This window comes from Hyaena hyaena, unplaced genomic scaffold, assembly GCF_003009895.1.
Source record: "Hyaena hyaena isolate Hyena2069 unplaced genomic scaffold, ASM300989v1 scaffold_416, whole genome shotgun sequence".
Taxonomy (NCBI): domain Eukaryota; kingdom Metazoa; phylum Chordata; class Mammalia; order Carnivora; family Hyaenidae; genus Hyaena; species Hyaena hyaena.
The window spans coordinates 474,179-618,357 of record NW_024081049.1 but is presented as its reverse complement, the minus strand read 5'-3'; the positions used below and the strand labels follow the sequence as shown (position 1 = coordinate 618,357).

General features: G+C 35.0%; 1 long non-coding RNA gene across 1 annotated transcript; it reads right to left on the bottom strand.

Annotated features, from left to right (window-relative positions):
* Positions 1 to 36,997: 36,997 nt before the first annotated feature.
* On the bottom strand, positions 36,998 to 102,330 carry LOC120245425. The gene is made up of 3 exons (XR_005531780.1): positions 102,252 to 102,330; positions 74,969 to 75,174; positions 36,998 to 37,059 (listed from the first exon to the last, which is right to left on the bottom strand). It is a non-coding gene; the product is annotated as an uncharacterized LOC120245425 (long non-coding RNA).
* Positions 102,331 to 144,179: the final 41,849 nt, after the last annotated feature.

Below are 144,179 nucleotides of genomic sequence, written 5' to 3'. Positions count from 1 at the left end.
CAAGTCTCTAAACTGAGAAGAAAGAGATTTAATAAAACTTACATTCTTCTTTCACAGATCTTGAGACATTTAACGTGTGTGTGTGTGTGTGTGTGTGTGTGTGTGTGTGTGTATTTCAAGAATTCTTAAAGGACACACATAAGAAATCAAGCAAAATGGGAGGAAAATAGACATTGACTTAGAAAAAAAATTTAGTGTTTAAGTAAACTTACAATGTTGCCTTTGTCTACTAGCAGCAGGGTACTGTTAGCATGGTTTGGAATAGCTAACACTTTATGAAGTTTATTCCTTAACAAGAACAACAAAAAAAGACCAATGCAAAATGACCAATTGGGTCACTGCTGTAAAATTTGAATTAAAGGCAAGCTATAGATAGTGCTCAACACAGTTATCCATGTGAGCACTAAGGATAGAGAAAGAGTGAGTTCTGAGCAAATTAAAGGGACTCTGGGGAAATGATCAAGGAGAAATGGACATAGGTCATATTCTCTTAAAACTTTTTCATTAAAGCAAGGGACTTTTGCAAGAAAAATCTATATTTGAGAGACTAAAAAATACTTGTCCTTGAACTTAATATTTCAACAATGAAATTGGAAGAAGAAAAAGTTTTAACTTGGCAACTGAAAAAATCCATGAAATTCTGCTTCAGAGATACAGCATTAAAAAGCAATTTTGAATTTAAGAATCAGTGTAGTTGAATTCTCCCATGACTTAAACACCTTAGACAAATGCATCTATAAACTCCTATTTGTCTACAGAGTAATCTTCTTTGAATTGAATTAAATAAACTGGAGATGATTTAACACATTTTTGGCAAAATTTTGAATGATTTGAAGACTAAAGAATAACTTATTTACCTGAATATTTCTAGTGACTTCAATGTATTGAACGAATAAAAATTATTACTTTATTATTGTGTATACATTATTATTTTTTACTATATTCTAGGCCCTAGAAATGTAACTAACAGAAACACTTTTCTTGGAGCCCTATAATCAGAAACAGCATAGCACAGTGGAATTATCATGATCTCTTTTTTTTAATGTTTATATACTTATTTTGATAGAGGGAGAAAGATGTGTGCACATGTGCACGCATGGGTCAGGGAAGGGTAAAGGGAGAAGGAGACTAAGTATCTGGAGCAGGCTCCACACTAACAGCAGAGAATTGAACATGCAACTCAAACCCACCAACGGTGAGATCATTACCTGATCTGAAGTCAGATGCTTAGCTTACTAAACCACGGAGGTGCCCCTAATTACAATGATCTTTGAAATTAAAAGAACCTGAATTCTAATATCTTTTCAAAAGTAAAATATATATGAAAGTACTGATTCACCTAACCTCACTGAGACTTAGTTTTCCTTTCAATAAATTGGAGACAATCATATGTATCTTTCAAAGTGGTATAGGGATTACGTAGAAAACTCTCTTGCACATAATTACTATAACAATGCTATTTAGTCAAACTACAGTTGGCTTTTACTAGATTGTGAACATTTTGAAATAGGAACCATCCAATCTTTTATTAGCCCAGTGTCTAAAACATTTGAAGAGTATAGAAATTATTTGAACTTAATTAAGCACCGTACGCATTTGTTGAATTCAATTATTCACTCCAGCTTGGTTTTGCATATTACTGGAATACTGAAAACTAAGTAAACAAGCCCAAAACAAACAGACTCCAAATGCCATGAAATCTCGACAATACAGCAAACACTAAAAATTACTTACATAAATGTACTTTGATTATTCTCACCCCTTTCCATATTTAACTACAAAAACACTGCAAGGGATTGGGGTAACAGTATTACCAATAACTCTATTCACCTCTAAGTCCCTGATTTCCAAAGAGCCAAACCCATTACCGCATTAATTAAGTTTACAATTAAATAATTATTTGTCTCTTAGAGGAGGGTTGGTTGGAGATGATTTCCTATCACTCTTAGAAATGTATTATTTTCCTGTCTGGAAGCAGAGATAATTATGGATAAATTGCATTCCTGGTCCTGATATTTAGTCTCTATTCTCCAAGAGTCTTATCTGTGTATTATCTGGGAAACTTTCAAAAGTTTCTTTGCTTTCCTTCAGGTCAATTGAATAAAAATTTCTAGAATATAGGGCGCTGATATCAAAAGTTTCACAGATTGTTCCAATGGACAACAAAAGGGACTGACAAAATCTTGCTTTTTCAGTTATCTCCATTTCTTTAGATGAGCTCAAGATCACCTGGAGAGGTACTATAGTAACGGTTGCTGTCATAACTAAGATTAATAACATTGACCTTAGTTACTACCTGGTAACTGAACACTAAGTCTTTACTTCCAGTTGAGTCTCATGGTTTGCCTGCCTGTCCTTAGTTTTCACGGCATTCCACTGAACAATGTACCAGTCACAATATCAGTGTTATGACTTTCATTGAAGTTGGTGACCTGAAAGTAACAGGTACACTAGAGTTCCCAGGAGGACACGTGTATGCCAGGGGCTTTCCCACAATGGTGAAGGTTTTAGGAACCAGCTGACTTGGAACATGTCAGGATATGTCCTTAATGGTAAAGGAAGAGTTTTTGTATCTCATACTTCCTACTAGCAAAGATGTCCAACAGTCTAAGAGATGGTCTTGTCAACGCAGTGGACATGTTAACTCCTTCTAGCAAATCAACCATTCTCCCTCCTCAACAACTATAGTCCTAGAGCACAGGACTTGTGAAGAAAGTGGCCAAGATAGCAGATGCGGCTCTTTGTAAACCCAAAAGCATCCATTTCTTCCCATTAAACCTCATTTAGCTAACATAACTGCTCTAAGATTTCTACTTGTCAGCAGCAGAAACTGAGACCTGATTCTGCCACTTTCCCTCATGGAAAACTGCTAGAGACCCGTGATGAGTTTATTACACCAGATTTCTTTCATGTCGGCGGGAGAAGTAATTTTCCTTAACAAAATAAATATATGCTATAGACATGGGTTCGGCTTCCTTGTGCACTCGGCCTCCACCTACATCAGTACTTGTAGAATGCCTAACGAACTGACTTAGTTTCTCATACAAGTTGGCATGAAACAAAGGGATGCATTTTATAGCAAAGAAGGAGTGACAGCAATGAGTGTGTGAGTACTCTCCAATATTCACTCCAATATGTTCTAGCACCCCAGCACTGAGCAGTGACCAATATCTGGTTTGTGTTTTGGAGGATTCAGAGTCTGGAAACCGAAGGGTATGACTGAATCATCACCATTCCCAGTGCAAAGCTTGTGCAAACACTTTGTGCTTCTCATCTCCACAACCTTAGGTCTTATGGGGAAGACAACCTAGTTGCTTTTTGGTAAAGTGTCCTTCCAGGGGAAATCATGATAATTACATTGAACTAGAAGAAACAAATGCAACCTTGCCATCTCGAATTCTCTCAGCCAGAAGACTAGTATGCAAAGAAAGGAATTATGGTACACGCTGGAGAAAATAACTTTAAATACCGTCAGTGTTTAAGTATACTGCTAATAGTAGGAGCAGGGAGGAATATTTCCAGAACTTAAACAATGTTCTCAGGTATGTTTTGGTACGTTTTATGCCTTGAAGTAAGGATGAAGAGGTAAATGGCAGTGAGCAAAAGCAGATAGAAGTCTGGGTCATCTCAACCGAGAGGTTGGCAGAGGTGGGGTGATGAATAACATTTAAGTTCTTGTCCTAGCAATGATTGCAGATTAGTTTGCTCATCCTTTTCAGTCTTTCAAGAGAATACAACTGGCCTTGATGTTGAAGGATTGCACTTGTACAAACCCTCTTAGGAAAGAAATGAGGACCTCTTGTTCTCATACAACATTCACATATTCTAAAAGAATGTGAATAAGTACAAGCCCAAGGTGAAGCTATGATTCATTCAGGATATGCATCATCTCGGGTTCTGAATGCTTGCTGTCCTATATTGCCTAAATGCCACTACCTAGGGCTCACACAACTTCAGCATCTAAAGAGCCAGGTACTAATCAAGGATCTGTGCATTCTGTCATCTGATGTTGGGAGATCTCTCTGCCTTTTCATACACTGGGCAAGAATTGTGGAAGAGCAGGCTACCCAGAGGCATCCAAGGGTAGTTATCCATGGATTGGGCCTTACCAAAAGTTTCTAGGGATCTGTGAGTTAAATTTTTCACTGGTCTTCCATTTAGATAGACAATTCTAAAATCTAGTCAGTTCATTTTGCCTCTGTGGAAATGTGGTCTGAGACCCAGAAATCAGTCGTTAATTTATTACAAAAAAAACCCAAACACACTCACACAATTTTTTCCTTGTGTATTCTTTATTCGTTTCTGCCCTTTTTTTACTCTGCCTTCCAGGAGATCATGTGCCTCCACAGAGTCTCAACTTGCAAGTTTTTCCTCAGGTTCTATTTTCTAAAGAAAACATCAATCATTCACTTTCTCAAAAAATATTTATTCATGAACAAATTGTAATCCAAATAATAACATAGATCAAAGAAATAGTTAAAAATGTATCTTGTGATTACTTACTGTATTAATTGGTTTAAAGCAGCTAATATACCTCTATTTAATCCAAAAATTTAGGAAATCAGTCCTCTATAATTAAGATATTTTGCTTTTCCTCCTCTTAAGAATCTATATGCATTTTAGGACCTCACTCTTTTTTTCTCTCTCTCTTTTTCAAAATAAGACCACATCCCCCTATCTTGCGTTAATCACTAGGAGAAAAAAATAGAAGCCCCAAAACACTGAATTCCTGTGGTAAGGTCACCTCTCCTTTGTAACCTTAACATGCACAACCCCATCACTACTGAGTCTATTAGTAATAATTACTGTCTTTTCCTGACAGTTGTTAACTAAGGGGTGGAATATTCATTACTTGGGAACGGGGTTTCTTGGAAGCAAGGTTTCAGGCCCTTTCTTCCTTAGCTGGTCAGAGTTTCTGTCAGGGCAGTGGCTATCATGGGCCTGTCTAGTATGATCTGGCTTTTTGTGGGATGGCTCCAGGATAGGCCTCCGACTTTCCCAATAGCTGACCTTGACTTCCGCTTTGCTGGCCTCCTGGTACCCTGTTAGAACCTAAAAAATTGCCTACTTTAATTCTTGGAGTGGGGTTGGTGTCTTCTGTAATCTTCATGGCTGTTTCCAGACTATTCTTTTTCTCTCCTCTATATAAACTTTAGGTTTGAATTTTATGACATTAAGATATTTTAACTGACATAATCTATTATTCCCAGAGTCACTTCTTTTTATTCCTTCAAGTCCCTAGGTTCTGATTTATAATCACTCTCTCAATTGGTAAGCTTATTAACATCATTTGTGATTTCAGTTTCTATCTAGATTCCTGAGTAAGCAGGCATCTCAGTTCTGTGTACAGCCAGATAATAATAGTTTCATCCCTTCTCTCACTTCATCCATTTACTGCTTTGGTCATACCCGAGACTTGTCATTATTGATAAATGAAACTTCATGATTTTGATGTCTAGCATTCTACTTTCTAAGGCAGTGTTCTAGCCTATCCAGAAGTAAATAAAAATAAGGAAAGATATAACGACTTGAGGTAAAAACAAAATCAAAACAAAAACAAAATTAGCATTGTTCCTGATGGGGTTCTTGAGCAAACAGCTAAGAAAGAATTCTTGAGACATCTTTTGGTTCAAAAAGATAATTTCATTAAAGCACAGGGACAGGACCCATGGGCAGAAAGAGCTGCACTGGGGTTGTGAGAAGGGACTGATTATATACTTTTAAGTTAATGGGAGTTAGGGATAGCGTAAGTGTCTAAGGAATTGAAAGCAAGGTTTTCAGGACCTTGAGGGGCTACTACTATTAAGAAAGTGTTACTCTTAGTCTCATAAATCAAAAACATTAAGGAAGTAAGGCAGCTATAAGTTGCTTGAAGAAGGTCACACTCTGCATGTTTCGGGTGTCTATCAGTGGGCTGCAAGCTGTAAGGAGATTTAATTTATGTTACATTTCTCTTGCCTTTATTTTCCTCATCATTTTTCCCCCTGAACAACTTTGACCCTTAAATCTTTAAGACTGTTGAAGGCAGAAAGTCTCATCTTCTATAGCTTCTTCCTGCTAAGTAAGGGCATAGAGATGTTCCTATCAATGGGTCAAGGTCAGTCACTTGAGAATTTAATAGAAGTTAAGAAAAGTGAAAGATTCTTGAATGCTGAGAACAAGCTGAGGGCTGATGGGAATGGGGAAGAGGAGTAGGGGGTGACGGGCATGGAGGAAGGCACTTATTGGGATGAGCACTGGGTGTTATATGTAATCCAACTTGACAATAAACTATTTAAGAAAAAAAAAAAGAAAAGTGAAAGCATCTGTATCTAAAGTTGATAGGATATGGGAGTCTCCCTGAGTAGAAAGGATTGTCTGTTGGCTTGAAGTTGTAGCAGTGAAGGAGTCTTGGCACCAGATGGAGAGATATGGGAGAAAACAGCAAAAACAGTCTTAAAATAAAAAGAAAAAAAAGCCCAAATATGAGTCCTTTGATAGCTGACAAAAATATTTAAGTCCAGGAGTTTAACCAATCATTAAAGGAAAAAGAGAGAGATAATTTATTTTAATTTATTTTAATTTTTAAATTTATTTTTGAGAGAGAGAGACTGAGAAAGACTAGGGGAGGGGTAAAGAGAGGGAGGGAGACACAGAATCCAAACCAGGCTCCAGGTTCTGAGCTGTCAGCACAGATCCCAACATGGGGCTCCAACCCATGAGATCATAACCTGAGCTAAAGTCAGATGCTTAACCAACTGAGCCACCCAGGTGCCCCAGAGAAAGATAAATAACTTAAAGCATCAGTTTGAGTATTTGTCAGTTAGAAACTCAAAAATATTTTTGTGATATTCTGGAGTGTATACACAGCATTCTTTTTTTATGAGAACATAAGCTCCACCTTGTACAGCAGCTAAAATAGCTAATGTCATTTTATTTTGTAGAACGGTTTAATGCATTTGAGTTATTTTATTGTTTAATAATCTAATGTTATCTGAGAATCATTTAAGGCCTTGATTGTGTAGTAGGTGGTATTAAGCTTCATATAGACTCTGTGTTACTTAATAAGCAATCAGGTAATTAACAAGAGGCACTTTTATAGAAATGAGAAAAATATAGGTTAATGACTAGAACAAATTACAAATGCAGGCTCTGCCAGTATGCCACTGAGAAGATTTCTAGATGTCAGGTTTGAATCATGCTCAGATGGAGTGGAACAGGCAGAAGGAACCAGATGGGTTTTTCTTGTTTGTAATTCAAATGTCTGTGGTGATTCTTTGAATGGCTCATAGAATAACAGAGACAAAAATTGCCAAATATGAGTTTTGTAACAATTTGACAATTTTTCTGAAGTTTACCTCAAGTTGCCTAGTTTAGGCAAACAATAAACATTTGAAGACAATTAGAACTAGAGTTTAATATCCAAAAGTGTGCATTATTGAAACGTGACTTTTCTCCCTAATAACCCTCATTTCAAAGATAGCCAAATCAAGACTCATTCATTTGTAGAACAAGCCCAGTTTTAACAAACTCGGACTAATTATTTACATAAGCTCAGTAAGACCAGCAATTGGGCATATAGATCTTTTAAAATTTGCCTTGCTGGAATTTTTTATAAGGAATCTAGATTGAACTATTAGTATCTTCTCCAGGCTGGAAGCCAAACCAAGTACTTACCATCAGATATATCTGTAGATTTGGGCAAATTCCTTTCCAGGGGTCCCAAAGATATCCTGAGGTTCCTGCACCTACCAGGAAGTGGCATTATTTACTCACTTCGTAAAGCTGCTGGGAACTCTGTAAGAAGGTACCAGGTCAACATTTCCAAGGGGCATTATGGCTCCATGTTTCATAAAGTCAACCTCAGTTTCTTAAAGCTGTTTGGTCATATCTGAATCTATGCGTGTCTCTCTCAAATATGACATTCCAGTCAAAGCCTTGGTAAAATAATCAGTATTGTCAATGGTGACCTTTTATAAGGAGAATAGATTCTTATTGAACTTAAGTGAATAACTGTAATTTTCATGAAAGAAAGAATTATTTATTGATCTTTTGAGTTTCAGAGGGTGCAGATAGAGAGAAAAGTTAAATCTTTCAGTTTGTTCACAAATGAATATTTTATCATATTTCTGCATGTTATAGATATTTTATGAGAAAGTTTCCTTAATCTGGAAGAGCAAGCATTAGAGAAATAGCAATATATCCAACAAAAGTCACAAAACTATAATCTTCCTCCATTTATTTAATCCTGTGTTACTAATTCTTGTTCAATTGGAATGCAGCATTTTAATTCTGGATATTTTTACCCATTTGTTTTATGATCTTGAAAATGTCAAATACCTGTACTTGTCCTAAAAGTCCTTTTTATAGATCTCCTTGAACATGGAACATATTTTGTAAGAGCAGCAGAACAACAACTATAAATGACAACAGACTAAAAAATAGACATGGTCAACAATCTGATATGAGTTCATTATGATGCAATTAACAAGGAAATTCAGGTTATTTCTGTGACACATAACACTTTGATGATCAGAATATCAAGTGATTGATCTTATGCCAAAACATATTAAAACTTTAGGAATAATATCTCTGTATTTTAGCAGTTATAGCATTTACCCAAGCAATACAACCTAAGGTTTACCATTATTTGTTTAACAGGGCTTTCCAAGTAACATACCAAATAAAAAGGCCCATTTGATCAAAAAGAGTTTATTTACAGTTTAAATCCTGGGAAGTTTGTTAAAACCTTAGAAAGTTATAAAACACATTCTAAATAGGATTATAGATCATTACAAATCTTAATTATTTATTTAACCAAAGTGGCAATAAGAGATTCTATGGGCAAATATGTAAGGTTGTAGAGTTGTTAGCAAAACTTAGCTCCTTTAACAATAAGAAGTTTTAGCTAAGTAATCAAATACCTGATAAAGAAAAAACAAAAAGCTTTGGGTTTCCTGGCAGACAAAAGAGAAAACACTTTTGTTTACATTTTTTAAAATCAAGAACAGATCAACAACCCAAGAAAATCTTTTCAAGAGAGAAAAGCATAATTTTAATCTTATACCAGTGTATTTTAAAAATCTGTTTACTTCACCTTAATTGCTCCTAACCACATATAAAATTCCTTTCCAAAAAATTCCCTTTAAGAACCATTTACAACTTTTCCTTGTATTCAGACTTTGTCCAAAGCCATTTCTCTCTAAGCAACTAGTCTCATTTAGAAAAAATTACTTTCTTTTACCTTTAACAAAAATGTATTTTAATTTCCTATATTTTCCTAACATATCTACTACTTTTCTACTTACAGAGTTGTTTTCCTTATTTCCATCACTCTTAATTACATTTAGCAGAGTTTTAACTCTTAGAAACCTTAGTCTTTAGTGAAAACTAGATAGTAACCAATTGTGAACTGTTACATCAGAATTCCTTAGGTGGAAATTTTATGAATCAACTAACTACAAAGCAGGTTTTCCAACAGATCCAAATATCCTTAGTTTCTCTGCAACAAGTTAAAAACATAAAGCTATATTTAATAATCATTGCCTAGAATTTTATCTAAAATCCTTAAATGCTATTTTAATAATTACCCATGAAAACTTTAAGAGAGACAAAGTGAACCACTATGTTAAGTCATATTTTTCTGACAAATTGTAGCAGAGATATTCATGAGCTTATCTGATCTTCAGTAAACCTAGGTAGAAAAAGTCTCATATATTTAATGCTTATCAGGCTAAAAACATGTCTATCTTAATTAAACCAACAAACTTAAATTACTTTAAATAACAAATATGTTCCACTCGGGTTCACTCAAAAGTCCAGCAATTTGTTCACCGTTGTGAATTTTTACCTGAGACATTGGCGGGGAAATCTGAAGTGGGTGGTATAAGTCGAAGGGGGTGCTCTTTTCTCACTCATAGTAAGGTTAGGAGGAGTAACTGATGGTGCCAGAGGCATGGAAGGTGTGCAGCCACACCAAAGGTGGTACAGAAACAGGATGAGGGGGAGGGGAAGGCAGAAGAAGTGAGGGGTCTCCAAGAAGGCTGGAGGTGGGTAAAATCCAGTGGACAGAGGAAGAGATCTCCTAGTTCTAAAGCCTGTCAGCTCAGACAGATGAGCAGAGGCAGATTTTTTTTTTCACCAACTATAAATGGGAAGTCCATGTCAGGTCAGAAAAGACAGGGAACTTTTCTGAAACAAAAGGAGTTTGGGCAGCTGTTTTGGAATATTCTTTAAACTCTCTATCCCAAAGTAGACCAACCAAAGACAATTGGCTCCAATTACCATAGTCATTAACCAGGAAATGAATGAAGGAGAAGCCCCCACATACAGCTAGAGTAACCTGAGTCTATTAGGAAGGAGGAATAGTAAGACAGAGTGTCAGAGTTCCCTTCAGTAGGGAAGGTCTGTGTTTCCTCCAACAACTTGGGTTTATTTGGTGGAGGAGGCCTGTTTAGACAATCATCCAATATATCAGGAGGGAGTTTATCAGTCTGGTTAGTGGTCAAACATATTCTGAAAGAGCCCCTCAGTTCTGGATCCTGATCTAGGGCCATGAAATCCTGGACGTTAGGCCAGTCCATTTTCCCTGTTTCTTGCAGGAGAGATCTGATAGATCCTATTTAAGCCATGCAGTGTTACAGAAGATTAGTCCGTTCCTAAATTTTGCAATATGAATCTATTCCAGTGGGCTAAAAGGCATCCCAAGGGAGAGTCCTTGAGGACTGAAGAATAAGATCCCATATTCCTGGAAAAGTAGAGAAGATCTATTATCAAAAATCCCTCCCGCCCGACCCCCACTCCTGGGTGGAATCCCTTGCAGGATATGTCAGAGGTTCCTGGTGTTAAAGTGACTGGAGATGTCCCTGAAACAAAATTACTATGAAGACCAACCAGTCACTATGGGCCCCTAAGAAGGGATGCTAGAGTCCTTTCACTTTCTTATTGCAACCTAGGCTACAAATGAGTGCCTGGCATATGGACCAAAATACTGTCCCATGCCATGCCTTGAAAGCCATTCTGTAAAAGACCATCCTGTACAAGGCTATGCCTTAGCTTACCTTGTCTTGAGGAGCATGCCATGAAGGCCATGCCTGAGTTTCCTTGAAGACTGTACCATTTTTTTTCAAACCCATGGAAAACACTAGAAAAGTTTTACTAGGGGGAATTACCTAATTCTGAATTTAAGTAGTTAGTAGAGGGCATTGAGAGGAAACAGTCAAGATAGAAATCGACCACGGTCTATGTGACATTTCAACACAAATAGTCTTTGGAGCCAACTTCCCAAGGAAACAGTCCCCATTTGGGTTTTAATTCAGTCAGGTACTGGTTTCAACGGGCTCCCAGTGGAGGTCCCTCAGCCAGAAGCAGCTAGACCAGAGATGTTGAGGGGATCACATTAGACCAATGTGAAGAAAACCTCACATGGGATTCTTAAGATTGGCAGTCATGCTGGTCATTTTATATGCCTGTCCCTGCCCAAGACAGACAACTTGGTATAAGAACAGGAATAAAGATGGCATCGAGCTTCTGGGTCCTATTACCATTCTGGCCAGGGTACTAACTTCCCACCAAAAGGCAGGCTTTCTCTTCCCCATAGAGTACTAGAAGATTGCAGCCCAACCATCGACATGAAAATGTTCCAATGAGACCATACCTCTCGAAAAGCCTGTGAAATGAGAGTAAAGGAAGAAAAGAGAAAGTACTCACCAAGTTTTCACCAAGGCTCAGAGTCCAAATGAAAAGACTTGAAGCCCCACATAAAGGCACCAAACTGATGGGGATCCTGAGCAAACATCTAAGAAAGAATTCTTGAGATATCTTTGGTGCGAAAAGTTGGTTTTTATTAAGGCATGGGCCCGTGGGCAGAAAGAGCTGCACTGGGGTTGTAAGGAGTGACCGATTATATACTTTTAAGTTAGTGGGAGTTAAGGATAATTTAAGTCTCTAAGGAATTTGAAAGCAAGGCTTTCAGGACCTTAAAGGACTAGCTACGGTTAAAATAAGGTTACTTATAGTCTTTAATAAATCAAAAACATTAAGGAAGTAAGGCAGCTATAAGCTGCTTGAGGAAGGTCATGCTCTGCGTGTTCCAGATGGCTATCAGTGGGCTGCGAGCTTCAAGGAGGTTTCGTTTATGTTACATTTATTTCTCTTGACTTTTTTTCCCCTCATCAATCCCAGAGGATGCCATTTTGTTCATAGAAAATCCAAAATAAAATCTACTAACAAATTGCTAGAATTAATAGGAAATTTAGGCTATTGGTTATGTGATTTTAAAAATAATCAATTTATATTCTTGCCATTGGTAAGAGTAATTAGAAAATACAGTAAAAGTAATGCATTTTTATAATAACATAAACATAAACATTTACAAAGAAATTTTTAACAATTTATGAAGGAAGTTTGTGAAGAAAGCATAGTTTTATGAAAAGACATTTTGCCTCCGTGAACTGGGAGGCAATAATGTAAAAAAATGTTAATTTCTCCCACATTTATCAAAGTAACTTTCTTTACGTTGTAGATCTCAGAAAATCTGTCCATCTTGTTTCTACTTAAATTTGAACTCAAATTAGTCAGAAGGCCAGAATTCTACTAAAAACTGAAAAAAAAAATGTGGTTTTGAGAAAATAACTAGTAGATAACCAGATGACCTGGAGTTAGACACCAGGATTATGATCATGAGAATTTTATCACTGGTGAAAAATACAACTCCTTGGGAAGAACAGTAGATCTACTACTAATATTTGCTAATATTGTAATGTCTTCCTTTACACTTTTTTAAAAAAATAATCAGTTCAGGATGGTAAGAAATTACATCCATTTTTGTCATGTTTCATTTACATTGCTATGGAATATACATGCAGGGAAAATAAAACATTAAATGATACTGGTTTCAATTTACCATAGTATAACTTGGTGTAGATGGATGATGCATTATTTAAATAGATAGCATAAATGAATATTTCCATTCCTAAAATGGGGACAAACTCCATATATAATCTATAATTTTTAATATTGTAAATGACCAAGTCATTCCTTGGCCAGTTTCTACTCTCTATCAATATTAGGATGTGGCATCCTAATAAATCATTTCTGAGACACTGCTCTGAAGAAATCCTATAGTGTCAGGATGACTGTGATAAAAGCCGGCCTTGTGATGGTACATTGGTCTGACTCACACACACACATTTAGAGCATACTTGCAAGAAAATTAGAAAAGCTTTTTAAAGGGCCCAAGTCAGCAACATGCATAGATGATAAGGGATACTTCATGTTCAATTGCTGTACAATTATTCATGCAAACAATGGCTTAGTAGAGGGATAACTATAGAAGGGTCATTGATGAAAAGTTCTCTATAGTGTGTTTTCTGAATGAGTCATATTTAATATTTTTTTCATTTTAAAGATTACCAAGAAAAAAGGACTAGAAAAATATTCACTCAGAATATTTAAGGCCTCAAAATTTCTAGTACCTAGGAAGTCTACTATATATAAGATAAAGGTTGACTCATAGATTTTTGTTTCTTCTGCAGTATTTAAACCAGTGAGTAAGTCATTTGTCAGTGGCAGAGTCATGATTCAAGTAGCGGTCAATCTAAATCTGAAGCCAATACTTGAAATTATTACTCCCTAAAACCTGTCAGCAGGGTCATGTAAAGAAACTGAAATTGTTTTTGTTTTGTTCTTCCCACTGGTATTCTTTATTGGTGCAATTTCTTTTTTTTTGTTTTTTAATATTTTTATTTATTTCTAGGAGAGAGAGAGAGAGAGAGAGACAGCGCGAGCAGGGGAGGGTCAGAGAGAGAGGGAGACACAGACTCTGAAATAGGCTCCAGGCTCTGAGCCGGCAATCAGCACAGAGCCCGACGCGGGGCTCGAACCCACGAACCGTGAGATCATGACCTAAGCGAAAGTCGCACGCTTAACATGCCACCCAGGCGCCCCTATTGGGAGATTTCTGGAGGACATTATTAAATCAATTATCTCAATTTACTAGAAACTCAACTACTTGCTTGATGAACTTCTTGGAATATAATAAATATCTTCTATTTTTAAGTAGCCTTCTTGAGTGGTAAGAATTAGGGGAATATTCGCATGTTATCTTTTCCTCTTAGATGTCCCATCCCTCTAGAGATACAGCTAGCAAGACTAAAGGGTAAGAAATTTAGGATTTTTTGCCAGTTTGCTGAGAGGTTGATGCTAACCAACCTCATAGTGGATCCATTCCCTCCATTTTTCTGATAAGTGCTTGCTTTTTGGTAGACTGAATTCCAGCAAAGTCAGAAACTATAAAATGAACACTTAAGCATTAATTAATACATATATTTTTGCTCTCCAGAATTTAAACTGAAATTTTTTCGTAAATAAACTTATCATTTTTTTCTTTTTCAATATCAGATATTAATTTTAATGTTTCAAGCTGGGTATTCTTTTTTCCATTGTAAGAGAAATCTCTTACATTTTTGATAAGTTGGTCCTAAATTTCTATAAATATATTAAAATATTATTGTGCTTTTTAGTATTACCATAGGATGTAGGATATTCACCAGGATTTATAGATAAGTATAGAATTATTTCCATAGGATAAGGAAAGAGACAAAGACTGGATACCTTTTTCAGTTTCCTTGTTCTTCTGCTTAAGATGTTCCCTATTTTGTGTTCAGAACTAACTAGTCCAAATGTTTATACTGTCTTTGTGACAGTTATTTTTGTTAGCCCTTATCTTTAGACTGATCTATCTCTTCCACTCATGTCCTTGGTAGTCTTTCCACACACAGCAGACAGAAATGTTAAAATGTTAAGTGAAACTGTATGAGTGTCCGTGGCTCACGATCCCCCACCGGTTCCTATGTTGCTCAGGTTAAAGCAAATAGTCTATGGTGGCCACAGAGCCCCACGTGACCTCCTATATCTCTAACTCCATCTCCTATGATACATTCCCTTGCCTTCAGCATACCAGGAACAGTCCCCACTTCTTCTTTCATTATTCAAAGTAAACATTTTCCTCAGCGCCTATGCCCTTGCCATTCCTTCGACCAGGGATATGATATAAAAGAAACTTGGTAAATGTTTTCTGTAATCAAGCACTACCGATTACATGTCGTGAAACAAAAAACACTTTTCTAAATGAGCAATTAAAAAAATGAATTTTCACAAACTATACTAGGGAAAAGACTGAATTATTTTTCTCTCTTTCAAGGCAATTCTATAAATATTTTAACTGGAATAAAACATTTGCAAGAGGTGTTTTATTGGTCCAATATACAAGGAGTAGACAGTCAAAACTGTACAGAATAAATATTATTAAGATGCTTCAGACAGTTAATTACAAATATTGTAAATATAAATTATATCTCCATACAAATCTATTCATAAAATTTAAATTCATAAATATAGTATGTTACTATTCTGGATTTTGACATGTCTGTGGTTTCCAGCTTACTTAAATTTATAAGTGACTGTGATTTATTTTTTCTATCTAAATATTGCTTACTTTCGTGACTAATTTTGTGTTATTGTTCTTGGAAAGAATTTCTGTAATTGCACAAACTTCAAATCCCATGACCTCGAGACCTACCCTGTTTTTGCCCACACAGAGGTGCTACCAATCCCTTCAGTTCTTTTTTAATCAAGATTCCTGAACAGCCTAAGTAAAAAACGACCCTTTCTTACTTGTGTGTTTTCTATCTCACCCCTCATTCTCTTTTCCTGTTACTTTTATATTTGAAAATCCTATAAATCCAATCGGTGGCATATTATTGGAATTGAAGCTGAAAAATACTTTCATAAACTGTGTAAAACTCACTCACAGATAAAAGACATGAAAGAAGCCCCAGCTCTTCTAGCCATATTTGTTTCCAAGAAAAAAATGAACACGAAGTAAACCTACCATCTGTTTGTTCCCTTAAACCTTACTGTCCATATTGTGCTATATTTGGTACAATAGACACATGTATGGTTAAGATTTTAGAGACAACATATTTATCTTTTTCTTCTTTGTAATAGCGCCTTTCCTAATAATTGCCAATCATGTCTTCATATTTCTCCAATTACTTTCAGAGGGCACAGAGTTCTAGTCAAAAAGATGACTTTTTTTTTTTTCCAATGAAATGATGTGTATACTATTTTGCCCTTGGTTATGAGGCACTTACACGGTCACATTAATCAAGCCCAATTACCCAGTATACTTCAGAAAAGTTTTCATGCTAAGCCTCCCAAAGAGAGAGAGCTAAAGGAAACAGGAATTCATTCAGTGGTAATATATTAAATGTTTGCTTTTAATTAAATTTTGTGTCATTTAACATTTGAGGAATGAAAAATGCCATTGCCAGTATAAATCAATAATAATAAATAATTTTTTATTCTCTCACAGAATGCTTACTGCTAAATTAAATAAATGTGAACTAGAAATAAAAGCTTAAAAACAGATTTTGCCATTTAGAGTAAAATCAATCCAGCTAGCCAATGAGGAAAAAGTTTTTTTTATATTATTTATTACAGTTGTCTAACAAAATGCTGGTTTTAGAATTTGACTTAGTGTTTATAAGAAATTAATATGTTGCCATGATATCATATTATACTGATGTTTTACAATGCCCTCTTAAAACAATAGTTCAACTATAACATGGTGCCTAGCTATGTCTTATGTTTAAAACTCATGTTGAGAATTTTATGCTTATATTTATTTTTTTATTGGTTTGCACTATTTTTCTTACTTCTTCTTGTACTATATACATTGTTGACCTTTACCAAAGCTCTTGATTTTAGAAAACAGCCATGGTCAGAGAATTCCCCTCCCACCACCCTGTGTGTTCCGGAAAATGGCTCACTACAAAGAACCACCCACATTCATAAGATTTGGATAAAACTTTACCTGGGGCAAGGCCAGACATGGTTCCTCTAAATTCCCATTTGTCACCTTATAAGTTATTAGATGAACTGTTTTGCCACTAGTTATCAGTCAGAACTAAAACCAAAGTTAAGGATCTCCTTCCCCTGGAACCCCTGAACTTTGGTCCACCCTCAAACTGACTCAGCTCAGAGCCTTTCCATAAGGGCCACTCCTGAGCCAGTGTCTCAGCATAAAACATTTTTTCATCTAATCTCCAATTATACTTTACCCCTTAACCCCTAGTTCTTTCTGGCCTTGTTTACTCTCTATAAAGGAAAACCCCTTTGCCCAACTCTTGTGACACCAACGGATCGTATTTCAGAGTGTTCTTATTGTTCTTTTTCAAATTAGGTCTCTCCTTATCCAAGTCTGCCTGTATTATTAATTTAACTTTATATAACATATTTACATTAGAATTCTGGGAAGGTATGTGATATGTGATGTCAACCTTAAAAGTAAAACAGCTAGTGATTTATTCGCGAATAGTAGGGGAATTGCAATTTGAGACATGCAAGATATGGCAAAACCATAGGCAAGCCTGGCGATCAAAGGAGTGGAATATCACATTATCAATAAAAAAAGGAAGTTGTGAAGAGTTGCTTTCAATGAAAATCCACTGGAAGAAAAGAAAAGTTCAAGGTGGTAAGAGTTTCTGGTTGGGTGAGTCGTGATATTTTATTATTGTCTGTGCTTGTTGCTAGGTGAGGAGAAATTCTTCCTTCCTGGTACTTCCTTCCTAAGCACCCTTCTTCCTGTAGGGAATGTGGTACGTCCTCTCTTGCTGGGGTCTGCAGCTGAGGAGCAGTGGTAGTGTGTAACCGCTTTTCCTCTGGCCTCCCAAATCCATTTCAAGCGAGGTTTCCTATATTCAGTTTTACAGTGGGGACTGAAAGTTCCCATACAATCTTTACATCTTTTATGTAAATTTCTTAAAAATAAAAAGTTAAAGAAACCAACGTACATTTTCCAGTGTATACATTATAGACCTCTTGGAACGTTGATAATTACTGAGGAAAAAAATACCGGAAAGTCACTTTAAACCTTGGCTCTCGATATTTACTCATTATCTGTGTGAAGACATTGATGAGCAGAGCAGTTGTAAGCAGGCTTCTGGGAAAATCTCACCTTAGTTTTGGACACATTTGTATTACTTGTTCTCTTTTCCACATGACAATAACCCATGATTGCTTCCACCCCTCTTCAGAAATTGCTTTTGACTGACAACTTTAGAGCATCTTGTATTCACAAGATAGTAAAATTTGAAAGGTAATATTTTAAAAAGAAACTGACCATATATGTGTGGTAAAAATGGTAAACAAAAATGGAGTTCGATTTTTTTTTATATATGGACAAGGGATATATTTGTTCAAAAGAATGTATAGCACTAAGATTTGTTTTTCTTTTTGTTTTACTTTTTGACTCAATATATCACATACCCATCTTTTAATTACTAAGGAGTGAATTCTTTACTCTTTCTGAATACAAATATTCTTTTCCTGGGACTTTTCTGGTATATTCTCGTTTTCTTCCTGCTTTTTTTTTTTTTTTTTTGATACTCCTTTGTCTGATGCTAGATCTTTCTCCTTGTTCTTTCTCTCAGCCCTAGACAGCTCCATTTTCACACAAACTATACATCAATGTCATCTTCTCCCGCCACTGTATTTTCTGTATTCTCACATCCTAGGATCTTTCTTTTTCTTTTAGGACATATTTAGTATTGTTTTACACATACATGTTGTGGCATTTTAAAAATGATTTTTTACGGTAGGAATGCAAATTGGTACAGCCATTTTGGAAGACAATTTAACATTGTAGGGGAGGACAAATAATTTTCTTCTATGCTTCATTGCTCTTGGCTGAGATCTGTTCTGTAAAAAAGATAGACTAAGTACAAGAAAAAAAATTCTTAACTGCATATATTTGTACACACAGAAGAAAGAGCATAAATACGAGACTCAAAAACAGTGACCAAATGATTGAGGCTTAAATACCATCTTGAGCTCAGAAAAGGATAGTGCTCTGGCACTTCAAATAGAAGAAATACAATTCATGAAGGAGAGAAGAGGAAATGTTTAGTAAACAAAGTTTGTCCTATCATGTAGAGAAGTCTCTTGGGTGGAAAAGTGGTATCTGATACTTGCTCTCTTCCCGATACAGGCCCCCTTTCAAATTTCCTGTACAAACAACAGTCACTTCTACTCTGTTTTCAGAACTTCTGTGTCTGTGGTTTCTCAAAATAATCAACTGAAAATAATCCCATACCAAATAGCCATTTTGGGGATGGCATATTCTACTACCTTTCCTTAGTTTCTTACAAAATTAAACATACTCTTCCATCTCACCACATGATGCAGCAATCATGCTTTTCAGTATTTACCTCAAAGAACTGAAAACTTGTCCAAACAGGAATCTGCACACAGAAGTTTATAGGAATGTTTTTTATAACTATCAAAGCTTGAAGCAAACAAGGTGTCCTTCGGAAGGAGAATGGATAAACTGTGGAATATTCGGACATAAGAATATTATGCAGCACTAAAAAGAAATGCACTAAAAACCCATGACAACACATGGAAGAAGCTTAGATAGGTACAAGCAATGAAAGAAGCCCGTCTGAAAAGTCCACATAGTGTAGGAGTCCAACTCCCCTCATTCCCCCTCATCTGAAACCCCTTTCCGAGGTTTCAGTCCAGGAGCCAAACCTTCCTGATGTACAGTCAGAAAGTTAGTAATAGCCAAATGCTGGGTCTCAATGCCTATGTCACACATCTCAATTCATCTCATTACATAGGCATTTTAGCATCTCATATCATCATAAGAAAAAGTATGAGTACAACACAGTAAGATACTATGAAAGAGAAAGAGAGGGAGAGATCACATCCGTTACACATCTTATTAGAATATTCTCTTTTATTATTAGTTATTATTCTTAATCTCTTCAAGTGCTTAATTTATAAGTTAAACTTGATCATAGATATGGACGTGGAGAAAAAACAGTATATAGAGGGTCTGTACTATCTGTGCTTTCAAGAATCCACTGGGGGTCTTGTAACATACCCCCAAGATAAGGGAAGAGTACTGTAAATAAAATTTTGGAAAAGGTGAAACTATGGAGACAGTAAAAGATCAGTGGTTGCCAGGGGTTCATAAGGAGATAGGGCTGAATAGGCAGAGCTCAGAGGATTTTAGGGCAGTGAAAATGTTGTGTATGAATCTATAATGATGGATACTTGTCATTACACGTTCGTCCAAACCCATAGGATGTACAGCACCAAGAGTGAGCCTGCAGGTAAACTATGGACTTTGGGTAATAATGATATGTCAGTGTGGTTTTGTCAATTTTACCAAAGGTACCATGGTAGCGTAGACTGTCAATTATAAGAGAGATTGTGCATGTGTGAGGGCAGGGCATATATGGGGAAATATCTGTACTTTCCTCCCAGTTTTGCTGTGAACTTAAAACTATTATAAAATTAAGTCTTTAAATATGAAAAAAATCAACTATTTTTAAAGCAATAGAAATAGCAAAAAGTTCCAACCACTGCTATGATTGTAGAATTTGTATTCTATGTATTTCTTAGCTCTATAGTTTGCTTTGAAACGTAGGTGATTTTGTTACTGTTGTTGTTCAGAACACATGCAGTAGATGTTCAGAAATTTTCGTTAATACAAACCAGATAAAAATGTTCATTATAAAAGGAATTTAGAGGAGTTGTTTAAATTGGAAAAGCTTTCAAATGCCACATACAGTTTACATGAAATTGTGAAAAGTGATTTATATTTTGTTATTGTTGCATCACTACCCACTTTATTTTCTTAAGAAAATAGAATGATCATAATAGCAGAAGATCTACAGGCTTGTGACTGGCAGACAAGAGGCAAGTTGACAATAAAAATATGAAGTGAAAAGCAAATGGAATGCTTGAGGCTAGGTCCAAATAATACCCAAAGTGAGAGATTTCAGAAAACATTATTTAGTACAGGCAGGCCTGGGTTGAGAACCTCAAGACGTATGCTTTTATGTCAGGCTTATGGTACTTCTCGAGGGAATTCCCTAGGAAACGTAACAGTATTTTAAAGCCTAAACTGGCAGTCATTTCACTCAAATGCCCCTAAGCCCCTAAGGGAGAGGGGAACTTTTAGGAATCAACGTGTGGTGTGCTTAGGTAGTGGAAGGAACCAGAGGAATTAAAACTTATTCAAGACAATCTAGCCCTTGATCATTGCTCAATATATGCTTCTAATAAAATATCAACAAATAAATTCCATAACATCTTTGTGGGACATCAAAGCATATAGGAAAAAGGCAAGAGGTTGTCTAGCCAATGAAGTGTAGTAGAATCTGCCACCAAAATGCCCCTTCCGCCCACCCAGCCTTAGGCCTGTACTAACAGTTCTGCACATGCGCACATGCTGAAATGCACCACTTTGTCACGTTGATTATTATGAGCTATAGGCAACTGAAAAACAGCAAGTGCAGGGAGAGGCTTTCTCCAAACTCCCTTTTTCTGCCTAAAGACAGATCATCCAAAAGATTCATCAACCAGAGAAAACTGACTTTTCAGCACAGGAGAGACTAGATGTCTGCACCACACCCTGGCGAACTGTCCCAATCTCTTCTACCTCCCATCTATTCTAAGGGCCTTTTTATCTTCCCTCAAAATCAAACACTCTTCCCTGAGAGGCCTACATCCCTCTCCCTGTTAAGATGGTATTTAAGCCGGAATTCAAAGCCACCTCGGGGAGTTACTCGTTTTCTCCTGCTAACACCCATGTAGACATGAGGTTCTACATTAACAAACTTCTGTTTTGTGCTTTTGCTTTTGTTTTCTGTTTTTAAGCTGTCTTTTATTATAGTTCTTTATAAAAAGAACTCACAAAAGTAGAGAAAAATTATTTCTCCTTTCCTATACCATCAATCGTATTTAAAATCTAAAATTCTAAAAGTTTATTCACCACTTAAAATGAAATGTATAAGAAAGTAGAGGATATGAGAAAAGTGAAACACATATACCAGAGAGTAATTTTTTAACCATACAAACAGAATATTAAGTACCGTTGAAACGAAGAATTGGAGTGAGCCATTTTTGTATTTCTAAGAGATGCAAGCTGAATAAAGTAATGTGAAACTATTAAATGAGATGACCTGACCTGCTAAAAGCAATTTAAATCTCACTAAAGGAAACATTCAGCACTTTTCACATGTAGATGGAAAGAGTTTTCTTCCAAAGGGTCAGTTTTGTTACAAAGACTAAAACATATGGGGGGATATCAGAAAATTGCCCTTTGGATACTTAATGGAGAGCATTATAAATGACCTTGTGCCTAGCGAATTGAGTCTGAAAAGATTCAATCAGCTTGCACTGGTGAGCATAATACAATTTTTTTTTTTAAATTTTAATACTTAGTTATTTTCAGCCAGAAGGCAATTATTTTTTTCCTGGTAGAGTGGGCATTTTGTGGATCTTGTTTTAATTTGTAACTCCAGAATATATAAGGTTTTTGAATTCCAAACTTGGCCAAAACCTGTCATGAATAAATACACTGATATATTTATCCTAAATATACTATAGCTTATACTAAGAGATATATATGATGCAAAATTGTTTTGCCTTCTGTCAAGTAATATATTGATGGTCTATAATTCAAGTTATCAGAAAGTAGTGTTCATTAAAAATGTATTCTAAGGGAAAGGTAAAATAATGAGCTGTAGTTGTAAAATACATAATATAGTGACTTAGGAAAAGAATCAGAAGAAAAATAAGAGCAACAGTAATGAAAGCATGTCTTGACAAATACCTATTTCATAATGGATCTGCAAAGCTAATGGTGAAAGCATTCTCAATCTAAACAAAAACAGCAAATATCAAACATTGGGTTTCTCTATTTTATATATTCTCATATCTTATATATGGCAAGGGATGCATTTGATATACATTTACCCCTCTGAGACATGTCTAGCTCTTTCAACTTCAAGTGTGCATTCTAGATTATGGTTCTAAAAGTGTTTACTGTTTTGAGCTGATTCATGTGATATTTTAAAACAAATGTCAGTTTATTCAGAGTACTAGACTATAACCTCTGTTAAGGGCAAAGAATTTTGTGCATATCCAGGAGATCTGAGATACAGGAGGCATTCAATATTTGTTGGTTGAATGTAAACAATATATGAATCAATTTTAAAATATTAAAGACTGTCTTATAATATTAATGTTTCTATTTTTACTCTGAGAGCTCATCTGAGAAGATATATCATCATGTAATAATAGAAAATCTGAACTAGGTTGGTTTCACTGATAATTATTAACAATGGGACATTGGGCAAGTCACAGAGCCATTTGAATTTCAGTTTCTTCATTTCTAAAATGTAGCTCGTATTGTTTTTTAAATTTTATTCTGTCTTCTCTGGTTATTATGGGCATATGTATAAAGTTACACTTTAACCACAAGCTCCAATATTTTCTGGAGAAGATATTCAATTTGAAGATCTTTGAAATTAAAGCTTAAAGTACAAAATTTTTACAAATCTTCATTGTTTATTGCACAGAATAACTATACTTATGTGCTTTTTACCAGCTGTATTTCCTGGTATAATTCTGGATGTAGTTATTTATAAAAAAGTATGCTTGCTTAGCGTGTCTTTGAATGTTTGCCTGAGATTCAACAGGCTGTTTTGAAACTAATTAATTTTATATACTTCCCCACGTTTTGCCTCAACTTGGCTCTAATGTGTTTGATAGCAGTACCACAGTTTGAAGAAATAATGGCATATAAAACTCTAGTGTTATTATTCTACCAAGTTGTTATTTAGTACAGTTTATTAAAAAATCTAACATTTCAGTTCCTGAAGTAACCTATGTAACTTTACACCCATAAGCTTTTCCTACATGATTTTTTGCATGCATAAGTAGATAGAGACAAGTACATATTAACTCTCTTAGTTCTTTAAGTGACAGTATTCTTCATACAGTACTGCAATTTTTTTTATGAACTGCTATCCTGTTTGATTCTTAAAGGCTTCCATACATAATAAACTTCTTTATTCCAAAATTTAAGCATGCTTTTATGGGAGTTCAATGGAAGGGAAGATAAATGTCTATATTGTAAGAACAAACTTACCATATCTCAATATAGCCTTAAACTCATTGAGCTGAACAAAAATATCTTCTCCTTCCTATGTTGGTGGTGAAGCTCTTGGAGGTTTGGAGGGGGTTTCATTGTTGGAGTGCTGGCTAAAACAGTACGTTTGACTAATAACTATTCATATAATTATATTTGTTGAGTATCTTCTGTAAGCCAAGTGCAGGGCTAGCTGATAGGAGTAGATTGATGAATGAAAGAAACCTGATCCCTGCCTCAAATGGTAACCCACAGTTTCCTGTGAAAAACAAATAGTGGGCAAAGAATTAAACAACTAGCTGTAATTGTAATAAACTCTATAAATGACAATATAAGATGCTTAGAAAATGAGTATCAGGAACATGTGGCCTAGTCTTCATAGGAGAGAAAATTTTCCTGGAAAAGTGGCACATAAATTAAGATTTGGATTAATTCTTATTTTGTGATGGAGATTATTATAGATGCTTCTTTTTAGGTGATATGTCATTTTCTTCCTCAGTTTTAATTGTTCTTTTATCCAAATTTAGTTAAACAATTTTAAAGTATTATTTAAGTATTTTTATGTATTATTAAACCTTTAAGGATGTTATAATACTTCAAAAAACATTAAAACCTCCATTCTCAGGAGCCAAGAAAAGAAAGAAATAAAAAAAAATAATAAAGGAGGGGCACCTGGGTGGCTCAGTCGGTTAAGTGTCCGACTTTGGCTCAGGTCATGATCTCATGGTTCATGGGTTCCAGCCCTGTGTAGGGCTCTGTGCTGACAGCTAGCTTAGAGCCTGTTTTGGATTCTGTATCTCTCTCTCTCTCTCTCTCTCTTTCTGACCCGAGTTAAAAAAAAAAAAAAGAAGTCAGATAAACTGCACCAGATTTGGTGTATCATTACAGTGATGGGCTTGGGAAATATCCTATACCTGATTGTGAGTCTAGAGTGTTAACCAATACAATAATTCAACGATAATAATGAGCAGAAAGACCTTATAAATTTACTAACTGACTGATTTAAATGTGTGTACCACTGGGGCCCTGGGTGGCTCAGGTGGTTAGGTATCTGACTCTTGATTTTGGCTCAGGTCATGATCTCATGACTTGGGAATTTGAGTCCTGCGTGGGGCTCTGTGCTGACGGCACGGACCTTGCCCGGGATTCTTTCCCTCCCCGTTCTTTACCTCTCTCTCTCACACACAAAAATAAATGAATAAACATAAAAAATGTGTGCACCATTAACTTTACATAACATTTAATATAAATTTTTCCTCTTTATCCTCAAAATTGAATCTAGTTCCTGAAACTTGTACATTGTATCTGTTTATATACTCTGTTTACAAATTGTTCCTTGCAGAAAACATACATTTTCTGCTATTTTAAGTGGATCATATAGTTGTACTGTCTTTGGATTTATTTGTGAATGGTTTATGATGTGTTTGACAGTTTATATCATTAGGACCATATGTAGATTTCATGTACTTAAAATGATAAAATTAAAATATTAATTCTTTATTTTATTTATCTAATTAATTATTTTATCACATGGATTTATTGTATTCATTAAAGAATTTGAACTCATTAAGTATGAATACAATTAAGTTAACATTAGGACAATTTGCAAATCAAATTGTTTTATTTCATTTGCTTTATATTTAAGAATTTCAACGTAGAAAGCACTGGTGAGAAGCTTAAATTTTAAATTTAATTTATTTGTTATTATTTTAGAACAATCCAACAGAAATACAAAACATATATATTTTTTTAATTTTGGAAGCCTTAACATAATGAATAGCTCTTGCTAATGGACATGAATGACTAAAAATGGTTTCTCAAGTAAGTACAGCAGTTAGGTGAGAAGACAGGAATAGTCTTGAAGCACATTTGCATCTGGATGGAGAAAAAAATTGATTCATATTCTCTGCACTTGTTCTAATTCCTCATTTTCTCCTCATCCTATATGAGGTTGATTAAATTATGCCCTAGTGACAAATAGTCTCTTTAAGCTGTCATTCATGTAATGGAATGAAATAGCCCTAATAAGGGATAGGGGTGATTCGTCATCTTCTCCAAACACCCATCTGTGTGAGGGGCTATCCCATAGGATCTGCATGCTTGGGAGTCCTTGTGACGGAGGAAAAGCGCAGGCTGGGAAAAGGTACTGGCGGATTAATCCTAGGTGCTGACAGAGCACTGGAGAATATCAACATACATGGCCAGGCTCTGTTGAAACCCTAAGATAGAGAAAGTCTCTGATCAAACAGTCCATGTTTGAGGGCTCTGCTTCCAGACCAATGGACTGGGAACACTGCTTTATGAGTCAAAGTCATTTGCATGGACTTGATGGATTCAGAGTTTAATTAGAAACATCCTTAAGATAATAAATAGGATAAAAGGAACATAAAGAAATAGATAAAATGAGGGGAGTTTCTAAAATCAATGGCAAATTTTGATGACCTATTATGTTCTCTGATACAAGGCCAAGAGATTTTTAAATCAAATTAATTTTCATTGAGTGTGTACCATATACAAACAATGATAATAAACATATTTCCATAAAACAAACAAACAAACAAAAAGCATGAACACTCTTGGAGTTTATGACCTGCTGAAGGAAGCTGACTTACAGACTCATAGTTATGGTAGAGTCAGAACTAGAGAGATTTATGCAGACGCCATAAGCATCATGCTTATAGGAAGTATGTCTGTTTGGTCATCATTGTATCTCTAGGACCTAGCACTCTGTGGATTTACAGTGATACTCGTTGAGTTAACATGAAGATATCTAGACACATTGTGATACCAAACTTTAAATGCCATGCTAAGAAGTAAAGCAGGGCTGGGGATGGATATTAAGACATGGTATTTTTTCATCTTTTGAATATACAGTCAATTCAGTGGTGGCTTCTGAAGTCTTGGCCAACACTGCCGAACCTTCATTTATGTCTGTTGTGCAGGACACTGCATTCCATGTTGACACATGCCTTCTTCCTATTACGTGGTGTCACCACAGTAATCCCTGGAGCCATTGATAGCCTAGAGCTGACTTCTTTCATTTGTGGTTTCATAGTACCACTCCTTTACCATATTGGGCTACACACTTTAAGATACCTCATAAAAAATCTAATTTATCTATCAGTGTAACAATTTTACTAAGAGCTTCATTTTTGTTAAGTCCAATTGTTCAAGCAAATGTTCTTGAGCGGAGACTGGGAGAAAAGTGAAGTGATAGAATCAGAGCCATGCAGAGCAAGACAATCGGAAAGGATGTTCCTTTGCATCCTCTTTGGTCTGGGGCCCTTCCCTTTCGGGTTTTTTGTTGTTGTTGTTTATTCATTCATTCATTCAAATATTCATTTATTCATTTCACATTTCCAGGACAAAAATTATTTATCTTGTCACCATGGATGGCCTATAGATGGTCCATAAACACTTTGAAAGATGCATAAAGATTAATACAAATATTTTATGAGGAAGAGTATACAAGGATATTATAAGTTTCTTAGGATTTCTGTGATTCAAACTTTAAGAAGTAAAAGGAAGAAAGGAAGAAAAAAGGAAGAAAGGAATGGAGGGGAGGTCAAGAAAAGAAAACAGCCACAGAATATATGAAAGCCAATAAAGGATAAATATTTTAAAATACGATGTGTTCAGTTATAGCAAGTATCTCCAAGTTTTAAATAAATCTAAAGTAAGAAGTTTATTTGTGAAATTTAATCCAATTTCAGCCAAAGGAGAGAGGAATTTCATTGAAAGGAATTTTAAAATGTAAGTTATTAAATCACTTAAAGATATCCCTTTAGTTCCTTTTTATTATTCAGAAATGGTTCAGTTATGATCAGATAATTCTCATTTTATGTATAAGAAAACAGCATTTTAGAAGAGCTTAGAGACTTATTCAGGATATATATGAAAATGTAAAGCCAGAAATAGAACTCTAGTCATGTAACCATTAATTCCTTATTCATATCGCTACAGCTGTCATCCTGTTATTATAATTAAATTTGGCTCAATCATATTTTTCTTTGGTTTAATTTACTTTTCTTAAATTCATAGTAACTTTCACTATTGAGAATGTGCACCAAGAAAGAGTCTACTTTGTTGGTTGTACCCATACGAACAGAATGCTTTTTTGATAAAGCAGAACAAATCAAAAGGGAAAAAAAGCACGACTTGATCAATGTACACTTGGGAGAAGTTCACAGTGCACAAATATAACTTTAAACCAGGTATTCAAACTTGTACAAATGAAACCTCAGTAGCATTCACTCCATTGAAGATAAAAATCAATAAAATATGTTTAATCTGGAAGAACTGTGCCTCTGATTGTATTACTTCAAAAGGTGTTGAAATTATGCAGAAGCAACAGTTTCATACATTTTTAAACTATTTTCAGAAGTTATCATGCTCTGGGATTATCTGTTCTTCTTCAGGTTTTTTGAATCATTACCCAAAATGTTTAATAGTCTTCATCTTTCATCCTTCTGCCAATACAGTTACTTTATCACATAGTTAGACACCTGCTCCAGGCATGGCTTTCCTCATGAGTAAGCCACCACCTGAAAATTAACACTAACAGGTAGCCCATCTTCATTTAAAAACAAAAATCTCCTCATTCCTTGTGACAAAATGCTTGGGTTCCATTAAATCATTTACTCAAACACAGCTACAAATGAATACTGATGGGCACATTTATAAATCATTTGTTCACTAACATGAAAGAATATTTATATTTTTTCCTGAAAATGTGTCTTTTATAAGAATTAGAAGACCTGGCATATTTTGAGAATGAGGTTGGAAGTTATTTCAAGGTTAAGTGTGTTTTTGAAAGCTATGATGTATCACACACACACACACACACACACACACAATGTTCACAAGACATGGCACAGAAAACAAAATGAAAATAAAAACAGAATATGAAAGAATGTTTTCATATATTATTATCAAATTAATGATATCTTATTATCATTTAAAAAAAATATCCAGTCTCCCCAAACTCCAAGAATTCATTTCTTAAGAGCAATAAGCAGTATCAACACTATGGAAATAAGCAAAAAGTCAAGCATACAACAGACTTTGGATACACCCAATATGTCAGCTTTAATCCATTTTTATACAACTTGTCTATTTAATTCATACACAAGATTTTTCAGAAGCTATAGAGTTTACAGTCCACGTACCCTTGCATTCTTCAGGACAAGACTGCAACACTGGTGCATACCCCATTCTTTTTCTACTTCACGGTTACCTTTATTTGGGTGTAATGTCAGGCCGGAAGTCTTTGATCACAAGTCATAGAAGAACTGAGTAACAGAAACTGAGGCTTTTCTCATATAGGGAAGGAAAAACAATTTCCCCCCCACACTTTTGAATTCTTAGCTGAGATACCTATAATAAAAGCCAGATTAATAAGACAAAAACAAACAAAAGTTTGTTAACACGTATATCTCATATATACACGGGTGATCTCCAGAGAAAATATGTGTAACTCTCTGAATTGACTTACATTTAGGTTTAAATATCATCTTAATTAGAACCGGGGGGGTGTGGGAGACATAGACCCCTTGGGGGGTCTTAAATTATTTTTAAGAGAGACGATACACCCTTAGGAAAGCAGATGGGAGATATGATGGTTTGTGACAAAGTCTGTCTATGTGTGGTGTCCATTTCTGGTCACCTAGAAGCAGATTATGATGAGAGTCAATCTTCCCTGGTTGATGAAACTCTTGAGAAGGGGTTTTATGACAACCGAGTTTGTTTTTGGAAGATCTGTTTTTAGGCAGATAAAGGGAGTTCAGAGAAAGCCACTTGTTGCATTTTTTAAAGTGCCTATGGCTCAAAATAATCAGTACCCCCAAGCAGTACACTCTGGGGGTGGGTGACACATTTTGCTATCTTTCACTCACATAAAATTCGCAGACAGTTGTTTCTAGTTTGGATGCAGCAGTCTTGTGAAGTAGTTAAGGTACCAGACACCCTGTGTGTGTTTATTCTGAAATCCTCAGACGTGGCATTTTGTCCTATTATTTCACGATCACACAAACATTGTAATTATCCTCTGTTATTGTGTGTTATTGTGTGTTCAAAGAGAAGAAGCAAAGTGGACAGCAGAAATTAGTCATCCTCATGATATGTCTGCTATTAGAAAGCAATAGCTTCCCTATAAACCACTCTCTATGCTCTGCAGATTTCCCTTTATGCTGTGATTGCCAGAACTTGGTCACATGGGCACCCCTGGCTCTAAGGGAAACTGAATATGTGAATATCTGGTAGAGGAGAATAGGCTTACTATAATTGCTCAAGATTCATTAAGATATATCCCTGTGTTGAGGGATTTACTGGCCCTCAACAAAACTGAGCTTTATTTGGCAAGGAAAGAGAGAGAGAAAGAACAGCTAATAGTGTTTACCACAAATGAATGTAATTATTTAGAGGAAACTAATGGTTTTCCATGTTAAATATTTGTTATATATTACTCTGTTCTCTTGAAATCAATATAAAATATGAATAAGCATACTGTATCTGTCAAATTTCAATGGTAAATAAAGCAGACCTTTGAGACCATTGAGGCTATGGTAGGAGTGTTCTACCATAGCACTCCCTTGCATTCCTTCATGGAGTTTTATTTCTCTGTGATGAGGAGAGATCTGGATATATGCATTTCAACCAAGAAAGGAGAATGATATGTATTTGCACCTACAATTTGGCAGCCAGTAGGATAGTAACTTTAACATATGTTTCACATTTAATTCTCAAAATAATAAGTTAGACATTTATGAGCATATACATTTTGCATAGCAATAAACTGAGATTCAGAAATGTTAAGTAATTCATCCTTATGTAATGTTTTATGAGTAAAAACATCAACAGAAACTTAGAAGAACTTCAATACATGATTTCTTCTCACATCATTTGGAACACTTTCATATCACCGTACCAGATTTCACATTAATAGAGATCATTTCCACATCACACTTTTAATGATGTCTGCTAAATGAATTAAGGTACGATTGGGTACTGGTGCATAAACACACAAAATATGCCCATTTGTTCATTCATATAATAAATGACTTTGAGCAGGTAGTAGACTGTGTTAAACACTCAAAATACTAAAAGCAATAAAATATTTGGTAAAATCCCTTTTCTAAGAGGCCTTCAAGTTAGAGAGATAGACAAAGGGCACTGCCATTTTTCATAAATATTATGGAAGAGATGTTCATATGGTAGCATCAAAATAATGAGAACGCCTCCTAAGCCTGCCATGGAGGCTTGGTTATTTACATATCTGAACAGAGTCAGCGATGTGCGTGGCATGGATGGGGGGGGGCATGGAGTTAGTGGTGGGACAGGGTCCTAGAGAGGCATGTCCCTGCCAATGGCAAGAATATTTGAAAACAGTAAGAAGCTGGAGATTACATGGTCTAGATACCAAGAAACATTAGAACTTAAGTACAGCTCAAGAATAAATAGTACAAATAGAAATATGAGTACAGGCACGCATAGATGATCTAATATGCTGTGTAGAGACTTTGGACTTTTATTTTTCAAGGTATGTAAAATCACAGGGGTGCACTCTACTATACTGGTTTATTAGCTATTTTACTCTTGGTGTAGAGTAGAAAATGGAAAATGGATATATGGTTAATAAGAATACAGGTAGAGAGACCAGTTGCAAAAAACATAGATAAAAGCTGTTGAAAATGAGATGTGTGGGGGCACCTCGGTGGCTCAGTGAGTTAAGCGTCCAACTTCAGCTCAGGTCACGATCTTAGGACTTGTGAGTTCAAGCCCCCGTTTCAGGCTCTGTGCTGACAGCTCAAATCCTAGAGCCTGTTTCAGACTCTGTGTCTCCCTCTCTCTGCTCCTCTCCTGCTCATGTTCTGTCTCTCTCTGTCTCAATAATAAATAAAACATTAAACATTTTTAAAAAAGGAAATGAGATGTGTGGATGGATTTGGAGAGGGTAAAATGTCTAGATATATGAGACTACCTACATAACTCTATTATGTTTATAATTATTACCATTTTAAAATATGCGTTATATATGTGTTTATAACTTTATATTCTAGCACTGCTGTTGCTCTTGCATTAGCCCTAGCTCAGTGTTCCTTCTCAGGATCCTATGAGTGACTGTAATACAAGCAGTCACAACTCCATATGTTCTGAAAAATTCTTAGCCTTTGACTCTTATAATGTTGTATTTCCCTCATTCTTTCAGTCTGAAATTCTTGCTCAACAACTATTTGACAGAGACATTATGAGACTTTCTAACCCGACAGTAGATTTTCATAAGTGTACTGTGATAAGCATTGAACTTCCAAAATTATTTTTTAATTGTCAAGCTGGTAATTCTTGAGAGTGGTGTATATTTTGAGAATTTCTATTCTTCCCCTTTAAGACATATTAGGTCCCATATAATTTGGAGAGATGTCTAGAAGAGTTAGCTTTTTAGACTGGGGAAATGGTTTACATATATTAGATTGTGCTATCAGTGTGGTCATCCATTTTATTCTACTTGGGTCTGAGACCAAGTGTTAGTTCGGATTTAGTGCTGAATGTATGGGTTCTTCTATAACCACATATTCATATTTATAAAAGTAATTCACAAAATTTCAAGTTTACAAATATCATGTAATCAAGATATATACAGATTTTTCTACTCGAAATGAATAATATCAATCCACACAATTATTATAATGAAATATGGTTTAAATGGTATCCTTCAGAAAAGAGCTTCCAAGTGCAATTACTTGCTATCCATCAGCACCACTACTCAGCACCACTGCCATGTGCTTCACCAAGCCATATGGTCACCTGACATGATTTTACTTTTGTGAGTCCCAGTCCCCTTTACCTCTTCCTGAGATTTCTGTAATTTTCTGCAACCATAAGAAGTTTGACATGGTTTTCTTTTTAGCTCTACTATGCTTGCATATAGTCTTTTGGTTTTCTGGGTTGCTCGGGGCCTAAGAGCTAGCAAAAAGCATCCCCAGTGCCCACATTCCCCACACTCCCTACACTCATACCACATGTATTTTCCTTGAAAGCCTATAGAGCCAGGGGCAGTTTCCAACCACTGAATTAAGTCCTCTGTAATAGCCACTATTCTCTAGTAGTACCTGACAGAAAGTCAATGCAAACTAGCTCAAGTTCAAAATGAGATTTATTGGTACACATACCCAGGAAGGGCAGAGGTGATACTGAGGTTGAATGGAACCGGGAAACTGAATGTCTTCAGGATTCTCTCTGCATTAGTCTTTTATGATTTCCTTCCGAGGTTATTTTAGCTGTATTTTAGAGCAGTCAGGGCTATCTGCATGAGGGATATGTTGCTGGTAGTTCTGAATTCACACTAACAATTTCATGGCCTGTCAGGAAAAACCTTTCCCTCTAGTTGTACTCAGTAAAACCTTGGAGAATGAATCAAGTATTCTAGTTTGTATCATGTTCATTTCCTGAATTTGAGAAATGGTTGGCATTTTTTTTAACATAATAAGAATGGAGGACGTGTGAGACAAACCACATAAACAAGTTCACACATGTGTCCTTACATGCATTCAAGAAATCTCCAGTTCCTTATTTCCAGAAGTTATCAGAGCTTCTATCTCATTACCATATGTTCTCTGGCTTGGTTTTCATCTTACATTTACCTTTTGCATGCTGTATTGCAAGTATCATAAAGGCTGTCTGTGGTGTGGGAACTTGCTTCAATAAAGTGTACCTTTCAGGAGTACTGCTCTTAATATTATTGCTTCCTTGGACAGTCCCTCTCTTTTACTCTATCATGTGTTACAGTGTCTTCCACCTAAATACAAAAGAGAATTCACTTTTGCCTACTGTCTTATTACTGACATTTCTACACGAAAGGGTGCTATTCACCTAGACTATGAAGTAACTGATTTCCCCATGAGTTCAAATATCATCAAACATTTGTCCATTGTTATTTAAAATTTGCAGTAGAAGATTATAATTAGCTCCAAATGTTGGATTTAAGCTTTACATTGAACATTCTTAGCCTTCAATACTCATGATACTCAAAGTAAGTTAAACAGTTATTTTACTTATTGCCTGATACTGGGTCTCTGATTCTTATAATATGCTCAAGCCTAAAAATTTTTTCCCAATATTTCTTCATTTTCATAAGGGATCAAGGAACAACTAATACCATTGGGAAATTCTACTAAGGCTGCATTCATTTTTCTGTATATCTGAACACTCAATGAAATCCTGGGGATTTAAACATGTGTAGTGTTTTTGGTTTCATTTTATTAGCAGCCTCAATATTTTCCAATGGCACTCTAAAGCTAATAATAACTCAAAGAATATATCTGTTCTGGAATATTTGTTTTCTCTATTACTATCATTTTCCTACTTAATAGTTTAGCTTTTGGTAATTAGTACATGGTGAAGATGTGCACCATATAATTATTCAAAAAAGTTCTGGATTAGGACCTCAAATATACGTATATAAAGTTTTATGACATAAAGATTAGATATTTACTTAATATTTATTTTGAGAAATTAGCCTCTCCAAAAATGTCAAATATTGACAAAGGTCAACAGGTGTATGAAAGGTATTCAACATCACAGCTCATCAAGGAAATGCAAACTGAAACCATAATGAGCTATCACCTCCTACCTGTTAGGATGACTATTATCAGAAAGATAATAGATAACAAATGGTGGCAAGGATGAAGAGAAAGAATTCTTATACACTGTTAATAGGAATGTGAATTGGTACCACCACTATGCAAAGGTGTATGGAGGTTCCTCAAGAAAGTGGAATAGAATTGCTATGTGATCCTGTGATATCAATTAGAGTATACATCTAAAGGAAATAAAATGTTTTCAAGAGACATCTCTTGTGTTGAAGAGATATCTCTACTCCCATGTTCCTTTCACTTGTTCACAACAGTTATGGTGTGGAAACAACCTAAGAATCCTAAGGATCTGTTTATGGATATATCAAAGAAGAAAACATATATATATCTATATATGCATATATAATAAAATGTTAATCAGCCTTAGAAAAAAGAATATCTTGCCATTTGTGACAACATGGGTTAACCTGGTACGCATTATGCTAGGTGAAATAAGCCAGACAGGGGAAGATAAATACTGCATGGTGTTGGTTATGTGCAGAATCTTTTTTAAAAAAAAAAGACAAAGAAGGTAAATAGATGAAGTGTTGGACATGTTAATTAACTCTCTGGAGAAAATCCTTTCATAGTGTATGGATGTGTCAAATCATCATTTTGTAAATTTTAAATATGTTATAATTTTATTTGTCAAATATACCCCAAGAATGCTGTAAAACTTAAAGAAACTAAACAGCAAAAAAAATGTATGGCAGGTAAATTTGGAGAATTTTATATCTAAAATATCTTCATTTTACCTTAATATCTGATCAATGATTTAGCTGCTGAGTATTCTGGGGGTAGTAGGTCAGAGGAGGCTAAGCATGTCTGGCCACCTATCTGTGTGAAAAACGGGTTTTCCTTGTTCACGTGGAAACAGGAAATGATGGAGACCTCTGGGACTCTTAACCAACAGCTACAGAGTGCTTGCAGGAAGGCTTGTGGAACAGTTAGGTCTGGAACATTGACATGATCTTTGTTGTTCTTAATTTGTCACTTCTATGTTTTAGTTTCCTCTCTTTAATGATTTAGAAACCTTTTATTTTCGTCCTACATTTATGTTGATTGACGTAGGATCAAATGCAGCACAAAATAGCATAATTGGTGATTGGAGGGCATATTGGTTAAGAACTTGGAAGGCGGAATCAGGGTTTCTGGATCTGAATCTCAGTTGCCACGTGCTCGGTTGTACGAAGTTTGACAATTTATATAATGTCTCCAAGCCTCAATTATTCACCTGGAAAATGAGGATAACAGTAATTTTCTCATAGTATTGTTGCAAGATTTGCATATGAAATAGAATTATTTATAAAATATTTAGCATAGTGCTGAGCGCAAACTAAAGTGCTGTAAGTATTACCTACTATTATCATTTATAAAACAGTCTAGTCAGAGATTGAGGAGATTGACAGAATCACTGTGAATCACTGTGAATTAAAACTGTGAATTTTTTGGAGTTCTCATTATTCTATTTGCTAATATTATAAGAGCCCATAGCCATAACCTAGCTAGGTAGCATCCAAGATTTTTTCTTTTTTTTGAATGGTGACATTAATTGAAACACTGCTGTGAACACTCTTGTCAGTATTTGATGTGGAATAATAAGAAATGAATAGACCATTTCAAATGTTTGAACCAAATATACCTCCAGATAACTACATTAGACATATATTGCAAGCAAACTGTAGAATTTCATGACTAGTATCATGGAAAAACTATGAGACTGGTTTTTAACTGCCCGTCATTATATGGCTCTTTTTCGAGGAAATTGAAGACTGACAACCTTGTTTCCATCTGGAAACATCTAACATCTGTGGTTGTAAACATCAAAACACAGCTGTTGTAGCTCTGAGTAACCACTCCAATTTATTTATTTTTGACTTAAAAAAATCTTCAGTTTTCATCAAACATCACAGTTGTTAAGCCATGTTCTTACAGCAGGAGGAAAAACAATTACGAGAAATCACTGTATCAAATATTTAAGAACAATTTATTATTCTTACGTGTGACAATTATACATTATACGTGTGGATAATATAAATAACACCAAAATTTGAATTATTTTTACAATTCTTAATCATAGTACCAATTCCCTTTCAGCCAGACTAGCTCCCTTAACTGCTCGCTCCCCATCAGCAGCCAGTGAGATGGGGAAAAATGTCCTTCAGCTATTTCTTCCAGGGTGCCCACTGGGTTTGATTTCCAGCTCTCCCATTAAAGCCCCGGAAGGTGTGAGGTTTCTGATTTCTCACTGTATGCACTGCTTCTACATTTAAAGCCAAGCTCTTGGGATGGATTCCTTATTTGGACTTCCTATCTGCTTAGCTTCAGTCTAGCTTGCAGTCCTCTCAGGCTCTGGGCTCCGCAGTCTGCAGACAGGCACCACCACATCCGGGGCCCCGCCTAAATCCGTTTCCAGGCTCTAGGCTGCCTACTGGCATTTGCCTGGAAGGGAGAAATGGGTAGACTTTTCTTAACTTGAAGAACTTGAGATCTTCTGGTTGTTTCCCTATTTAGGACACAATTGAATAGTGATACCAGTCCAGAAAATCCAGGTTCTGATCACCAGCATTATTGATTTAGAAACGTGCAGGAATTATTTGCAAATTTTACAGTGTGGTTTAAGCCTCTGTCCTAACCTTTGAAGCGCGTAAGAAACCAAGTTTAAAGCCAGAAAGTTTTGTCCTATGGTGCAGGAGTGCCTCCCAGCGGCAGAAAGTTAAGGTGCATTGGGTAGCGCTGAAGATTAAATGTCACGCTAAGGTCACCTGAGTGCCACTAGTATCTTGGCAGTAGTTATTCCTGACATAACTAATATCAGAGAAATTCATATGTGATCTAGTAATATTTACCCTCATCTCATATTTTTAACTGTGATTTTTTTAGCATAGGAAATGAGAATAATATGCTCTGCATAGCTAGTCTCAATCTTTATTTGTAAGATTTAGACAATAATATTTCCTAACTCATAACATTATTGTAATAAATTAAATGCATTAGAATGCATAGACAAGTGTCTAGTATATATAATGTCAAATTTATAATATATAGCATATTATGTGTGGTATAAAATGTGTTGTATGCACTAAATTGTATGATATATAGTATATATTCCCTGTATAAAGATATAATATATTACATACAATGTATAGTTATGATATGTTCAATTTGTAATATGGAATATAATATTTAACATATAATTGATAATGTTATCATGAACTGCAAAATGTACTTTTTCCTCCGTTCTGCCTGGACATTGTGCTACAAAAAGTTTTACCTTTTCTTTGAGAGATGTCCAAGACAGCTGTCCATCAGCAGAGATTCAGTTACCCTACAAATTATGGAGCTTTTTCAGCGTCTTAACATGGGAATTAAGTGGCATTATTGTGACTTTCTTGTATAACTAAAGATCCCAGGTGGAAGCCCAATGTTATACAATGGCAAAGATCCAGAGCCCTTCCTCTCCTTATCAGCATTCTGGCAGACCAAAGGAATCTTCTCAAATCTGTTGGAGACGTGAGGCACCCCCTGTTTCCCAGCTGTGGCCACGGATGAATGAAAATATCTGAGGCTACTTGTCTTTACCTATTGCCCAGTGGCAGCAATAACGCAGGAGACAGCTGGACTGAGCCATTATGCTGTCTGTATTGACTCAAGTTTGACACTAACACATGGATAACCAGTTTGTGAAAGTCCAACTCACCCTTCCCAGGTGTTACACTTGCTCTTATTTTATACAAAATTCCAGTTCTCAGTTCTAAAATCAGTTTCTGTGACCAAGTAAAGTAGCTATTCTCTGATTTAGGGAAAATTGAATTGCTGTTTTGGATTGAGACTATAACACTGGATTAATACTTTCTTGATGTGGTAGATTTTGATGCTTGACAAGTTATTTTGTGAATTTTGGAACCGGAGAATCACATCATAAGAATATGATTATCTGATTCTGTAGACTAATACTTGGTCACACCCTAGAACTTAGCTTGTGTTGAGCCCTAATTTGGCTCGCAGTTCTGAGTTCCAATAGATTGAAATAATCCTATTAATTATATTTTAAGAATTTTATATTACAAGCCATTTGATTTTATTGGCCTATGTGGGTATTTTACTTTCATCAGAAACTCTAAGACAAAAAGAAATACATGGATTTTTGTCTTAGGACATTTAGAAGTTACTACCAAATCTCTGTTTAACAAAAGAGGATGGAAAACTTATGAGAGTAATAAAAATAAAATTATAAAACATATCCTTCATCTTAATCATGTAGTTTACTTGAAAAATATGTTTGTTTTATTGGAATAAGTTGCTGTCATTAATTTAATTTCAAATATTGAAAATGTATTATTGATATGTCTTTCTTCTATAAAGCTGATTCAATAATTTAAAAAAAAAACAGAAAATGAAATAGAAGGTTTCTCTTTTCAAAAAAAATATTTGCCTTACAAAGAATTCACTTTGTACTTCACTATAATAAAGGATCTAGCCTTTAATTTAATATTCTTTGTAGTAATTTAATAAATATATACTATAGTTTCACATTCTGTACACCAAAGAGCAGTGATGTGTGAAATTGAAATAGATGTTGGATATTAAATAACAATCCATGATATACTTCGCAAAGAACAGAAAGAAATAATATTTATTGAATGCTTATATGGTGCCACATAAATAGCAGTGCCATTTAAAGCTCACAACAACCTGTATAGAACATGTTATTATCTCAGACTTACAGTGAAAAAAACCCTAAAATTCAAGGAATGCAACTTAGTCCAAGGTCAGTCAGGAAATTTGATATGGATGAAGATTCTCTATCATCTGTCCACTACACCCTTCTATTTTATATCAGAAGGCACTATTCTTTTCTAAGATAGAAGCACAAAGGATAATAATAAGGAAAGTGTTAGGTGTGTAGTGACAAAGTGTTGCCAGTAGGTGCTTATGTTGGTCACATGTTGGGGAAAATTTGGTTGTAATAAAGATAGGTTCCCAAATATCAAGCAATTAATTTGGATGCTACTTCCATAGGAGCAATGAGAAAAATTTGACCTTGGAATTCAATTTTTGAATTTACTAACTAGTCAAATGAATGCCTTCTAGCTTACTAGTTAAGATATTAAATACTCAAGCCAGTCTTCCCTGGTTTAAATCCCAATTCTACCACATACTGCATGTATAATTCACTTAAAGATGTGTGGAGATTATGAAGGGTATGTTTTTATTCATAAAAATGTAAAACCTCTGTTTGCTAGATGGTAAGAATATACATGTTATCTACAATTAATACTTTCATATTTTATACTTGGAGAAAATACCCTCTGGTTTTGATTCTTAGGTGAAATGTGTTTAATATAATCATAGTTCTACAAAATAGTGAATTTTATTTTAGCCTTGGCTTAAAGAAAGAAAATATCTCCAAAACTGTACCATGAAAGGGAGAACACAACAAAGTAGATAACACAGTACATCAGAAATCATAGGTCCAATAAAAATATTAAATGTGTAAGAAGGAAGCTGTAGGAATAAACAAGTAATAAATAAATTTTAGGATACATATTAAAGACATTAAGAGTAATTCATATAGAATAGCTGGTTAGGAGAGAAGTAGTATTATAAAGAATACCAAAAATAAACTTTGACCATTAACAGGTGAAAAAGTCTGAGAGTTTAGAAATTTAGGAGGAGAGCAATATTTCACAAATGTAGATGTGGAAAAACATAAGGAACAAGGAGGAGGTGATTAGCAGAACTACAATAATGAAAAAGATAGTGCCATCCAGATGACTGTATTTGAGCCATAGTACCAACTGGCAGGAGAAATGCTTTTTTTTTTTTTTTTTATTTCTAGGAGAGAGAGAGAGAGAGAGAGCGTGAGCAGGGGAGGGTCAGAGAGAGAGGGAGTCGTAGACTGAAACAGGCTCCAGGCTCTGAGNAGAGAGAGAGAGAGAGAGCGTGAGCAGGGGAGGGTCAGAGAGAGAGGGAGTCGTAGACTGAAACAGGCTCCAGGCTCTGAGCTGGCAGTCAGCACAGAGCCCGACGCGGGGCTCAAACCCACGAACCGCGAGTACATGACCTAAGCGAAAGTCGGACGCTTAACCGACTAAGCCACCCAGGCGCCCCGAGAAATGCTTTTCATGAAAGAATATTTAAAAAGATGTTTGAAACTTAATCAGAACTGTGCAATGACACATATTTACATTTTATGCTCAAATTAAATTTTGATAAAATTTATAGTCAAGAGGTCAATTATATCACGACTCTTGAAAAGTTTGAGATCTTATCATTTGCAACACATTTATAAATCTTTTGGATCAGAGAGGAAAAAAATTACAGAAAAACTAGTAGAGTATCAGCATATATGCACTGGTTACCCTATCCACAATGTCCATGGAGTAATTCGATGGGCCCGGGAGCAGGTCCCCCACCTTCCTGGGAGTTTTGGAATAGCTGAGAAACTCAGGGTCAAAAATCCACTGGTTTTGAGCAAGCGACCTACAGTGGAGCACACAACAAATAAGTGAGTCTACCTTCCCCCGGAGATCAAGCAGCTCTCATTCTAGTTATCTTGACCTACTAGACGTCTATGTAACCAGGCACAGAACTGTTCAGTATCGGAAGACAGAGAAGCCTGGCATCTGGCATGCTCCCCAAGAATGTTCAGAGCCCATGGTGGATTGTCTCTCCAGACAAATCATGTTCAGTAATTCTTGGGAGCCTTTCTGAGCCCACTAGTCAAGAGGGCTCCTGGTGAGGTTAAAACAAGTTGCACGGTCTCTTGCCATCAGACGATGACCGATATCCACCCCCACTCAATTATTTCTGCCTGAGCACCGACCCCCAAGGTACCTTGTTGATCAGTATTGAGAGTGACTTGTCCCCTTATTCTGGCCCTGGTACGATGATTGCACCTTGTGAAGGAACTTATTGTGGGAACTTCCTCTTTTATGATTATGGGAACAGACATCGTGTCTCCAGCAGGTCCTGTTTCCCTCCACACTTTCCCTGGAGCTACGAACAGGCTAATGACCCTTACTCATAAAAGACTGACCTTTACGTGTACAATTCTTTTTCTACCGTTGCATTAGTCCAAGAGGTTCATACAGCTCAACATGTAAATGAGCTAACCAAAAATGTCTCTCATGCCCGAGGTATTCAAGAAATCATAAAACTAGACACAAAGGTAAATGCACTCGAAGAGGCTATTCTATGTATTGGAAAGGAGCTAAACTCTTGAAAGGTATGGTTGGTTCTCCAGTGCCATAAAGAATATAACTGGACAATTAAGTCTTGCCCAGGGACAAAGAGCCTAATTTAAAGAGAAGGAACAGATAAGGGTAGAACATAAGTTACTACATATACCTTTGCTAACTGGTGATGTGTAGCAGTCACATCCCTAAGGTCTACATTACATTTCACAAACACTTTCCCTTACCCTGGCAGCTGTGATGAGGATGGATAAGAGTATCTACAACTTAACCTATGACTTACTCTTAGCGTTATTAAAATGTGTATGTTGGGGCACCTGAATGGCTCAGTTGGTTAAGCGTCCAACTTCAACTCAGGTCATGATCTTGCAGTTCGTGAGTTTGAGCCTCGCATCAGGCTCTGTACTGACAGCTCAGAACCTGGAGCCTGCTTCAGATTCTGTGTCTCCCTCTCACTCTGCGCCTCCACTGCTCGTACTCTGTTTCTCTCTCTCTCAAAAATAAATAAACATTAAAAAAATTTTAAATAAAAACTGAATAAATAAAATGTGTATGTTATCCTGTTTTTCACTAAGAACACCTGTTATTTTTTTAGTTACTCAACCTCACTCTAATTGGGGCAGTTCTGCAAGAATACTTCTGTAAAACCTGTTTCTGTACATTTTCCAAAAACATATTATAGAGAACTATCCATTGTAAAAATTCCATTTTCTGATGCCATGTTACTGTTTGATCTATAAAGACACCAAAACCGACAGGACAGAGATGCCTGCCTGGTGATCAGAAAGAATCTCGGGGCTCTCTCACTCCCTTTCTCTCTGACACCATCCATCCTTCAGGGACCCTGGACCTGGCCAGAGCTGGACTCTGGGAAGTACTTACTTTTATTACCTTTGTGAAATAGGGAGTTAAAGGCCCCTCAAATAGTTGTCATAGCGATGCATCAGCATTGATAAAACCTACAGCTAAGAGTCTTATTCACAGCAGGGATAATAGGGAGAAAACCACCAATCCTCCAAATTTGATTTAACGGAGGCTTATTTTTCCTTTGGTGAACTACCTATTACACAGAAAAAAAATCCTTAGCTTTAGCATAATTCAATAGTCAAAATGATTATGCAAAATCAAACAGTGGCCCTAACATATTTTAATGACTTATTCTTGTCCTTATTTTACTACATATGTTCTAAGATTTAGGCAGAGGCTGGATCTGTATTCATATTCTATGAAGAAGTAAAGCTTTTACAAACATGCCAACTATTAATCTTCAAGGCCCAAAGGAATGTGAACATCTCCCATTGTCTTCTTCCTTTTCATTCTTTGCGATTTCTTAAAAATATCCAGTATCAAATTTCAGTACACATCCTTCCTACATCCCTTATAATTGAAATATGTACTATTTAATCATATTGAATGTCACATCTATGAGCTCAGCTATAGTACAAATTGTGTGCCAGTTATTTATGTGAAGGTAATACATTCAGTAAGAATCACTCACTCTCGTCATAGAAATTTACTTATTTTGTTTATAAAGATTATAAATGCAAATGTATATATTTAAATAAGCACATATGTCACTATAGGATAATTTTAGAGCTTAAAGAACATAATTCATAAATAAAATATCCAATTTTGAGAAAACATTTATGAGTTTATTGTGAATTATGACTCCAAGGGAGGTGGAAAATACAATTTTTTGTGAAATTATGTAAATAATGCCAGGTCATAAATTGTATTGCCTTATTGGTATATTTGCATAAGTTGCAAATATCATTGTCATTTATGATGAAAAACAATGAAACAATAAAATAATATAATAACTCCAAACATTTTCTGTGTGAGTCCTACTTCAATTTTTGTTCATGGATATATATCATAACAGATAACATAAGTCATAACAACAGATATCATTGAGAACTTAACTATTGCTTACGCAGGTAGATAGATACATGAGAAATCTGGGATTAAAAATCCATGTTTTCTATATGCTTAAATACATCTTAAAAATACATATTACACATGGAAAAATATATATTTACTATATACTTACATGGATGGTAAAAATATAGTCTATTAATATTTATGGTAATAGTAAAATTACTATTCAAAGTAATAGTATAAACTATTAATAGTATCAATAATATTAATAATTTATATTAATTCTTTAGAATAATAAACTAGAAAACATTTTATATTATGTTTTATTTTAATATAAAATGTAAACTTGAAATTTATAGTAATATCAATAGGAATTATAATATTTAAAATCTGAGTGTTTTTTCCCCAAATTTGACACTCCCCCTTCCCCATCAAGAAACAGTCATTGACTTAGAAGTATACTTAGAGCAAAAGCTTGTACAATAGAGGTGTTACACAGATATTGAAAGGGAACTACACAATAGTACTGATAGAACACATTATTGACTTAAAAGAAATTATCTTAATGGTTAAAATGTTTCTGGGTATCCCTCACATTTCTTGATTGATTGACTTAAGTTCTTAATCATAACAACTTTTCCATAATATTTAAGAAATGCTTCCCGGTAGTAATTGCCAAAATGTAAAAATGATGTGTTGATCATATTATTCTGCCTTATAAATGGATTTATATTATATAACTGGGTATTTTAATATGAATTATTTTATTAACATTTTCACTTATAGTATAATTATATGACTATAATATTATCAATGCCGTTTATATTATTACATTAAATATTATCTGTTTATACTAGGACTATTTTATTTATATTATCCAGGATTTATTTATTTATTCATTTATTTATTTCCAGGATATATTTAAACTGTAATACAGTATACTATTACATTACAATAGTTTATTATATCAGTAATAAAAACTTATTAAAAACCAAGTAGCTTTGATCATTTAATATGCCAAATAATTTTAGAGAAAAGCAGTATTAATGTTGAAGTTTAAAAAATTTACATTGTTACAATTGCACATCACGTAATATTCTTAGGATAATGTTTTGCAAATTTGGAAGTTAAGGAAGCTATAGAATAGCACATCATGTTGTTTAGTGAGATTTATTGTTGTGAGATTTATTGAAATTGCATTTAGAGAACAGTGATTCTTTTACTAAAAATGTAATGATTTCTAATGTAATATATTCTATCTGAAAATCAAATCATTGCTGTATAAAACAGAGAAAACAATCCTAGTCTTTTGAAATGAAAAGTATTGACATAATATATTGGAATGATTTCTTTCATTTAATGGAAATTAAAATACAGCACATTAAAATAAAAATGACTGCTTACAGAAGCAGAGTACATAACAATGTTCGTCTTAACAAACAAGTACCAGGGCCCTAAACACATACCAGGATTCTTTGTAATCTTCTTAATATGCCTATGGATTAGAAAATCTATACATGATTACTCTCCCTACTGACAAACAAGAAAAAACAAAAAATAAAAAGAGATGGTTGAAAATACAAATGGCTATTATTTCAAAATGGCATTGAATCCAAATATGCTAATGAAACAACAGAATAGATGTTACTGGGCCTAAATTTGCACCTTATTTAAGCCATTATGATTATTCCTGTTTTTCTATCATGTGGCAATCTGTAAGTATGCATAAAGAAAATATTGTTATGTCCCAATTAAAAAATAATGCGTTGTATTTGTTAGTTAGCCTGGTAGAGGAAGTTAGTTTTTGAATATTCATAGGTTCCTTCTATGTACTACATGTATATTCCTAATTTCCAAATAATTTTAACATTCTATATTATATTAAATACTAGATATGTATTATACTGAATTTTATATTTTAATGATTTAAAAGGTACTTATCTCAAAACTATCATTTCAAAATTGCACTCTTATTCTGGATATGTCCTATAGGATTCACTATTTGGAGATCTTTTGCACATGAGCAGTTTTAACTGTCACCTCCATATGCAATATTTCTCATCAGTATATTCTGTCTTGATCTATTACAAGCCTATTCCTGCATTTCTAACTGCCAAGAATTCTAACACCTAAAATTTAATATAAATTCCTAAAATGACAATCATCATTATTATCCTATAAAATATGTTCTCCAAGAAATTTGATCAAAGATGTCATTTTAAGTTGATCTTTGAAGACCAAGAGGTGTACAGCAAAGTGGAGGAGAGTTGAAAAGACATTTAAAAATGGATAAAAACAGAATTACAAAGATAGATGGGATAAAGCAGGTATTAAAAATAAGTGGAAAATGTAGGGGCGCCTGGGTGGCTCAGTCGGTTAAGCGTCTGACTTCGGCTCAGGTCATAATCTGTGGTTCGAGGGTTCGAGCCCCGCGTGAGGCTCTGTGCTGACAGCTCAGAGCCTGGAGCTTGTTTCAGATTCTGTATCTTCCTCTCTCTCTGACCCTCCCCTGCTCACTCTCTCTCTCTCTCAGAAATAAACAAAAATTTTTAAAAAATAAAAAATAAATAAATAAATAAATAAATAAATAAATAAATAAATAAAAATAAGTGGAATATTTAAAAACAAGTTTGGGATTTTGTGTAATTTAGACTTTGATGATTTCCTAGTCTTTTGAGAAAATTTCCTGTGAGAAATGCAATGTCCTTCCCAAGATACCTGAGAATATTTGGAGCTTAAAATAATGTAGCCATTTCTGATTCTCAATATTCTCCAATTCTCCACTTAAATTGTATTTACTGTGTATTTCCACAGCTTCTCTGTCTCCTTGCTCTCGACTCAGACACAGGACAAGGATCTTTTTTATTTTTGCTTCCCCACATCATTCACTCAGGCATGTATGTAGCAAGACATGTACCAATGAAGGTGATACTGGAAAAATAAGAAACTCTTAAAATATAATAGTTTTACAGAAAACTCTGATCGTTGGAGTGAATTGGCAATCTGCAACTAAAAATTTGTCTCTCGCCATATTTTCCATCAGGCTTCATTTTATCTTGCCATGCCTTCTCGCTGTACATCCCTCTCTCTTCTTTTTCCTCTTTGTTCTTCTTCCTCCCCTCTGCCCTCCAGGCCTTGGTGAGCTTCACATGTCTATTACATGTAATGTTAACCATTTGTGTACGATTGTGGAGCTATCCTTTTTTCCACTGTGTTCTTAAAGACTTGATTGGAATCTTACCTTCCTTAAGAGTCATTTGGAAGCTCTGTAACTGGGAAATTTTCCCTAGCCATACTTTTCTTCAGGGTCAAGTTCTCTATCATGCTCTCCCTCATGTTTTCCCAATAGCCTACTAAAATAGAGACTGAAATTGCATATAGTTTGTATCTAAAATAAACTGTAGTGCAAGTTATTTAAACAACCGTGTGTGTGTGTGTGTGTGTGTGTGTGTGTGTGTGCGTGTGCAGGAAAAAGAAGTTACACTTTTAAGTGCTAATCTTAATATAGTGGTCCATAAATTCGAGTCAGGATCTTACAGTGTCATCAGAACTCTTCCAAAGAATTATTTGCTAGTTCTTAATTGAAAGTTAGGGAGGCAATGAATAGACAGTTTAGAGAAGGTCTGGGCCAAATTAAAGAAAAAAAAAAACAAAAAGAGTAGGTGCTCAAAATTACTACTCAACAGGAAAATTTTTAAAAAATCAAGTAGGGGCGCGTAGGTGGCTCAGTTGGTTGAGCGTCCGACTTCGGCTCAGGTCGTGATCTCATGGTTCACAAGTTCGAGCCCCACATCGGACTCTGTGCTAACATCTCAGAACCTGGAGCTTGCTTCAGATTGTCTCCCTCTCTCTCTGCCCCTCCCCCACTTGCACTCTGTCTTTCTCTCTCTCTCAAAAATAAACATTAAATAAATAAAACATAACAAAACAAAAATAAACAATATGCAATAACGTTTCATATTCTTCAGAATAGCAATAATTATATTATGAATTTAACATGATTTTCTGAATCTATGTGAGAATAAGGTGCTTTTGTATGTATTACAGGTTTTCAGAAAGAAATTTTTCATATTCCTTAATTATTTATCAAAATTAACTTATTAATGGGGCACCTGGGTGACTCAGTCAGTTAAGCGTACGACTTCAGCTCAGGTCATGATCTCATGATTCGTGGGTTCGAACCCCGCATCAGGCTCTGTGCTGACAGTCAGCTCAGAGCCTGAAGCCTGTTTCAGATTCTGTGTCTCCCTCTCTCTCTGACCCTCCCCTGCTCACACTGTCTCTCTCTCTCTCTCAGAAATAAAATTTTTGTAAAAAAATTAACTTATTAATAACATCACTGTGTTAATGATATATAATATGTCACATTATTATGTTATATATATATATATAATTATTATGTGATTGTATATAATCTCCTGTGACCTGAATATCTCATACATGTGAAGTATCCCATAGAAAGAATCCTGATATTCTGGGATCCATGCAAAAAGATATGTCTTAGCACTGCTTAAAGTACCTAACAACTGAAAAGTCTCTTACTACCACTATCTAGCTTGAGAATCCAGTAATAGTAATTCTAGAGATTATCTTCTCTCACTCTCTTATTTTGAAGCTCAAGAAATGAAGATGAGATATTAAAGTCACACAGCTGGTAATTTGCTCAGTCATCTGGAATAGAAATGCATTGACACACAGTTTCATTTTTACTGACAAGGAATTTATGTACTGACATAAAATTCTCTTTTCAAAATTAATCTCTGAAGGTCGATGAGACATATACACTAAGGATTCTTATCAGCATCTATACGGAGAGGAGAAGATGTGGGGGGGGCAGTGCTTCCTCAGTGTGAAAGTACTTCCTTCTACTTCCTTCCCATACCACATTAGTAAGATGCACAGATCACGTTTTCAGAAAATAGCTGAATAAAAATATTTTATAATAAATATTTTATTATAAAAATAATATAGGGGCGCCTGGGTGGCTTAGTCGGTTAAGCGTCCGACTTTCGCTTAGGTCATGATCTCGCGGTTCGTGGGTTCGAGCCCCGCGTCGGGCTCTGTGCTGACTGCCAGCTCAGAGCCTGGAGCCTGTTTCGGTCTGTGACTCCCTCTCTCTCTGACCCTCCCCTGCTCACGCTGTCTCTCTCTCTCCTAGAAATAAATAAAACATTTTAAAAAATTTTTTAAAAATTTAAAAAATAAAAATAACATAGTCTTAATTAGGAATTTTGAGAAATTCAACAACATGAATATATTTTAAATATTATTAATCCTATTTGGTTAGGGATAACTTCATAGATAAATACTGTTAAAATGCTTTAATGTGTGTGTATAATTGTTTTATTTAAAAATGGGCTCAGGGATCCCAGGTGGCTCAGTCGGTTTAGCATCCAACTCTATTTCAACTGAGATTATGGTACCAGGTTTTGGGGTCAAACACTACAGCTGGCTCTGTGCTGAGGGCAGAGTTTGCCTGGGATTCTCTCTCCCTGTCCCTTTGCCCCTCTCCCTTGCTCACTCTCTCTCTCTCTCCCTCTAAAATAAAAAATACTTTTAAAAAATAAAATAAAAAATAATTTAACAAATGGACTCATGTGCTGTCTACCAAGTTTTTCAATGAGTTCTGAGCATTTCTTCATAGTATCAAATATTTTTAATATTTTATATGAATAGTTGCATAGTATCTTATTGAGTAGCTGAAGTTTATTTACTTATTAAATAAATGTTCCATATTTGAAATTTAAATTTTTTTAAATTAATTTCCAGGAATACATTGCATCTACCTATTATGCCTTCAATATATATCCATAGAAATAGTATTTAAGACGAGGAATCCGGGGGTTTTACAAGTTTCTTTTGCTCAATTTTTGTTAGTTTAATCTTAGTTTTCAAAAATACAAATTTTACAAATTTGTTTTTCAACTTTATGTGTTTTTTTGCTTCAAGTTTTTATTTAAATTCTAGTTATTAACATATAGTATTAATAGTAGTTTCACGGGTAGAACTTAATGATTTTCCAACAAAATTATAAATATTTGTTTATCTTGCAAATACATGAACCCTACTTATTATTAAATAAAAATGTATTAGGAATATGATAGATGAACTGTGATAAGTCATTATTATTTTTCCTATCTGCTGAGACTGAACACTTTAAAGTAAGGTATCTATCAGTATCTGGTCTGTGCTTCTTGCAATTTTACTTTTGATAAGCATTTTATGCTCTCTACAATATTTCATTCTTATTTTTAAAGTTTAACATCAGTGTTAGTTTTTTTTCTTTTTTTTAAGTTTATTTATTTATTTTGAGAAAGACAGAGAGAGCATATGAGTGTGGGAGAAGCAGAAAGAGAGAATTCTAAGCAGGCTCTATGCTGTGAGCTCAGAGTCCGATATGGGGCTCAATCTCACAAACCAGGAGATCATGACTTGGGCCAAAATCAAGAGTTGGGCACTCAACAGACTGAGCAACCCAGGTACCCCAATTACATAATCTTCTTAAATATATCATTATGGGGGAGTTCTATCAATAAGATAGTACAATATTTTGAAATTTCCTAAAATTTAAAATCAAATAAAAATTCAAAGTGAGATAAGCTCATGTCTGTAACAAGGTGAGTGAGAGAGAAATAAAAAATTAAATAAAAACAGGATTAAAATACCTGCAGTCAATATATTTATGCCTGGATAGTAGAATTAGGATGATACATGTATGTTTTCCACTTTCCAGGAATGTATCTAAAGTCTAAATTAAAAAAATATATTCAAACAAAATCAATTTTTAAACTTACACTACATTAAAAGTTCTGGGAGTTAGATATCAAATTCAAAACTTCCTTCAGTATTTGTTTCACTCAGATGGAAACATCAAAGTAAGTGAGGCCAGGACAAGAAAGTTTATCTATCTATCTGTCTATCTATCTATCTATCTATCTATCTATCTATCTATTTGACCCAATTGACCCAATATGATGTATATGTTTAGGGTGTACAGCTGTTGATTTGATATATTTGTATGCAGCAAAATGATTACCACTAGTTTTGAAACCAACCCCATCCCTAATACATAGTTAACCGTTTTGTGTGTGTGTGTCTATCTATCTATCTATCTATCTATCTATCTATCTATCTAATCTATCTATCTATCTATCATCTATTATCTATCAATCATCTACCATCTTTGGCTTCTAAAGAACAGATATTGATTTCTCACAGTTCTTGAGGATGGACATCTGAAATTAGGGTGCTAGTACTGTCAGATTCTGGTGAGGGCCCTCTGTGAGTGTGCAGACTGATAATTTCTCATTGTATACTCACATGCTAGAGATAGGACTAACTTGTTCTCTGGTGGAAGCAGCTGCCTCTTCTTTTCCTTATCCTCTCCTCCCCCTCCCCTACCCCTTCTTTTCTTTTTCCTCTTCTTCCTCTTCTCTTTCTTCTTCCCCAGCTTTACTGAAATGCAATTGACCCAATATGTTGTATAAGTTTAAGGTGTACAGCTGTTGATTTGATATATTTATATTTAGCAAAATGATTACCACTAGCATTAGAAACCAACCCCATCCCTATTACATAGTTAATCATTTTGAGTGTGTGTGTGTGTGTGTGTATGATAAGAACATTAAGGTCTACTGTCCCCAACATCTGTCGGAGGCCTGCTCTTCAGGGGAAGGATGGACGGTGTCGGCGAGAGAGAGAGTGAGAGAACCCAGAGATTCTTTCTGATCACCAGGCAGGCATCTCTGCCCTGTCAGTTTTGGTGTCTTTACTTAATGGTTCAGTAACAACATGAGGTCAAAGAAAGGAATTTTTACAATGGGAAGCCTTTTGCGATAACAAGTTTTTGATATTCTGTAGAATTATCCCAGTCATAGTGAATTTACAACCAAGGAATTAACAGGATGCTCTTAGTGAAAAACAGGACAATATTTAAGTTGTATATAGATAAGCTAGGAATCATTCCGTCTTGCTCTCAAGAGGATGAATGTTTTTGAACTGGGTTTGGTTGTGGAGACCTATTTGATGCTGAATGTGTGAACACCGTGGGGGCCCTAAATGTGTTAACCTTTTGCTTTTGGGTTAAGTGTTAACTACTCTTATCTATCCTTATCCCAGCTGCCAGTAGGGGAGGGTGTTTGTGGAATGTAGGCCTTGGGGAAGGGACTGCCATACATCACCAGTTAGAAGAAGATGTAAGTGTTAACTTAAATTCTGCCCCCATTTGTTCCTTAACTCTAAATTAGGCTTTGTCTTGGGCCCAGGCTCAATTGTCTTTGATATGCAAGGCCCATAGGAAGAGGTATTTACAATCATCCACAGAGCTTTTATCTAAAATCTCTTTTGTAAAGGCAGGAATATACTTTTCCTTATGAGGCATCTGTGTTCAGAATATGGGTCTGATATGGAATATTGTGAGGCCTGGTCAATACCAGCAGGCTTATTTCCAACATGAGCCAGTAGTAGCAGAAAGAGATACCAGTTTTTGTTTCTCATGGCAGGAGCTGCAAACACGGCCATTTCCTTGCTGTGACTGCCATCCAGAGAGGCCGGTGCGGCTCCCGGCAAACATCCAAGTGTATAGTACAATATTATTAGTTATAATTACCATGCTGTACATTAGATCCCCAAACTTGCTAATCTTACACTGCAAGTTTGTATACTCTGTCTAAGATCCAGCCTCTTTTATTACAGACACTATTCCCATTATTCAGGGCTCCACTCTCACGATCTGATTACTTCCCAATGGTCTCACTTCTGAAAACCATCATATTAGGATTAGAGTTTCTTTCAACATATATATTTGGGAGGGCACAAACATTCAGTTCATTGCAACCTTTGCAGTACAGATTTTCCCTCACATTCTTAGAAAGGTATTTTTGGATCAATAGGATTCATTGTAGATTCGTGTCTTCGTTTCTTTCTATATATTGTTTGCTGCTTAGAATGTCTTGTGAGGAAATTAGGGCAGATGTAATCTCATGCAATATCAGTTTCTTTTCTCTCCCTCTATTTCTCTGACATTGAGATTAAAATGCTTTGTCAATATCACACAAGCGAAATACTGAAGAGCCAAAATTATAACTCAAGATTCCTAAGATTCTTGATTTTAAGTTAAATGTTCTTTCAAGTATACTATAATGACTCCTTGTGATTTCTAAAATCTCTATTAGAAAAATATTATCCAAATATGTATCCTAATGTTGCATGAAAACTATATCATTTTTATATCTCATCATTTAAAAAAATCTTACCTAAGAAGTTTGTAAGGGTTTTCTTTCTTAGACTTCAAGATTTCTCCACATAATGTTCTCATTATTCTTTTTTTCCTTAATTTAGTTGAGCTACAATTGACATGTAATAATATATTTCTTTCAGGTGTACAACATAATGTTTGATATTTGTATATATTACAAAATGGTCACCACAATAAGTCTAGTTAACACCTGTCATCATATATAATTACACAAAGCTTTTTTCTTTTGATGTGAACTGTTAAAATCCACTCTCTCAACAATTTTCAAACATGCTATGGAGTATTATTAACTATAGTCATTGTGTTGTACATTACATAGCCAGGACTTTATTTTATAATATTAAATACCCAAGGCTATTTATTTTTTAACTGCAATTCTGTACTTATTGACCCCCTTCATTTTGTCCACCCCCACCACCTGCCTTTGGCAACCACCAATTTGTTCTCTGGATCTATGAGCTAAGATTTTTGTTTTGTTTTCTTCTTAGATTCTGTGTGTGAGATCCTATGGTATTTGTCTCTGTTGACTTATTTTACTTAGTGTTATGCTGTCAAGGTTTATTTGTGTTGTCACAAATGGCAAGACTTCCTTCTTTTTTATGGCCAAATAATATTCCATTGTGTATATATGTCCTGCAATTTCTTTCTCCATTCATCCATCAATGGACACTTAGATTGTTGCCATTATCTCAGCTATTGTAAACAATGCTGCATGATTATCGAGGTACATATGTCTCTTCAAGTTAATGTTTTCTTCCTTCCTTCCTTCTCTATCTCTCTCTCTCTTTCTTTTTCTTTCTAGGGAGGGATAAATACTCAGAAGTAGAATCGCTGGATCATATGGTAGTTCTATTTAAAATATTATACAGAACTTTCATGCTGTATTCTACAGTGGATGCACCAATTCTCATTCCCACAAAGAGTACACAAGGGCTGTTTTATTCCACATTCTCACCAACACTTGTTATTTCCTATACTATTGATAATAGCCATACTAACAGGTGTGAGGTGATACCTCAATGTGTTTTGGATTTGCATTTCACTGATGATTAGTGCTGCTTAACATCTTTCATGTGACTGTTGGCCATCTGTATGTCTTCTTTGGAAAAATGTTTATTCAGATCTTCTGTCCACTTTAAAATCAGATTATTTGTTTTCTTGCCGTTGAATTGTATGAGTTTTATATATTTTGGATATTGATCCTTTATAGAGATTTGATTTACAAATATTTTCTCCTATTTGGTAGGTTGCCTCTTGATTTTTTTGATGGTTTGCCTTTATATATAGAAGCTTTTTAGTTTGATGTCCTTGTTTATATTTGCTTTTGTTGCTGTGGAAAAGAATTTTTAAGAAATAAAAATCTGAATATTGAATTTGAACTAATACATGACAGATATGGTAGGGGGAAATTATTCTTGGCTCAATTTTATAAATTTATAAACCTTGTTCACTGAGTTGAACAAGACGTTAACCTGGTAAGTTACAGGCAGTATATAACAGCAATCTACTTCCACTGAACTGTGCAAAGTGAGGACACAATTGTGAATGGTATTAGTTGCAGTTAACACAGTACTAAGCAATGTGAGAATTGACGGTACTTTATAATAGATTCTGATTCTATATTTTTATTAAATAAATTTTGTTATAGTTAGTAATTTCCCTATGGTTTGTTAGACTCACTATATATTATGTGTATGAGTGGGTGTTTATTTTTATGGACTCAAGGACCACATTGTCCAAAAATAACTCTCTGGAAATTACTTTCTTAAGAAAATTACCATTATGCTCTCTAGCTTGCTTGCTATTATTCTGAAGAACATTATGCAGAAATTGTCCTATCCATTTCATGGATATTATGAATAATTGGAATCTAACCAACAATAACAATGATTTCCATAGAAATCTTGTGTAATAGACTGGTAAGAACTAAATTGACCCACTTTCAGCTTATGTCATGTGTGGTCAGTGCCTTCCAGTGTTCTGTATTAGCAAATTTTAATAAGGCCAAATGTGATGCTCTGTTGCAATATTCAACTAACTGATAGGGCATTTTAAACACAGCCTAGCTTAATATTATTTAGCCCAGCAGCCAGTATTCTACAAGTGCTGTGCCAGAGAACTTTCTAATCCAGGATGCTGCCACCAGATGGTATTCATCCTACCATATGTTTCAATGCCTAGATAAGCATAATGGTACAATGCCTGCCACTTAATTCAATAGTGAAATTGTGTGAATTAATACATGCTGAGGGTAAATGATAGAAGTAAAGTAATGAATATGGAAAGAGGATAATAAAATCGGCTGACAGATAATTCCAGTAATTTTTTCTACTCTATGCTTTTCTATTTAGGGGAAACAAGATTGAAAATATAAATTAGAATTAGTGGATAACATTCTGTGCTTTGTTAACTTCTCCAACACTATACATGTCATTAAATGCCCAGCAACTAAATTTTTCAATGTATAAAATTAAGACAGATATATATTATGACTATTCTAAAATAATACTAATGCCTTCAATCTTACGAGTTTCTGCATTTCTGTGGCCGAGGGTCTTCCAGTGTCTGATATGGCCACCTCTTTCCTATAGCAAAATGAACCCTGGGTTTTCATCATTTTTTTTAATAATAACTGTACAGCTAGTGAAATATAATTTTTCCTTCACTAAGACATTGGCTATTGCAAGGAAGTCATAATGTTTGAGTTAGAGATAATTATTCTATCAAATTTTTATAAGAGTGAAATAATTGTATTATAAAAGATTTTACTATACAAAATAGTTGCAAGTTAGTAAACACATATCTGGTTTAATATCTCATAATAATCTCACATGTGCCTGCTGTTGTTTATTCTCAAACAGCAGAAGGTACTCATACAAAATAATATTTATTTTCTGTATCGGGTAATGGGTTTGAATTTTTCAAGCCACATTCTTTCAAAAGACCTTTTTTCAGCCAATGTCATGTCATGTCTTTGTATGTAAGCTAACCTCGAATCATAAATATATTCACTCAGAGGTGCCTGTGTGGCTCAGTTTGTTGAATGTTTGACTCTTTTTTTTTAATGTTTATTTATTTTTGAGAGAGAGAGAGAGAGCGCACAGATGAGAGCATGAGTAGGGGGCAGGGAAGGGGTGGAGGGAGAGGAAGATAGAATCTGAAGCAGGCTCCAGGCTCTGAGCTTTCCTCACAGAGTCTGACATGGGGCTTGAATATAGCACTGTGAGATCATCACCGGAGCCGAAGTTGGATGTTTAACCAACTGAGCCACCCAGGCGCCCCTCAATGTCTGACTCTTAGTTTTGCTGAGGTCATGACCCCATGATTGTGGGATTAAGCCCCACTTGGGGCTCTGGTCTGAGCTTGAGGCCTGCTTGGGATTCTCTTTCCCTCTCTCTTTGCTGCTTGTCCACTCACACTTTCTCCCTCAAAAATTAATTAATTAATCAATTCACCAAAAAGTGATATCAGCAAAATAGTGGAGTAAGTGATCCCATCCTTCATTTTCTCACAGAAAGCAGCAATTATACAGCTATCCACACATGAACATAGCTTTGTGGGAGCACAGGAGACAAGTTAAGAAGGTATAGAGAATCACCACACACAAAGGGTAGGAAGAACAGTCTCACTTGGTCCATATCACCCCACCCTACAGGTCAGCACAGATTATTGGCAAGAGGAACTCCCAAACTCAGAGTACCCCCTCATGGGGAAGGGGAGCCAGCCAGGTGGGCAGCCAGCTTCCCCGTGTTGGCCTGCATCTGCACTCCATGGTTGCTAGATGAGTGCCTCTGCCTAACACAATGGCTCCACAGCCACTGCTGCATTAGGCATGGCTGCATGCCGGACCTGGGGCTAAGAGGTACCCCCTTGGCCATGATTTTCCCCAATGGTGGAAAAATAGAACAAAAGGACCTTCACAGCCTTTACCATTGAGAACCCCAATTGCCACTGCCACAAAGCCGTGACACCCACAGCTTTGGCCTCTTTGGACCTGCACTGTCTTTGCCGATGCTGCAGTCAGCAGATGGATCCACATGGAGACTGCTCCACCCCGGAAGGGACTGTGTCCCTTCCCAGAACTGGAACCACCACACCTCACCCAGCTGCCGCCCTTCCACCCACACATAGGTGAAGGGTTTTCTGTAAGTTCTGGAAGAGGTAACTTATTTCCCCAATGCATTGACATCAATGCAAGGCTATAAAAACATGAAAAATCAGGGAAATGTGATGCCACCAAATAAACACAAGTTTCCAGAGAAATGGAGATCTCTAAGTTGCCCAACAAATAATCTTTACATATCATGTTAAGGGCTCCCAAGTGGCTTAGTCAGTTAAGCATCCAACTCTTGATTTCAGCTCAGGTCATGATCCCAGGTCACAGAATTGAGACGCTGTCAGGCTCTGCACTAAGCACGGAGCCTGCTTAGGATTTTCTCTTTCTCTCTGTCTCTGTCACTCCCTCTCCTTCCCCCCCTCCCCATTCATGTTTTCTCTCTCTAAAAAATTAAATTAAAAAATCATCTTAAAGAAGCTCAATGAAAAAGATAATTATTTTAAAGAATCTCGATGAGGAAGAAGAACAAAGCTGGAAGAATCACATTTCTTATTTCAAAATATATGACAAAGCTACAGTAATCATGAGAGTATACTGTTGGTATGAAAACAGGAATATAAAGCTCAGAAATAAATCCATATATTTATGGCCAAGTGATGTTTGACAAGAGCACCAGGGACACACGATGGGGGAAAGGATAGTCTCTAGAGTAATTGGGTCTGGGAAAACTGGACATCACATGACAAATGATGAAATTAGACTGTTATGTCAGGCCACATATAAAACTCAATTCAAAATAGACTAAAAACTTCAACATAACATCTAAAACTATAACACTTTTATATGAAAGCATAAAAAAAGCTTCCTGGCATGGGTTTGGGCAATGATTTTTTGGGTACGACACCAAAAGTATAGCTAACAAAAGCACAAATTGATAAGTTGGATTGAATCAAGTTTCTGCAAAGCAAAAGAGTAATCATCAGAGTTAAAGTCAACCTAAAGAATGGGAGAAAACATATTCAAGCCATATGTCTGATAAGAGATTAGTATCCAAAATATATATGGAACTCATCCAACTCAGTAGCACAAGAAACAAGTCACCCAATTAAAAAATGGATAAAGGACCTGATGTGGATGGAGCGATGCTAAATAAAATGTCAGTCATGGGGCGCCTGGGTGGCTTAGTTGGTTAAGCGTCCGACTTTCGCTTAGGTCATGATCTCGCAGTTCGTGGGTTCGGGCCCCGCATCGGGCTCTGTGCTGACTGCCAGCTCAGAGCCTGGAGCCTGTTTCAGTCTGTGACTCCCTCTCTCTCTGACCCTCCCCTGCTCACGCTGTCTCTCTCTCTCCTAGAAATAAATAAAACATTAAAAAAAATAAAAAACATAAAATGTCAGTCAGAGAAAGACAGATACCAATGATTTCACTCATAGGTAGAATTTAAGACAAAACAAACAAGCAAAGGGAAAAAAGAGAGAGAAAAATAATAAGAGGGAGAAAGAGAGAGGGGTGGGGGAACCAAGAAATAAGGTCTTAACTATAGAGAACAAACTAATGGTTACCAGAGGGTAGGTGAGGGGATGGATGAAACAGTTGATGGGGATTAAGGAGTGCATTTGTCCTGATGAGCACCTGGTGTTGTATGGAAGGTTGAATCACTATACTGTATACGTGAAAATAAGATCACACTGTATGTCAACTAACTGGCATTGGAATAAAAAAGAAAAAAGAAAAGACATAAGAATAGACAACAGGTACAAGTAAAAAGTTTCCTCTATTATGAGGAATATGCAAATCCAAATCACAATGGGATATCACTTCACACAGCCAATACGAGAAAGACAAGTGGCAACAAGTGTTGCTGAAGATACGGAGAAAAAGAAACCACTGTACATTGCTGGTAGAAATGTACGTTGGTATGACCATAATAGAAAACTATGTGGATACTCCTCAAAATATTTAAAATAGAATTATCATATGATAACATGTCCACTTCTGGGTATATATCCAAAGGAGAGGATGTAATCAGTATCTTGAATACCTGCACTTCCATGTTCATTTCAACGTTAATAACCACGAAGATATGGAAACAATCTAAATGTCTGTCAATGGATCAATGGGTAAAGAAAATGTAACACACACACACACACACACACACACACACACACACACACACACAGGAATATCATTCAACCTTAAGAAAAAAGAAAAACCTGCCATTGGCAGCAACATGGATGGACCTGGAGGATATCGTCCCAAGGGAAAAAAGCCAGACACAGAAAGATAAATACTGCATGACCTCACTTGTATGTGGAATCTAAAAATGTCAAGTTCATAGAAACAGAGTGGAATATTGTTTACCATTGCCTAGGGAAAGAGGAATACTGGTAGATGTTGGTCAATACAAAGTTTCAAGTAAGCAAGATAAAAAAATTGTGGAGGTCTAATGTGCAACAGTGTGGCTCTATCAAATCATCAGATTGTACACTTTAAATATATATAATTTTTAACTGTCAACTACACCTCGATAGAGTTGGAAAAGTAAAATAAAAATAAATAAATGTACTTTTGGACAATTACAAGTAAAGATATATTATCATTATGATCAATTATCATTATATTGTGCCAAAATATAATTTATGAGATTCTGAGACTATTCCCTAATAAAAATCTCTATTTTATGTAGATAGATACTATGCTTATCATTTCATGATTTTGTAAAACCGTATTTTCAGATAACTTCAGTCAATACTGCATTCTTTCATTTTATTTCATTCATCTTTCATTAAAGAAATGACAAACTTATGATTAGCATGTAAATCAGAAGCAAAATCAGTACACCATTCGGTTGCCTTTTTAAAAAATTAAATGTACTTTTCAGCAAGAGAATTTGCTAGAGTGAACGTGATAGTCTTTCAACTATGGTAGTTATTTGCAAGCCATGAAACATTAATATCAAATATTCAAAGGAGACTTTTCACAGCTGCCAAGTTAATCTCTTCTAAACCTAAATTCTGTTCATATCACCATGTAATCTGCTCAATAACCATGATTTGCTCCCCTGTTGCTTACCAAATTAATTAAAAATGGGACATTTTGTTATTTAAGCCGGGAGACAATATGTCCTCAATCGGCCCTTCTCATATTCTCTATCATAGTTCCTCTAAATAGTAGTATATGTTTTAGCAAATGTAGGGTACTTACCAATTACAGTCCTTAAACACTCTGGGCTTGCTTACATTTGAGTGTCTTTGGGCTGTCCTCTCTCTCTCTTTTTTTTTTTTTTCCCGAATAGCTTTAAAGTTAGATTGTATTCTTTTTTTTCTCTTTCTTTTTTTTACAAATAGTTTATTGTCAAATTAGTTTCCACATAACTCTCAGTGCTCATCCCCACAAGTGCCCTCCTCCATGCTCCTCCCCCCCCCACATCCATCAGCCCTCAGTTTTTGTCAGCATTCAAGAGTCTCTCATGGTTTGCCTCTCTCCCTTTCCCCCACCATTTCCGCCCTTCTTCTCCCCCTTGTTCCTCCGTCAAGTTCCTCCTAATCCTCCTATACGTGCAAACATATGATATTTGTCCTTCTCTGCCTGACTTATTTCGCTCAGCATAACACCCTCAAGGTCCATCCATGTTGCTACACATGGCCAGATTTCATTGTTTCTCATTGCCATGTAGTATTCCATGGTATAGATAAACCACATCTTCTTGATCCATTCATCTGTTGATGGACACTTAGGCTCTTTCCATGTTTTAGCTATTGTGGAGAGTGCTGCTATGAACATTGGGGTACATGTGCTCCTATGCCTCAGCATTTCTGTATCCCTTGGGTAAATTCCTAGCAGTGCTATTGCTGGGTCATAGGGGAGTTCTATTGTTAGTTTCCTGAGGAACCTCCACACTGTTTTCCAGAGGGGCTGTACCAGTTTACATTCCCACCAACAGTGTAGGAGGGTGCCCGTTTCTCCACATCCTCGCCAGCATCTAGAGTTCTCTGATTTGCTCATTTTAGCCACTCTGACTGGCGTGAGGTGGTATCTCAGTGTGGTTTTGATTTGTATTTCCCTGATGAGGAGGGATGCTGAGCATCATTTCATGTGTCTGTTGGCCATCTGGATGTCCTCTTTGGAGAAGTGTCTGTTCATATCTTCTGCCCATTTCTTCACTGGGTTGTTTGTTTTTCAGGTAGGGAGTTTGGTGAGTTCCTTACAGATTCTGGATGTTAACCCTTTATCTGATATGTCATTTACAACTATCTTTTCCCATTTCGTTGGTTGCCTATTAGTTTTGTGGGTTGTTTCTTTGGCTGTGCAGAAGCTTTTAATCTTGATGAGGTCCCAATCGTTTATTTTTGCTCTTGATTCCCTTGCTTTGGGGATGTGTCAAGTAAGAAGTTGCTGCGGTGGAGGTCAAGGAGGTTGTTTCCTGCTTTCTCCTCTAGGGTGTTGATAGTTTCCTGTCTCACGTTCAGGTCCTTTATCCATTTTGAGTTTATTTTTGGCTCTCTTTCAATTGGAAGTTCTCTTGCCATCATAACCTGCCAACAGCAATCCCTCTAAAAATATCTGAAACGTTACTTCCTCCAAAAAATCTTCCGGTTATCCTGCCCTTGCAATGCCACTTCCTCTCAAGGACACTTTGGATCATTGCTGTTCTGCTGTGGCATGTGATGGCATAAATCTATACTGTATTTCATTCTATAGCTTTCATCCTCTGTACTCCAACACACTACTTTATTGAGTGCCTAATAATTATAACTAAATAGATCCATCTGAACTTTCAACTACAACTTCCTACTCTAGGTCAGTTCTTTGTGGCCAACCTAGTTGATTCTTCATGACTAGCTGCATCTGTCAGTGAGATAGTGCATTCATCATTCTCTCTCTCTCTCTCTCTCTCTCTCTCTCTCTCTCTCTCTCTCTCCCTCTCTCCTGAGATTATAAATAAACATTTAACTCTGAAGTTCCCCTTTGGTAGTTAGCTGGATGTCTTCCTCCATTTCCTAGTTCTTGCATCTGAATCTTCCATAGAGTCCTGGATTTCCTCCTTGATTTATAACTCAAAGGACACTGATATATCATTGCGTAGAATCTCAAGACACGAGGTAATCTCATGACTCAAATTCGCTGCATATATATGTCAACACAAATTAGATGAATGTATTTTATTATCTCTTGGTGGATTTATTCATTTGGACTGCTGAATTTTCTCTTAATAAGGATTATCCTCTAATTCTGATCAGTTTGACATCTCTATCATTTAGTACTTCATTTAATTCCTTCTAGAGAACTCATGTATCTAAGTATCCACCATGCCTAGATTTTCACCAAATATGATAGCAGATTTCAACTGAAAGGCTATTTATTTATCCTTTGCTTCAGTGGGAACATCTACATAGGAGATATTTTATAAGGATATATGATACTTGTGCAAGCTCATATTAAGCTGATATTTTTTGGGATGACACAATCACTACTGCTGTTTGGAAATTAATTGTATTAGAATTGGCATCTGTGTTACTATAGGATTGCTCTCACATTTCCTGACTTTCGTGGGTGAACAAACTGTGATGTTAAAAATGTCAGGTAAACAGTGGTACAGTCTCCTTGCAACTGCTACTGAAATGATTTTCACCAGCCCCTTTCCCTGACCTACTTAGCTAGCTCCTGCTGAATATTCAGGATTTGGTGCTATCATCTCCTCTAAGAGTCCTATTTGACAATTTTATTTTAATAATCTGCCTACACATTTTCATCATGGTGATCTATATTATTTTATTTGTCGGATTCATCACATCCTGAAATTAATTGTTCATATATTTATTCACATGTAAGTATCCAAAAATTATTACTTAAAAAAATAGAAAAGCCTACCATTAAGCTATCATTGTAAATACTGTTCTGTAATAAGTTATTAATTCTGTCTAGGAAGGAGAAATATTGGAGAAATCCTTAGAAAGTTGGTAGACATTGAAATTTGGCCACAAAATGGTTAAAACATGTTCCATGTGGATATTTTTCCATACTATTTGTATTGGAACTGACTGCATATGTACAGGCTGTGATATAGTGCTCTTTCAACATTTTATGTTTTATTGATCACGTTTTAAGAAAATTTTTAATGTTTACTTATTTTTAAGAGAGAGAGAAAGAAAGTACATGTACTAGCAGGAGAGGGACAGAGAGAAAGAGAGAGAGAGAGAGAGAGAGAATCAAACCAAGCTCTGTGCTGACAGCAGCAAGCCCGTTGTGGGGTTTGAACTCACTGATCATGAGATCACGACCTTAGCCACAGTAGGATGCTTACCCAACTGAGCAGCCAGGCACCCCTCAAGAAATGGTTTTTTTAATGCTTTTATAAATGTTTCCTATGAATTCTCAATAAGTTTTCAAATATGAAATCTATTTTGTGTTCATTACTCTTATAGTAATAGAGTGGTCCAGTATCACTACAAATTTACTTTTTAAAAGTTTAAACCTGTCCAGTTATTTTTTATGATGTTAATATTCTATTTATCCCTTAAACATTTTTATCACATTCTTGAATATTTAACATTAAGAGAATAAGGAGTATATAGATTTGAACTAAAAGTTTAATTTCTGAACTCATTCTCATATCGAGAAGCAGTAATTCAGCATTTCATGTCTGTTTCTATTTTTATTGGTCTGCTTTTTTTATCTCTAGCTTTGATGATCACTAGAAGTCTTTGGCACACTTTTGTCCTACTTTGTGATTACTTCAGACAAACTGCAGCTCTAAAAAAATAACCTGTTTTCTTCTCTTCCTCCCTGTTCTATCCACTGTGTTCAGCTTCTCCACTGTCTAAGATGAGAGGTCAATGTCATTTCTAAATCTAAGATCACCCATTCTATTTCACATAGCAGAGCTTCTCTTTCACTTTGTCTGTGGCCATTACTTTTCTCAATATCCAGTTAAAGAAACAGAAAGATAATGCCCATCCTTTTATCACGTTTTTATATATTTTGAAACCATCACTCAGTTCCTCGAAAATCCTTTGACTTGCTATCGGTGTTTTTCTTCACCATGGTCCGTTTCTTTAAAATTATTTCTTTAAAATATCAATTTTGACAAAGATCTTTCAAATTAGTGTTTTTTTTTTCTTAAGGTAACATATAGGGCTGCCCATGCTAAGTGATGAGTAGTTATTTTTTGCAACATGCACACACACACACACACACATACACACACAAACACACATACACACTCACTCACTATTTTGGCTTTCTTTATCTATATTCTGTGGATATAACCAAGAAGGAATGTAAAAAATTAGAGCCTTGCTTGAGGTTGTCTCTTTCTCTCCCTCTGCCCCTCTACTCTGCCCAAGCTCTCTCTCTCAAAAGAAAATAAATAAATAGATAAATAAAAATGAAAGGAGGAAACAATAAAGTACAAATGTATGTCTCATATTTATCATCTCATACAAATAGATGCCAAAGAGCAAATAAGAAGTTACCAACTTGCCAAAATTAACAGAATCATATGTGAATAGCATGATAGACTCAACTGAGATGCTCCATTGATTTTACACACACACACACACACACACACACACACACACACAGAAACCTAGTTTTATATAAAGGACATATTTATTTAGATAAGAAAGTATTGAACATGTTCATTCAAAATGTCAGGCACATTGTAGTTTGTTATTTACACTTTTATTTCTAATCAGCTTCTATTAGTGTTTTATTCTTAAAATTTTTTGTATTATGTGTTGAAATGATTGACAATGTAGTTAATGATTATGTTTTTATTCATGGAAAAAGTCAATATTTTCATGAATGTTTCTAGTTAATGTGGAATAAAACATGAAGTGATCAAAATCTAATTTTTATTTGGAAAACAAAATTTTAATTTAAAAAATTTAGTTAGTGGTCTGGGTACCTAGTTTTACCTCTTTTTCCTTTGATGGACACATATACCAAAGACATATTTAAGAAGAGCTGGGTAAATACATTGAAAAGGCTTTCAGAAGGGGATATGGTTTTTACTTTTACACAAAGTACACAAAAAGCCTCTTCAATAAATTGTTAAATGATAGAGTCCTGATAAATGTGGGGAAGATTATTCTTGGTAGATAGAAGAACAAATGAAAAAGAACTGAGGAGGAATTTCCTTAGTGTTTCCTAAGAAGGGAAAATAGACAGTATCTCTGGAGATTAATGAGAACAACCAAGATTTCTGGACTGAGCAGCTAGAAGGATTTTGCTGCCATTAAATTGACTGAGAAAAGGATGTAGATGAAGCAAGTTTGGAGGTGGAAGTGAGCATAGTAAACATTTGGACATGTTATGTTTGAGATATGAGACAGATACTAAAATGAAACGTCAAGCAGAGAGTTATATGTATTTGGAGTTCAGGAGATTAGTCAGAATTGAAGATATAAATTTGCAAGTTGTTACAGATTCTGGACAAAATCACAAAAGGAGGGCCTAGGGAATGAAACAGGCTAAGGCCTGTGCATTTAGGAACTCCCCAAAAAAGAGAGTAGCAGAGGAACCAGCAAAGAGACTGAAAAAGGGGACATTAAGCCCAAAGGGATCAAGACTATGCAATCAAAGAGGCGAGAACCATCCATTCTTTTGAATAGTGCTGATACATTGTCATTAATTGGAATGAGCAATGGGAAAGTAAGTTTAGGTTCAAGTCAGACTGGTGCAGTTTCTGAGAGGAAATGAAAAGTGTTTATAGATGATTCTTAATGATTTTTTATTTGCAAAGACATAGGACTCAGTAGGCAAATGGAATAAATAAAGTTTGAATATGTGTTTCAAAAGAAAGAAATGAGAAGCAACTGGGTGGCTCAGTCAGTTGAGAATCTGACTTCTGATTTTTGCTCAGGTCATGATCCCAGAGTCGTGGGATCAAGCCCCGCATTGAGGGTCCATACTCAGCATGGAGCTTGCTTAGGATTCTCTCTCTCTCTCTCTTCCTTTGTCCCTCTTTCCTGCTCCCTCTCTCTAAAATAAAATTTAAAAAAATATTTTGTGTTGGCATTGACAAGGATATTTCAGGAGCTAGGGATCAGGAAAGGGTGAACAATGGAGTGGTGTCCTTGAGTAGGCAAGAAGGGATAGGGCCTTGGTCATTGCATAAGTAGAGATTGTTCATTGTGGTTATAGTGAGAAGAAAGGCATGTGGTACAGTTGCTAATAAGAAAGTACCATGTGCTATATTTAGGAATGAAAGCAGGACCTTGAGTGACAGAGCACTAGTACACTTCCTTCACTGACATGGGGTAGCATTGACATGCATGATGTCAGAGTCAAGAGGACACGGGGTTAGTAAAATCTCTGTGACTCTATGAGTCATTTTTTGACACCCCGCCTCCAGTGTGACTTCAACTTTATAGCTAGTAAAATAGTTAGGATTCTGGTTACCAATCATTTTCTGCCTTACAATACTAACTAATTAATTCACTAAACAATACAAAATATTTAATCTAATATTACATATTTCTGATTGTTTTTACTAACATAGCTAATCTTTATGTGGGACATAAAGTCAACGTATATATATATACATATATATATGTGTGTATATACATATATATATATGCCAGACATAGTTGTAAGCACTTTACACATTATTATTTAATATACAATTTTTTTGAAAACCAATGTGCATTTGTCAACATTCATTTTAGGTTAGGGAATGTAGTGCCTTGGCTTATATATTTGTTTTCCATTTTGTGTTCTGTCTTTGTATACTGGGATTTGGAGAATTGGAAATGAAAGCCCTAGCAGTTCCTATGTCAATATTTCTCCCCTACCACTCTATATCAAGCAAAATGTCCATGTCCTTTCCTCACGTTTTTCAATACCTACAATGATTAGGGGGAAAATGAAAAAGATTTTGGTTTGGTTTGGTCAGGAGAAGATAGCGATTTCACATTCAAATAAATTGTTAAACCCCAGAAATATCTAAGCCATTGCTTTGATTTTAACTGAATGCCATCACTCTGAATCTTATCTTGCCATATGGCTTCTTGTGGACTAAAAGAAAAACAACTTTATCTGCTATTACTTCATATATATATTTCTTTTTGCTTCTTCAATTTCATTCTATTTTATTTTTGAAGATAGTGGTATGTCAAAATTTAATAAAAAAAACTAGATTTGGACACCAATGTTATAAGAATGTGATTGGATTTAAACAATAATTAAGATGAAATATCCCAGTAAGGAATTGTGAACTAATAAGAGAATAACAGTAGAATAGAAGTCTTTATATAGCATTCTATTGAGTCCCATGGATTGTTATAAATAACATATACATTTATATTTCATATTAAATTCAATGTTATACAATTTCAAAAGTAAAGGATTTTGTTTGTATGATATATTGGAGTCAACATATAAAACAGGTAATGATAAGTATATTGCTTTAATGTGAATGTGGCTATTTAAAATTCTACCCAGAAAATATTTATTATAATATTCATAATGTTATTAATGAGAACATTTTGTATTTACTTTGATATTTTTTAACCGGGAGAAGAAGAACACTTGGTAGGTAGAATGTAGGCTGATTGTTTTTAATTCTTTTATATGTTATATAGCAGAAGACAAATAGTAAGATCACTAGGATAATTGATTAGAAACAAATATTATTTCTGTATAATTCTCATTTCTAAAAGTTCAGTGTGGTTAGCATAATTCTGATGGAGACAACAGAAAAATGATAAATATTTAAAATACCCAAAATCTCTTGCTTCCACAGAGAAATCCTCCAACAAATGGTCATTAAATAAAACTCTCTGATTAGCTATATGGATTGTGTCCCAATCTGGAGTTTGAGGATGAGAGCTTGGTTAAGAGGTATGTATGGAGGGGTGTCTGGGTGGCTCAGTTGGTTAAGCGTCCAACTTAGGCTCAGGTCATGATCTTGCTGTCCTTGAGTTATAGCCCCGCATTGGGCTCTGTGCTGACAGCTCAGAGCCTGAAGCCTGTTTCAGATTTTGTATCTCCCTCTCTCTCTGCTCCATCCCTGCTTATGCTCTAACTCTCTCTGTCTCTCAAAAATAAATAAACATTTTAAAAAACTTTAAAAATAGAAGTGTATATGGAATTAATTCAAAATAAATGGATAGGAGTTATGTAAAAACTAAAATTAGTTTCTAAATCTGATTAGGGTTAATGGTGGTTGTATTTTACATCCTAATGGAGTACAAAGGAATAAGAGAATTGGAGAAGAGAAACCTGAATGTACAACAAAAGAGGAAAACATTAGCAAAATACACCAATGATGAAATTCAAGACTGCTTTTACATCTATTTGAGTGTGTGTGTGTGTGTGTGTGTGTGTGTGTGTGTGTGTGTGTTAGGGGCAGGGGTCCATCCGCTATGAAAAGTGCCTTAAATTCAGAACTCAATGTTAGGCAGTAGGTATTGGAAATGGGTACTTCGGTGATATATGTGTCTGGGTGTTGGGAAAGGTGTTATCTGCCATGAAAGGTATTCTCAGAAGAGCTGAGAACACAATGCAATGTTAGTGGGTTTTGAGATGGGACTCTTTTTGAGATGCCCCATGAATCATGCAATGGAAGTAGAGGGAATAAAGGGGAGGCAATGAAAGTTTCTGGATAAGAATCCTGTGAACTTTTTATTACGGTGACAGTTATTTGTACACTGAAAAACGCTAAACTTTTCTTTCCTGTATAACATAACTTGAACTTCAGGCCTCCAATATGAGTACCTGATGTTTTATAGTTCTGGAAAGCAACGTATATCATTAGCCCCTATAAATAACTACAATTATTAAAGTAAAAGGCCTTTACATATTACATACATAAAAGGATGAGAGTGATTATTTAGATCGATGTCATTATTTCACTGTCCTAAAGAGGCTGTAATGCGGAGTGGATGAGAGTGTGGGATCTCTAACCAGGCTGCTGAAATTCTACTCCCAGCCATGAAACTTACTGGTTGTGCTATGGGATGCACAGCCCTCAGTCTTCTTTTGCTTCTCTGACGTCATCAGTAAAATGAGTACAGAAACAATATCAATTTTATAGGAAAAGTGTTATAATTAAATACACAAATACTTGTAAAGTGCCTAAAAAGTGCCTGACATTAAAGAATCCAGTAAATGCCCAATCTCATAAATACTGGTGAACAAAAGCATGATTTTGATGTGAAAGACAGAAAAGGACATTTGTAAAGTGTTTATGCCATAATTTAAGCTAAAGACTGGGGAAAATTGCTATTTATGACAAACCTCCAAGTCAAAATGAGACTTAAGATTATTCGTTTAAATATCGTTTCCAGGGGCGCTTGGGTGGCTCAGTCGGTTAAGTGTCCAACCGGCTCAGGTCATGATCTTTTGGTTTGTGGGCTCAAGCCCAGTGTTGGGGGTCAATGCTGACAGCCAGCTCAGAGTCTGGAGACTGCTTTAGATTCTGTGTCTCCCCCTCTCTCTCTGACCCTCCCCTGCTTATGCTGGCTCTCTCTCTCTCTCTCAGAAATAAATAAAACATTAAAAAATTTTTAAAAAATTGTTTCCATTTCTGTGTAAAATGTCATGGTTTTTAATGTAACGGTATGGAAAACTTTACCTTGCACAAAAATTGCCAAGGGGAATTGTTTTATCCCTAAATAAAATTTGTTTTAGACAAGAGAGCACAATGCAAGCCAGGTTATCTAAAGCAGTTATTTTTTATCTTACTTACTCTCGCATGTTAAATGACTATAATGTTGCTGCACACTACCTATTATACCTTTGGGATTTCATTTGTAATTCTAGAGCAATATTAATATTTAAAAGATTAAATAAGAAAGTCATTTTGAACCATATGATGATGTGAAGAAAGGGAACAGATAATCCAATTTTACTGAAATAAGAAAATTGTAACACAAATATCGTGCTTTTGAAAAATTTACATATTAGATTTTATATAGAACTTGTGATTCCAGATTTTATTATTATAGCATTGTGGTAAGCTTTAATAAAAATACTTAAGATTGCTTAATAATTATTTCATAAAAGGTAATAGTGGAATATAAAAGTAAAAGAATACTAAGTTACTTCTCTATGGCAAGATGAAAAAATTGGCTCAGAAGAAGAAATAAACCACTATTGTGTTTAAGTAAATATAAGATAAAAAGTAATTACCATTAGAAGTCAGAATGGGATTTATATATTTCAATTATATAATGAGAAATTAAAGGTGAAAAATGTGGTCCACATAACATAAATAAAAGAAGTCGCTGAAGGGACCAATTTCCAGATTGTTGGTAGAAATATACACTACGATGTGTTTGTTAACATATATTAGAAAAAAACAACAACACCTTCTTTTGAGATAGAGGGAGGAGTGAGTGGAGAGGGCAGAGAGAGGGAGAGAGAGACTCCCAAGCAGATCCTCACAATCACCACAGAGACCAACTGGAAGCTCAGTCCAACAGCCGTGAGATGATGACCTGAATTGAAACCAAGAGTTCGAGGCCTAACAGACTGAGCCACCCAGGCTCAAATGTTTAAGATGCTTTGTAATTTTCTATTAAAAAAAATTATGGTTTTAGGAATTTATTTTTAAGTAAAGTATCGAAGTATGATTTCTTTTTAAAAAATTTTTAAGTGTCTATTACTTTTGAGAGAGAGAGAGAGAGAGAAGGCTCCAGGTTCTGTGCTGACAGTGCAGAGCTTGATGCGGGGCTCAAACTCACAAACCATGATATCATGACCTGAGTTGAAATCAAGCGCTTAATGGACAGAATCACCCAGGCACCCTTGGAAGCATGATTTCTTAAAGGTACAATTTTTCCACTTTTCTCTGTAATAGTGACCATTTAAAAAACAAAGACCTGGGGCATCTGGGCGGCTCAGTCAGTTTAGCTTCCAGCTTTGGCTCAGGTCATGATCTCTCAGTTCATGAGTTCCAGTCCCGCATTGGGCTGTCTGCTCTTAGCACAGAGCACACTTTAGATGCTCTGTCCCCCTCTCTTTTTGCCCTACCCCACTTGCATTCTCTCTCTCTCTCTCAAAAATAAACATTAAAAAAAGAAATAAAAATAAAAAAGACAATATATCATAAAATATTAATAACTAATACACTTTTACAAATTAAGTAGTAAATAATTCCTCAAATTTCTTATGCAATATATTAAGTAAAAAACCTCCAAATTCTAAAATATCATAGCAGAATTGTCTATTCTTTCACACTAAGGAAAAAATAACTTAAGACTGATCCTTTTTTGATTATAAAATTACTGGGAGGTTAATTTTCTTATTTGTACTTTTTAAATTTCCAGAGAACAAATAATATATTTGTGTTTAAAAAATATTACCATCAAAAAGTAAATTATATAGCCAAATATTTACAATGGTTTCAAATATATAAACTCATGAAATCAAAAGCAAGCTCAGAAAGCCTTTAAGAAAATAGATTTTTCCATGACAAATCAACATTTATAAATCATAAAAAATATATTGCTAAGAAAATTTTAACAGACGCACAGATTAACTGGGAACACTTGTATGTCAACAAGGAAATATCATTTAATATGAGAATTTTTTTTAATTTACCAAAAAATCCACAAACAATATCAACACTCTGTTGGTAGAGATGGGCAAGAACAGGAATACGCAGTTAATATAAATACCAGAGGGGCACCTGGCTGGCTCAGTTGGTAGAGCATCCAACATTGACTCAGGTCATGATCTCACGGCTTGTGAGTTCAAGCCCCATGTAGAGATCTCTGCTATCATCAGAGAGACTGCTTCAGATCCTCTACCCACCCGCCTCCCTCTCTCTCTCTCATTCTCAAAAATAAATAAGCATTTAAAAATTTTAAAAAATAAAAGTACTAAAAACCATAAGGTATTGTATTTATGTAAAACCTATTTTCAATATTAAAAAGAGAATCTGAATTTAAGACCATGCTATATCAATTTTTAATGTCATTTAGTTGATTTTTTCAAAATAACTTTGACATTTTCATATGTATATGAATAAAATATTAAATATAAGTTGAATTTATTAAAATTTATGTGTGTATCAGAGAATGAAAGAAATATAGAATATATAATGATTTATTTTTCTTTTTATATTTGATGTTTTTAAGGTAGCTACAGTAATATGCTTTATAATAAAAGCTATAGTAAGAAAAGAATATATATAATTTTAAAAATAATATTTATTCATTTTGAAAATGAAAGAGTTATTCAAGAATATTTCACATATTCTGGCTAGAATTCCAGCCTAGAAATATCTGATACCTATATTTTCTTTTTGACAAGTTTTCACTTTGTGTCTTGTAAAATTGTGGTGTATCATCCTTTTCCTGTTCTGATTTTTTTGTTGTGGTTGTTGAGACATTAAAACATCACATTTTCATTTATGACATTAATATGTATTAAAGCTGTATTGTATTTAGTTACTATTTGAGTTATTTACTCCCGCTGTATTTATTTGTCAGCTCTGGCTGCTATAATAAAATGCGGTGTAATGGATGGCTTATATGGGAATTTATTTCTCACAGTTCTGCAGACTTCCAGGAAGTCCAAGGTCAAAGTGCTGGCCAGTTTGCCTCCCCTACGTGAGGGACTTCTTCCCGATTTATAGACAGCTGCCTTCTGGTTGCATCTTTACCACGTGGTGGGTAGAGAACATATTCTGTTCCCTCTTTCTCCTCCTATCAGGACACAGGTCCCATCTTGGGGGCCCCTCCCTACTTCAAACACCATCACATTGCAGGTTAGGGCTGTAACATACGAATGTGGGGGAGACACAAACATTCAGAACTTGAGACACACATAATCATTCTTTCGTAAGTCTTTATATAATCCTAGGCTTTTGCATGCTACTAGTTACTCTCCTTGTTTTCAGTGATTACAATTCATTTACACAAATTTATTTCTGAATTTGCTAAATATTTTACCTACAACTACAGGGTATCTTGATCTAGTTGTGCTTTTTGAAATTCCTATCTCAACTGATGAGAAAAATAATATGGGAAACTATTCAAAGACAATAGTTGTCTTTGTAATTTCATTTATTGTCTCATAAGTGAAACAGTAAACTACTCAGTGGGACATTCTATCATCCTGGTGGAAAATCCTATTGTATGAGAAGCCGAGTTTCTATCAGAAATACAGAAAGTAGGAAATGCTGTGCACATCTAGTTACTGAATTTTCTCTTTTGAGGACAAGAATATAACCGGACGGATAAAAACACAGGGGCTATACTTAGATTCATGCCATGTGGCACAGCACGAATCTTCCTAAAATAAGAATTGAATTTAAAATGAATTTAGGGGACCTGGGTGGCTCAGTCGGTTAAATGCCAGACTTTGGCCCAGGTGATGATCTCACAGTTCATGGGTTCGAGCCCCACATCGGGCTCTGTGCTGGCAGCTCGGAACCTGGAGTCTGCTTTGCTTTCTGTGTCTCCCTCTCTCCCTGCTCCTCCTCTGCCTGCTTTCTGTCTCTTCTCTATCTCAAAAATAAATAAAACATTAAAAAATGAAAGAAAATGAGTTAAAAAATGAGTTATAATAATATACTGGATTCCAAGGTATTTAAGAGCAGGGATTTACAAGTGGAATACTATTCTGCTATAAAATGGAAGGAAATCCTGCCATTTGCTAGAACATGGATGGGCCTGGGGGCATTATGCTAAGTGAAACAACTCCGAAAGGTAAATACCGAATGCTCTCACTAAAATGTAGAATTTAAAACCAAGTAAAAAAACCAAAACAAAACAAAACAAAAAACCTGAAAATAAAATTTAAAAAAGAGCAGGCATTCTTAGTCTGGACCCTGATAAGGTCAGTAGATAGCAACTGAATATTTCCTTGTATTATTTTCTAAATACCTCCAAACTGGAGTTCCACCAAAATTATCAAAGCCAATCTTATCATCTAAGAATTAGAGATGGACTTTAATTAAAGGGGGAGAAAAAGGAAGAAGGGTGAGAGTTAACAAGCAATTGATAGTTCTTATAAGATCTACTTCGTTGGTAAGCAATTAAAGAAAAAAACAAATTGAACTGGAATTATTAATCTTCTTTAATCCCCCACCCACTTAAATATATATGTAGCATAGATAAAGAAATACAAGTTCTGAAAACATGCAAGACATGCCACAACTGAAGCCTCACTAAACAATGACTGTAGCAATAGGTGTCGGATGCCTGTCCCCTTACTTTTGCAATAACAGCAATGACAATGTCAGTATTAGGCAACAGTGAATGTTTATTATGGGCCAGGTACTATTCTGTGCCCTTTATATGTATTAATCCATCGATTCATTCTCAAAATAACCCTGAATATCACAAGATTTTTTTTATTGGTTCCATATTTCATTCTGTTCTTGTACAAATATATTTTCCATTGTAATTACTTTTTATTCCGTCCCATCGATGTCAGGGGATAAAATAAGTATACCACAATTCACACAAAGCAAGTGTCTTCAATAACTGAAGAATTAGATAATGCTGAAATTTCTATTTTTTTTCCCAGAAATGTACTTGGAACTTAAAACTTATCCAATCCTTCAAATATCTTGCCTTTTTTTTTTTTAACCGCTTCAAGATACTAGAATATTGGTTAGTCTCTCCTGGCTTTGCAATTATGTGCTTCTCTGGAACACTTCCTAGTTCTTTTACAGAATTGAAATTCTAATAATTACAAATTAAAATGTTATATAACATCTAAACCAGGCCTTTCTCAGTAAGCTAGTTTTTCGAATTAAAAGAAAAAAAATAAGCTAGAGCCCTCAAATATTTTTTAAAAGAAAAATACCATCACATCATGAATTTTTTAGGAAACAAACTTCTCTTCGTTTTTATAACTACTACTATCCTCTCTCCCACACAGTACTTTTTGGTTAATGATTGTGGTTCCATTTGATATCATTAGAAAATACATGGATACATGGATCTTTTTCAATAAATCATGACAGATATAATATAAAAACATTAAAAAGTTACCTACCATGTGTTTTAAGGTGGTCTGCTGCATAACTAAATGTCCATGGAGACCAGCACGTGAGTAATGAATGAGAAGCCTCAGAAGCGCCCATGCACATATCTCACTGAGGGACCGTTGTCCTAGTTTCTGTAGATCCTTGCTCCTTAGAACATTCTGCAGAGGCAGGATGGAACCCACTCAAAATCTGGTTTGTATGTCAAAAAATGATGCTGCAGACACACACAAGAAGGAATCGAAAAGTTTATGATTAGCACAGTAAGAGTTTTGGGAGAGAGCAGAGTAAGCCCTCTGAGTGAGTCTGAAATGGTTTTTGAGAACAAGGAATTGAGACTGCCGTGAGGCTTTTATTGTGGTGAGGGTGTGGGGCTGGACGCAACGTTTCCAGTTGGGTACAGGTGCCCCAGTTGTTTCTGGGATTTGAACCTCACACCAAGTGAGGGGGCACAAACACTTTGTTCTCAGCCTGTGCAAATGTAGGCCAGGGAGAGAACAAAGAGAGAGTGACGCTTGAAAATATACAGCAGCCAAATATTAAAAACTCAAGTCAGACTAGATTACATTTGTTATGTCAGTATTTTCTCTAAGTATTGTCACATTTGTGATTAACTCAGGAAATCTATCAATCTTTATATATTTGCTTTAGTAAAATAGGAAAACTGTATAGATGAATCCAACTCGTCAGCACCCTTATTTCAAACTATTACTTGCCAGTTTGTGATTTGTGTACTAATGGCACATGGAGAGTTCTTTATGTCAGCAGATTTTTTAAAGGAGATACCCTCAAAGAAAGGAATTTATTCTGCAACAGGAAGATTCTGACGATAAAGGAGACGGCTTAAATGATGAAAAATGACAAGTCAAATTAAATCGGTGACAAGAAAGGAAATAAATTTCATCAATAAAGGGAGAAAGTAGAATACTATCATTTAAAATGTCCATGTTAGTAAAAAGCAAAACAGATCAGAAATTTAAATATAAATCATGAAAAAACTTTACAATTAAAACGATCCAGTTTCATGGAGGAGTTGGACATCTTAAAGAGATATGTTTCTCTGACGGGACTCTTGGGAATGTGAAATAGGTAGAACATAAAACAGAAGAAGGGACTTGCCTTCATTATATGCACACATGCATATCTATTCTTTTATGTATGTATATTATTTCTATAGTATCTTTATTGTCTTTGTCTATTTTTAATGCTCATATGGATTCATTTTTATAACTCTCTCATATCCTATATGACATGTATCTTTCTTCTTAATATCAGCAGAATGCCATATATTCCTGAAATTCATTATTATTTTCTGGGTTATTTTTTGCTTAAAATTCTGCTTTAAATTCTTATTATCTACTTGTTTATGATTGATTTTCTGAATTGCCTTTCTTTACAAGTATCAACTACACATAGTTAATTGTCAGTAAAGTACTAACCTATTCCCTCTATTGTTTGTTTTATTAAACTCTCTGTCAGCCACATTATGCAAACATGTTTGAAACAGATTGTGTTGCTGTTCTGTTGTGTTTTCAACAGATGTCTAGTTAATTGGAATTTCTCATAGTTGGACCGACTGTGTTAGCTTCCTAGAAATATAGAAAGACCACAACCACATACCTTTTCCTTAGAAGGAAGCCATATTAGTTCTTTGTGTATTTTATTTTTAAGTTTTACATTGACTTCCCCAAAGGTATGCATTTATTTAATAATTTATACATATGTATCATTTTACTAAAACACTTCATTGGTTGGTGTCTTTAACATCTATGTAGGTGAAAAGTGGTCCCACCCTGGAGAAGAGTCATGGAAATACCAAAAAAGAAAAGAAGGCAATTCCAGTAAACTATATGATGACACAGCAAAAAGGGAACAAAACTAAAATTATTGGTTTCTAATAGCCACTGATATGTGGAAAGGGAAAGCAAATGAGTGGGTGTAGATATAGAAACAGTGTTCATCAAATTTGTAAATGATACAGAAACCAGTATTATTTGATGACCTATTATAATGGTATAAATAAAATTTAAGGAAATTTATTAAATTTATATTTAACATAAATGGAAAAATATAATTTACTATTTTGGCAGATCATGTTATATGTCTATTCCCAGTTCAGACCCCTCATTTGAACTCCAGGTTTGTGTTTTTAATCATCTGTTTATCCCTATGTGGACATCACTCTTTTGTTCAAAGTCTTCCAGTGATTTTCCTTTTTACTCTAATTTAAAGCTTAATGTATTACTGTAGCCCACAAATTCTGTGCCATTAGGCATCTATTACCTTTTGAACTCTTTAGTTACTGCTCTCCATAGCATAAACCATTGCCCTTAATATATATTGAACATACACTTGTGTTTGTGCGTGTTTTGATTGTAGAATGATACCAATTTTCCATTCAACCCTGCATCCATGCTTTTTGCAATGTGACCTTGCAGCTTCTGTCTTTAAAAAGTAAAACCTATTTCTCCATGCCTTGCATCTGGACTGGCCCCGTGGTTTTCTTTAGCTTCATAAAATATGTATGGCATGATGGTGTGCAACTTGTGAGGCTATGCCATTAGTGCCTTGCCCACTTCTATTATCTCCCTTGCATACCTGCCTCCCTTATGAGAAGAAATTAATCTGGGCTGATGGAAAATAAGAGGCCATTTGGAGAAGAACTTATTTGTCCCAGCCAAGGACCTTCTAGACTAGGCTACGGCCAGCCAAACCCCAAATGTGTGGAAAGCAAAAACAAAAACCTCAGAGAAATTTAACCAGAGTTGCTTACTTGATCCACAGCCAAATGCAGATACATGGGTGAGTACAGCCAAAATTGAAAAGCTTTCCAAATGATACATAGACTCATGAGCAATATAAATGCTTATTGTTAAAAGGTTCATGACAAGTTTTTGTTCAGTTTGGTTTGTCTGTTTATTTGTTTTGATTGTTTTTATCACTACTATTTCCCAGCATATAAAATAATGTCTGACTCATTTTAAGTGCTCAATATATTATTATATATGTTTTGGATTCTTTTTGAAGCTAATTAGAATATTTTTTCAACTGAATGTTTGGCTTCTAAATGGTATTTAGTATCCGTACTGAAGCATCTTTTTTATTTCCTGAATATATTTTGAGTTTATAGATTTCATTTACTGTCAGGAAAAATAATGCTTTGTATAAATTATAGAAGCTTTAATATGCATCAGAATGGTCAGAAGTAAAATCTCATAATGTGAATAGAGGATACAGAATCCCCATTGCTTGCTGAATTGAGTATAGACTGATGTAGATATCCTGGAGACAAGAATGGTGGTAATAAATAAAATTAAATATATTTGTTATATATCCCAGCATTACTTTTAGATAAATACCCAAAATAAAGTCTTACACAAGTCTCTAAAGGAAAACTTACTGGAATGTTCACTATTGTTTTATTTGTTGGTTGGGTGGTTGTGAAGGCAATGGAGACACTCATCAGTTCTGGACTAAATAGTAGCCTTTGGTAGATATACACTCTTGAATAATATGGCATTTAGAGGCAACATACAAGATGAACAGTTGTAAGTAAGAGTAGAGCTTAAAATCATGGTTTCTACTGAAAAAAATAGAAAGAGATTACAGTCTGTCACATTATCATTTTATTTTTTAAATTAAAACCTAATACCATAAAACAAAATTGTACCTACTAAACACATACAAGTGAAAGGATTCTCATCAAATATATTAGAAAGTTTTATTATGAAAGTAAGGAATGGAAGGAGAGAATAGAAATAAAATGGAATTAATGAATAGATAAATAAAATAAGTGAGGTTTTATGAAGACCAGTGCTGATATTGGGTGATACATAGACTATGATTAATTCTCTGTATCTGTAGTTTAAAAAGATGAAGAAGAAGAAGAAGAAGAAGAAGAAGAAGAAGAAGAAGAAGAAGAAGAAGAAGAAGAAGAAGGAGGAGGATGAGGAGGAGGAGGAGGAGAAAACTAAATGGGAAAATGAACTCACTCAATTTTACACATTATGGATCTCTTTTTTTGAGAATAAATAACACAAAGAACAACTGATATGTTTCTACAATATTTGTTGAGATCTGAAGGAATCAGAATGGGTGTGGATGCCCCCCCAAACACTCTCATCAGATAGTTACTAACTATCTGAATAATGAAACAGAATTTAGGGCTATGAAACTATTTTGTATGATGCTATAATGATGAGTACATGACAGTATGCATTTGTCAAAATGCATAGAAAAACACAACTAAAAAAGTGAACCTTAGTGTATAGGAATTTTTTAAAACATTAATTATGAAGGCTAGTGACTCCAGAATGGAATATATACTGTGACAAAACAAAACAAACAAAACACAAAGCTGTATTTTAAGTATGAAACAATTTCATGGAAGCAATGGGGGGAAATGTTACTGACCCAAGCGACTTTGGAAATGAGTGGAAATTGTAAGACTAAAGACCAAACCATTTAGACAGGCAGTGCACTCTAGTTGGCCAAGTTGTTTCTCAGTGGGGAAGGTTAACAATTCTGAAGCCACTACACTTGTGTACTAGGATTGAACAAATAAATAAGTGGATGGCTGATGGTGGGAGCTAGTTTTCTCACTGTTGGAGTGGAAAGTCATAGACAAGAAGTACTGGGGAGGATATAATGGACCATGTGATGGTGGATTAGAGTTGGACACAAGAGCATGAACTCACATGTTTAGCTCAATGCAGATACAGATGAATAAATATGAAACTGAGTCACACACACGCACACACTCACACACACACACACTTCCAACAGCTGTTTGCTGAGAGAGCCTAGAAGCAATGATAATCTAAGAACAAGTACACCTAACATTCAGTTACTCAGATCTTGTTTTCAAATGCTAATGTCCAATAAAAGGAAACAGGGATCTTTGGGGAAATTACATATTTTAAGATTGTACCAGGGAATATACAAGCTGATCCTGGAATACCCTGTATACCTGAAAGTAATCATGTGCTGAAAAATTCAAACTGGTATAAATATGTCAAAGGAGCACAGGATCCAATTAAAAGAGCTCCCAATGGCCAAAGCTGAAAATGTTTAAGCGACATAAAAGGTAAAGAAATATTGAATTATAAACTAAAGCCAAAATAAGTACCTACAAGTGCATTCTAATATAAATGATTAATAAGATAATAAATGAAGGATAAATAAAACTCCCACTTAGAATTCTAAATAATTAATAATTCTAAATAATTTCTTCTCATGAAAGTAAAACATAACTCTCCACTTTTTATGTGTATGAATCACATAGTAATTTCCTACCAAAGAGGACTGGATGGAAAAGTACATAATGGGTAACTTTATAGTAGACATCTACTGTAGATGTCTCACTGTGGTGAGATAAACACTATCTCAGCCAGTTGGACAAGGTCAACATCAACAGCCATAAGCCATGTCCATAGTATGTACTCTGGATAGTACTTGATGAGAATGGTTCTTTCACTCTCAGTCTTCTTTATATAAACCCCAAACCCCAGTCTAATTATAAGAAAGACATCAGACAAACCTGAATTGATAAAAAAAAAATACAAACCTCCTAAATAGTACTTATCAAACCTATTAAAGTTAAAAAAAAGAAAGAAAAGCTTTCTTTCTCAAGAAAGGCTTGAGAAACCATCAAAACTAAAACTAAGGTGATATGTATGATTTAGTACAATGACTAAAGGTAATATTGTATTCTGGATGGGGTTCTAGAAAAAAAAAAGATATTAGTTAAAAACTAAAGATATAGGAATAAAGTATGAACTGTAACTAATAATAATGCATTAACATTGTTTTATTAGTTGTGTTGAATATATCATACTAATGTAAGATTTTAATAAGAGGGGAAGCTAGGTATGGGATATACAAGAATTCTGTACTAATTTTGTAAAATATCTTTAATTCCAAATTATACCTATATGTATATTTGAAAATATCACAAGATGAAGAAAAAAAATAGAGAAATATAATTAAAGAGAACACAAAATGATTAGATTATATATCCAGGAATATATATGCTTATTGTCTATTTATATATTATATATGATAATTATATGCATATGATATAATATAATAATTATAATGATTTAATAATATGTAGAGTATATACATAGATACAATAAATATATATAGTATGTATAATAATATATATTGTATACTTGGATATATATGTAATAATAAACTCAAGATGGATCTCAGGCTTTGGGAGAAAAATGCTTATTTGGCACCTCACAAAATTAAGGAAATAAAGGCAAAACATGTACCTTATAACATGTTTGAATTTCTAACATCAAAAGAAACATAAGGACAAATTATCTCTGGGAATGTCTTAAGATCACTGGGAAAAATATTAGTATTAAATATTCACTGAATCAATATATTGTTCATATGCAAAAAATAATAAAACTATTCATGCAAAAATGTTGGAGGTATTTTAATGAGATTCTTCTCTGATTTGTACATCATCAATTGTAATCATGGCCATCTTCTTATTATAACTTCTAATATTTAAATGCTTGCCATACACAAGTCATTTTCTAAACTCTGTGATGTATTATTGTATTTAAACTTTTGAATGTCAATTCTTATTATTTCTGCTTCACAGAAGAGTAACATAAGGTTCAGAAAGTTTAGTAACTAACATCAAATCATTAAAAATTGAATTATTTATATCTACATGCATTTAATAGATACTGCCTACAACTAAGCCATTTATAAAATTTAAATATTCTATAATTGACAAATGTCTATAGATCTGTAATCAGTTATATTAGGATATGTGAATAGTACTTGATAATATAATTTTGAAACAAATATCAAAACAATGTTAAATTATGCTTTTTTAAAAATTCACAAGGTTCAAATAAATTGAATATGAACTGCTGAGAGAAACATGACATCATTTTTTTCAAATGTCTGGCATTATTTAAGTGCATTAATGTTTACTTAATTATATGATGTCATATGATGTATGTGCTGGGTTTTCTGGATGGGCTTCATTCCATTTCCTGTTCTATCTCACTTAGTTGAGAATGTTGGAAAATGAGAAATTCTATTGCCCAAGCACTTGCACCTGGGGATTTCAGCTGAACTTTTCATGTACTATTTTGAGAGTTGGAAGCAAAAAGTAGTTACTGGTCACCTTACCTGACTAATGCTTGTGGCAAGCAAGGACATGTATACATGAGCCATCTCTGGGACACCCTTTCTCTCTGGTTTTGTCTCTGGGTATGTGAGGGAGCTTTGGCAGCAGCAGTAATTTTCTGCTCCTGGTTTAGCCCTATGCAAGAAAAGGGAGATCCAGTTCAGTTCATTCATTTCTGTAATGTTCTTGCAGAAAACTCAGAATAAAGATTGTTTTTTAGTTCTCTCATCTATTTTATAGATACCCTAGATTAAATCCCTTCCTACTTAAAATGCCTAGACTGTTTTCTTTCCTTTACCCATGTGATACATTGCATATACATTGCATATATAGAGATATATACTACTACGGATGCAAAATAAATGAATGAATGAATGAATGAATAAATAAATAAATAAAGGTATAAATCAATGGACACAGTAAAATCCCCTTAAAATTTTTACAGATCACAATACAATTTTGCTGCTGTGGAAGATGTCACTCTATGGATGTACCCTTGGATTCTATCCACAGAGCAGAGAAAAAATAATTACACTTTTGAGGGTCAGAAAAATTGCGGATCTTTTGTTGAACCTGAACTACCTCCTGGCCCAGGAAGGCAACCTGAGTTCCATGTTGTACGTGATTCGGAGAAGCCGAGAGTTCAAAACATTTGTGTTGTTTCTTTTTTTTTTAAATTTTTAATGTTTTATTTATTTCTGAGAGAGAGAGAGAGAGAGAGAGAGAGATCAGGGGAGGGTCAGAGAGAAAGGGAGACACAGAATCCGAAGCAGGCTTCAGGCTCTGAGCTGTCAACACCAAGCCCTATGTGGGGCTCGAACACACAAGCCATGAGATCATGACCTGAGCTGAAGTCGGATGCTTAACTGACAGCCACCCAAGCCACCCGGGTTTGTTATTTGTTATAACAATTTATATTTTCTCAAAATCATTCCTGCTAGGTACCCTCCGAACTCTCTAACGATTGTGACAAGAATTCCCTCTGACTATAAAATTCATGAAGTCTCCAGTTATTTCTAGACTTCTGGAATAGCCAGTTTGATATTCTGAATGTTAGCATCTATTTCTCATGGTATCTACTACTTACACATGAAAATATGTAAGAGTTGAATGAGCAATGGAAGTTTTTTCTGTCCTCTCTCAAAGCATCGTGGTTGCAGGTGTTATAATAGACCTGTGTAGAAAGGCAGTGCATATTATCTCAGGATGCAAAGGAGAGACATAGAGCAGGGCCATTATGCCCTCAGCCAAGTAAAAAATGCCTTCGATCATAGGCTCAGACACAGAACAAAAGAGAAGGTCAGGTATATTTTCTTGCAAGTAACTCTATATTTTATAGAAATTCCATTTCAGGTTTCAGGTTTTTAAATATATCACTCATAATCTAAATACCCCTTCCCTGTCATATCTCATTGCGATAATGATAATGAGAAAAAAGAGACATGTATTTTAACTTTTTCCTGAATGGCTTAATAATTATTGTTATGCATAAAAACTGATAAACCTGTTTTCTAAGAAACCAGTCTGCAAATCTTAATTTGTATTACTTTATAATCATCCATCTGAATAAACAGGTGTGTGCTAGTTCAAAAGAAAAATAAAACTTAGAAAATGCCACTGTCACTAACCTTGAAAGAATATTACAATTTCACATCTCTCAAATATATATTTCTTAGAAAATACAGGTACTTACTCATTTGTATTGATGGTGGCTTCGGTTTGGATTTGTCTTTGGAATATGTGTTCATTTGTATTTTTATAATAAAATTCCCTTCAGTTCATGATAGGACAATTCATTTGACACAGTGATAGTATTTAAATTACATAATTTGTATTAAAACTTATTATGGATGCAGGTTCAGTGTTCTTAGAGTAACATGACTCTAACTGATTTTATTCAAGAATCTCACTTTGAATGATTGGTCAAACTTGATGACTTTGATAACGAATGCATGTTTCAAAAGCAGTTAATGGATGAAATTTTCCATGATATTTCAAGATTTTGCCCCAGGTTAGTTTTCTAAGATGATCCTCGGCATTTTAGGATTGATTGTAAACGTTCTATTTTGCATTGAGAGGGAAGGTGAAATAAACAATATACTTCTGAATGTGTTCATTTATCGTATTTCTTTTGCAGTTTCACAAACATATTTCATGTGATCTTCATTTTATGTGTGAAAAATATGATTCTAGTTATTTTTATGGTTTAGTAGTTATATTATGGTATGCAATTTACATTAGTCATTTTAAACAACTCCTTCAGAGAATTAGTAATGTAAGAAAATATTTTTGTCATATATAATTGAAAATAACCCCTAGAAAATGATTAGGAAACACAATGAGAATCTGAAATTACTATAGGTAGAAACAAATACATACATGCATGCATATATATAGACAGGCACACACACACATCATGGTCTAATGGAAGTTATTTAACTATCACATGACTTATAACTGTTTGGAGAATGACCATAGCTGCGTCATCATTAATCAACACCATAGTTACAACTAAGAGCATGTTTTTGATTCTTATACAATTATAATTTTCTTTGGAGTATTTTACTGCATCGTCCTCCCTCCTCATTTAAGAAGAGTAAAATAATGTGTAAGAGCATGAGCAGTTTCACATTTTGTATGTCAGTGTAGCCCTAAACTGAGGCACAACTTATGGATAACTCAGAATCATTCCATCGAGGCCTGGCAACATTGTTCAATCTTCCATAATAGTAGTGGCTGCTCCAGAATGTCTCAAATGGAAGAGAATGTCATTGAAAAGGGCAGAACACCCAAGGAAGTGGTTTGCATGAAATCATGATTTCAATTTGGACTATACATGTTGGAGTATCGTGGTGGGGGCAGAAAAAAAAATCACACATTGATTAAATCACTCTTCAAGAGGTGATCTATAAATAAAACCTCTCCGCAAGCTGGTCCTGCTACTAGGTGATTGCTTCACATTCTAAAACAGTTATGTTTTCATGCTGACTTTTAGAAGCTTCCCCATTTGTAACATTCTCTACACACAGTGAATTGATTTTTTTTTCAGGTCTTTTCACAACGTGCTGATGATATCAAAGCCTGGGACTGCCTCATTCATTTTTATATTGCAGCATGTGGCAAATTTTGGAGCCTCTGGATATACTTTTCATTGGATGAAAGACCAAAATATAAAATGAAATAGGAAGAAGAAACTTAATAATAGATGCTATCACTCATGCAAAAAGTTAACTTTCTAGCAGTTTTCTAATTATTAATTTAAAATAATGCATACTACTTTTCATATTTATTACAATAAATATTTCTAAAATTTAGAAATTTCAATGGAATATGAAAAGGAGCTAAAGGAACACTTATAGTCTTTTCACATATAGACATCAAATTTCAGAATATATCTTAAAAATAATGTTATACCTGGGGCATCTGGGTAGCTCAGTCGTTGACTTTGGCTCAGGTCATGATCTCACGGTTCATGGGTTCGAGCCCCGCATCGGGCTCTGTGCTGACAGCCTGGAGCCTGCTTCAGATTCTGTCTCTCTCTCTCTCTCTCTGACCCTCCCCTGCTCATGCTGTTTCTCTCTCTCTCCCTCAGAAATAAATAAAACATTAAAAAACTTTTAAAAATAAAAAAATAATCTTATACCCTGTATTGCTATCTCAATCCATTTATCTTTATAAAAAGCAAGCGCACTTCATATTTCTTTGGATCATGTATAGAGATGTGTGAGGAAACAAACCAGGATATCAAAAATATTAAATAACCAATAAAACAACTTTAAATTTTTGGTTTGTGTAATTAAGTCTTAAAAATGAAGTATGTCCCCTAATCTTGAATAATTCTTTCATGGCTACTCTGCCAGCCAAGGCTTCCCTTTGTTCCTGTAGGCCCCAGGCAAACAATCTGTGCCTTCCCTTCTCCGCAGCGCACTGCTCCCACCCGCCTCCCGTTCTGAGCCAGCCTGCAGCAGACTAGAATCTGTGTCTCCAGCTTGTCTATTTTTTATTAGTTCATAAAGATAACAAAGAGACTATTTTAGTTTAAAGCAGTTTACTATTCATTCTAGCCAAGAGATAGGGGAAAGAAACAAAAATAAACTAGCTTAAAATATAAGAGATATAAAGGGAAATTTTAAAGGGCCCTGATATCTAACAAAACTCTCATCACTTCTTTCTATAGCTTCTAGCCTCTGCCTTATTTTTATAGACAGTGTCTTGAAAGTTTCAAAGATTTCTTGATGCCTCTCTATAATAACAGGTTCAAATTTTGTTCTCCCTTGTCAATACTTTGCAGGCAGAATTCTACAGCTGTTCCTCCCCTTACAAGATTGCTTTGGTTTTGTTCAGTCAAACATTAATCTAGGTACTGTCGGGAGTGGCTTTGTTGATGGCATTATGGCCATTAGGCAGCTGACAGTAATCTAGGGAGATTATTTTCAATAATCTGGGTGGCCCACAAGTGCCTTGAAAAAGCAGACAGGAAGCCAAAAGAGTCAGCTCAAGATGCAACTGCAGAGAGAGATGATACAGGAGAGGAAGATGCAGTTGGTGACTGAGGCATTTGGGAAGCATGAGAAGAAAAGCACTCAGCTTTCTGAAGCAAACAGAAGTGGAAACGGAAACCTCAGTCCTATAACTGAACAACAATCTGGTCAACAACTTGAATAAGCCTGGGGACAGATTCTCTCCAGCATCTTATGACAGAAGCACAGCCAGCTGATACCTTAATTCCAGCTTGTGAAACTCACAGCAAAGAAACCAGTTATGCCAACCCAGAAGTCTGACTATAGGACTATGAGACAATTCATTTGTGTTACTTGAAACCACTAAGATTGTAATTTTTAAATGGCAGCAATGGAAATCAAATACAAGTACCAAAGTCCTTTACTTAACTTCCTGTAAACTATGTGAGCCCCTTGGTCATGCATTCTTAAGTATTACACACACACACACACACACACACACACACACACAGTGAACTAGAAAGATTTAATTTATAATTTGTAGATTCAAATAAATTGATCATTTATTCAACAAGAAAGGAGGTTGCCAGCAGATGGCACAGACTTGTTTCAAGACAACAGATGCACATTGTTAATACTCATTTTTTATCTTATTTTTAATTGGAAAGTGACACTTTACACTGAAGTTACTAGAAACCTCCATTAAGTCAAGTAGGAAAAGAAAGAAAGGAACCAGAAAAGCAAAGGCAAATTTTTGCAAAATAACAATTAATTCAGTACAACATGATTTTGGGATTTGTGTATGTGTGTGTAAATGGTAAAGGAAAAGCTTAAAAGAGAACTACCAGATTCTGAAAGCCCTTCAATCCTTTATCCAACCAATTAAACACGTACTGCGCCGGTCACTGCAAATTCTATAGGAAGCAGGAGGAGTCCTGGTGTCTGTGTTGTAGAGCATTCGGTCCAGTGGGGAACCTCAAGTTCAATCTCGCTGTCACTGCAGTGTATGCAGTTTAGGCAAGGCCCTGCCAACCAATTCCAGGCATTTAATTTTCTCCTACAAACATCAGGAAGCTATCACACAATTCAACTTATGTCTTAAGATTTTATGATTTGAAGAGAAATGAAATGCTCAGATTATGTTTTGGAAAGATCACTCTGATGACTGTAGGGTCAAATGACTGAGGGAGGGTGAGTCTGCTGGTAAGAAGGCTACAAAATGTCTTATGGTAAATAAGCAAGAGATGAGACAAAAAATTAAAAAAAAACTCAATGAGAGTCACAATAAGGGGTGAATTCAGCAAATGTTCAAGAAAAATATAATAACTGATTTAGAAGATTACTGGATGTGGGGAAAAGAGAACATAGGATGATTACTAGACATGCTCTTGAGCAAGTGCTTCCATCAACTGAGATATATAGGAGAATCCATAAGAATATTAAAATTAAACATGACTTTTTTTTTTTCTAATTGAAGTTCCTATGGGGCACGATATGGTAAGCCAAATAATGATCCCCCCAAAAATCATGTGTTCTAAGCCCCAGAACATAAGAAACAGTTAAATTATACAGTAAAAAAAAAAAAAAAAAAAGATTCTGGAGATGGGATTATGTTAAAGATCTTGAGAGGGGGAGCCAATCCTGAATTAGCTGAATAGTCCTGATAGAAACACAAAGGTCTTTCTAAGAGGGAGGTAGGGGGTCAGAGGGAGTAGTAAGACAAAGGAAAACCAGAGCAAACGACTAAAGTAATGTGAAGAGGGAGCCATGAGCCCAAGAATGCAAACAGGTTCTAAAAGTTATTCCAGAAGGAAAGAGCTCTGCCAACATCCTGACGTTAGCCCAGCGAGACTGATTTTGGACTTCTGACCTCTAAAAATATAAGGTACTAAATTTTAAACCACTAAGTCTGTGGTAATCTCTTACAACTGGAAAATAGTACAGCACATGTATATGTATGTGTGAACAGGAGCAGAGGACTAAGAGATAAGAGTGATTCCCTATTTCAACCACCCTGGAACTCTACCAGCAAATCTCCATCACAAGTGTGGTAAGCTACTTTGAGATAGGAATTTCTGTTCTACCAAATGATTTACAAGCAGTATGTCTTCACTTAGGTCCCTTCTCCCTAGGCTAAAAACCACACCAAACCAAATCGAAACAAAACAGACATTCCTTGAATTCAGTAGGGTTTGTTTTTTTTTTTAATTCTTCCATTAATCTTAAATTCATTAAAGACATTATGCTAAAATGATATGCACAAAGAGGGACACCGTGCAGGATGGGAAATACAGAGCCTCAGGGATGGCAGGTTGGAAACTGTAGTTTCACAGCTGTGTAAAGTGTCTAAGAATGTTGGAAACATTCACACAGTTCTCTGAAGCATCTTGAGGAAGGAACGACGACCCATAGGGAAAGGCTATGTGGTGTATCTCTGGAGAGACTAGTGCTGAATTTCGAGGCTTGGCAGTTTCCCAAACTTTGTATACAGTGTATACAGGAGATTTCAAGGCTCCATGTGGGCTGGAACAATAAAGGTGGCGCTTATAATGGTCTAGGGACTTGAGACTCCTATTTTTTTTTTTTTTTGGAAAACATATATACTTTCCAGACTTTATGCAAGTAGAGGGAGAGTATGTGAATTATAGAAATGCCTGAGGTTACATGTTTTTCCTCTGCTAGCTATTTCAGATATATACTAGAAGCTGGAATTATGATTAATTTTAAAATATTGAAAATAATTCATGCATGCCTTTCTTGTGAAATAAGGTTGTCTGCATACGGAACAGAAAATAATTTATCAATTATTAAAATTAACAGAGTTCAGCAGGTTAATAGAGGATAACTGCATAAATCCACTGCATTTCTACATAATAGCAATACAATATCTTATTTAAAGAATTGCTTATAAAATTGTTTTACAAATACTTAAAATTTACCAAGATGAAAAAGTGGGATATGAGATAATGAGTTTTACAAACAAGGAAAAATTTATTTTTAGAATGACATAAAATTTATTAAAAGATGTGAAATCAATGTAAATATAATGATGTATAAGAAAACTCTGTATCATAAAATTATAACCATTCTCTCCAGATTGATCTTCTAGCTTAAAGAAATTTCAATAAAAATTGTAAAATTGGTCTTCATGAAACTTAAAACATATATGGAAATATGAAGAGCCAATAAGGGTCAAAATGTTTTTCTGAAACTTATCTATCTGAGATAATTTTCTGTACAGATGTTATGATTAATTGTAAAGCTATAAAATAACATAAATTGATATAGGGATTCATAATTAGCATAGTAAAATAAAATAGACAGCAAATAGATCCAGACATATATAAAAATTTATCTATGGCAGTGGTGGTTTATTTCTGGGGAACAATGAATCAATCAACCAGTGATCAGTATATGACTGATTTATCTACTTGAGGAAAGAGATGAAAAGGCAATTCCCACCTCACATCACACACATAAACAGAAAATGAAACAAGATAGATTAATTACTTAAATATAAAGCAACATTAAAATAGTTTTAACTTTCAAAAAAATTAAATTTATTTATTTTTGAGAGAGAGTGAGAGAGAGAAAGTGAGCAGGGGAAGGGCAGCAAGAGGGAGACAGAGGATCTGAAGCAGGCTCCTGCCTGATGCAAGTCTTGAACTCATGACCTGAGCTGAAATCAAGAGTCAGCCACTTAACCGACTGAATCACCCAGGCACCCCTAAAATATTTTAACTTAAGAGAATATGTATGTTCTTAAGATAGGAAAGCATTTCTTAAATAGAACATGAAAGTAAAATCATAAAGGTGGCTGCATTAACATGAAGAAATTATATTTCTTGATCTAATCTCAAAATCCCAGCAAGTTATTTTTTTTATTGTTTTGGATACCAGCAAAGCTATTCTAAAGTTTGTATGGAGAGGCAAGACAGCCAGAAAGCCAACAAAATATTGAAAGAGAAAAACAAAGTTGGAATACTGACCTTACTTGACTTCAAGACTTACTATGAAGCTACAGTAATCAAGACAGTGTGATATTGGCAAAAGAGAAAATAAGCAGATGGAGCAGATGGAGAGCCTCAAAGTAGAGTCCTGTTAAGTACAGTCAGCTGATCTTCAACAAAGAATCAAAGGCAATACAATGGAGCAGATAGTCCAGCAAATGCTCAACAACTAGAGGTCAACATGCAAAAACATGAACCAGGACACAAGCCTTTACACCCTTCACAAAATTAATTCAAAATGAGCTTAGATGTAAATGCAAAATGTAACACCAAAAGTGAATGTTAAGGTAAGTTATGAACTTGGTAAGTTATGTCAATGTGAGTTGATCCTTGGTAGAAAATGTACCTCTTTGGTGGTGGTAACGGAGGAGACTATGCAGGTCTGGGATCACAAAGTGTATGTGAAATCTCTGTACTGTTCTCTCAGTTTTGTTATAAACCTAAAATTGCTTTAAAAAATAAAGTCTTAAAAAATCTTATGTGAAGAGGACTTGGACAGTTCAACTAAAAATTGGATAACAATAATAATAACATGCATAGGTTAAAAAATAAAAAGTAATCTGGACTACCTTAGTAATTATGAAAAAACAAGAAAAATAACAAACATGTCAGTAAAAAATACAGAAGATAATTTGGTACACACAAAAGAGGAAACACAAATGATAATAAATATTTGCAAAAATGCTCTAATTCATCAGTTAGAAGAATAATTTTTAAATATAGCAAAATTTAAATTCAGATAACCTCTAGTATTGCACCAGGCAAACAGACTGGTCCCTTGTATACTGCTTGTTGAAATAATTACTGAAAACAATTTTCCATTTTTAATGATATTTCCTTGACTCTATTGTGCATAATGTTCATGTTTAATGAGTCTTACAAGCCATTCAGTGTTATTTAGCAGAATTTTTTTTAATTTCCTAGTGTTACAGAAAATAATTATGCATCTTAAAAGCAGTGGCATCTTAAGATTTGGAAAAATATTCCAATAGATTTTAAGTTAATATAAATTTTACGTTACAGAATTACAGAATTTTTGCTTCCAGTTTCACCGCCTCATTAAATTTTCGCACATACCATTTTTGCCTAGCTCCATTAGTCATATCTGAAAATGTAAGCAGAGAAAGATAAATAATCATGACATGGAAATAAAAAAAAAACTGCCTTTCAAAAATGACAGACCATCTTACAGTAAAATTTGATGGATGTTATCTCTTCATTATAGTAAAGGATTTTTTTCTTTTATGTTTTCATGATTAAACCAATAAATCAGTAGAGACTGGTAAAGTATTGTACCAATAGATGGTCTCTTAGTAAATCACTGTCAGTCTGGTAGAGATAAAATAAATATTTTATAAGAGATAAAATACACAGGTGATTAAACATTTATCTTTTTTAATGTGTATTATTTTTGAGAGAGCGAGATAGACAGCAAGGGAGAGACAAAGAGGGAGGGGACAGATTCCCAAGCAAGTTCCGCCCTGTCAGGATAGAGCCCAACATGGGGCTAGAATTCACAAACCACGAAATCATGACCTGAGCTGAAACCAAGAGTTGGACACTTAACCAACTCAGTCACCCAGGTACCCCAGATGATTAAACATTTAAAAAACAATGTATTTTTGTCAGAATAGAAAATAAACTATATTTCTAAATATAGATAAAGAAAGGTAGAATTCAAATAGATTTTTTCACCTGTAAATTTTATGTACGTCATTTTGATATAAAAAGAATGGATTTTTGTATCTGTGCTCTATGGCCTAAGAGCACAGCCAAAGAATATTCTTAAGGGCCACCAAAGGAGATAGATGTAGTGTGCAATGGGTGGGGCGCTGACCTACTTCAGATACAATAGTTCTTTTTATATTGTACTTTTATCACTGGAAAATTTTGAGTCATAATTTGAGTGGCTACAATCTGAATATTTATATAAGAGATTTTGTAAAATATTAAGATAAAAAGAAACTTTTTTCTTTATTCTGTTCCTATTGAATTAATTTTTATAAGGATTCTTTCTATTGCAAAAGACAGATAGAGCAAATGGAGAATTCACTGAACTCAATCTAAAATGTTAAGAAATTTGGCCTACTTCAGGGCGCCTGGGTGGCTCAGTCGGCTGGGCAACCAACATCAGCTAAGGTGATGATCTCTTGGTCTGTGGGTTCAAGCTCTGCATTGGGCTTTATGCTGACAGCTCAGAGCCCAGAGCCTGCTTTGGATTCTGTGTCTCCCTCTCTCTCTTCTCCTCCCCCATTGTGTTCTATCAAAAATAAATAAACATTAAAAAAAAAGAAGAAATTTGGCTGACTCCAAAGGCAGCACGGTCTGGGAGCTCATATGGTGCATTGGGAACCAGTACAAATCCTGATCAGTTCTACTCACCTCCTTGTGCTGGCTTACATACCACACAGATTTTTCATCAAGGCCCCGAGATGACTGTGTTCATTCCAGATCTAACTAATATCCCTTCGGCTTCTCATTGAATGGAAAAAAGAAACTTCAGAAGTCTCAGAATACTAAACAGTTTTAAAAAATCAGCTTAGACCTGACTTTCACTCATGATTCCAATTGATGTTCCTGTGAATCTCTACCTCAAGGATGATGTGATTATACTAACAGTCCAAGATAAGTCAGGGCCCATTCAAAGGAGAGGAGGCTGTATGCTTGCCCCCCAAAAGTTAAATGTGCTGTCTGAAAGAGTTGCAAAATTTGTGAGGCCAAGTGCAAAATGAAATCGCAGGGTAGCATGTTTTAAAAAATATTACAGATTTCAAGACAGTCACAACAGAGAATAAAACCAAGCACTGTGTTCTAAGCATGGAGCTACTGCACAGCCTATGTGACCATGAGGCCTTCTTGTTTAATCAGAAGAAGGGTAAATAGATTCTTGGTGGAAGAAAATATGACCAATACAGAAACTGAAGTCAAGCTTTTATTTAACCTTTAAAATTTTAATTGCAACTCATGTTTTCGAGCTTTGAAAAAGTGCCTAAAAAAACAAACTTTACTAATTTAATAAAGTTTAATAATAATAAAAAATGTGAAACTCTTTTCTTTCATAAGCTTTACACTTTTATACCTTTATATCTTAACTTCCATATTTTCTTTTGTATGTATTCCCATCTCTCCCTCATTTTCACTTGTGTATACCATTTCCATCCATTCTCAAAGAAGCAGAAAAATGCTGTCACCTTATTACAGATTTTCTTGTTTGTTTCCCCTTTCCTTCATTTTCTCCTTTCTGATCCTTAATTATGCTTATGTCCTGTTTCCTCAAAGCACTCCACATATTCCTCATTTTTGTCACTTATAGAATTCTCTCCCAGTGACAAGTTTCTTTTTTAATTATTTCTGAATCTAACCATAAGGTACATAGTATGGAGTTCAGTGACTTGTGCCTAGTGGGACCCAATCAATATTTGATGAATGAATGAATATCATTATTTCCTTTTCCACTGTTACACCTATTTACATTCCTGCCTCTAGCTGAATCCTCCCATTTAATTAGATAATATATATCAGAGAACCAGCATAATCCCTGGTACAAGTTGGTTCACAAAACAAAATATAATGTGGCTTAAATTTGTATGAAAGCATCATTTCTTTAAATGTACAAAGGCATACTAGTCCTAACGTTTTAGATTAAATAAAACCTGTTTCTTTAAATATAATTATATTTTGTAATTTTCTAGATTCAGAATTCTTTATCTAAAAATATTTTATTTCTTAAGTTTGTGAGTGTGTGTGTGTATGTGTGTGTGTGATTTGCCTGTGTTATCTTAATTATGTTCCAAACCATTATATTTTAATTAAGGAAAGCATTATACAAACATGAAAAAGACTGACTTTCTGGATGACTTTATAATTATATTTCATATACCAGGTTGTCATGACTAATTAATCACTTTTATACCTTAAAATGAACACCAAATTAATGATGCCCCATATTCTTAAACAAAATGATATTAGCAGAACATTATTTTCTGGTTAAAGACCTCGCTAGAGTACAAATATCTTTGCATACCTTATCTGTAATTGCAAGTGTCACTGTAGTAGAAAAGCTATTAACATTATGCAGTGAACATTTAAAGAAATACTCATAGTCAAAGAGATAATATGAGGCAGATAATTTAATTATTAGTTTGATTGCTTTTTAATCTGACTCATCAGCCTTCTACTTCCTGCTTATCATATTTTGCATTCTTGTGGTGAACTCTAAAATGACCAAGAAACTCAATATAGTTTCTAAGCAATAAGTCTAACAACATAAAAAAAAATGGCCAAGATTAAATCTTACATTGGTTGAATGCAGCCTTGCCTTAAAAACATATAATTTTATAATTGGAATCACTCTGTATGTCTATCCATGTAAACAACAACAACAATATCAACATATATCTTACTGCTCAGTTTTTGTTTTCTTTTGTTAAAAACCCAACCAGTAATATTTTCAGACAATTGGATTATAATAATTACTTTGTACTAAAAAATATTTTATATGTTTATTTACTATATCCTCTTATGTTTGGTATATGTTTATATATATTATTTATATATGTACATCTACTTGCAGTAGGAATTAATGAGATTAGATACATAGATCTACAAATAACTCACATAGAAAAGATTCAAAGAGCATGTTATCACAGCATTGACTGCAAGGAGACTCTATAATCATGACCAGTGAAAGGATCCATATCCTTTAAGTTCAACCACAGGCAAGTTAATTTTATAAGATTTGTGTAAGGGCTTAAATGTTGGGACCATAGGTTAGTCAATAATGTGACTTGATGAAAAGTTGAAACTAATTTGGCTGTCCCCAAGGCTGCACATACTTCTTATTGTATTGGAAAATGTTGTTTGACTGTATTACAGAGTGATCTATATGTTCATACTTCAGAACAAGAAAGATTGTAAGCAACTTGAAGAAACTGACAAACTGTCTATGGAAGAAAAGAGGATTTGGCAAAGCAAATTATCCAGACTTGTCATGAACATTGATTTAATTCATGTCTGTAATCACACAATAATAATCAAATAGAGAATTAAGGAATTATTTAGTCAATTTTACCAATCAGGATAATCCAAGACAAAATCCTTCTCGATTTTCAAAAGCCTGGGAGGATTTTAGACATCTGTGTTTTTCATATAATTACCTGAATGCTTTCTTTAACTTTTTTTAATATTCAAAGCTGAACTTATCTTGCATCAAAATTTGCTTTCAAATGTATGTAAAGAAGTGCTTTGTCATGGTAAAAGTCGTGAGATTAATACTTTTTTTAAAAATGTTTTTACTTATTTCTGAGAGAGAGAGACAGCGTGAGCGGGGGAGGGTCAAAGAAAGAGGAAGACACAGAATCCGAAGCAAGCTCCAGGCTCTGAGCTAGCTGTCAGAACAGAGCAACGCGGGGCTCGAACCCACAAACTGTGAGATCATGACCTGAGCTGAAGTCAGACGGTTAACCGACTGAGCCACCCAGGTGCCCCAAGATTAATACTTTTAAAATTAGTTTTTGAACGTATATCATAGAAAAGTAAAGGGAATTACACACATGTTCCTTCTGGAGTGATAGGGAAATAAACATCTCCTTTTCTGCTGGTGATAGAGAAATAGTTTCCTGTGAAACTTACTTTATTTAGAATTTTAACTGATTAGTGGAAGATCAGTAACTACATTGCCTCATGCAACTTCAGAAAGTATAATGTGAGTGTGTGTGCTTTTTAATTGAGAGAGTTGCTACACCCTAATAACAATACATCAAAACACTGTATGTGTGTTATGTATGGGGTACATTTTAAAAAGTCATTTTGTTTCTTTAGGGGACCGGCAGGTTCTAAGAAAACCAGTTAAATATAGTATTCTTGCTACGGTAATTGTGTTACATAAAAAGGGATAAATTAAGATGTTATAAATTTGATATGCCATCTGTTTCTGTTTTTCTTATATTCATCATATGCATCTGTTTTTATTCAGCTATAAGGAAGCACTTTGTCTTAATTTACCCATCAAAATATTGCAAAAATATCAATTTTGTACATGTAAAAACTTCCTCTTCCTGAAACATCTACTAAGATCAAAGAGTAACACATTTTCAAATTAAGATCCTATGTATCTTCAAAATGAAATTTAGGGGGAAATATATATATATATCCCCCTAAATATAAAATGTGTATATACATATATACATATACATATATGTATCTGGCTAGATAAAGGGGATCCAAATCACTCAAATAAATACAGTTTGCTCCAAATTATTTAAAATTATACAGGCATCATTTGTATGATTCATTCACTCTGGAAACAACGAAAACTGATCTTAGAAAGTTGGACTAAAATCTTCTGTCATATATGGGGCACCTGGGTGGCTCAGTTGGTTAAGCGTCTGACTTCGGCTCAGGTCATGATCTCACAATTCATGAGTTTGAGCCCAAACTTCATTATGTGTTATGCTGCCTGTTTCTTTGTATGCTTGGTTATTTTTGACCAAGATTTTATAACTTTTTGGTTGCTAGATACATAATTTGATATTCCTGTAAACCGTCTTTGGCTTTGCTCTGTGAAACAGTTAAGTTACTTAGAAAACATTTGATCCATTTGAATCTTGCTTGTAGGTTTTGTTAGGTAGATCTCAAACAGTATTCAAATGAAACATTAGTTATTCTCCATTTCTGATGTCAGATCATTGTTAGTCCTATTCACTGTCCTGGAAATTGTAAGTTTTCCCCATCTGGCAATTGATACTATTCCTGGCCCTATGTGAATTCTAGGCGGCTCCTTCCCTTCCCTCTGCCCTTCACAAGTAGTTTTCTCATACACACACACACAGTGATCAGTACTGTGCTAAGTGCTCGCTGGAGACTCTTTGCATATCTCTAGGATTTACTGCCTGTGCTGCCTTCTCCTCTCTTGTAGTCTGTCCTACAAATTTTTCCAGCTTTGGTCTTCCCAGACCCTCTACCTTGTGTCTTTAATTCAGAAAATTCTCTGGACTCTGCTTGAGTTCTCCTTCCCTCTGCAATAGTCTGGAAAGTCTCTAAAAGAAGGAAACTGGGGCAACTGTAGAACTCATCTTGTTTGTATTCCATCCCTCATGGATCATTCCTGCCTGGTCCCAGTATTTCAAAGGCCATTCTTTTTTTTTTTTTTTTTTTTCATACATTTTTTCTGTTTATTTTGGCTGGTTCCAGAAGGGAAAGTAGGGGTGTCTGAGTGGCTCAGTGTTCAACTCTTTTTAAAAAAAATTTAAATGTTTTTTATTTATTTATTTTGAGAAAAATAGGAATAGAGAGCGAGCAGGGGAGGGACAGAGAGAGAGGGAGACAGAATCCCAAACAGGCTCCACACCATCAGCACAGAGACCAAAGCAGGGCTCAAACTCATGAATTGTGAGATCATGACCTGAGCTGAAATCAAGAGTCAGGCACTTAACGGACTGAGCCACACAGGGGCCCCTTAAGTATCCAACTCTTGATATCAGCACATGTCCTGAAATTGAGCCTGGAATCACTGAGCTCCACACTGAGGATTCTCACTCTCCCTCTCTCTCTCTGTCCTTCCCCTGCTCACAAGCTCTCTTTCTCTAAATAAATAAGTAAACAAAAAAAAAAAAAAAAAAAGAAGGGAGAGTAAATTCTGTCTGCTTCTCCATATAGATGAGAAGCAGAAGTCTGTCTCATTTTGTTTGATCTTAATTTTCCATGTTATATTTCTTAATTTCTAATATTTTTTTCAGAGTTCAGAGGGCTCACCATTACACTATGGAATTTCTGCTATTTTCATTTTAATAGTTAAATTTCCCCAAGTTTCTTGTTTGGCTTCTCCAAAGCTTTTATTATTAAATGCCTAATAACCTTTACTCTTAAGATAATAGTTTTTTCACAAAATCATGAAGCACAAAGAGTGATAAGAATGGGCCGTCAGTCCAGTTAATGATTTAGTGTCTGCATATTAAGGGAAGACAATGGAACGATGGCCCTTAGAGAAAAGTTTAGTTGGCCCGAAGTAAATATTCATCTTATCATTGTAGCCCTGTAATCTAGTGTTCAAAGGACTGCTTCTTGTGATTTCCGTCACTCCCATTTAAGTCTAAAATCACTTATTGTTACCACAAATGCTGCATAAATTACCATATTAATTATGCTTAATGTTTAGTAACTGTTTACCCTTTTATAATGTAAGGCCCCAGAGAATAGAAATATTTGTATATTTAAATCACTCATGTATTTTAAGAGCCTAGACAGAGGTTGGCCGAGAGTCCACACTAAGTATTATTCTTGAATGAACTGAGGAGCTGGGTAGAGATAAATTTTTGTTCCATATGTAGGTGGTCCATGATGCCTGAGAGCTTCTCTTTCATAGTCCAAAGGCAGGAAGATGTTTTTTAATGATGTAACCCATCATTATGGCAGTATCTACCTTTGAATCAACTTGGGTAAGATTCTTTATTTCCATGGTTTTGTTTTGTTGAAAAATATGTAAAGTGAGGCATTTCATTACTTTATTTGGAAGGTTGACCTATGTCTTGTGTTAAAGTTGTTGAATTGACCATTGACTTCCTGGCCTTATCACTCTCTGTAATCACACCATTCTTTTTTTTTTCCTCCCTTTTCTCCTTAATTTCTTGTTCCTTCTTCTCTCATTATCTCTGTTTCTACCATTTCTCTTCTTTCCATGTCCTCTCCCTTTACTGTCCTTTCCCTCTCCTCCTTCTCTCTCCCTTGTCCTTCTATTTCCCTTCCCTTCTTTGCTCTTTCTCTTATCCTATTTTCCTCTAATGATAGAGCATTCATTAATTTAACAGAATTTTACACATTAATGTTTTAGCCCATGTGTTAAGTATTATACTACATACTAGAGAGGTATATTAAAGCAGTGTGATGAAGGACCTGCCAAAACTTAGAAACTGCTGGAGAACAATGTATTCATTATACCCAAAGAGACAGGTGGGAAGCCGAGTCATGGTGTTAACCAATCCACATCAATGCATTAAGCTGTAAAATTGAAAATCCAAGGGAAATTTCAAATATGTTCTTTGATTTTTTAATAATGACAATTTCATTTGTCATTTGGCCTATTTGTCGTTAAGAAATAGGTCTTAAGAACTATTCTTAACAGGTTAAGAAATCTTAAAAAAATTTATGTGCCATAGGATATGTTGTGTGTGTGTGTGTGTGTGAGAGAGAGAGAAAGAGAGAGAGAGAGGGAGAGAGAGACAGACAGAGACAAAGAGAGACACAGAGAGAGACCAAGACAGAGACAGAGGCAGAAAATAATCAGCTACTTACCAATAGTACTGGTGTCCAAGCAGACACCTGAAACTTTCTTTTAAGCAAACTCAAATAAAATATTTTCCCATACCAATCTAACTTATATAAATACAGAAAAGCCCCCTCCCCGCAACACACATACAAACACAAAACACAAATCCTCTGAACTTGTACCATAGCATCCTAAGACACTAAAAAAATCTTTGCAGTTTACAAACTTTTAGCTGCGTATCATTCTGTGAGTCTATTTCTCCCTTATACCAGTGATTGTGGAAATGTCAGGGGACTCCTGTTCAACAGTAAATAAGCAATAGCTGCAGTGATAACAGTTCCATTTATCTACCTCCTAAATAGCTCTTAAATGTAACTTCACATTGGCTTCCACTGCCCCAGCTCAATCTTTTATTTCTCACCTCAAAAACTATAATATCTTCCTAACAGGGAACTTCATTCCACCTTATCATCTCTATAGCATTGCCACAAAAATTTTCTGCTGTTTGTTTTAAAACTTTTATCTGCTTATAAAGGTATAGTAGATATTTTTAAGTAATTCATATGGACTTAATATCATCTGCAAAAACAAAAGTTATTTACCCATTTCAAACCTATTCTGACCTGTAAATGGAGATAATAGTAACTCCCTTGTGTAATTTTGTGAGGACTGTATACAGCATCTGTGTGAAGTGCTTCCTTCTCACATCACATGGAACCTAAGAAATCTTCCGTGAATGTTAATTGTGATGCTGTTGCTGTGTATAGTAAATAATTTGGAATTTTAAGGAAAATAATAATGAAAGAAGTAGTAAACCATACTTACCAACCCATTAATGCTTTATAGGATTTTTTACTTTGTTTTCTGGTCAGTTCTTATAAATGATGCACCACTTGAAATTAAAACTTGGGCCTACAGATTGTATTTATAGTGTTTTATTGGAAATAATCCTTTTTTTAAAAAATATATTTTAAGACCAATTTTGGTCAAGTTATAATTTTTAAATATAATTTATTGTCAAACTGGCTAACATACAGTGTGTACAGTATGCTCTTGGTGTTGGGGGTAGATTTTTCACCAAATCTATTGCCAAGCAATAATTGATTAAAATGCAGTTTGATGTCTTATATTCCTCTCCCTCTCCTACCTGGGCTTCTCTTCCTTCCTGTATTGCTCTCTGGCAATTCTTTCACATTTTCTTTCCCAGATGAAATTTAGGAGGACTGACATACTTGAAATATTGAATTTCTTCCTCCAGAAACATAGTGTATATCTTATTTTATTCAAGACTTTTTCTTACTTCCAAGTACATTTTTTTAGCTCTTGTTTTCTGGGTCTCGAATATAGTTTTCTTTAGGCCTATTCCTAGTTTCTATAGATAGTGCTGCTATTATGAAACAAGCAACCTCATCATTAAATATTCTAAATTTGAATTTTAATCATTTACCTATTGGCTGTAGGTTCTCTAGGGGATTTTATTTAATGTTTTTGTACACAGTCATATCAGCAAATATCACCAGTTTGGGTACTTTGCTGTTTTTTTTTTTTTTAATGTTTTATTTATTTCTAGGAGAGAGAGAGAGAGAGAGAGACAGTGTGAGCAGGTCAGAAAGAGAGGGAGTCACAGACTCTGAAACAGGCTCCGGGCTCTGAGCTAGCTGTCAGCACAGAGCCTGACGTGGGGCTGGAACCCATGAACCGCGAGATCATGACCTAAGCAAAAGTCGGACGCTTAACCAACTAAGCCACCCAGGCGCCCCAAGGGTACTTTGTTTTTTTACCATAAAGTTTATTTATTGTTGAGAGACAGAGAGACACAGAGTGCAAGCAGGGGAAGAGCAGAGAGAGAGGGAGACACAGAGTCTGAAGCAGGCTCCAGGCTCTGAGCTGTCAGCACAGAGCCTGAGGTGGGGCTCGAATTTGTGAACTAGGAGATCATGACCTGAGCCAAAGTTGGATGCTTAACCAAGTGAGCCACCCAGGTGCTCCTGTTTTGTTTTTTTGCTTTTTTTTTCTTTTTCTAATGTTGAGAAAATGTTTGTGGGTATTAAATATTTAGATAAATAAATTCCAAAGATTATATTTAATTTTACTCTCAAATATTAGTGTGAAATAATTTGTGTTGTGAAATCCAGGTTCAAACTAGTCTTTGTTTATAAATATGAAGTTGTTAATCTGCTGTCTTCTAAAGAACCAATTATCATGCCAAAACTATTCTAATTCATACAGAAATAATCTGTTTATGTGATCTTTGAACATTTTAATAAAATCTTCACATGTTTTGTATTTCACCTAGATACATGGATAGGATACAAGGGTTGTCACCCTTTCTTGGAAATTATAACAAAGCTTTTATTTTTAAAATAGACTTTTTAATTGAAAAATTGATTAGAGGATAGTCACCTGACTCTGATGACAAAATTTGCTGGATTTTGCATCTAGAATATTCTTCTCTTTGTCTTGAATAAATATTCCATACAAGATAAGGTTAGAGCTCCTGAAAAATAGAAACAACAAAAGAAAAAAAAAGAAAAGAAAAGAAAAAAAAAGAGTAAGAATTGAACTGAAATTCTTAGAGAACTTTTTTATTACCTGCTAAAATCTTTGTCTCTGTGGCAGAACCCTGGTTTAGAATTTTGGTTTTTTGTAACATACTCCCTGAAGGGAATATTGTAGTGAATACAGCCTCACAGCCTCACCTCCTTTATTAGAAGCTTATTATAACCAAGAACACTCTAATGATTTTGAGTGACCAAAATGATACTTATTTGTTCACAAAAACATCTAAAATTAATTGTTCAAAGCTTAACTTCTGTTTTCAGGGACCCAACTCTGCTCAGATTTCTCTACATCAATAAATGGAAACTGTATCCCTCCAGTTGCAACTTTACCACTACTATGGCTTAAGCTACCATTGCTCCACAATACATTGCTCTTAATTGTCTCCACAATTTTCTCTCTCCTTGCTTCTCCCCTTTCTCTTCTCTACTCTATTTTCCATACAACAGCCAAAATGATTAAAACTTAAAATATAGTGCTCCTCTGTATCAAATTTCTTAATAGAGTTTCCCAATTAAGAGTTTTATTCATAGTGTTTTTTTCAATGACCATTGAGGAGGCTCTAACATATAATATTCACCACCACCACCAACCCCAAACACACACGCCCCCCCCCCCCCCCCCCCCCACACAGAATTTCCCTTGCCTTTATCTTCTACTAGTTCCCTTCTGAGCACTATGCTCTAGCCTGACTGGCATCTGTGATGTTCCTAAAACATTCCCATTATTCTCTTGCCACAGGTCCTTTGCACATCTTATTCCCTCTCACTAGCATTATATTCTCCAGATATCTTTATTTCAGTTCGTCTGGTCTCCTTCATGTTCCTGCTCATATGTTTAGGTGGTAGAGAGATCTTCTACATAAAATAACAATCAAACATCCCATCTACTTTCCCCTTATGATGCTTGTAACATTTATGACAGAAGGAAGAATACATAGATAATGAATGGATACATTAGGTATGTACAAACTGCTGAAATAATTCTAAAACTTAATTGACTCTTATAAAATAAAAACGTGTTTCTTAACATCACAAATGTATGACAGAGTTAGAAGTAGTGTTAGGTGGAGAGTTAGTTGCCCTTTGCTTCACACAGTCCAGTAATCTGGCCTCCATTTGTCCCAATGAAGGGGTCTGTGGATAAAATTCAGTGGATCAATGAATGTGACTGGGAAAAAATATGTATTTTTTAAACATTTTCAACAACCTGTAACTAAAATTTAGCATTTTCTTCAATTATGAATGTAAGCAAAAAGTGGAGTAATACTGGTGATTTTGTCACTGATACAAATCATAACAATTTCCTGTTAGGTTGTGGTCATGGTGATTATGAGATACTTTTGTTTTCATGTTCTTCCCTACTGAAGAACCATGGCATGGATTAAACCTGCCACTGGATCACACATGATTACAACAGTGTCTACCTGAGTCCCCTGTTTTTGAAACAAAAAGGTGTTTGGGAATGATGTGGTATTGTTCTCTTTGAACTTGAATCTTTCTCTGACTTCTAAGTAGGATTTCTCAAATGTTCTGACATATGCTAAGATCTATACCAATTGCAACTATTGATTCCAGGGTGTACCTAATTTAATATTCCCTTCATCATTCTAAATATGAATGCTAGAGTGTGTGAATTTCCCAAGTGTGGGGTGGAGATTGATGCACCAGTGCCCATAGTTCATTATGTCATCTTACCTAGAACTAATACAATGATGCTTCTATCTCACACATTTGATCAGCCCACTCTCAAATCCATGCAAAAATGGTTGCACATTCCCTTCATCACAACGTACAAAGGCCTCAGCTTGGTTTATAGAAAACTTCTCTCACTCAACTCTACTTATACAACCTAACCTGTCTGTTTCCTATATTATTTTGCAACAACAATAATAATAATTACCCTTTGTGGAAGCTTATATACTTTGTGCCATATACCAAGCTCAGTGTTTCATATAAATTTTCTCAATTAATTCCCACAACAACATTATGAGAGTATGTACGATTATTATCGCCAAATTATAAGCAAGGACAATGAAGGTTATGAGGTAAAGTAAATTAGTCAAGGTCACACACGCAAGAGATGTGAAATCTAAGATTTGGAATCACACTGGTTGACTTCAGAGCCAGAGATCCTCACTCTGTATGCTACAGAACACCTGTGAGTCCCTATATGTCCCCGCCATGCTATTGAGCACATCTGAATTTCACACTTAACCCACATTTTATTTATTGAGTTATAAGCCTGCATGCGTAGTAAGAAAAGATGCTTATTTGTTTCTTTGCATCACTGTCTGTTGGTTTTGTATGCTGTGATTTTAATATCCTAAACACTTAAAAATAAAAATAATTCTATAATTTAAATAAAAATAATTCTATAATTTAATAGTAAAAACAATTTAACTAAGATTGTAGGCCTTCAAGTTTAAATTAAAAGAAGAGACACAGCTCTGATTCTTAAAGAAAATAAAAAGTGAAGCTTTACTGAAGGTTTAGGTACATTTCCAGCTGCATTTTTAGAAGCTTGCATTTTAAATTAGAACAAAGGTAAAAATCAAGCTATGACAACAAAATTGTTTTGCCCCCAAAGATCACCTCTCTCTCAAGGTTCTTATTTCTTATTTTAAGTAGACTTCTAGCTTTGCTACTGCTGCTTCTCTGGGGAACCAAGATGCAACATCCTGATACATTTAACATTTCTTACGCTGAGAATGTCTCCCAAGAGATAGGACCACTTGCAGCATTGGATACAGAATCTTGGTAAACATGTTGTGAAAGCAGCTCTTCCAGGAAACCAAAAGCATCAGCATAAGTTACTTCCCTCTCTCGTGAAGCCAGTGTTTGACTTCCAGCACATCACTCTCGTAAGAGTTTCAGAGGATTTACCTGTGTACATAGATCAGTTTGCAAATTTTAAATGAGACATTAATGAGAAAATTTTTGATAGTTTTTATTTCCTTTATTCAATACTTGAGACAATGCTAGTAGGACAACCTGTGAAGTATTTAAAAATGCAGGTACCCCTTATGCCTTATTTCTGAATGAGAGAGGTTCTTCAGGTAGCAATAGAATATGCAATAAACAGTAAAACTCTTTTTTAAAATTCCAGGTCAGCGTTACCTTAATTCACTTCTATACCAATTGGAAAGGAAGAGGCAGAAGCAGACTATGGGATGTTACTTAGAGCAAGATGCACAGCCCTGCTAGGTCTCCTGAGCATGGAACTGCTATAGTGAATGAGCACAGTTCAAGGGTATGATTGGCGCCCTTGGACGGCTCCAAGTGTTAAGTATCTGACTCCCAAGTTCCACTCAGGTCATAATCTCACCATTCGTGGGATCTATCCTCAGATTGAGCTCTGTGCTGACAGTGTGAAGCCTGTTCGGGACTCTCCCTCTCCCCTCCTTCCTGCCCCCCACCCCCGCTCATACATGTGCACTCTTGATCTCTCAAAATAAACAAACATATAAAAAAAAAAAACAAAAAAGACCACGGTCATACGTGGTTGGAAGGACTTGTGACTGCAAATACAACATGTACTCATCAGTCAGGGGACCACTCAGAGCATCACACACCTAGGCAGCCAGTACAAAGCCAAAATATCAACAGAGCTGTTTAAAATGAGACATAAGCATGCCAAGTTGGTATTTTCTCATATAAGTAACAGAAGATATGGATCTAAAGGTCAGTAATAACCCTAACAAGCATTTATTAATATAAGTGGTAAATAATGCTACCCCAAGCCTGGACGCCCGACCTGCGAGGAGAGACCACTTTCCGTGTCCATTCCGCATGGGAGGTCAAATTACACAGCTGTTTCAGTATGATATGAAACTGCAGGGTTAAGAAGAGTGAGTGGGCTGTATTCTAACAGGCCCATCGCCACATTAACACATCTGCCACTCAAGTATACAAGTCTTTGTTCTTAAGCCAAGGCACACTGCCTCTTTGAAAGTATGCAAGCAAGCTCTTGATATTTCCCTTTATGGCTCCAATTTCCTTTTCTGTGGAAGATCTACCCCTTTTTTGAATGAGATTGTTAGAAAAAATTATATTAATATCTTTACATGAGGTTATAGTTAAGCCTTCTGAGCCTGTGACTCTTAAGGTTTACAGTGGCTTGATATATTACCACTTTGGTCCAAAGCATATGCTGTTTAAAGGTCAACTCTTCTTGGAAAATAATATGTTTATTATTATTTATTTCTTGAGATTATGGGTGGCACAACTCAATCTTCCCTCCAGTTGTTCCCTAATACTTTATCATGGGGCTATTCACATATTTTAATTGGAAAGTATATTTCAAGTAAACATTTGATACACACTGTAACTTCTTTGTTTATCTTCAGTATCAGTCCCTTGAGAATCTTACTTGTATTTAAATTTCCAAGAAGCAGAAAATACAATAATACAGTAAACTTAATTCAGTGGAATCATAGCAGTATCACAATGTTCTTATGCATTATATGCTGCTTAAAGATCACTTATTATTAGAAAATAATTTGCTCTTTCAGGCAACCATTTTTTAAGTCCCAATTCTAATCTGATTAATTAATTATGTGCTTTACAATTCAGATAACAGTCTGTGCTATGAATGATAGTGTTGGTTCAGAAACCTTTTATTTAATAGCATCCAAAAATATACCCAACTAATACTTGATTAGATTTTAATATTGAGTTAATCAGCCACTACACAAATATATATGGTATCATCCATCTGAGGATACTTGAAATATCTTTTGACCTGAAATTTCAAAGGCAAATATAAAGATTGAGTTGAAAAGGTTGACTCTACACCATAATGAAAATTACATATGGTTCACACTGATGTATAAGTTAACCATTGCTATTCAACAAATACCTCCCATTCTGTAGGCTTAGGACAACTGTCTTATTTAGCTCAGTATTCTGATATTTCTTGACTTTCTCATCTCATCTAGGATGGCCTCACTTATGTGTCTGGTGGTTAGATGCTTCTGTCTTGCGAGCTTGATTCTTTTCCATCTCACCTCTCATGTGTTAGCAGATTAGCAAGTGTACAGAGGGTGGCCTCAGTTTCCAAGCTCAATGTAAGAGGGACAGAATCAAAAGTTTTGACAATTGACTGCAGCTGGTGACCAAAGTTGCAATGCAAAGGGAGGGAATGGAAAGAAAAGAAAGAAAGAAAGAAAGAAAGAAAGAAAGAAAGAAAGAAAGAAAGAAAGAAAGAAAGAAAGAAAGAAAGAAAAGGGAAATGGATTTGTAGCCATTTTGCAGTGTATCACAAATGATATTTTTATCTCTTATAGAAAGTTTTAAGAATACTTTTGTCTGAGGCCGGGGTTCACAAGGCCTAAACAGAAGCAGCCAGTAATGCATACCTGATGTTCATCCTTCCTCACACAATTATGTAACTCTCCACAGGACTTTAGTTTGTTGACTTGAAAAGTATCCTCATGTCCTGATAGGAAAATTCTATCAGGAGCTGCAACTTGGGAGAAAAGTTTTCTATTTGTCGCTTGAGCAGATATTTTATATATTTTATTTGCCGAACATGTTCATGATGGCAGAGTGATGTTGGCAGTTTTAATCTATAATTACTCTTCATTGTACAGTTACTCTTTAGAAACTTTTCAAATGAGCCTTGAGCCAAACTGCAATGTAGGTTCATTCCTGCAAGAGACCTGATCTGTCTGCGAGCTATTTCCCTGCATGGCTTCCATTGCTTCCCTTTTAGCCGTCAGAACTGTGAAGTAAACCGCAGTTACTGGCCCTTTTAAAAACTCTTCCCTCACTCGGCTGCACATTCGTGCTCCTCAGGGACACTTAGGGATGTGAAAAGAATGGCAATTATAAATGGGGAGGAAATTAGCGTAAGTGATTTGTAGCTGAAGAATAAAGAACTTCAACCAAACTTCAGGAACTCCTGAGCAAGTCTGTCATTGAAATGCTTTTAAAATGATGCTTACTGTTAACACCTTGCTTTTCTTATTCCATATTCACTTTAGCAAATACTTTTTATGGGAATTTTATCCATTAGTTACTTTTTCTTTAGACCCTAGCCCAAAGAAGCTGTGGCAGGTGATTTAATCAGATTATTTCACTTCCTGTCCTAACTTATGTTGGAAAATGACAACAATGTTAGAAAAAGAAAGTTCTGTGGTATCTGGTACTTATTAATCAAAGTAGAAGCCCTGCTACTCCCTGACATTTGGCTTTTTCAGTCCTCCGTGAAGTGCTGTGTGATATGCAAAGTGTGGTAAGGTGAAGAATGTTAATTAAAAGAACCCGCAAAGCAAAACATAAAGGTTATTCATCTCAATCGAGAAACTGAAAAAAAATGTAAAGCATTGAAAACAACGGTGCTTAGCAATTGTTTATTATTTCAAGTTATCATAGTGAATACTCGAAGTTGTCAGCCCAGTAGACTCTTTCCAAGAGCTTTCTCTTCCCGAGCCCATGGTAAATATGAAAGGTGACCTTATATTTTATTGATGTTTTTAAAAATGTAAGGTGTGCTATTCATGGTCACATGATGAAATAGGCATAGATGTCAATTATCCCGAATGCACGATTTGTCCGTACATATGAGGTCCATCGTAATCCTCTAAGTTCTTGGTTTCTTGACACATGTTGGGTCGAGAAGCTCTTCCACCAGTTTTAGGCAGAGAGAGTTGGAGGGAAATTGCTGTCTGGTGGCTGAAATAAATGCGACTACACCAGCTTCAAATGAAAATGGAAATGAAGTGGACATGAAACCATCATGGGGATGATCAAACAAGCACAGACCATAACAGAGATGAACAGACTGAGAAAGGGCTGCTTCCCATGCTCTTAAAGTCCAAGTGAATACCAGTTCTTTCCTTGGTGGTGTTTTCTAAACCTCTAGTTGATTCTTGTTTTCCTTTTCCATGTTAGTTTGAGATTAGTTTCTGTCATTTCCAATCAGAATGATCTAACTAAAAATATGATTGAATGATTTCTGTAACAGACAATATATTTTCTTTTAAATCATCACATAGAAGTAAAGAATAAGAATTCCCTGTAAGTTGAAGGGAAAACTAAGACCTGAAGATGGTAGATGATCTAATACTATGTCATGATCTACTAATAAGTGTCAAATATTTAAACCCTTCTTTTGTGGTCATGCCCATGAGCTCTCACCATCGCTTTTGTAAAAAAAAACAATAAAATTACATTTTTTATAACTGTAATTTGTTGTACCCCAGGGATGCAAAATATAGTTTGACAATATGATCTTGGTCAGAGAAACGTTGGGCCATTTCATACCCAAAGCTACATTTAGTCCAAAAATTGAAAACCTGTGTCATGAATTCTTAATTCTTCCCAGGGAATGTAAAGTCGATAATAGGCTAATGCTTATGGTATGAAGTTCATAATTGCTCAAGAGAATTTTCAAATGTAATTATTTATTGAATCAGCTTAAGTAATTTTTGAACGCTTTGAAAGTTAATGTTGTTGTGAGAATATTTCCTTCTCATCAGTGCTGCCGTAGGACACGAAGGTGTTAAACTGGAGACACCAAACACAGAAAATAAATTATGTCTTGAAACCAGTTTGACAAAATCAATAATATTTGAAACTAGATATAAGTCCCTAGGAAAATAGCATCTGTGGGGATTAAACTAGGAGGCTTAAGGGAAATATATCCCCCACAGGTTGTGTGCTTTGTGGCTCCTCTTAATAAAAATACTAAGTCAATATAGAGGTTAATAGACTTAAGGGGTTAGAGAGACTTCCAGTAAACTTCAAAGTCATTTTTTTTAGGACTACTCAGTTTTTGTTGATGTTCTCGCAATAGTACAAAATAGTACATATATTATATCATATTTTTGATGAGGAAGGCAGAATCATCGAAGTAATTAGAAACACACCTCATTTTCCTTAATTTCAAGCAATTGCAAATACATCAATAACAGACCTACAGATTGCATTTCTAAAAGTGTTTGATGGTAGACAATGTAATTTTATCAATATAACCAAAATTATTGTCAGTTACAGTATGTGAAATTGAACTACTGACTCATTCTTATAAGGAAGAGTTGCCACAAAATGGGGAAATAGTCAAGACAAAGACCACATCTTATTTACGTATATATCACCAGACTTCACCAGAACCTGGAAAATAGGTCATGCTTAATAAATATTCAGGAATGAAGGTTACAAGTTTTATGTCATTGTAAAGTTCTTAGTGCTGGGGTGCCTGACTGTCTCAGTTGATTAAATGTCTGACTCTTGGTTTTCAGCTCACATCAGATCTTAAAATTAAGTTTGAATTTTAATACAAGAACAATGTATTGAGTGAAGCATGGTTTTCAATTTAACTGTGCATTAAATTTAGTTAGGCACTTTGTGAGGTTGTGAATCAGTTGTCTGATATGGAGAGAGGATACTGTTTTCTTTTGTTTTTTTACTGTTTGTGAGATCAAGCCACATGTTGGGCCCTGTGTTGATGTCCCAGAACCTAGTTGGGATTCTCTCTGACCCTCCCCTGTTTATGTTCTCTCTATCTCTCTCAAAATAAATAAGTAAATATTTGGGGGGAAAAAGTTGTTAGTGTTATATTATGTATGTGACTTAAGATCAATATATATTACATAATAATTTCAATTTTAATACCAGAACAATGTAATGAGTGAAGCATGGTTTTCAATTTAACTGTACATTAAATTTAGTTAGGCACTTTGTGAGGTTGTGAATCAGTTGTCTGATATGGAGCAAGGATATTGTTTTCTTTTGTTTTTTTAAAGTGTTCTGGCTGTTTTTACTTTCTATCATGACTGAGAGCCAAAAATTAAGGGTTTTAGTTTTAAAACAAAAGAATGTGTGCTTATTTTTCCAAAAGTGCCTTTTACCTGAAGCCAATTAAGTAAATTAAGTAAAAAAGTGCCTTTTACCTGAAACCAATTAAGTAAAGGGAAAAAAAAGACCAAAAAAGACAGTATGAAGGTAGGAAAGACAAAAGTAATAAAAATGAATATTTCAGTAAAAAAAATCAGTCAAGAAACTCACAAAATAAAAGGATGTAAAATATGACTCCATATGCCTAAAACTTGGAGAGGAGAGGAGGAGTAATGAATGGGTTCAAACTTAAATGATCATCAACTTAAAGTACACTGACATATGCAGAAGATGTTATATGCAAATCTAATTGTAACCACAAATCAGAAACCACTAATAAATGTGCAAAGAATAAGAAAAAGAAATTCAAATACGTCACGAAATGAATCAGCAAACCATGAAAGAGGAAAGGACAATAAAGGATCAGAGAAAATCTTCAGAAGCAGCCAAAAAACAAGTAACAAATGACAATGAACACAGATCTATCAATAATTACTTTGAGTGTAAGTGGACTACATGTTCCTGTCAAAAGATATAGGATGACAAAATGGATTTAAAAAGCAAGGTCCATCTATATGCTGCTGATAGAAGACTCATTTTAGATCTAAAATTACCTGCAGATTGAAAGTGAGGGGTTGGAGAAACATTTATGATGCAAATGATGCCAAAAAAAAGCTGGAGTAGCAATACTTATATCAGACACAACACACTTTACTTTTTTGTTTTTTTAACGTTTATTTTTGAGAAAGAGAGAGTGATAGAACATGAGTGGGGAAGGGGCAGAGAGAGAGGGAGACACAGAATCCAAAGCAGGCTCCAGGCTCATAGCTGTTAGCACAGAACCCGACATGGGGCGGGAACTCATGAACTGTGAGATCATGACCTGAGCCAAAGTCAGACGCTTAACCAACTGAGCCACCCAGGAGCCCTAAGGACACAATACACTTTAAAACAAAGACTGTAATAAGAGATAAAGAAGGATAGTATGTAATAATAAAGAGGACAATCAAACAAGAAGATATAATAATTGTTAATATTTATTCACCCAAGTACACAAAACAGTTAATAACAAACATAAAAGAAGAAATCAATACTAACACAGTAATAGTCAGGGACCTTAGAAACCCATTTACATCAATTGACAAATCATCTAAACGAAATCAACAAGAAAACAGTAGCTTTATATGACACAGTGGACCAGATAGACTTAACGGATATATTCAAAACATTCCATCCTGAAACAGCAGAATGCACATTCTTTTCAATTGCCCATGAAACATTCTCCAGAACAGATCACATAATAGGTCACAAAATAGGCCTCAACAAATACAAAACAACTGAAATTATACTATGCACCTTTTCTGACCATACCACTATGAAACTAGAAGTTCACAACAAGCAAATATTTGGAAAGACCACAAATACATGAAGGTTAAGCAACATGCTGTTAAACAATGAATGGATCAACCATAAAATAAAAAAAGAAATTAAAAAATATATGGAAACTAAAAAAAAATATGAAAACACAACAGTCCAAAACCTGTTGGATGCAGCAAAGTTATTTTTAGGAGGAAAGTTTAATGCAAAACAGGTGTACTTCAAGAAACAAGAAAGACCTCAAACTAACTTTACACCTAAAGGAGCTAGAAAAAAAGAACAACAAACAAAACTTAAAGCTAGCAGAAGGAAAGAAATAATAAGGATTAGAGCAGAAATAAATTGTATAAACACAACAACAACAAACAATAGAATAGAATAATGAACTCAGGAAGTGATTCTTTCAAAAAAGTCAATAAACTGATAAACTTCTAGCCACACTTATCAAGAAAAAAAGAGATAGGATCCAAATAAATAAAACCACAAAAGGGAGAGGAGAAAATCAACAACACAGAAATACAAGCAAGTATAAAAGAATAGCATGAAAAACGATACGTCAAACTAAAAGAAATGCACAAATTCCTAGAAACATCTAACCTAACAAAACTAAAATGGGAAGACCTAGGAAATTTGAACAGATCAACTTCCAGCAAAGAAATTGGGTCAATAATAAAACACTTTTCAACAAAAAAGAGTCCAGGACCAGGACCAGACTTCACAGGCAATTTCTACCAAACATTTAAATAAGGGTTAATATCTATTCTTCTCAAATTATTCAAAAAAAATAGAAAAGGAAGGAAAAGAAAATTCATTTGATGAGGTCAGCATTACTCTATATATCAAAAACAAAGACACCACAAAGAAAGAGAACTATAGGCCAATATCTCTAATGACTATAGATGCAGAAATTCTCAACATTATACTAGCATATGGAGTCCAGCAATAAATCCATTATATTTTTTTTTAATTTTAGAGAGAGAGAAAGAAAGAGAAAGAGAGTGAGCAGGGTACAGCAGAGAGAGAATCAGAGAGAATCTTAGGCAGGCTCTACATGGAGCATGTAGCTTGACTTGGAGCTCAATTTCATGACCTTGAGGTCATGGCCTGAGCTCAAATCAAGAGTCAGACACCCAACCAACTGAGACATCCAGGCATCCACCAGCAATACATTAAAAAAAAATCATTCACCTTGATCAAGCGGATTTATCCTGGGTTACAAGCATGGTTCGATATTCATAAACCAATCAAGCTGATACATAACATCAATATGGGAAAGGATAAGGGCTATATGGTCATTTCAACAGACACAGAAAATGTATTTTGACAAAGCACAACATCCACTTATGATTTAAAAAAAAAAACTCAATAAAATATGTTTAGAGGAAGGTTTCATCAATATAAAGGCCCTATATGAAAGCTCACAGCTAACACCATCTTCAGTGGGGAGAAGACTGAAGACCTGAGTGACGGGATGTCACTGTCACCACTTTTACCCCACATACTACTGGTACTCCTAGCCACAGAAGTCAGACAAGAAGAAGAAATAAGAGGCAGTCACATTAGTAAGAAAGAAGTAAAACTCTAACTGTTTGCAGATGTCTTGATACTACATGTAGAAAGCCCAAAAGACCATCCCCAAACTGTTAAAGTGGATAAATGAAATCACTAAAGCTGCAGGATACAAAACCAATGCACAGAAATCAGTTGCATTTCTATACGCCAATAATGGAGCAGCAGAATGAGAAATTAAGAAGCCATCTCATTCAAAGTTACACCATAAATAGTAAGATACGTAGGAACAAACCTAACTAATGAAATGAAAGACCCATACTCTAAAAACTACAAAACACTGGGGCTCCTGGGTGGCTTAGTCGGTTAAGCGTCTGACTTCGGTTCAGGTCATGATCTCGCGGTTCGTGGGTTCGAGCCCCGCGTCGGGCTCTGTGCTGACTGCCAGCTCAGAGCCTGGAGCCTGTTTCAGAGTCTGTGACTCCCTCTCTCTCTGACCCTCCCCTGCTCACGCTCACTCTCTCTCTCTCCTAGAAATAAATAAAACGTTAAAAAAAGTTTTAAAACTACAAAACACTGATGAAAGAAATTGAAGATGACATAAAGAAATGGAGACATTCCACACTTACGGTTAGGAGAACAGCTATTGTTAAAATGTCTATAATGCCCAAAGAAATCTACATATTTAATGGACTCCCCATCAAAATACCAACAGCATTTTTAACAGAACTAGAACAAATGATTCTAAAATTTAAATGGATCCACACACACACACACACACACAAAAAGCTAAAGCAATCTTGAAAGAGAAAACCAAAGTTGGAGGCATCATAATTTCAGGCTTTAAGTTATAACATAAAGCTGTTGTAATCAACACAATATGGTCCTGGAACAAAAACACACATATAGATCAATGGTAAAGAATAGAAAATCCAGAAATAAATCCACAATTATATGGGCAATTGATCTGCAACAAATCATGAAAGAATATCCAAAGGAAGAAAGATGGTCTCTTCAAGAGAGTGGGATAATTGGGCAACATTGGACAGAATGAAACTGGACCACTTTCTTACACAATACACAGAAATAAATTCAAAATGGATTAAACACCTATTTTATGACACAGGAAACCATAAAAATACTAGAGGAGAGTATAGCAGTAAATTTTTTGATATAAGTTGTAGTAACTTTTTTCTAGATGGGTCTGTTGAGGCAAAGGAATAAAAAATTAAATTAAAAATAAAGTATTGGGACTTCATCAAGATAAGAACTTCTGCAGAACAAAAGAAACAACAAAACTAAAGACAATCTTTGGAATGGGAGAAGATATTGCAAATGACATTCCAGATAAAGGGTTAGTATTCAAAATATATAAAGAACTTATAAAAATCAATATCCAAAAGCCAACAACCCAATTAAAAAATGTGCAGAAAACATGAACAGACATGTCTCCAAAGAAAAAATACAAATGGCCAACAGACACATAAAAGGTGCCCATCATCACTTATCATCAGGGAAATGCAAATCATAACTACAATGTCACCTCACACCTGTTGGAATGGCTAACATCAAAAGGAACCCTCCAGAATGGTGTAGCTACTCTGGAAAGCACTATGAAGTTTCCTCTAAATGTGAAATATATAACTACCCTATAATTAAGCAATAACTCTACTAAGTCTTTACCCAAAGTATACAAAAAAACAAATTCTAGATATATCCACTCTAATGTTTGTAGCAGCATTATTTACAAAAGGCAAATTATGAAAAGGGCCAAATGTCCATCAGCTTATGAATGTATAAAGAAGTGGTATATAGGGACACCTGTGTGGCTCAGGTGGTTAAGAAGTGGTATATATAATATATATACATATACATACACACACAGAATCACACACACACACAATGGAAAGTTATTCACACACAGTGGAAAGTTATTCGGCTTTAAAATGAATGAAATTTTCCCATTTGTAAAAACATGGATGGAGCTAGAGTATTATGCTAAGCAAAACAAGATAAGTCAGTCATAGAAAGACAAATACAGTATGATTTTACTCATGTGAAATTTTTTAACTTTTATTCATTTTTGAGGGGGAGAGGGAGAGACAGAGACAGAGAAGAAGAAAGAGAGAGAGAGCATGAGCAGATGAGGGGCAGAGAGAGGAGAATAGAGGATCTGAAGTGGGGACAGCAGTGCAGGGCTCATACTCAAGGAACTGTGAGATCATGACCTGAGTTCAATGCTCAACCGACTGAGCCGTTGAGGCACCCGACTCATATGTGAAATTTAAGAAACAAAACAAATGAGCAAAAGGAAAAAGACATACACACACATGCTGGGAGCCGCACCGGCCTCGCTGGATGACAGTCACAGTGAGGAAATGGCAGTGTTTGCACAGCTCCTGCCATGAGAAATGAAAACTGGTATCTCCTTCTGCTACTACTGGCTCATGTTGGAAATGAGGCTGCTGGTATTGACCAGGCCTCACAATATTCCTGATCAGACCTATATTCCCCACACAGATTGCTCATAAGGAAAAGCATATTCCTGTCTTTTCAAAAGAGACTTCAGATGAAATCACTGTGGATGATTGTCAAAAGGCTCTTCCTATGGGCCTTATAGATCCAAGACTTAGGTAATAAAGGGGGCTAAGAACACAAGAGTTACAATTGAGCCTGGCCCTGAGACAAAGAGCCTAATTTAGAGTTAGGGACAGATATCTACCCCCACCCAATTGTGTTTGCTTGGAGCACCGGTCCCCTAAGGCCTCTTGTGATCAGTATTTGAGTGACTTATTCTGGCCTTGAATATGCTGATTGCACCCTGTGAAGGAACCTATTGTAGGAACTTCTTTTGTGATCATGGGAGCAACCATTGTGTTTCCTAAAAGACCTGTTTTTCTTGATACTTCTCCTTAAACAAACAAGCTATTGACCCCTGCTCACAAAGAACTAACTTCACCCTTTTTATGCTAAAAACACTGTCTTGTATACTAAAGATACCTTCCTTCCCCATAGGAGAAGCATCTAAATCCCCTACCTCAATCACTATTGATAAAGGTTATGCAGGAGTCTTCTACAAATCTATGTTCTGGGAAATTCTTACATTGCAAAGAAATTTGTCATCAGAAACCATTGTCTAAGGCAAATGCCACTTCTGTGCTGTCCCCCAAACACTTAATTATAAAATAAAGTTGAGCCCCAGTCAGAGCAGAGATGCCTGCCTGGTGACCAGAAAGATTCTCATGGGTTCTCTCATCCCTCCCTCACTGACACCATCCATCCTTCAGGGACCCCTGGACCCGGCTGGAGCCAGCCTCTGGCACACCCCCCCACCCCAACACACACCAAGAGACAGACTCTTAACTATATAGAGAACAAAATGATGGTTATCAGAAGGGAGGTGGGTGGGTGAAATGTGTGATGGGGACTAACTAGTGACCCCCCACCCCGCCAAAAAAAAAACCCCATAAAAACCAAAACCCAAAAACACTTGTTACTGTTCAGTAACAGAAAATGACTTGGCCAATTACTTTTGTAATTACATTTTGTTCAAATGACCTTTGAACAATCACTTTTTGCAACTAGAGAAAAATTTTTCTCATTATAAAAACAGAGAATTTGAAAGTTAAAGAAACGTTTAAGCAACAAAATCAAACTCACACTTGATTTCACTAACAAAAGATGACCTGTGATGATATTTGGCCTCATTTATATCTGTTTGTAAATTTTAACTTAACATTGTACTCTAAATATTCTCCATGACATCAGATAGTATTTAAAATGATTTTGATAGGTAGTCAGTTTTCCATTATATAAATTTATTTACTTAGTCTTGTTTTAGTAAATCCTAATTTGTTTTTCAGTTTTTCATTGTTATCAATATTACTGTAATGAAAATCCCTGCACATAATCCTGTAAATATTCCTCATTTTGTAGAGTAGTGATGTATATGCCAGTTCTCTTAGTAAGGCATAAGTCCATTTTTAGCAAATGTGTTTACCAAGAAGCGTAATTTACTTACATAATCAACATCTTTCTGAGGAAAAGTGGATTTTTGCTTTCCTTCAAAAAGGAAAATTTTGAGTAAGAAAATAAAAATTATACTTAATTCTGCCACCCTGAGATAACCAATATTAATAATAGGATGTATTTCCATGTACAAATATCTTTTATACTCAGCATAAAGAAATTGAACATTAAAATAGAGTTAAGTAGACTTCAGAAATAGCATTTGATGTATTCAACACCATTATTTATTCAGCAAGACATCGAATTTTATGACCTCTGCTCTGAGTAACTAGGAAGTCTAAGTGCAATTCTGTCTATAGCTACATGGATACAATAATTGCTACAATCCTTTACTCTCTTCTCTGTTCCTACTACTACATTTTTCACCCTAATTCATTGATGGGTTTATCTCTCACTACACTGTGAAATATTTGAGTGGAGTTACTGTGGCTATTTATTATTTATTATTTAAATAGTTCTCAACAAGTAAATGTGTCTTGAATTTAAAAAAAAAGCAAAAAAAAATTTTGTCTTTAATCTTACATTAGTCTGGTATTTAATATATATACCTAGTTTGCCAAAATATGCAGCATAAAATGATGAAGTTAATTTTATATTAGATTAGCATAATGAAAATACATTAAAAGAAAACAATACATCAAGTGGCATTTAAGATATCTGAAATGATTTAAATTAACCTAGAAACCCAGTATATTTGTAATTTAAAAAATCTTTGAATGCATTAGCCTCTTTCAAGAAGACATCATATAAATAAAAACAAATATTGAAACCATAAATTGTCTTGTTAAAGTTGTATTAAGATTAGTAAAAAAAAAAAAGCTTTTATTTTTTTTAGTGAAACAAATAGCTATTAAAATTTTTCACCCAAAGCCACAAAAATGAAGGTTTTTTCCAACTAAGTAATAAGATTTTTAGCACTATATAATATAGTAATTTAATTTAAGAAGGAAGAGTATCATTTCATGAAGAGTTAACAATCATGTTTTTAAAAAATACTGTTGTTACAGTGCACCTATGTAATTTCTGCTTTGTCCAATTACACACGTTGATTTGGGCTACAGAGCTTTGAGATAACCTTGCAGTAGTTGTATGGAATGATGAGCATGTTATCATTAAGTCTAGAAGTGTGTTGGAAGAACACATCTTCATGGAGGCTTATGAAGACAAATATTGTCATCCTATGCATTCTTTGGAACCTTTCCTCTCAACTCATTAATTCCATTTTCTATCACTTTCCTTAGAACTTTGTAGTGATTCTTTCACTATCCCCACCAGTTATCTAAGAGAGCTGTAGAAATATATTTTATTGATTGATTAATTGGATGGATATTTGTTTTACTCTTTGGGTTTAATCTAAAACTCTCATTTTTTATTTTGTTTCTTATTACTCCATGCTTTCTTTTTCTTTTTCAAAAAAAAAAATATATATATATCATATCTTTTTTATCCATTATCAGTTGATAGGCATTTAGGCTCTTTCCAAAATGTGGTTATTACTGATAATGTTGCTATAAACAAGATGTATGTGCCCCTTTGAATAAGTATGCTTGTCTCCCTTAGATAAATACCTAGTAGTGCAATTGCTGGGTTGTAGGGTTAGTTTTATCTCTAACTTTCAGAGAAATCTCCACACTGTCTTCCAGAGTAGCTGTAGCAGTTTGCATTCTCACCAATAGTCTAAGAGTCTAACAGTCCCCTTTCTCTGCATCCTTGTCAACATCTATTGCTTCCTGAGTTGTTAATTTTAGTCATTCTGACAGGTGTTAGGTGGTATCTCATTGTGGTTTTGATATGTATTTCCCTGATGATGAGTGCTGTTGAGCATTTTTTTTCATATGTCTGTTTGCAATTTGTATGTCTTTGGAGAAGTGTTTGTTTATGACTTCTGCTCATTTCTTACTGGCTCATTTAGTTTTTGAGGGGTGTTGAGTTTGATAAGTTCCTTACATATTTTGGATACCAGCCTTTTGTCTGATATGTCATTTGTAAATATCTTCTCCCATTCTATAGGATGCCTCTTAATTGTGTTGATTGTTTCCTTTGCTGTGCAGGAGCTTTTTATCTTGATGACGTCCCAGTGGTTCATTTTTGCTTTTGTTTCTCTTGCCTCCAGAGAGATGTCTAGTAAGAAGTTGCTCCGACTGAGGTCAAAGAGATTGCTGTCTATATTCTTCTCTAGGATTTTGATGGCTTCCTGTCCCACATTTAGGTCTTTCATCCATTTTGAATTTATTTTTCTGTATGGTAAAAGAAAGTGGTCCCATTTCATTCTTCTGCATGCTACTGTCCTGTTTTCCCAACACCATTTGTTGAAGAAGCTGTCTTTTTTCCATTGGATATTCTTTCCTGTTTTCTCAAAGAGGAATTGACCATATAGTTGTGGATCTGTTGAAACACATCTTAAATGTAGATAGTTATATGTGAAAATTATGAAGTTGTATATTTTTGGTATAGGAATAGCTCCTGGTATACATGAAAAAATAATTTCTGTAGCTGAAACTAATTTACTTCCAAATTCCCTTTCTGATTTGAACAGAAACTTAAAGTTCCTTTTCTCAATTTTTGTTTTGTTTTGTTTTGGGGTTTTAGGTCAATTTTGATTTCACCCCCTCTTTCTCTCTGGGTTTCAGGGGGTCCAGATGCCCTTACAGTGCCATGGTATCAGTGTAATGAGGGCTGGGACACAGGATGAAACATCCTTGGACTCTTCTTACTTTGGACAAATTTCTGGGTGGTTTAAAGAATGCAATTCATTCTTGTGTCTATGTTTCTTTTCTTCTTATTTCCGTAACTTTTTCAGGGCTTCTTGTTTGTCTTGAGCCCCTTCTGAACCATTGTTAGGCATAGAAAAAATTCTGCATCTTTTCAGAACCACCTTGGAACAACAAATATGTCTGAACTTGTCTTGGTCCTTTTCTACCTGAACTTACCTTAAACTCATTTCTATTGTTGGTCACTCAAGATGATTTCACAGACAATAATTCTTGCCTCCACAGGGTCCACTCTAGAAATCCTGACCACGTTTCTCTGCAAATTCTCAAACTTCTCTAAAAATCCCCTCTTCCTGCTCACCTTGGGATTTAGACTCCAGTGGATGCAGAATCAGCCCCTTTCTCCAAGACCCACCCAACAATTATCTGCTCTCTTTTTGTCTTTTTTAAAAATTTGTCTCTATTTCTATTGTTTTAATTGAAGTGTAATTAACATACAACATTATGTTAGTTTCAGATGTACACTATAATATTTCAACAATAATATCACTCAGTGCTCATCAGGGTATGTGCACTCTTAATCCCCTTTTTCATTTCACCCTTCCCCCCGCCCACCGCATGCTGTCTTTTTGATAGAACAGCTGGAATTCGGATTGTCTTTTACCTGTCATGAATTCTTCTATCCATATTTTTAAGGTATAAATAAACTTTATTCATAGAATATATTAAGGCTTAACTGAATTTTGGATAATAAATTTTTTTGTTAAACTTATGTCAGCGGTAAGTTTCAAAGAATTATTCTGCAGTTTAAAATATATGAAATGATTTCCTTGTTTTGCTTTCTCTTAATCATCCTTTTTCTTGAGGTACTGAATGCCACTGATAACATAAAAAAGGAAAGAAAAAAGTTATCAGAAACAAAAACTGTATTTGTAAACTTATGAAACTGTTATTACTAAATAACAGTAGTAGTAAATAATGGCCCATGTTACATAAATTTGCCTCTTTAAGCGCCCTAGAATGATATCTAAGAAGTGTATTCACTAGCCTTGGGCTCCTCAGCCATGCCTAGGAGGCGGGATAAGTGCTCATTGGGAACTCAGGACTCTACACTCAAAGGGAATGGTGGCAATTCTAGTCAAAGTCAAGTCAGCAATAATCATACAATAATATACCTCAAGTTCTGGGGGAAAAATGGCTGGGAGTAAGTGTCTGGCTCCCGTTGATATGATGGATGTTTATATTTCAGGATCATCACTGAAAGACTCTACTCTCTCACAAACCTAAGGCAGGACCCTGGAAGACTCTCTGAAGTTGTCTCCTATCCAGTTTGCATTCATTGCAGTCACAGAGAAAGGGTTCAAAGAAAACAAGCGAGATCTACCAAGTCGTTTCATAGCTGCATGAATCTTGTATTTAATATAGTATATTCAATTCTATAACTTCAAAAAATATTTCTCTAGACTTTCAGAAACTGTAAACAAGGGGTCAAAATTTAAAAGTAGACGCGTTTTCTTTTATTTATTATGACCCTGGAAAATTTTCCAGGCATTTATCTTTATCTGAATAATGCAAAAAAATTTTTAAATAGGGTGAATTTAAAGATATTAAAGAGTAGAAAACCTATTAGCTACTATCCCATATTCAAAAAACTATTTGGAAAGATAATCCCAGCTTTATACCTGCCTAGACTTGAGCGTTTTAAATGAAATAAAAAATGTGAGAACTGTAATTATGGAAGAATAGAGCAGGACTGACAGTTGCTGTCTCTGAGCATGTTCATGGTCATGGTACCTTTTAAAATAAGTGGTACATTTTAAAGGAAGTATGTTGACAAGACCTGATGTCATGTTCATGGAACACATTAAAGAAAGTAGTGTTGAAACAAGTCCACAATCTTCATAGAGAAGATAGGTATTAAGGAGCAGTATTTTTACATGCTCCCTTTTACACCAACTGGGAACTTTAAATTATTTTCAGTTATGCTTCACACTCTGATGTTATAAATTGTGCCTTCCCACGGGATAAACTAATCCATGTCAAAACCAAAAAAAGTTATTTTAAGCCTATATTTTCTGTCGAATATGTAAATACAGTTTAGGAAGTTTGACTTTTTGCTGAACCATTTCAAGATTCACTATGAGAATGATTAAAACTGTAGTGCTCACAGTTGTGCTCAGGGGTAATATCTATGCCGTTTGGTGAAATCTAGAGAGACACTACCTCTCCTAAGAACTATGACAACCATAATGCCACACTTGAGCCCCATAATGAGAGAAATGGTAATGAGTGCCCTGCAACAACAACAAAAGATAGTTTACTAAGAATCAAGTTAGGTCTTTCAGGGATTTCATCATTATATGTATAAATAGCTATCTTATTAAGTGGGATTCTTAAGTACAGAGTCAATCTGTAATCTGCTGGAGGCCGAGCCGGCTCCAGCAGGTCCAGGGGTCCCTGAAGGATGGACGGTGTCAGCGAGAGACAGAGTGAGAGAGCCCTGAGATTCTTTCTGATCACCAGGCAGGCATCTCTGTCCTGTCTGTTTTGGTGTCTTTATTTATAGGTTAAATGATAACATGACATCAGAAAAAGGAATTTTTACAATGGATAACTCTTTGTGATAAGATGCTTTGGAAAGTGTACAGAAGCAGGTTTTACAAAAATATTCTTGCTTAACTATTCCAATTATAGTGAGGTTAAGTAAATCTTATAACTAAAGAATTAGCAGGGTATTAGTAAAAGACAGGATACGTATTTGTTCTAAGTTAATAACGCTAAGGTTAGGTCATAGGTTAAGTGTATAGATGGGCTAAGAGTCATTCTGTCTGGCTCTTGAATGTTTTTGAGTTTGTTAATAAGTTGTTTGTGGAAACCTATTTGATGCTGAATGTGTGAACACCATGGAGGCCCTAAATGTGTCAGCCTTTTGTTTGTGAGTAATGTTTTAGCTACTCTTATCTATCCTCATCCCAGCCACCTGTAAGGGAGGGTGTTTGCAGAAAGTAGGCCTTGGGGAAGGGACTGCCATACATCACCAATTAGGAGAAGGTGTAAGTATTAACTTAAGTTCTGCCCTTATCTGTACCTTAACTCTAAATTGGGCTCTTTGTCTCATGACCAGGCTCACTTGTAATTCTTGTGTTCTTAACCCCCTAAGTCTTGGATCTGCAAGGCCCTTAGGAAGAGCCTTTTGATAATCATCCATAGAGCTTTCATCTAAAATCTCTCTTGCAAAGGCAGGAATATGCTTTTCCTTATGAGGTATCTATGTTCAGAATATTGGTCTGATATGGAATATTGTGAGGCCTGGTCAATACCAGCACAACATGAGCCAGTAGTAGTAGGGGATACCAGTTTTCATTTCTCACGACAGGAGCTGTGCAAACACTGCCATTTCCTTGCTGTGACTGCCATCCAGAGAGGCCTGTGTGGCTCCCGGCAGTAATCCAATGTGTATCCTCACATTTGTGATGTAATTAATATATGGCTCAGCAAAAGATCATCAAACTTTCTGTCCTTAAGAAAACAATGTGAGGTCACTACCATGTATCTTATTGTTGACCTTGCAATGAGGCCAAAGGGAGAGTGGAGGAATCATCACAGTTGCAAAACTAGGATACAACCCAGTACTTACAAACACTGCTTCCCAGGTTGCAGCAAATAGCCAACTAAATGATTAGGCTCTGGTCACTGGCATATCAGTCACTGAAATATCAGTGACAAATAAAACAGTATAAGCAATCATCCCCAAAAAACTAAATTCTAAAGCATGTAGAAGTTGATTTATAACTTATTCCCTCCCCTTTTCCTACAAATATCTACAAACAATTCTCTGAAAAAAAAAAATCAAACCTAAATAACAGCTAAGTAGATGCCTTAACAAGATGCGATATTTCTGGATGACTATAGGCATAGCAAGAAATTTGTTAGTAGAATGAGGCAGGGGAAGGCTGATTCTCAAAAAAATAGGTCTGAGTCATTTATATGCTTCTGACAAATGACCACAAACTATGCTGAGTTTGTATCAATAAGCTGATCAAAATGATCTTCACACGGAGGCATTTCTGCCCATGGTATCAGGAGGAAGTAGAATAAAAAGCCCCTTCCATTTTATATTAAGTGCAAATGTGAACTTTCCATGTATTTCCTCAAACTCTTGTGTTATTTCAAACAAATGGCTTTTTAAAATGCCTCGCATTTGTGGGGTTTGTTGTTCTTGTGGTGGTTTTATTTTGTTTTTAATATTTATTTATTTATTGAGGTGAATACAATTTAGTTATTCTTTTGTGCATAATTAGGTAATCAATTTAGTCTATGACAGTCCTAGACTAAGCTCAAAGGGACAGTTGTTTCTTTTTTTTTTAACTCACTCTCTAAAAGTTATGGGGATGGCAAAACAATAGAATGGATTGCTTAAAAATTTAATCTTTGTCTCTACTGAAAGAATTTTAGATGGTCTGGGGGAAACTTTGTATGACCCAAGACATTTCCTTAAGAACAGGACACTTTACAGATCTGTCTCATTCATTTCATTCCAGGTCAAAAATAGGATCCCACAATCTCTTAATTTAGATTGCACCTTAAAAAAAAAAAAAACACTATCTCTACCTCTAAAAGATGGAAATTATGGCTTCAAGGGTAGTCATTGTCATTTCAAGTGAAGAAACATAGGAGCTTTGTATAAAAATTATATAAAAGGGTAAAATTCTGGAGAAAGTCTGAGGAAACAGAGTTAGTGACAGCTTTTTATTATTAAAACTATCTCTGTATAATAATCCTTGAAACTCCCTAAGAATCAATATATCTTGGACTTTCACTATATTCAGGCACCACCATAACATCAGTGTGTCATCTTCAGTGCTTTAGTAAAGAAAAACAATGAGAGCACCTGGGTGGCTCAGTCAGTTAAGCATCCAACTTCACTTAGGTCATGATCGCACAGTTTTTGAGTTTGAGCCCTGCGTCAGGCTCAAACAGTGGATCAATTGCCCTGGAGCCAAAACAAACTTGGAAAGTTGTGGAGATCAAACAAACACTACTTTTATGGTATGAATATGAAGGTAGAAAGCAAACTTCGAGTGATTTTGAGCCATTAAAACTAAAGTTTAATAATTACTGACATAAATCACAACTGAGAAGATGATTTTCTTTTCTGGAAGCTGGAGAAGGAGTTGAGACTTGTCAGACTGCTTCCCAAGACCATGGCTAGTAGCATGACCTTAATGAAGTTCAAAACATTTTCAATACGTTGATAGTAAAGGAGATAATTCCACGTGAAACCTGCCATCAAATGTATATCCACACTTGTACTGAAATTAGTTGAACATTGGTCCAGCCTACCAATTAGTTGAAAATTGGTCCAATAATTAAATAGGACATAGGATGTCCTGAGAGTTCAGTATATTGGTCATTCTCTCTAGGCTATAGTCATTTAAACATTAAAACCAACATTATATAGACTATAGAAAAGGAGATATTTTGTTAAATGTATTTACTGTGAAGGGAAAATTTAAAATTTTACTCTAAATATAATTCGATTAATTAACAGCCAAACTGTAGTCTCATGAACCATCTCAGGGTTCTCAAGCTTCTTACTGAGTAGTAAGAAGCTTCTTATTAGGAGTTGTTCACTCCTGCATGGGGGGGGATCAGGTATCATAACCTGATCCATACGTTCATTTTGATACTATTTGGCTCACTCAGTTTTACTCTTTTTTTTTTTTTTAAATAAAAAAGGCCACCAGTAAAAATAAATCAAAGCATATTTCTCAGCTGGAAAAAGAGGAAGAGAAAAACATCACACATCATGGATGCAGTTGCAATGTGAATCTCCATGGATGGGAACATTTTTACTTTAAATTGTCTTTCAAAATCCATATATTAATACTCTCTAACCCAATGCTATAGTAATGTTTAGCTGTCATTCCTGGAAGAAAAGTAACAGTCTAGGAAACAAATATAAAACAAATGTCTGAGAAAAGGAACATGGGTTGAATATTGTATTGGAGACAGAGGTAGATATGTCCCAGTGCCTATAAGGCAAGAGTCATGGTGAATTTCAAATATAAACTACTTGTCCAGAAATCAAATGTTGAGAAATCTGAAGTACTTCTAGTTCTGGCAAAATGGATAACCATGAATATGCTCTTTTTCTTCTAATGAAATAGTAGTAAGTACCAGGTATAATGAATGTGAAAGAATTAATGCATAACTGGACTCAAGGAAACTATGGGAAACACGTAGATGAGAAAGAAAATGTCAAAAACCTGTGAACAAATATGGGAGCACCAATGGGAATGGAATCATTGGATTTTGTAACAGTGATGGTCGTGAGTGTTTATGATTGTGAGGAAATCAGAGGCAAAACTATGTCCTATAAGTACTATGAGGCTTGAAGATGGAACTGAGAGTTTCTTCAGGGACTATCAAAGGGAGACTGAAGTCATTTCTGACTACCAGCACAGTGATATGAAACAAAGGCTTGTTTAAACTGGTGAAAGGGAGTGAGAAATACAGGTTTCCAGTCACAGACTGAAGAAGTCACAGGAATAAAAGGCACAGTGTAGGGAATATAGTCAATGCTATTGTAATGGTGTTGTATGGCAACAGATGGATAGCTACACTTGAGTTGAGAATAGCATAATATATATTTTTTTAATTTTTAAATGTTTTATTTATTTCTGAGAGAGAGAGACAGCACGAGCAGGGGAGGGTCAGAGAGAGGGAGACACAGAATCCAAAGCAGGCTCCAGGCTCTGAGCTAGCTCCCAGCACAGAGCCCGGCACGGGGCTCGAACCCATGAACTGTGAGATCATGTCCTGAGCTGAAGTCTGACACCTAACCAACTGAGCCACCCAGGCGCCCCATGAGTAGAGCATAATTTATAAAGAAGTTGAAGCACCATGTTTTACAACTGAAACAAATGTAACATTGTATCGCAAATATACTCAAATGAAATAATTTTTTTTTTTAAAAAGCAGGTTTGCTTGTGCTGAGAGATTGGTAAAAGACTAAATATTTCTCCCAAAACCTTGAGTATGTGTTTTGCATCTGTTTACAGTTTGAAGTTGTATATGTTGCGATGTGTGTAACTTGAGAAATTAACATAGAAAACACTGGTATGTCTACCATGTGAAAATACAAAATGCTATGGAGACACTATCCCACAACTCGGCAATATGAGCTGAATTCAGACCTAAGAAATTTCCCCACTGAAAATTAGCTCAGAAATAAAAAATTCAAATTCACAAAGAAACAATTAACCATGAGTGACATTCAGCAAGTTACAGTAAAACCTTGTATTGTTGGTAACTTGTCTTCAAGTGTTCTGCAAGATGAACAAAGATTTCTAATAAATTTTAACTTGATAAAGAGTGATGTCCTGCAGTATGAGTAGTACAAGATGCAGAACAGCACATGATCACAGTGGAGCCAATGGTTCTTGAAATTTGCTTTGATATAGAACTGCTTTGGATTACAAGCATGTTTCCAGAATGAATTATGTTTGCAAACCAAGATTTTACTGTATTTTGAAAAGGCTGAGTCACACTTTAATTACTTGATATAATGAATAATAGGAAAATTTATTTGAAAAAGAATGTAAGCTGTACAAGTTTACAATAATAAAAATGTAAATAAAGCATCATAAGGAAAGATCAAGATTTTTGAAAAAAACGTCAAATTTGAAAATAATACAAAAATGGAATTTCTGGATGTAAAAAAACACTCATTACATTTTAAAAATTAATGGACAGTAAATTATGAATAAATATTGGGTTAAACATAACAAAATAAAAAATCCATAAACTGAAAGATAATTTGAAAATGCCAAGAGGTACTGTTGAGAAAGATACAGAGTTGCAAAATATGAATCCATGTTTAAGATATAGTCAAAATGAATAAGAATTTTCAGGTAGAAAGTGTAAAGAAAAAATTGTACTATTCACTATTATGACTGAGGAATATATAAAACGATAACGGTTCAAGAAGCAAAAAGCAACACCAAGAGATGATAAAATAAATCCAAATGAAGTTATGATGACAGGGCACTCCCTCTCCCTCAAAAAAATTAAGTGCAGAAAAAAAATCTTCAAATTATTCAGGGAAAAACACAGATTATATACAAATAAATGACATTTTTTTTGCAATAGCAACAAAAAAGGCCAGAAGATATTACCTTCCAGAACTGTGTGAAAATAACTTCAATGAGTACTGGATGACCCAGATAACTATCAATTCAAGGCTAAGGAAAGGAATTTTTGATGGAAGACTGAGTTCACATTTGTAGAATTATAAAATAACTAATGAATTACTGCATTAAGATGTAAATTGAACCCCGAAGGAAAGATGAATCAGGGAAAAAGTAAACAAATTCCAAAATATTTTGGTAATTGAAACCAGTGTTGAATCTAAATTCCGTAAGCAAAACAACAAACTTAAAATCAAAGCTCAGTTCCATAACATTAGAATGTAAGATAAATGGAACAATTAAAATAAGGAAATACATTTTAAAATTTGGAGTAAATAAACAACTCTCTTTTAAAATCAAATCAAAGAGGGATGACTGGGTGAGTCAGTTGATTAAGTGTCAGATCTTGGTTTCTGCTTGAGGCTGTTGTTATTATGGCAATTTACATTGATTGATTTTTTGCATGTTAAATCAACATTGCATTTGTGGGGCAAAGTTCATGGTGCATTATTTTTTATATGTATTGTTGGATTTTATTTGCTAATATTTTGTTTAGAGGTTTTGCATTTATGTTTGTCAGGAATTTTTATTATATTTATCTTTCCCAGTATAGGTTTTATTTGGTTTTGAAACAAGGTAATACTGACATGAGGGAATGAATTAAGTATATGCTTCTCTTCAATTTCCTGGACAAGTTTGTATGGAACAAGTTTCCTTAAGTCTTTGGTAGAATTCATCAATGAAGACATTTTAGCCCAAAACATGGAAATTTTATTTTTTTTACAACTCTTGGCTTCCTTTTTTTTTTAAAATTTTTAATGTTTTATTTATTTCTAGGAGAGAGAGAGAGAGAGAAAGCGTGAGCAGGGGAGGGTCAGAGAGAGAGGGAGTCACAGACTTTGAAACAGGCTCCAGGCTCTGAGCTAGCAGTCACCCAGAGCCCGATGCGGGGCTCGAAACCATGAACCTCGAGATCATGACCTAAGCGGAAGTCGGATGCTTAACCGACTAAGCCACCCAGGCGCCCCTATGGAAATATTTTTAACTATAAATTTAATTTACATAATTGCTATTAGACTATTTTTTACCTTTTTAAAAATTATTTAAAACAGCCTCACTGAGATGTATTTACACATCTTTGAATTTTTCCATTTAAAATGTACAGTTAGTTGCGGTGCCTGGGTGGATCAGTTGGTTAAGCGCCCAACTTCAGCTCAGGTCATGATCTCACAGTTCGTGGGTTTGAGCCCCGTGCCCGGCTCTGTGCTGACAGCTAGCTCAGAGCCTGGAGCCTGTTTCGTGTCTCTCTCTCTTTATGATCCTCCCCCACTCATGCTGTGTTTCTCTCTGTCTCAATAATAATAAACATTTAAAAAAATTAAAATAAATAAAATGTACAGTTAGTTCAATATTTGATATTTACAGAGCTGTGCGATTATCCACAATTTAATTTCAGAACATTACGGTCACCCTAAAAAGTAACCTTTTTCTTACTAGTAGATAATCCCATTTCTGCTCACTAACCCCATCCTTAACGAACTGCTAGTTTACTTCTATCTCTAGAGATTTGCCTTTTCTAACATTTCATAAAAAACAAATTCAAATGATCAATGATCTTTTGTGTGTAACATACTTCATTTAACACAAGGATCTTGAGGTTCCTCATGTTTTAGTATGCATCAGTACTTGGTTCTTTTTTATTACTGAATAATATTTCATTGTACAGGTATATCACTTTTTGTGTTTATGCATTAAATAGTTGATTGACGTTTAGACTGTTTCTGCTTTTGAGCATTACAAATCATGTTGCTGTGAACCTTCATGTACAAAGTTTTATATAGGTATGTGTTTTCATTTCTCTTGGCTATAAACCTAGTAATGAAATTTCTGGCTTATATGGTAACTCTATGTTTAACTGATTTCCAAAGCTGCTATATACCATTTTATATTCTTATACACAGTGTGACAGTTCCAACGTTTCCACATTCTCATCAATGCTATTATTGTCTGTTATTGTTATTAAAATCATTCTAGTGAGTGTGGAGTAGTCTCTCATTGTGGTTTAGGTTTGCAGTTCTCAAATGACTAATGACATTAAGCACTTATTAATTTCCTTACTGGCCATCTACATATCTTCCTTAGAGAGTGTTGAAATTCCTGGCCCATTTTTATTTTTATTTTATTTTAATTTTTTAATAGTTTATTGTCAAGTTGGTTTCCATATAACACCCAGTGCTCATCCCAACAAGTGCCCTCCTCCATGCCCATCACCCCCCTTCCCCTCTCCCCCACCCCCATCAGCCCTCAGTTTGTTCTCAGCATTCAAGAGTCTCTCATGGTTTGCCTCCCTCCCTCTCCCCCACTATTTTTCCCCTTTTCCTCCCCCATGGTCCTCCTTTAAGTTCCTCCTAATCCACCTATACTTGCAAACATATGGTATCTGTCCTTCTCTGCCTGACTTATTTCACTCAGCATAACACCNTCCCACACTCTCCCCAACTATTTTTCCCCTTTTCCTCCCCCATGGTCCTCCTTTAAGTTCCTCCTAATCCACCTATACTTGCAAACATATGGTATCTGTCCTTCTCTGCCTGACTTATTTCACTCAGCATAACACCCTCAAGTTCTATCCATGTTGCTACACATGGCCAGATTTCATTCTTTCTCATTGCCATGTAGTATTCCATTGTATACATGAACCACATCTTCTTGATCCATTTGTCCGTTGATGGACACTTAAGCTCTTTTCATGTTTTGGCTATTGTTGAAAGTGCTGCTATGAACATTGGGGTACATGTGCTCCTATGCATCAGCACTCCTGTATCCCTTGGGTAGATTCCTAGCAGTGCTATTGCTGGGTCATAGGGGAGTCCTATTGTTAATTTTTTGAGGAACCTCCACACTGTTTTCCAGAGGGGCTGCACCAGTTTACATTCCCACCAACAGTGTAGGAGGGTGCCCGTTACTCCACATCCTCGCCAGCATCTAGAGTTCTCTGATTTGCTCATTTTAGCCACTCTGACTGGCGTGAAGTGGTATCTCAGTGTGGTTTTGATTTGTATTTCCCTGATGAGGAGGGATGCTGAGCATCGTTTCATGTGTCTGTTGGCCATCTGGATGTCCTCTTTGGAGAAGTGTCTGTTCATATCTTCTGCCCATTCCTTCACTGGATTGTTTGTTTTCTGGGTGTGGAGTTTGGTGAGTTTCTTATAGATTTTAAATACTAGCCTTTTATCTGAAATGTCATTTGCAGCTATCTTTTCCCATTGCATCGACTGCCTATTAGTTTTATGGATTGTACCTTTTCCTGGCCCATTTTTAATATTGGTATATTTACCTTCTTAATTTTCAGCTGTAAGAGTTTTTTTAATATATTCTGTAATCAAGCCCCTTATTAAATATATGATTGGGGCGCCTGGGTGGCTTAGTAGGTTGAGCGTCCGACTTTCGCTTAGGTCATGGTCTCACGGTTCGTGGGTTCGAGCCCCGCGTCGGGCTCTGTGCTGGACTGCCAGCTCAGAGCCTGGAGCCTGTTTCGGTCTGTGACTCCCTCTCTCTCTGACCCTCCCCTGCTCACGCTGTCTCTCTCCTAGAAATAAATAAAACATTAAAAAAAAATTTTAAAAAAATAAATAAATATATGATTTACAAATATTTTCTCTAGTGTCTGTGGTGTCTTTTTTTTTTTAACATTTTAGTTAATCCATTATTACTAATTATTATTGCTTTATTTAATTAATAAATTATTATTTCTATGTCTTTTTCATATGTTTCTTGTTAGTGGCCGTAGGTTTACTTTTATATAAAGTAATATGTCAGTTTTATCTCAATTGCCCAATTATTAGAAATAATGTTCATAATGATCCTACTATCTGTAGCATCTCTAGGGATGATTTTTCTCTCATTCCTGGTAAAGTGTACGCTCTTGTATTGTTGTTTTTGCTAATAGTTATCTATTTCATTGCTCTTTCAAAGATCCAGGCTCTGGTTTTATTAAGTGTGTGTGTGTGTGTGTGTGTGTGTGTGTGTGTATTTTCCTTTTATTTTAAATTTTACTCTTATGTCTATATTTTCTTCTGATAACTGTGCATGTATATATTTTGTTCTTCAGGTACCAGTTTTAAATTGGAAGTTGAAGTCACTGATTTAGATTTTTCTTTTTTTTATATAGACATTTAGAGATATAAATCTCCCACTATTTACTGTTTTAGCACTATTCAACACATTCTAATATGGCATGTTTCTATTTTCATTTAGTTCAGAATACTTTCTAATTTCACTTTTGATATCTTTTTGACCTGTGAGTTAGTTAGAAGTAGGTTATTTTGCTTCCACATATTTGGGGATTTTTAGAGGATTTTCTTTCATTGGTTTCTAATTTGATTTCACTGTGGTCAGATAATGTCACTTATATGACTTAAATCCTTTTAAATTTATCAAGAGTTGACTTAAGACCCAACATCTGCAAAATTGTTTCAAATGTCCTTGAAAATAATATGTATTTTGCTGGTAGTGGGTGAAGTGTTATATAAATATTACGATGTTGGTGATTAATAACATTCAAGTTTATTACATTTTTGCTGATTTTTCTATTTGTTATATCAATTATTGAGAGAGGAGTGTTGAAATTTCTAATACAATCTGGTATTTCTCATCCTTAAAATTCTGTCAGTTTTTGCATCATTCTCTTGTAAGCTGTCTTAACTAAGTACATACTGTTCAGGATTATTATGCTATTAGTTAACTGACACCTCTGTTTTTAAGAAATGGACATTTTTACACCCTCCTACACTATTGGTGGGAATGTAAACTGGTGCAGCCCCTCTGGAAAACAGTGTGGAGGTTCCTCAAAAAATTAACAATAGGACTCCCCTATGACCCAGCAATAGCACTGCTAGGAATCTACCCAAGGGATACAGGAGTGCTGATGCATAGGAGCACATGTACCCCAATGTTCATAGCAGCACTTTCAACAATTGCCAAAACATGAAAAGAGCTTAAGTGTCCATCAACGGACAAATGGATCAAGAAGATGTGGTTCATGTATACAATGGAATACTACATGGCAATGAGAAAGAATGAAATCTGGCCATGTGTAGCAACATGGATTGATCTTGAGGGTGTTATGCTGAGTGAAATAAGTCAGGCAGAGAAGGACAGATACCATATGTTTGCAAGTATAGGTGGATTAGGAGGAACTTAAAGGAGGACCATGGGGGAGGAAAAGGGGAAAAATAGTGGGGGAGAGGGAGGGAGGCAAACCATGAGAGACTCTTGAATGCTGAGAACAAACTGAGGGCTGATGGGGCTGGGGAGAGGGGAAGGGGGGTGATGGGCATGGAGTAGGGCACTTGTTGGGGTGAGAACTGAGTGTTATATGGAAACGAATTTGACAATAAACTATGCAGCGAAAAAAAAATAAAATAAAAGAGAATATATCCCCCCCCTCACACACACACAAAGAAAGAAATGGCCGTTTTTATATTTCTCAGGATCCTTTGCTTTTGAAGCTATTTTGCCGAACATAGCTATATATTCTTTTAAAATTTATTTATTTATATTTGAGAAAGAGAGAGTAGGGGCAAGTATGGGAGGAACAGAGAGAGAGAATCCCAGGCAGTCTCCACGCCTTCAGCACAGAGCCCAATGCAGGGCTCTGAAATCGAGTCAGGCATTCAAGTGACTGAGCCACCCAGGCACCCCATCTCTATTTTGACTGGTGTTAATATATTATATATTATTATATTACTTTGAAATCTATGTCATTATATTTAACATGCATTTCTTTTTTAAATATTTTATTATTTTTTGATGTTTATTTATTTTGAAAAAGAGGGAGAGAGCACATATGCACGTGCAAGTGGGGGAGGAACAGAGAGACACTGAGAGAGAGAATCGCAAGCAGGTTCTGTTCTGACTGATATGGGAATCGAACTCACAAACTAAGAGATCATGACGTGAGCCAATATCAAGAGTTGGACGCTTAACCAACCCCGCCACCCAAAATGTAGTTTTGTAGGCAATATATAATGACATGATTTCTCTTCTTTCTGAAAAATTCTCTGTATTTAATTAGGGTGTTTTATTCATTTGGAATCAATATGTTTATTGGAATAGTTTTTAATTTATTACCTGAATTTTGCTATTTTATGATTCTATTCTTTCTTTTGTTGACTTATTAGTATAACTGTTTGTTAGCTAGCAGATGTTTTAGGGTTTAGTGTGTACATATCCTTCGAATTCAAGAGCCATGGGGACTCCTCTCTGGTTTCTCATACCTTAGCCATGGCCTAGAAACTCTTCTGTGGTAGTATGCTGGTACAATTTACTTGTTTCCTGTTTTTCAGTAATTTTTTGTTGTTGTTGTTGGTTTTATTGCCTGATGCCCAGTATCAAAACAAAACAAACCAAAACAATTTTATATATATTTGTCTCTGTTTTACTTTGAATCAGGTGGGAGACTACATGTGGTCCTTGCTTCTAAATCTTGGAAAAAAGCAGGAGTCTTTTAACATTTATTAAATACTTACATCAGTCCCTCTAAGTTAGGCACTTTTATTATCTTTATTTCTGTACTAAATCAATATGGAATAACAACAGTCTTGCTTGAAGCATGTATTACTTTCAATATTGCAGAAAAATTCTATAGTTAATACATATACAAACATGACTAATATGAAAGTTGGAGAAAATTTAGCTCTTGATGAATACTACCTTGACTTCAAGCATAGAGCTGACTAATTTGAATCAATAGTGACAAATCAGCTTCCGCTGCAATCACATAATTGTCAACAGCTTCTTGTCAGCAGGAGAGACTGAGGTTGAAAATAAAATTACATTTTCATTTCTATCCTTATATCCTCTTCTCTTTGTTCACATGTTATTAGGGCCATTTGCAGTTTGTTTGTTTGTTTATTTCCTCCACTGAGAAAGAGGTCACTAAGTGCCTTCTACTATAATTCAGAGAAACTGAACTCAAAATGGTTTTATTTCATTGGGTTCTTGCATTTAACAGTTTAAAAATAATTTTCAATCTTTTGCTTAAACTTTTAGCACTAGTTTATCTAACTTTTACTTATGATATTACCATCCTCTGTATGCTATATGATTCAAAGTGTACCTTATGTATATTTGGTTTGCAATAAATTTAAACAATTTCACCATGTTTACGATATTGCCCTATTTTAGAAGAGTGAATCTGTCTTTCTCCAGCATCACAGACTGTACTTACTATTTTTTCCTTCAGTTTCAATGAGTAATATTCTTTGTCAAATCAATATCCTCTGCCAGTGACCATGAAAATATTCATTGTATCTCTTTTATGATGTATGTTCTACATCTTTTGTACCTTTCCCTCTGTTGATTTTTTTGTTGTTTTTGTTCTCTGTGATTCCTTCTTCACATCTGAATAAACAGCTCAATTTTCTCCTCTTTTACAAGAACTTACATGACCATTCATTTTCTTCAAATTGAATTCTCTGAAACTCAATTCTTCCCAGTGCCCTTATTTACTAACTTCCAATTAACTCTTTGGTTCTATATAATCTAAATTATTGGTGAAGCTTCCTGCTTAAAGGAAGCCAATATCTTTCATGTTGACAATTTGTTAAACATATTTAATCCTATGAGACATTTCTTTTCCATTGAGCATGCTATATTCAATCTTATATATTCATTTTTTCCCAAACTAGAAACCCTGACCTCATTAATATTGCTTTAAAGGATGTTAATACTTAGATTGTGCACAAAGTACCATGCTCAACTAAATTGGTGAGAATCTATGAAATAAGTCTAAGCAACTTTATTAAGGAAAAAGATAGGGGATATAGCATCCACAATCTCAGGCGCGGTTCTAAAAATATTTTTGAAATACATATGATGATATATTTTATCACAACTTCAGTCATGCAATCTTATTTTCTTGCTTCCCCCTTTCTTCTTTTTGTATTTCTTGGCATTTTAAGTACCTATGTGAGTCTAATGTCTAGAGCTGACTCTTACATATTTCTTCTGCTTCTCACTCTTTTTACTCGTCTATAGAAATCCCACGTATTCTTATAATTTCAACATGCTCTTATTTTACAAATACATATCTAACTTTGATGTTTACACAGGTATAATCTAAACTCAAATATCTATCTGCCTGTGGGATAAGTCATTTGCATGTCTGCAGCTGCATCATACTTAACAATTTTAAAACCACAATTATTAAAGTTTCCCCAAATTTGATTGGCTGTCTACATTCCCTGTCTCAAATAAAAGGATCAAAAACAACTGTGTGACCCAAACTAGAAATCTGGACATCATCTGAGTTATTTTAGATTCCTTTAGAACTTACACATTTTACAAGTAATTAATCAAAGATGAAGTCAATATTGTTCTCAAATTGTTCTAAATAAGTGTGGGCTTGAAAGATGGAAGTCAATCTTTTGTAATCTAACATGGGAGGGACATTCCATCAATATTCCACTGATTAGAAGCAAATTATACAAAAAAAAAGAGATTACAGAAGACTTTATCAGGGGCCTCTCATAGGCTGTCTACCCAACAATCCAGAAACCATAATGGTTTCAAGACAATATTGTGTTGAAGGATTAATGTCATTATTACTAACTCTGCTTTGGAAAGTGCATTTTGGATGTAGGGCCAAGAGAGACTTCCTATTCCACAGCCAGTGAAATGAACCTACTCACTAGTTTATACATCTGGCTCTTCAGGGTTTGGACAGGTCCAGTGGGCTTGAAAGAAAAGGAGGGGGGGTGGAGAATAAGCCTCTTGATGACACGTGGTTTTCAGCAATATCACCAAGATATTGACCAACAAAAAACCCAGTGAATTCATTTCTCCTTCTATGGGGAGGAGCAATTTAACAATAAAGAAAAGGAATAATCTTTCCCTCATTAGTTGAAAGAAATCTCTTATTAGAAGGAATTCAAAAAAAAGTAAGAAAGTGCTTTTTCCTTGACATCTAAAAATCTACATGTGACAACCATATTATCATATATGCACCATTATTATTTTGTGGTATTAATAGACTAGTGTATGGAATTACTAGATCTGTACTGAGATCTCATCTGTTCTTAATACCTTTTAACAACATGGAACATAGCAATTCCAGCCTTAGAGAATGGATGGGTTCAGCTGTAAAGTTTTCTTTGGGAAGTCACCATGTCATACCATTTGTCCAATTTTATATTTGTTAATAGTAAAACACACAGACAATTCAGAATGACCTTCATGTATCAAATGTGGACATTTTATAGTCAAAAGGGGTTTTATTAGTAACTGTGGACCCAGTTGCTTGTGAATTTTAAAGGCTAATATTTGAGGTGAAAAACTTCCTAACTACAAGTTGTTTCTCAGAGGTCTTTGCTCTGCACAGAGGTCTTTGCATCTGCTGTCCCTTCATTTACTTCATATTTCCTTGTTGTTATATCTTCAAATAAATCCATATTGATGTGGGGATTCTTGCTTCTGTATATATCAGTGAGAATTTCATTACTTTCAACCATTCAACTTCGTAACGATCCTAAGATCACATCTTACCTCAGATCCATTTATTTTAGAGAAAGACAGTGATCTGTTATTCAGCTCTCTCATCAACAAAATACAAAGGAATTGACTGAATCATTGGAGGTGAGTTTCAGGTTGCATATAATAAAGAACTTTCTTATAGATAATGTGATAGCCACTGGAATGTCATTTTAAATTTTCAAATTATTTACCTTGAAATTGATCAGAAAGAATATAATGTAATATATTTGAGAAGACACTGAATTTTACCAAGAATCCTGTAGTTATATAAGTTTAATATTTTAATTATTTTATAATCTCTAATATAGTGAACTATTAACTAATTTCTCTGTTTGGCATTTACTTTATCTCACGATGTTTCTCTGTCTCTCATTACATTCATATGACTTCTGAAAGTCAAATGCATCAACTTTGCATAGCCAGAAACTACAGTGTATTTTAATGTAGTTTTATTGTTTACTTCTATTTCCAGCAAGGTGTCAGAATTTCAATTTTAAAATGAATATGTTTAGACAATTATGTGCCAGATAAACAGTATGATTCCAGATGGTTTAAACAAACTCAGTAAATTTTTTTTAAAAAGTCAGATTGCCCTGTTCATCCCACATTGAAAATCTGTTGCTTAATTTTGTGATCTAAGATATAAAATATTACCAAAGTACACTAATTAATGACTAATGCCTACATGATAGAGAAAAATATATGAATAATATTTTAGGCAGTATATGCTATTAATTTTATCTTTAATCAACTTTAAACATTACTTATTTGAGTCGAATATATTCCTAAGAAAACCAACCAGAAATAATTTGTGGAGTGTGTGTTACTTCTATACATAAATATGTGCTTATATATATAAATAAACAGTTTGCCTATTTTTAAATTAAAAAAGATAGATGCTGCATTCTTTTTAATGCTAATCAGTCTCTAAGAAGTCAAGATCAAAACTATCAGAAGAGATCCAGCAAAGTCCTGTTTGATCAGTCTAATGATAAATTTGCTTACTGGCACAATTGCCTAAATTTCTATTCTCAAGCATTTTTCTAGGTATTGAAAACATAGAATAAATCAGAAAAGCTTAACTCTAAGGAAGAAAAAGTAATCAGTAAGTTAAGAATTTTTAGATTGTGATGAATGTTATGAAAGAAATAAACAGAGTAGCGTAATGGAAATTTCTGTTGGTGTGAAGGTTTGCATTAAACAGGGGTATCAGGAGAGGCCTCAGTGACAAGATGGTATGTCACTGAGGCCTAAAGGTAGGAAGGACTGAGCCACATTACAATAGGGACATGAGCATTTGAAGTGTGCATTTGCAGTATGACAAGCTGTGCAATGCACGTGTTGTCAACATGTTCAAGGGGTGGGTCAAAAGGTGACTCATGTATTGTGAGCAAAGAAGAGCGAGATTGCAGAAAAGACTGAGGTGTGAGAGGAGAAACCTACAAAATGAGTACATAAATAATACTAGGTAATTCCACACACATTTTCTGTGTATCTTTTAACTTTCGCAAGTTCACTTCCATAGGACCTTGCAAATCTGCCATTATGGGATAAATATAATGGTGTTTTTCTTTCTTTGCCTAGGTTTTAGTTCAAGTAATGAATTATCCATGGTAAGATCGTCTGCCCTGTAAAATGTATCATTACATTTCTACCATCTCTGGGGGCTTATTATGTGTCAGGTTCTGACGTAAGCTCCATTATTATATTATTTAATCTTTATTATAAAGTATAAATAGTATCATACCAATTTTATAATTGAAAAACAGGATGATAGAAGTTACACAAAACAAATGGTCTGTATGATTGTGTGGGATATACTTGCCCTGCTGCAAAATCGCTCTTAACATGTGACAGTCCTTGTCCCAACCCTCCACCTCCTTCTGTCTCCAACTCCTAGGATTCTTAGTCTCTACAGCTTGTTGGGATACATTACTAGGGAAAGGTTTCTGGTATCTAATTTTTGAAATTGTAGAAGACTATTGATTTCCATACAGTATCAAAAAATAACTCAAACCTGGCTCAGAGAAGTTTTTTTCATAAAAATAAAGATGTATGAAGCACCTCTACACATTGTACTGTTATTGACCCTCACCTCTAAACTCAATTTACTTTTTATCACCATCACAATCTAAATCTTAGTGTCAGGGTTTAGATCTCAAAGTAGGCAATGGGCATAGATATACTGGTTGGAGTTCATAGGAAAAAATGAACACATCTCCAATGAATGAAATAAATGCCTTCTATTATACTAAGTTCACTTAGAAGTGGCAATATCTAACATTTTGTGTGGACCCGTTGGGACATTTGATATATTCATGTTGAATCGGATTTAATTATAATAATATGTAGGGATATATAGTTTGCCAAACATGTTATAAGTATTATCTTAAAAAGTACACAGGTCAGGTTCAGTTGGCAGAATAGGACAATAACATCTGCTTGGTATTATTACCATTCTCACTACTGATTGTCTATTTAGATAACCCAAGAGAAGGGTACAAAGTAGTAGATATAAAAAAAGGGAGTACAGCAAGCAGTTTTGGTTTTGAATACATGTTTTAAATTACATGGTTATACTCCAGTCTTAAAGCATTAGAATATAGAGTATATGAAATTATATTATTCGAACAGTATGAAAAATATACATTGTCATGAAGTAAATATAACAAAGTACTTCCATAATATTGAAGAAAGTTTTTGAAAAATATAGAGAAGACATAAATTAGTGAAATAATAACCATGTTTAGGAGTAGGAAGAATCAATATGGTAAAATTTTCATTTCTTTCCCAAAATAATCTAGGAAATTAGGCAATTTCAATCAAAATTCTGTGACAGTTTTTCATGGAACTTGAAATATTGATTCTAAAATGTATTGGGAAAAGCAGAAGAACAAGAATAATTAATAAGGTTTTGAAGAAGCACAAGGTTACAGAAGTTGCCTTACCAGACAGGTAGACATATTATCAAAGTACCGTAATGAAGAAATGTGGTATTGACACAGAAAAAGATAAATCAATGTAACACACTTGAAAAATTATAAACAGGCTAACATATATTGTAGGGCATGGGAAAATTATGGTATTTTCATGAAATAGTGCTGGAAAAATTAGTTGCCAACTTTAATAAAAGCAATACCTAATTTTTCCAAACACAACAATTCTATTACTAAAGAAAAGAATGATGTTAAAATCATAAAGTTAGAACTATCAGGAAAAAGAAAAAAGAGAGGATCTGCATGACCAGACAGATTAGTTACGCATTTCTTACATATCACAAAAAGCAGCATGCTTTTTAAAAATGACATTTTTATATGAAAACACAAAACTTCTAAATAAGGACACCAATGAAGGATATAAGCTATTCACCAATAAGATATATGCACACATATTATCAATAACTAGTAGTGACCAGAATTTATACATTTCTAGCAATTAGTATCAAAACACCAACAACTCAGTAGAAAAAATGGCAGAAGTTAAAAACAAATAATCAATAGATAAAAGCACAAATGGAAAATAAATATATTCACTGATGCTCAACTTCACCTGAGGCAATCCCATTCGATGAAAATTAGAATGAAATACAATTTCATCTCCAACGGAAACAGAAAGCTTTAAAAAGTCAAATACACCATATCTTGGAAAGAATTTGGAGCAACTGCTGGGGAAGGTATACAGTTATAATTCTTTTGGATTATTTGGTGTAGTTTAGTAAAATTAACAAGGTACATATGTATGACCCAATTTAACTCAGAGTTCTTTAAAAATGTCTAGAATCTACATCAAAAACAAAAGCAAAAAGATAGTCATAGCAGCAATGTTGTATTTTTAAGAAGAAAAAGAACACTCAATTTTTATCAGCAGTGATAGTGAATGAATAGAGCTATATAAAAATCTTAAATGAATCTCAGATATATAGCATAATAAGAAAAAAGAAAATTAGTAGAAAAAGAGTGATTACAAAAATATAAAAATAACAAATAAATATTAATATGGATATGTTACAAATAAATTTAGATATAGATATAGATGAGGACTACAAATCAATTATTAAATGATTATCATGAGTGATGGAATAATAAGTGATCACTATTTTTCTAAGAATTTTACATATATTCTTTTACTCTTTACAAGTTCCCATTAGATAAATAGTGTTACATTTATTTTGCATATAAGAAAATTGTCCATTGTTTTCCAAAAGTAATACAGTACTGAATTCTTAATTCTGATTTGATCTGAAAACTGGGAACTGAAATATAAGCAAAACTGAGGACAAGCTGTCAGCTTCAAAATGTATTTTCTCTTGGAAGATAAGTCAGTGAACCACCTGATGTTTTACCAAGATTTACAGCTTGCCCAATAAAGCTCCTTCTCCTCTTGTTTCTAGGAATCCAAAGCTAGCATGTTCTAATACCATCCTGATACTGACCAAATGCGCACCTTCCAATATCACTATAAAATCACTCAGTCTGTTAGTATTCTCTCCCTTTTTTATTCCTTAGGGCAATAGTTTAGGTGACAGCTTTTGGAGGCATAGGTGACTCAGTTGATTAAATGACTAACTCTTGATTTCAGTTCAGGTCATGATCTTATGATGAGTGGGAGTGAACTCTGTGTGGTGATCTACACTTCAGTGTGGAGCCTACTTTGGATTGTCTCTCTCCCTCTCTCTCTCTGCCCCTCCCACGATCGCACACATGCACACTCCCCCTCCCTCTCTCAAAATAAATAAAATTATACATAAATAAATAAATAAATAAATAAATAAATAAATAAGAGCTTTAACTGATCAACAAACTGGTTTGGTGTGCTTTGGAAAGGGTCAGCTGATAATCCAGTGTAACCATTTTGTGTTCTGTTATTAGAAAGTAAAGAGCAGGGGATTTTAAACTTTCTTGGTATTCTTCTAACTTTCTCTCCTTTTGGGTTATCCCACAAAATATTTTCTCTGTTGTTGAAACAAAGTTTTAAATAAGGTAAAATTGAGATTGAGGAATCATTTCCTAGTGTTTTTTTTTTTTTTTTTTTAATTAACGTTTTTTATTTTACTTTTGAGACAAAGAGAGACAGAGCACAAGCTGGGGCGGGGCAGAGACGGAGGGAGACACAGAATCTGAAGCAGGCTCCGGGCTCTGAGCTGTCAGCACAGAGCCTGATGTGGGGCTCGAACCCACGGACCACGAGATCATGACCTGAGCCAAAGTCATACGCTTAACTGACTGAGCCACCCAGGCTTCCCATTATTTCCTGGTCTTAAGCAACTTAATTTGTGGTACTGATGACATTGTTGCTACTTTGTCCTCTTTGTGACTATGTCCCTACAAAACATGTTAGCTGAAATTTTATCCGTAGTATTAGAAGGGAGAGATGTTGGTGGATGATAAAAAAGGATACTGAAAACAGCTGTTTTTTAAGGGACATATTTTCTAGGTATTCTACTTGAAAAATACTCTTTAAAGACATATATTTAATCAATGTGCATTCATCCAATTTGATTTCTTTCTTATTTATGTACATTCTGGCTGAAGTTTGCTCCTTTTTATTCCCTTCAATTCATAACATCTTGTGCTGATTTGC